Below are 144,179 nucleotides of genomic sequence, written 5' to 3'. Positions count from 1 at the left end.
ACGGAGGGGGAGGGGGCGGCATGGAAGAGGCTGGAGATGGCGTCCTGTGTGGGTACGAGTCTGGAGGCGCTGGCAACGGCGCCGCTGCTGCTCGCTCCAATGAGGTATACCACGAGCCCGGTGGTGGTGGCTGCTCTCAAAATTTGGGGGCAATGGAGGCGGCACAGGGGGAAAGTGGGGGCCTCGGTGTGGACCCCGATACGGGGGAACCACCGGTTTGTCCCAGGGAGAATAGATGGAGGGTTTTCGGGGTGGCATGGGGAAGGGATAAGAAAGTTGGGGGACCTGTTTGTGGATGGGAAGTTCACGAGCCTGGGTGAGCTGGAGGAGAAGTGTGGGCTCCCCCCCAGGAAACGCCTTTAGGTATCCACAGGTAAGGGCGTTTGCCAGGCGGCAAGTGGTGGAATTCCCGCTGCTGCTGCCACGCACGGTACAGGACAGAGTGCTCTCGGGGGTGGGGGGGGGGGGGGTTGGAGAGGGGAAGATCTCGGCAACATACCAGGTGATGCAGAAGGAGGAGGAGGCCTCGATGGAAGTGCTGAAAGGCAAGTGGGAGGAGGAGTTGGGGGAGGAGATCGAGGAGGGGACGTTGCAGATGCCCTAGGGAGGGTGAACTCTTCCTCTGAGTGCACGAGGCTCAGTCTCATACAGTTTAAGGTGCTGCACAGGGCACACATGACCGGGACAAGGATGAGCAGGTTCTTTGGGGGTGAGGACAGGTGTGTTAGGTGCTCCGGGAGCCCAGCAAACCACACCCATATGTTCTGTGCATGCCCAGCGCTGGAAGAATTTTGGAAGCGTAGCGAGGACGGTGGACAAACAGGGGTCAAACCGGCTGGGGGCTCGCAATATTTGGGGTTGCAGAGGAGCCGGGAGTGCAGGAGGCGAAAGAGGCCGGTATTCTGGCCTTTGCGTCCCTGGTAGCCCGGCAAAGGATTCTTCTTCAGTGGAAGGATGCAAGGCCCCCAAGCGTGGAATCCTGGATCAATGATATGGCGGGGTTTATTAAAATTGAGAGGGTGAAATTCGCCATAAGGGGATCGGTGCAAGGGTTCTCCAGGCGGCGGCAACCGTTCTTGGACTTCCTGGCAGAACAGTAGACAATGGTCAGCAGCGGCAGCAACCCGGGGGGGAGGGGGTGTTCTATTTTATTTTTGTTTGTCTATATTGGGGGATCTGAGGGGGTATATATATTTGCTATGTTATGTGTTTCGGCGGGAGTTAATTTATTACTTATGTATAGGGGGGAGGGGGGCACTGGGTTTTGTTTTGTTTTGTATTTAATTCTATTGGGTTCCTTTTACATTTTGTTGTTGATATTTTGTGAAAACTTTAATAAAAGTTATGTTTTAAAAAAGAGAAGGATTCCAGTTGGAGGACGAAGATAAAAAAATGGACTATATTATTATACCTGTTTGCGTGTTGTTTTTTTAAAACGAAAAAGTATATTTACTGTGCGCATTTCTTAAAGGATAGTGAAAAGGTGAAAAATGAAACCATCTTGAAGTTGCTGGTTTTTTTTTTTTTCTTGGGGGGAGGTGTCATGTGAGAGTACCTTTAAGAAATGGGTGTTTATAAATGTGTGTGTATATAAATATTTGTAGTGGGTGTACCTTTAAGAAATGGGTGTTTATTACTGCAGTGATGTCAGAGAGTGGGTGGACCTGGGCTGTCTGTCAGCTTTTTACTTTCGCTTTAGGCTTTTTGCTGCAGGGTGGGTTTGGTTTCATTTTAGTTTTGGAAAAGCTGCAATCACAGCAGGATGTGTGTGAATCTCTGCAAGCTTATGATTGTCCATTTGCTGATTTCAACATGGTAACTGTTCTCAGTGGTGAATTTAAACCTGAGGTGCTTCTGTTAAAAGATTTTGTTTTAAGTCTTATGGATGTTAAAAGGAAAGCTCAAAGATTACTTTGTGTTGTATTCCTTGGGGGTTGTATTTGAATTGATGGTTGCTAAGATGTTCACTGTATGTTTTAAAAAGGTTAACTTGAGTTTATAGAATAAACATTGTTTTGCTTTTAAAAAATACTTTTCCATTTCTGCTGTACCACACCTGTAGACTGGGCTGTGTGCTCCCCATACCACAATCTATTAAAAGTTGTGGGTCAGGTGAACTCCATGATACACTTTGGGGTTCTCTAAACCCTGACCCATAACAATTAGAAGTAAACATTAGCAAGGAGGTCAATAGCCAGGGAGATTTAAACTAATTGGCAAAATGATTAAAGTGAATTGGTGCTAATTATTTCAGGCGGGGCGTGCCAGGAATCACTGCCCGAAAGGGTGAATGAGGCAGAAAAGCTCAAGGGGGAATAGGTTTGATCGCTCTTTTTTGGCTAGCATGGACATGATGGGCTGAATGTTCTCCTTCGGTACAGTAGAGTTTTTATGCACTGGATTTTGGCGAATTCCATATTACCCCCATCCCCTCAATTTTACAAGAACGAACTGGAGGATTTAAGGAGTTTTGATGAGTTTTAGGGCTTTCTGGTAATGATTGACATTTGCATAAACTGGTACAAGGAATAATATTCAACTGTAGCCCATCCTTTGTAAGTACAGTGTGGAACTGAGAATTCTTAGCCCAGGTCAGTGAAGCACTGGGCAGGACACAATTCATGGTACTGCTAAAGTTTACTTTATTCAATTACATCTACACATACAATGATCGTTCAACGCGTAAACGTAACATAATATCAGAAACAGAAATGTAGTTCAGAATTAAAGCATTAAAATGATTAAAGTGATAGCTGGAGTCAACCAAAGAGACCATAAGACATAGGAGCAGAATTAGGCCACTCGGCCCATCGAGTCTGCTCCGCCATTCAATCATGGCTGATATTTTTCTCATCCCCATTCTCCTGCCCTCTCCCCATAACCCCTGACCCCCTTATTAATCAAGAACTTATCTATCTGTCTTAAAGAAACTCAGTGATTTGGCCTCCACAGGAACAATAACAGTAAACACCTTGGAGTATGTGCGCTGAGGAGTTAGTCTTTAGTTTGTACAACAAGGTAAATAGAATCAATCGTGTCTTCAGCTTTAATGATTTATTAATGTTGATGCAAAGACATTCAAACTGTGACCAAGGAACAGCGTGAAGTATTCTAGTGTCTCAGTACACGGCATTGATTTGGGTGTCTGCGCTTCATTGCACATTACTTCCTCTTTCCCTGAATTCCAGTTCACCCTTTGCACCAACTTACACTGACATTTCTGAGGCTTCTCCAAACATTTACCTTGGTTATACCATTGCATTATTCCGTTCTACTGCAAACTGAACATGAACTGAACCAAACTAAAAGCAAACGATTGCGGATGCTGAAAGAAAAGCAGAAAATGCTGGATAATCCCGGCAGGTCTGACAGAATCTGTGGAGAGAGAAGGGAGCTAACATTCCGAGTCTGGATGACTCTTCGTCAAAACTGCACCAACTCAGAATGCTTAACTTATCAAAAATACTGTTTTACTCCAAGCAATCTAATTAATCATTGATTTAAGGCTAGAATTCCATTGATTTCTGATGGCGGCATGTCGGGAAAGTCGCACATGAGGTGATTCCCGCCAGGATACTTGTTTTTCTGGCTGTTTTTGCCCCGTTTTGGGGAATATTTTAATGTAAAATCCCATCTGATCAATGGTAGATGGCGCCCACATCAGGGAAATGCCAAGAAAGACCAAAGCAAAGAAAATCGCTGATAGAAATTCATTGACGGATTGGGAGGCTTCTCGAGGCTCCCTGCAGGAGCAAATGGCGGAGGCTGCTCCTGTGATTTCAGCCACTCCACTAACGGCCAAGATGCTTACTGGCGCCTAGGCGATGGAGTTTGAGAAGCACTGAAGGATTGTGTCTGGGGACCTTCGGCAATAGTGTATACCCTGGCTCCCATTCGATTGAAGTTGGAAAAGACCTCCAAGATGGTAAAGGTGCACGGTACAGCGATTATGGGCGTGGAGGAGAATCTTTTGAAACATAATGAACAAATCGCCTCGCTGGAGGTTGAGGTCACCCTGATGGCCAGTGAAAATAAAGCACCGAGGACCAAGATAGATGATCTGGGGAACCGCTCTGGGAGGCAGGATCTCAAAATTGTGGGCTTACCAGAAGATATGGAAAGCCCAACTCCCACAGAATATTTTTCTAGGATGTTTGGAAGATTAGGGAGAGTGGATTCACGTCCCCGCCCGAGCTGGATCGAGCCCGTCGGACACACCGGCAAAATCCCTGAACCAATGAACCACTCGGGCTGTTATTTACAGTTCCACAGCTTCCAGGAGAAGGAATGGATTCTCAAATCGGTTTCGGAACACCGGGACTATAAATGGGAAGGCCATGCCATCAGGATTTAGCAGGATTATGGAGCTGAACTGGCAAAGAAGCGGACGGTGTTTAACAAGACGTTTCGGTCTGGGCAGTATGTTTTTTTTGTCTTTTTTTTTCCCTGGGTAGGGGCCACCTTGCTAGCCAAAGGGTTTTCTGGCTAACAGGAACAAAGTGTTGGGGGGGGGGGGTGTTAGACGTTTAGCTGCTGTTGTATCAAGAGTCAAAAGCTCTGCTCCTTTTCACCAGCACCTTTATTTCACTTTAACAGACTCTGCACAAAACCGCATCACCTGACACAAAGGCCACCTGAAGCCCCTTTACATATCAGTGCCAATTATTGGATACTTAACATAAATGATACAACTAATTGGAATGTCTCGCAACCCATTACTTAACAGTCTCCCCTTCCTTGGAGAAAAAAAATAATTAGGTGAAAACAAAATTACCAGAAAATCAAAAACACACACGCAAATTCCCCCCTTTTTTTCATTTTTGGAAGAAAAGAAAACAGTCACAGAAAGAGGCGCCCTTCATTGACAATATCCAAAAGTTTCTGTGAGCTAGCCCCTCTTTTTGTAAAACAGTCTTACAATTGATAGCTACTGTCAACCCATTTAATTTTTGCTATTTCCCCTCTGTCCAACATCTGCTTCAAACTTGCGATGTCGATCTTTAACCTTTTTTCATTGACACTTTTTGTAGAATGCACATTTTCCCACAGGGATTTAATAATAATAATCGCTTATTGTCGCAAGTAGGCTTCAATGAAGTTACTGTGAAAAGCCCCTAGTCGCCACATTCCGGCGCCTGTTCGGGGAGGCCGATACGGGAATTGAACCCGCGCTGCTAGCATTGTTCTGCATTACAAGCCAGCTATTTAGCCTTATTGTCAATGTGACATTCAATGGGTATGTTACTCAAATCACCTATCCCAAAATTTATGTCAATATCTCAGATATATAAAATGCCATATTCACCTCCTCTACCACTGAAATGTAATGAAAATCGCTTATTGCCACAAGTAGGCTTCAAAGCAGGGGCTGTTTAGCACAGGGCTAAATCGCTGGCTTTGAAAGCAAACCAAGGCAGGCCAGCAGCACGGTTCAATTCCCGTAACAGCCTCCCCGAACAGGCGCCGGAATGTGGTGACTCGGGGCTTTTCACAGTAACTTCATTTGAAGCCTGCTTAGACAGGCGTTTCTGTGGACGCAAACGAGAATCCAGGTTGGTATGTTGCCTCCCTGGTGCAAGGGTCAAGGATGTCTCGGAGCGGCTGCAGAGCATTCTGGAGGGGGGAGGGTGAACAGCCAGCTGTCGTGGTGCATATAGGCACCAACGATATAGGTAAAAAACGGGATGAGGTCCTCCAAGCTGAATTTAGGGAGTTAGGAGTTAAACTAAAAAGTAGGACCTCAAAGGTAGTAATCTCAGGATTGCTACCAGTGCCACGTGATAGTCAGAGTAGGAATGACAGGATAGCTAGGATGAATACGTGGCTTGAGAGATGGTGCAAGAGGGAGGGTTTCAAATTCCTGGGACATTGGGACCGGTTCTGGGGGAGGTGGGACCTGTACAAATCGGACGGTCTGCATCTGGGTGGGACCGGAACCAATGTTCTCGGGGGGGTGTTTGCTAGTGCAGTTGGGGAGGGTTTAAACTAATGTGGCAGGGGGATGGGAACCGATGTAGGATGTCAGTGGGGACAGAAACAAAAGGCAGGAAGGGAGAGTGTGTAAAGCATGACCTGAGAAAGCAGGGCAGAGAGCAAGGAAGGTTTACATTAAACTGCATTTATTTCAATTCAAGGGGCCTGACGGGCAAAGCGGATGAACTCAGGGCATGGACGGGCACATGGGACTGGGATATTATAGCTATGACTGAAACATGGCTAAGGGAGGGGCAGGACTGGCAGCTCAATGTTCCGGGGTACAGATGCTATAGAAAGGATAGAACAGGAGGTAAGAGAGGAGGGAGAGTGGCGTTTTTGATTAGGGAGAACATCACGGCAGTACTTAGAGGGGATATATCCGAGGGTTCGCCCACTGAGTCTATATGGGTGGAACTGAAAAATAAGAAGGGAGAGATCACCTTGGTAGGACTGTACTACAGGCCCCCAAATAGTCAGCGGGAAATTGAGGAGCAAATATGTAAGGAGATTACAGATAGCTGCAAGAATAATAGGGTGGTAATAGTAGGGGACTTTAACTTTCCCAACATTGACTGGGACAGCCATAGCATTAGGGGCTTGGATGGAGGGAAATTTGTTGAGTGTATTCAGGAGGAATTTCTCATTCAGTATGTGGATGGACCGACTAGAGAGGGGGCAAAACTTGACCTCGTCTTGGGAAATAAGGAAGGGCAAGTGACAGAAGTGCTAGTGAGAGATCACTTTGGGACAAGTGACCATAACTCCATTAGTTTTAAGATAGCTATGGAGAATGATAGGTCTGGCCCAAGAGTTAAAATTCTTAATTGGGGCAAGGCCAATTTTGATGGTAACAGACAGGAACTTGCAGAGGTAGATTGGGGGAGACTGTTGGCAGGCAAAGGGACGGCTGGTAAATGGGAGGCTTTTAAAAATGTGTTAACCAGGGTGCAGGGTAAGCACATTCCCTTTAGAGTGAAGGGCAAGGCTGGTAGAAGTAGGGAACCCTGGATGACTCGAGATATTGAGACTCTGGTCAAAAAGAAGAAGGAGGCATATGACATACATAAGCAACTGGGATCAAGTGGATCCCTTGAAGAGTATAGAGATTGTCGAAATAGAGATAAGAGGGAAATCAGGAGGGCAAAAAGGGGACATGAAATTGCTTTGGCAAATAATGCAAGGGAGAATCCAAAGAGATTCTACAAATACATAAAGGGGAAAAGAGTAACTAGGGACAGAGTAGGGCCTCTTAAGGATCAACAAGGGCATCTATGTGCAGAGCCACAAGAGTTGGGTGAGATCCTGAATGAATATTTCTCATCGGTATTCACGGTGGAGAAAGGCATGGATGTTAGGAAATAAATAGTGATGTCTTGAGAAGTGTGCATATTACAGAGGAGGAGGTGCTGGAAGTCTTAAAGCGCATCAAGGTAGATAAATCCCCGGGACCTGATGAAATGTATCCCAGGATGTTGTGGGAGGCTAGGGAGGAAATTGCGGGTCCCCTAACAGAGATATTTGAATCATCGGCAGCCACAGGGGAGGTGCCTGAAGATTGGAGAGTGGAGAATGTTGTGCCCTTGTTTAAGAAGGGCAGCAGGGAAAAGCCTGGGAACTACAGACCGGTGAGCCTAACGTCTGTAGTAGGTAAGTTGCTAGAAGGTATTCTGAGAGACAGGATCTACAAGCATTTAGAGAGGCAAGGACTGATTCGGGGCAGTCAGCATGGCTTTGTGCGTGGAAAATCATGTCTCACAAATTTGATTGAGTTTTTTGAGGGGGTGACCAAGAAGGTAGATGAGGGCAGTGCAGTAGACGTTGTCTACATGGACTTTAGCAAAGCCTTTGACAAGGTACCGCATGGTAGGTTGTTGCAGAAGGTTAAAGCTCACGGGATCCAGGGTGAGGTTGCCAATTGGATTCAAAATTGGCTGGACAACAGGAGGCAGAGGGTGGTTGTAGAGGGTTGTTTTTCAAACTGGAGGCCTGTGACCAGTGGTGTGCCTCAGGGATCGGTGCTGGGTCCACTGTTATTTGTGATTTATATTAATGATTTGGATGAGAATTTAGGAGGCATGGTTAGTAAGTTTGCAGATGACACCAAGATTGGTGGCACAGTGGATAGTGAAGAAGGTTATCTAGGATTGCAACGGGATCTTGATCAATTAGGCCAGTGGGCCGACGAATGGCAGATGGAGTTTAATTTAGATAAATGTGAGGTGATGCATTTTGGCAGATCGAATCAGGCCAGGACCTACTCAGTTAATGGTATGGCGTTGGGGAGAGTTATAGAACAAAGAGATCTAGGAGTACAGGTTCATAGCTCCTTGAAGGTGGAGTCGCAGGTAGACAGGGTGGTGAAGAAGGCATTCGGCATGCTTGGTTTCATTGGTCAGAACATTGAATACAGGAGTTGGGACGTCTTGTTGAAGTTGTACAAGACATTGGTACGGCCACACTTGGAATACTGTGTGCAGTTCTGGTCACCCTATTATAGAAAGGATATTATTAAACTGGAAAGAGTGCAGAAAAGATTTACTAGGATGTTGCCGGGACTTGATGGTTTGAGTTATAAGGAGAGGCTGGATAGACTGGGACTTTTTTCCTTGGAGCGTAGGAGGCTTAGGGGTGATCTTATAGAGGTCTATAAAATAATGAGGGGCATAGATAAGGTAGATAGTCAACATCTTTTCCCAAAGGTAAGGGAGTCTAAAACTAGAGGGCATAGGTTTAAAGTGAGAGGGGAGAGATTCAGAAGGGCCCAGAGGGGCAATTTCTTCACTCAGAGGGTAGTGAGTGTCTGGAATGGGCTGCCAGAGGTAGTAGTAGAGGCGGGTACAATTGTGTCTTTTAAAAAGCATTTAGATAGTTACATGGGTAAGATGGGTATAGAGGGTTATGGGCCAAGTGCGGGCAACTGGGACTAGCTTAATGGTAAAAACTGGGCGGCATGGACTGGTTGGGCCGAAGGGCCTGTTTCCATGCTGTAAACTTCTATGATTCTATTCTATTCTAAGCGATTTTCATTTCATTCATTTTCAAATGAAGTTACTGTGAAAAGCTCCTAGTCGTCACTGCTAGTCCTAGCCAGTTAGCACACTGGGCTAAATCGCTGGCTTTTAAAGCAGACCAAGGCAGGCCAGCAGCACGGTTCAATTCCCATACCAGCCTCCCTGTTCGAGGAATGCACCAGAAGCCTGACTTCCAACCCTGAATTCTTTCCTCAAACCAGAGATTAACTTCGAAATCACTAGTCCCACCCCACAAAAAATCATCGACATGCATCATAAAGATGCCAGAAAGATTTCCTTTATAGTGCCAGTAAAACATTGCAGGATCTGCTTTCAACTGGCAACAGCCTAACTTTAACAAAACTGACTTGACCGAAAAATACCAGACTCTAGACGCATCATTTAATCCATATACACATTTGTTCAACTTCCAGAGTACCCCTTCTGTGTTAGCTGCCTCTTTAGGAGGACTGAGACAAATATCTCTCTGTAGCTGCTGCCCCAGCTTTTATATATATAGATTTGCATTCCCATGCCTTTGTGGCTAATAGAGCCAAGAAGATCTTTAAAATAATCTTTCCTGCTGTAGGTAAATCTACCCTTAAATCCTGATCTTTGAAGTAAAAAACTCACCATTATTCTTAGAACTCCCCCAATACCAAAAAGGGTCAATAAGACATTCTAAATGGTGAACTGGGATTCTCACTCCCTGACTCCTATGCAGACTTAGGTGGGTGCTATTTGGGTCAAACTATATTTTCAAGTTATCCCCCGGTATAACCCATATCTTCGTAGGAGATTTCATCTATTTACCACTTAGTAGCATCGATCCTGGATCCCGCATTGCTAAGTACGTAAAGTAGACTTTGTAATAACCACTGTTTCAGGTTAAAACTTTAAGTTATTTTATTATTATTTTATTTTTCTTTTAAAAGATGCAATCACTGTCTTTACAGAAAAGTAAAACGATCTTGCTTCTGGATTTTCCTGGTTGGTTGAAAAGACCTTCAGGTCCACCTTGACAATCTCTCTTCTTTAGCTTTTGGTCTTCCTGAGATGGATTCGCTGTTCTGCTCGGTTGCTATGTTGCTCTTCTTCCTATGACTGAGCTATGAGAGCTGACTCTTCTGGTTGTCCCCTGTTTTATATTATAGGGGGTTTATATTCCACTTCTAGCAGTTATTAAGTTTATATGACATTATTGTAAAGTAACGTTATTTTACTCTTGATTGTACAAGGTACATTTAATCTGAATTATTTCTAATTCTTTCAGAGACTTCTGCTTCCAAAAAGGCTTTTCTACTGCTATGTAATGCATTTAAATGTTCAGCAAAACCAGAGCTAATTGTAGTCCCCTCCCAAGCTGGAGGCTGGTCATCCAAAATGGACAGAACTTTAGGAATTCTACCAAACACTAATTGATAGGATCCTGGGATTATATTCATTGGAGTTTAGGAGGTTGAGGGGAGATCTAATAGAAACTTACAAGATAATGAATGGCTTAGATAGGGTGGATGTAGGGAAGTTGTTTCCATTAGCAGGGGAGACTAGGACCCGGGGGCATAGCCTTAGAATAAAAGGGAGTCACTTTAGAACAGAGATGAGGAGAAATTTCTTCAGCCAGAGAGTGGTGGGTCTGTGGAATTCATTGCCACAGAGGGCGGTGGAGGCCGCCTGGTGGTAGATATGTGATGGTCAGTGGGTCTTTGGCGGGTGCTTTGGTGTCTTGGTTAATGTCTGTGCACCAAACTGGGATCTCGGGGGTTTGTTAGGAGGTTGTTGGCTTCCATTCCTGACTTGGACTCACATCAACTTAAACTGTGTTCTAGATCCGAAGTTGGATCGATCTAGGCCCAGGTCGCCGGTTCTTTCAGGGGTGTCAACATTGTTGTCGTCTATTATGGAGCAGAGGGAAAAGGTCAACTGCCTTTTGGCTCATCAGCTAAGGCGGCAGGTGACTTCCCGGGAGATTAGGCAGATTAGGGACTCGGGGCGGGGGGGGGGGGCAGTTTGGTTTCCATCCCGTTTAAAGTCAGTGTGGCTTTCAAAGCATTCTGTAGGAATCTTTATAGATCGGGGCCCCCGAAGGAGGATTCTCCATGACAGAGTTTTCACATTTGTTGTCCTTCCCATTGGTGGGGAAAGATGGGAGGAGTTGGAATTCCTGTTGAGTCCTGAGGAGATTCTAAAAGATATTGGCTTAACTGCAGACAAGTAAAACTCCCGGCCCTGATGGATTCCCCACTGAGTTCCAGAAGACGCTTGCGGGTCAGTTGATTCTGTTAATATCAGACATGTTTGATGATTCCTTCTCCCGGGGTTTGTTGCAGTTGCATGACGGCTCTGGAACATAAGAACATAAGAACTAGGAGCAGGAGTAGGCCACCTGGCCCCTCGAGCCTGCTCCGCCATTCAATGAGATCATGGTTGATCTTTTGTGGACTCAGCTCCACTTTCCGGCCCGAACACCATAACCATTAATCCCTTTATTCTTCAAAAAACTATCTATCTTTATCTTTAAAACATTTAATGAAGGAGCCTCTACTGCTTCACTGGGCAAGGAATTCCATAGATTCACAACCCTTTGGGTGAAGTAGTTCCTCCTAAACTCAGTCCTAAATCTACTTCCCCTTATTTTGAGGCTATGCCCCCTAGTTCTGCTTTCACCCGCCAGTGGAAACAACCTGCCCGCATCTATCCTATCGATTCCCTTCATAATCTTATATGTTTCTATAAGATCCCCCCTCATCCTTCTAAATTCCAACGAGTACAGTCCCAGTCTACTCAACCTCTCCTCGTAATCCAACCCCTTCAGCTCTGGGATTAACCTAGTGAATCTCCTCTGCACACCCTCCAGTGCCAGTACGTCCTTTCTCAAGTAAGGAGACCAAAACTGAACACAATACTCCAGGTGTGGCCTCACTAACACCTTATACAATTGCAGCATAACCTCCCTAGTCTTAAACTCCATCCCTCTAGCAATGAAGGACAAAATTCCATTTGCCTTCTTAATCACCTGTTGCACCTGAAAACCAACTTTCTGCGACTCATGCACGAGCACACCCAGGTCTCTCTGCACAGCAGCATGTTTTAATATTTTATCATTTAAATAATAATCCCTTTTGCCGTTATTCTTACCAAAATGGATAACCTCACATTTGTCAACATTGTATTCCATCTGCCAGACCCTAGCCCATTCACTTCGCCTGTCCAAATCCCTCTGCAGACTTCCAGTATCCTCTGCACTTTTTGCTTTACCACTTATCTTAGTGTCGTCTGCAAACTTGGACACATTGCCCTTGGTCCCCAACTCCAAATCATCTATGTAAATTGTGAACAGTTGTGGGCCCAACACTGATCCCTGAGGGACACCACGAGCTACTGATTGCCAACCAGAGAAACACCCATTAATCCCCACTCTTTGCTTTCTATTAATTAACCAATCCTCTATCCATGCTCCTACTTTCCCCTTAATGCCATGCATCTTTATCTTATGCAATGGAGCTGCGGATGGACTCACTTTGGAGCATCCGCGATGCTGAGGAGGTTGTGGATTGCACGTTCAGTGAGTTGGTCACACCGCAGATTAGGATTGGTGAGGGAGACAGGGAATGGGCGACCAAAAGGCAGAGAAAGAGCAGGAAGGCAGTGCAGGTGTCCCCTGTGGTCATCTCCCTCCAAAACAGGTATACTGTTTTGGATACTGTTGGGCGAGATGACTCACCAGGGGAAGGCAGTAATAGCTAGGCTCATGGCACCGTGGCTGGCTCTGCTGCACAGAAGGGCGGGAAAAAGACTGGCAGGGCTATAGTCATAGGGGATTCAATCGTAAGGGGAGTAGACAGGCGTTTCTGTGGTCGAAAACGAGACTCCCGAATGGTATGTTGCCTCCCGGGTGCACGGGTCAGGGATGTCTCAGATCGGCTGCAGGACATACTGAAGGGGGAGGGTGAACAGCCAGTTGTCGTGGTGCATATAGGCACCAACGATATAGGTAAAAAACGGGATGAGGTCCTACAATCAGAATTTAGGGAGTTAGGAGATAAGTTAAAAAGTAGGACCTCAAAGGTCCTATCTCAGGATTGCTATCAGTGCCACGAGACAGTCAGAGTAGAAATTCAAGAATAGTCAGAATGAATACGTGGCTTGAGGAAGGGGGTTCAGATTTTTAGGACATTGGAACCGGTTCTGGGGGCGGTGGGACCATTACAAATCGGATGGTCTGCACCTGGGCAGGACTGGAACCAATGTCCCAGGGGGGACTTTTGCTAACGCTGTTGGGGAGGTTTTAAACTAATGTGGCAGGGGGATGGGAACCATATTGGGAAGTTAGAGGTCAGTAAAGAGGCAGCAACTAAAGCCAGTAAGGTACTAATAATAAACTCAATGTGACTAAGGGGAAGAGTAGACAGGGAAGAGATGATGAACGCAAAGGGACAGGTGGCCTGAGGTGCATTTGTTTTAATGCGAGAAGTGTAGCAGGTAAGGCAGATGAACTTAAGGCTTGGATTAGTACCTGGGAATATGATGTTATTGGTATTACTGAGACTTGGTTGAGGGAAGGGCAAGACTGGCAACTAAATATCCCAGGGTATAGATGCTTCATGAGTGGTAGAGAGGGAGGTAAAAGGGGTGGAGGAGTTGCATTACTGGTCAGAGATGATATCACAGCTGTGATTAAGGAGGGCACGATGGAGGATTCGAGCACTGAGGCAATATGGGTAGAGCTAGGAAATAGGAAGGGTGCAGTAACATTGTTGGGACTTTACTACAGGCCTCCCAAAAGCGAGCGTGAAGTAGAGGTACAAATATGTAGACCGATTATAGAAAATGTAGGAGCAATAGGGTGGTCATGATGGGAGATTTTAACTTCCCCAACATTGAATGGGACTCATGTAGTGTTGGAGGCATACTTGGAGCAGAATTTGTAAGGAGCATCCAGGAGAGTTTTTTAGAGCAGTATGTAAATAGTCCAACTCGGGAAGGGGCCATACTGGACCTGGTATTGGGGAATGATCCCGGCCAGGTGGTTGGAGTCTCAGTCGGTGATTACTTTGGGAATAGCGATCACAATTCCGTAAGTTTTAGAATACCCATGGACAAAGACGAGAGTGGTCCTAAAGGAAGAGTGCTAAATTGGGGAAAGGCCAAGTATAACAAAATTCGGCAGGAGCTAGGGAATGTGGATTGGGAGCAGCTGTTTAAGGGTAAATCCACATTTGAAATGTGGGAGTCTTTTAAGGAAAGGTTGATTAGAGTGCAGGACAGACATGTCCCTGTGAAAATGAGGGATAGAAATGGCAAGATTAGGGAACCATGGATGACGGGTGGAATTGTGAGACTAGCTAAAATGAAAAACATGATGTGGAGATGCCGGCGTTGGACTGGGCAACAGCTTCTTCCCCGTTGTTACTAGACTCCTTTTTAAAAAATATATATTTTATTCAAGTTTTTTGGCCAAACATAACAATACGTAGTGTTTCTTTCACACAGCAATAAAACAATATAAATAACCGTGGCCAGTTTTAAACAAATAAATAAGTAATATATAAACAAATATCAAAAAACAAAACTAAATGGCAACTGCCTTGTCCAAAATAAATACTCTCCAAAAATACAATCCAGCAATCCAATATACAATTACATATACCAAATACCTATACATATACAATAACATCCCTGAGAGTCCGTCCGATTCCTCCCCCCCCCTCCCCCCTGGGTTGCTGCTGTTATCTACTTTTTTTCCATTCCCTCTATCTTTCTGTGAGGTAGTCGACGAACGGTTGCCACCGCCTGGTGAACCCCTGAGCCGAACCCCTTAACACAAACTTAATCCGTTCTAACTTTATGAACCCTGCCATATCGTTTATCCAGGTCTCCACCCCCGGGGGTTTGGCTTCTTTTCACATTAACAATATCCTGCGCCGGGCTACCAGGGACGCAAAGGCCAACACGTCAGCCTCTCTCGCCTCCTGCACTCCCGGCTCTTCTGCAACCCCAAATATAGCCAACCCCCAGCTTGGTTCGACCCGGACCCCCACCACCTTCGAAAGCACCTTTGCCACCCCCACCCAAAACCCCTGTAGTGCCGGGCATGACCAGAACATGTGGGTGTGATTCGCTGGGCCTCTCGAGCATCTCGCACACCTATACTCTACCCAAAAAAATTTACTAAGCCGTGCTCCAGTCATATGCGCCCTATGTAGCACCTTAAATTGTATCAGGCTTAGCCTGGCACATGAGGACGATGAGTTTACCCTACGTAGGGCATCAGCCCACAGCCCCTCCTCAATCTCCTCCCCCAGTTCTTCTTCCCATTTCCCTTTCAGCTCATCTACCATGATCTCCCCCTTGACCCTCATCTCCCTGTATATGTCCGCCACCTTACCGTCCCCCACCCATGTCTCTGAGATCACTCTATCCTGCACTTCCTGCGTCGGGAGCTGCGGGAATTCCCTCACCTGTTGCCTCGCAAAAGACCTCAATTGCATATACCGAAATGCATTCCCTTGGGGCAACCCATATTTCTCCGTCAGCGCTCCCAGACTCGCAAACGTCCCATCTACAAATAGATCTCTTAATTGTACTACCCCAGCTCTTTGCCATGCTCCAAATCCCCCATCCATTCTCCCCGGAACGAACCTATGATTGTTTCTTATCGGGGACAGCACCGAAACTCCCGTCCCTGCCCTATGCCGTCTCCACTGCCCCCAAATTCTCAATGTAGCCATCACCACCGGGCTTGTGGTGTATTTCTTTGGTGAGAACGGCAACGGCGCCGTCACCATTGCTTGCAGGCTAGTCCCCCTGCAGGACGCCCTCTCCAATCTCTTCCACACCGCTCCCTCCCCTTCTCCCATCCACTTACACACCATTGAAACATTGGCGGCCCAGTAGTACTCACTTAGGCTCGGTAGTGCCAGTCCCCCCCTGTCCCTACTACGCTGCAAGAATCCCCGCCTCACTCTCGGGGTCTTCCCAGCCCACACAAAACTCATAATGCTCTTCTCAATTCTTTTGAAAAAAGCCTTCGTGATCACCACCGGGGGGCACTGGAACACAAAAAGGAATCTCGGGAGGACCACCATTTTAACCGCCTGCACCCTCCCTGCCAACGACAGGGACACCATGTCCCATCTCTTGAAATCCTCCTCCATCTGTTCCACCAATCGTGTTAAATTACGCCTCTGTAATGTACCCCAATTCTTGGCTATCTGGATCCCCAGGTACCGGAAGTCCCTTGTTACCTTCCTCAACGGTAAATCCTCTATCTCTCTGCTCTGCCCCCCCGGATGCACCACAAATAGCTCACTTTTCCCCATGTTCAGTTTATACCCTGAAAAATCCCCAAACTCCCCAAGTATCCGCATTATCTCTGGCATCCCCTCCGCCGGGTTCGCCACATATAGCAACAAATCATCCGCATACAGAGATACCCGGTGTTCTTCTCCCCCCCCCCTAAGTACTCCCCTCCACTTCCTGGAACCCCTCAGTGCCATGGCCAGGGGTTCAATCGCCAATGCAAACAATAACGGGGACAGAGGGCATCCCTGCCTCGTCCCTCTATGGAGCTGAAAATAGTCAGACCCCCGTCCATTCGTGACCACGCTCGCCATCGGGGCCCTATACAGCAACTGTACCCACCTGATATACCCAACCCCAAAGCCAAATCTCCTCAACACCTCCCACAAATAATCCCACTCCACTCTATCAAATGCTTTCTCGGCATCCATCGCCACCACTATCTCCGCTTCCCCCTCTGGTCGGGGCATCATCATTACCCCTAGCAGCCTCCGTATATTTGTATTTAGCTGTCTCCCCTTCACAAACCCAGTTTGGTCCTCATGGACCACCCCCGGGACACAATCCTCTATCCTCATTGCCATTACCTTGGCCAGAATCTTAGCATCCACATTCAGGAGGGAAATGGGCCTGTATGACCCGCATTGCAGCGGGTCTTTTTCCTTCTTTAGGAGGAGCGATATCGTTGCCTCTGACATAGTCGGGGGCAGCTGCCCCCTTTCCCTCGCCTCATTAAAGGTTCTCATCAGTAGCGGGGCCAGCAAGTCCCAATATTTCTTATAGAATTCAACTGGGAATCCGCCTGGTCCCGGGGCCTTCCCCGCCTGCATGCTTCCAATCACTTTCACTACTTCCTCCGTCTCAATCTGTGCTCCCAGCCCCACTCTCTCCTGTTCCTCCACCTTAGGAAATTCCAGCTGATCCAGAAAGCACATCATTCTCTCCTTCCAGTCCGGGGGCTGCGCTTCATATAATCTTTCATAAAATGCCTTGAACAAACACTCCATTCACTCTATCCGCTCCCCGCTCCATCTCTCCCTCCTCATCTCTCACCCCCCCTATCTCCCTCGCTGCTCCCCTTTTCCTCAGTTGGTGGGCCAACAACCTACTCGCCTTCTCCCCATATTCGTACTGTACACCCTGTGCCTTCCTCCATTGTGCCTCTGCCTTACCCGTAGTCAACAAGTCAAATTCTACATGTAGCCTTTGCCTTTCCCTGTATAGTCCCTCCTCCGGTGCCTCCGCGTATTGTCTGTCCACCCTCAGCAGTTCTTTCAACAACCGCTCCCTTTCCCTACCCTCCTGCTTTCCTTTATGTGCCCTAATAGATATCAGCTCCCCTCTAACCACTGCCTTCAGTGCCTCCCAGACCACTCCCACCTGTACCTCCCCATTATCATTAATTTCCAAGTACCTTTCAATACACCCCCTCACCCTTAAACACCCCCCCTCATCTGCCAATAACCCCATGTCCATTCTCCAGGGTGGAAGCTGTTGTTTTCCTTCCCCTATCACCAGGTCCACCCAATGTGGAGCATGATCCGAGATGGCTATAGCCGTGTACTCCGTCCCCGTCACCTTTGGGATCAGTGCACTTCCCAAAACAAAAAAATCTATTTGTGAAAATACTTTATGTACATAGGAGAAAAACTAAAACTCCTTACTCCTAGGTCTACTAAATCTCCAGGGATCTACTCCTCCCATCTGCACCATAAAATCCTTAAGCACCCTAGCTGCAGCTGGCCTCCTTCCGGTCCGGGACCTCGATCTGTCCAGCCCTGGGTCCAGCACCGTATTAAAGTCTCCACCCATTACCAACTTCCCCACTTCTAGGTCCGGGATTCGTCCTAACATACGCCTCATAAAATTGGCATCATCCCAGTTCGGGGCATACACGTTCACTAATACCACCGCCTCCCTTTGCAGTTTGCCACTCACCATCACGTATCTGCCCCCACTATCCGCCACTATAGTCTTTGCCTCAAACATTACCCGCTTCCCCACTAGTATGGCTACCCCCCTGTTTTTTGCATCTAGCCCCGAATGAAACACCTGCCCCACCCATCCTTTGCGAAGTCTAACCTGGTCTGTCAGCTTCAGATGCGTCTCCTGAAGCATAACCACATCTGCCTTAAGTTTCTTTAGGTGTGCGAGTACCCGTGATCTCTTAATCGGCCCGTTCAGCCCTCTCACATTCCACGTGATCAACCGGGTTGGGGGGCTCTTTACCCCCCCCCCCCCCCCCCCCCCCCCCCCCTTGACGACTAGCCATTTCCTTTTTCAATCCAGCTCCTCACCCGGTTCCCACGTAGCTGTATCCCCCCCAGGCGGCGTCCCCCCCCCCCCGCCCCGACTCCCCCCTCCCATACCAGCTCCCCCTTCTCCCCAGCAGCAGCAACCCAGTTACCCCCCCCCCGCTAGATCCCAAGCTAGCTTAATTGCACCCCCCATGTTGCTCCCAGAAGTCAGCAAACTCTGGCTGACCTCGGCTTCCCCCCGTGACCTCGGCTCACACTGTGCGAGGCCCCCTCCTTCATGCTTCCCTGTTCCCGCCATGATTACCATAGCGCGGGAACAAAGCCCGCGCTTCCCCTTTTGGCCCCGCCCCCAATGGCCGCGCCCACAGCTCCTCATCCTCCCTCACCCCCTCCCCCACGACATGGGGAAGAGAGAGAAGTTACAGGGTCGCAGGTTTAACAATCTGGGAAGTCCTCTCTTCCCCCTGTTCCCCCCTTCATCCCACAAATTCACCCCCCCACTTTTGACCCAAACGTTCTTTTTCTGGCCCGCTCACTCCAGCTTCTCCTCGACAATAAATGTCCACGCCTCGTCTGCCGTTTCGAAATAGTGGTGTTTCCCTAGATGTGTGACCCACAGTCTTGCTGGTTGCAACATTCCGAATTTGACCTTCCTTTTATGCAACACCGCCTTGGCCCGATTAAAGCTTGCCCTCCTTCTCGCCACCTCCGCACTCCAATCTTGATACACGCGGATCACCGCATTCTCACACCTACTGTTCCGAGTTTTCTTGGCCCATCTGAGGACCATCTCTCTGTCCTTGTATCGGAGAAATCTCACAACTATTGCTCGAGGAATTTCTCCAGCCCTCGGTCTTCGCGCCATAACCCGATAGGCGCCCTCCACCTCCAGCGGACCCGTCGGGGCCTCCGATCCCATTAACGAATGCAGCATCGTGCTCACATATGCCCCGACGTCCACCCCTTCTGCACCTTCGGGAAGACCAAGAATCCTTAAGTCCTTCCTCCTCGCATTGTTCTCCAGCACCTCCAGCCTTTCCACACATCTTTTGTGTTGTGCCTCGTGGATCTCCGTTTTCACCACCAAGCCCTGTATGTCGTCCTCATTTTCAGCAGCCTTTGCCTGCACGACCCGAAGCTCCTGTTCCTGGGTCTTTTGCTCCTCCTTTAGCCCCTCAATCGCTTGTAATATCGGGGCCAACAGCTCCTTCTTCATCTCCTTTTTGAGTTCATCTACGCAACCCCGCTCACTCCAGCTTCTCCTCGACAATAAATGTCCAACTCTTGTTGGTCAGGGCCCCATATTAAACTGCCTCCTTCCGTCGCCATCTTGCTTTGTGCCTGCCTTCCTGGCCGCTGCTCTTGAGGATCCACCGCAATCCGGCTACTTTCCTCTCTTTTTTCCATCCGTGTCCAGGGGGGGATTCCCTTCTGGATTACCGCACAGTGTTATTTGCCGTTAAAATTGCCGATGGGGCTCCTATCAAGAGCCCAAAAGTCCGTTCCACCGGGAGCTGCCGAAACGTGCGACTTAGCTGGTCATCGCTGCACCCGGAAGTCGTTACTAGACTCCTAAATGACCCTCTCATGGACTGACCTGATTAATACTACACTCCTCAATGCTTCACCCAATGCCAGTGTCTATGCATTGACATTGTGGACCTTGTGTTGCCCTATTATGTATTTCCTTTTTATTTTATTTTATTTTCATGTACTTAATGACCTGTTTGAGCTGCTCGCAGAAAAATACTTTTCACTGTACCTCGGTACACGTGATAATAAACAAATCCAATCCAATATCTTTTCGAGATCCTTGGGAAGTTTGATTTGGGGAAAAAGTTCATATCTTGGGTAACTGTATAGGGCCCCCATGGCTAGTGTCCGCACTAATGCCCTGAGCTTGGGGTATTTTTTGTTGAGTAGGGCTATGAGACAGGGATGTCCAATGCCTCCGCTTCTATTCTCTTCAGCGATTGAACCATTGGCCATGGCGTTGAGATCTTCCAATAGGTGGAAGGGGATAAGTAGGGGAGGGAGGGACATAGAGTGACCTTGTACACAGATGATCTGCTTCTTTATATTATGGACCCAGTCTCCACTATGGATGAGATAATGAAGCTCCTTGGGAGTTTGGATTCCTTCTCTGGGTGAAAGTTGAATTTGGATCAGAGCAAATATTTCCCAGTCAATCCAATGGAGAGTGGCGCCGATCTGAGGATGTTGCTTTTTTGCCTGGTCAGATCTAGCTTTCAGTATCTGGGTCTCCGGGAGGCCCACAATTGGGCCTCGTTCCATGAATTAAATTGTGCTGGTCTGGTGAATGGGGTTCAATCTGACTTGGAGAAGTGGGATAAGCTCCCCCTGTCCTTGGTGGACATGGTTCAAACTATTCAAATGAATGTTCTCCCGAGGCTTTTATTTATTTTTCAGTGTCTCCCCATTTTCCTCCCTAAATCCTTTTTGTCAGAGTTAATAAATTGGTGTCCTCTTTTATTTGAGCGGACTCCAAGGATCCGTATGGCGTTTCTCCAGAGGGATAGACAGTCGGTCGTTTAGCTTTAACCAATTTGCTATTTTAGTAAAGATGATTAGATTTGATTTATTATTGTCACATGTATGAGTATACAGTGAAAAGTGTTGTTTCTTGCATGCTGTACAAACAATGCATACCGTACATAGGGAAGGAAGGAGAGACTGCAGAATATAATGTTACAGTCATAGCAAGGTGTAGAGAAAAGATCAACTTAATTCGGGGCAGGTCCATTCAAAAGTCTGATTGCAGTTGGAGCGACCTTTTGTATCTTTTTTTATGACGGAAGCAGGTGGAAGAGAGTATGTCCGGGGTGCGTGGGGTCTTTAATTATGCTGGCTGCCATTCCGAGGCAGCGGGAATTGTGGATAAAGGTAAATTTCTGCGGATGCTGGAATCTGAAAAAAACCCGGAAATGCTGGACAATCTCAGCAGGTCTGACAGCATCTGTGGAGAGAGAAAGGAGCTAACGTTTCGAGTCTGGATGACTCTTTCTCAAAGCTTTGTCAAACCCTTTGTCAAAGTCATCCAGACTCTAAACATTAGCTCCCTTCTCCACAGATGCGGTCAGACCTGCTGAGATTGTCCAGCATTTCCTGTTTCTGGTATTTTATTAGTGGCTGCCAATATTGAGAAAGTGCTGGGGTGGCTTAGTGATCAGAGTTCTGGATGGGGGCAAATGGAGGCATGTTCTTGTCGGGGATCTAGTTTAGGTATTTTCGTAACTGCCTCGCTTTCATTCTGTCCTGCGAAGCTTTCATCGAATCCGGTGGTGGTGTCCACCCTGAAGATCTGGAAGCAGTTCAGACAACATTTCAAATTTATTTCCATGTCGTTGTTGGGCCTCTGGCTGTGGTAATCATCTCTCTGTGCCGGCGGGCTTAGACTCGATATTTAGGTCGTGGGACGGGAAGGATCTAGAAAGGTTTGGACACTTGTTTGTGGAGGAAGGTTTGCCAGTTTTGAGGAGCTGTCGGTAAAGTTTCAATTCCCTGGGAATAATTTGTTTTGTTATTTCCAGATTTGTGACTTTTTGCAGAAGGCTTTCCTTCATTTCCCTTCACACCCCGTCCTCCTTGTTCAGGAGGATTTTATTTTTGCCCGGGTCTGTTGGGGGTAGTATTCCGGGTATAAATGGTGGAGTATTCCAGATATAAATGGTGGAGTATTCCGGGTATGAATGGGTCTCATGGAGGTGTATTCTGGGTATGAATGGGTCTGGTGGGGGGAGTATTCCGGCTACGAATGGGTCTGATGGAGTATTCCGGGTATGAATGGGTCTGATGGGGGAGTATTCCAGGTATGAATGGGTCTGGTGGGGGGAGTATTCCGGGTATGAATGGGTCTGGTGGGGGGAGTATTCCGGGTATGAATGGGTCTGGTGGGGGGAGTATTCCGGCTATGAATGGGGCTGGTGGGGGGAGTATTCCGGGTATGAATGGGTCTGATGGGGGAGTATTCTGGGTATAAGTGGGTCTGGTGGGGGGAGTATTCCGGCTATGAATGGGTCTGGTGGGGGTGGGGGTAGTATTCCGGGTATGAATGGATCTGGTGGGGGGAGTATTCCGGCTATGAATGGGTCTGGTGGGGGAGTATTCCGGCTATGAATGGGGCTGGTGGGGGGAGTATTCTGGGTATGAATGGGTCTGGTGGGGGGAGTATTCCGGCTATGAATGGGTCTGGTGGGTGCAGTATTACGGCTATGAATAGGTCTGGTGAGGGGAGTATTCTGGGTATAAATGGGTCTGGCGGGGGGAGTATTCCAGGTATGAATGGGTCTGGTGGGGGAGTATTCCAGGTATGAATGGATCTGGTGGGGGGAGTATTCCGGGTATGAATGGGTCTGATGGGGGGAGTATTCCGGCTGTGAATGGGGCTGGTGGGGGGAGTATTCCGGGTATGAATGGGTCTGATGGGGGGAGTATTCCGGCTATGAATGGGTCTGGTGGGGGGAGTATTCCGGGTATAAATGGGTCTGGTGGGGGGAGTATTCCAGGTATGAATGGGTCTTGTGGGGGAGTATTCCAGGTATGAATGGATCTGGTGGGGGGAGTATTCCGGGTATGAATGGGTCTGATGGGGGGAGTATTCCGGCTGTGAATGGGGCTGGTGGGGGGAGTATTCCGGGTATGAATGGGTCTGATGGGGGGAGTATTCCGGCTATGAATGGGTCTGGTGGGGGGAGTATTCCGGGTATGAATGGGTCTGGTGGGGGAGTTTTCCGGCTGTGAATGTGGCTGGTGGGGGGAGTATTCCAGGTATGAATGGGTCTGGTGGGGGTAGTATTCCGGGTATGAATGGGTCTGGTGGGGGTAGTATTCCGGGTATGAATGGGTCTGGTGGGGGGAGTATTCCGGGTATGAATGGGTCTGGTGGGGGGAGTATTCCGGGTATGAATTGGTCTGGTGGGGGAGTATTCCGGCTATGAATGGGTCTGGTGGGGGGAGTATTCCGGCTATGAATGGGTCTGGTGGGGGGAGTATTCCGGGTATGAATGGGTCTGGTGGGGGGAGTATTCTGGGTATGAATGGGTCTGGTGGGGGGAGTATTCCGGCTATGAATGGGTCTGGTGGGGGGAGTATTCCGGGTATGAATGGGTCTGGTGGGGGGAGTATTCTGGGTATGAATGGGTCTGGTGGGGGGAGTATTCCGGCTATGAATGGGTCTGGTGGGGGGAGTATTCCGGGTATGATTGGCCAGAACCTATCAACAGAGTCTGCCCCGGTTGACGAGGTGAAGACTAAGAGGGAGGGTGAATTGGGTCCTGTTCTGGATGAGGAGGTGTGGAGTGAGGTTTTTGATCCAGTTCATGGTGGTGCACGGGGCTCATCTGACCAAGGCAAGGATGAGTGGATTCTGTTCCGGGGTGAATGACAGGTGAGCGGTGTTCTCGGGGGCCGGCTAGTCGCACTCTGAAGGGCACCAACGGATGGGCAACAAATGCTAACCAGCAACGCCCACATCCCGGAAATTAATAAACAAATACTCATAAATTCTGGTTGTGTTCCAACTTGTTAAGGGCGCGCTTGAATGAAAATGTTTCGAAGTGTGGTAGCGAGCCGGAACTGCCTCGGACTTCCCGGCACTTGGTTCCACGAGGAACATTCATCGTTCCACTTAAGGAGGCCCCACAGGCTTTAGACGATTCAGCGGCACCACGCTCGCAAGCCCCCCGCGAACAAGGGAGAGCAGCACTTAAACTGCCCTCACACAGCCAACCCCTCCACTCGCAGCCATGGCACCGAGATGGCAGGTCTGGACGAGACAGCAGTAGGAGGCCTGCTGGATCCCAGGACCCAGCTGGGTCCCAGTCAGATGCTGAGCCTCTGGGGCAGGTTTACCCGGAGCTGGTGCAGTCGATAGGGTGTGGCTGTGATATTCAAAGGAGGATGTCGCCGACCCTCCAGCAGGTCCATAGCCAATTGGAGGAATCCCAGAGGCTGCAGGCGCAGGAGATGGCGCTGGCAATGCGTGGCACCGAAGCCAACACTGCTAGGTGGCGACCGCAGTGGAGAGCCTGGTGCACAAAATCAACAGCATGAATGGAGGTCTCCAAGGCGCGGCGGAGTCGGTGACGACCATGGCTGAGGGCCTCGACATAATGTCCGACTCGATGGGGACATGACCCGGTACCAGGTGGGCATTGCCGAGGCACTGCAAGGCGTGGCCCAATCACTAAGGCATCAACACCATGGTGCAGAGATTGGGGAGCCGCCAGGGCTGACAGAGCCAAATAAGCCGGGCTCAATCTAGCTGCCCCGCCATCATGAGGTGAACTCCAGGGCCCAATGGGCACTGACCTGGAGCAGAGGCACTGGGTGCCAACCTGAACCCATCCTATGGAGTGGTGATGGTGGCCACCAATCCCCCTTGTTCCACCCGTCTGACGAGGCCACATCTTGCAGTCAGCACCTGGAACAGGGCGGCACAGCTGTGCAAGTGGCGCAGGCAAGTGTGCCGGGGTCTTCCGGCTCCAGAGGATGCCCGCCAAGGGCATCGGAGACCACGGGACCTAGTAAGTAGCAGGCTGCCTCCACCTCTGATGTGCATCCTGGAAATACACCGAGATGTAGTGGTACAGCACGGAAGGACATTGAGGATCACTGAAAGGGCACTGGGGGAGAGGGGGTGGGAAGGGGGTAAGTAGGAGTTGAGGGAGATAGTGTATGTTGAGGGGTTGGAGAGGGTGGGGCGGTGGTGTACACAGTTTGAGACAAATTTACACTCCTTCAGCACAACCAGCATTCCCTCTCTGGCTCTTGGTTCCGCAATGCAGGCTGACCACCAAACCCATGCCCCATCCCCCCAGACTTCGGGGTCCTGTCCCCCCACCCGGCCGCAGTGGGGGCCCCTGCTCACCGGATCCCACACCCTGCACCCCAGACACCTGAACACAATGTTGCCTTGACCGGGCGCAGGTCCCCTCACTGATGATCACCCATCCTTCAGCCACTGACATGTCGCCAGGCCGAGGGCCCACCCCTGGGCGCTTGGATGTTGGTTGCTGTGTCTGTGGTGTTGCCTCCCACAGTGTTGAGGCCTAGTGTCCAGGCATCACAGTCTGATTGGGATGCTGGGCAATAATCCCACATGCTACATGGCACGCCTACCCCCCGGCGATCCACTTGGGATGTGTGAAGTGATCACAAAGCGACGATTGCCAATTCCTTGTTAGCCTTCAGCCGCACGGCCAGAGCCTCTGCAGTCATTGGAGGTTATGTGTGGTCAGTGGGGCAGAGATGCAGGGACGAGGGTTTCGCCCAGGTACATACAATCGAGGGTCGGCGTGGAGGACCCGCGCATGGTTCTCCCCCCCCCCCCCCCGAAGAGGGAGTGCCCCCCCCCCCCCGCCCCCGATACCCCTGGACACCCCCGGTTGCCCTCCACACCCTCCGAGCACATGGGCAGCAAGCCCTGTGCCCCCGGGCTCTTTGCCTGTGAGCGAACATGGCTACTCACCTTTGCGGGTCCCTGAAGCAGCCCTTCCGCCAGGTTCACGTCTTTCAAAAGGAGTACTAATTGGCGCCCACATCACTACTTGAAATGGGAAATGGGGTGGCCCCCCCCCCGTTTCTTGTATGGAAATCGGTCTTAAGTGGTGAATATTGGTTTCCCGCCACGCTATGACAGGACCCCGATATTGCCTATGGGAGCGAGCCGGTTAGATCACGAATGGTTTGGCGGCCGGCGTGGATCTCATTGTTGGCCTCTCCCGCTATTCACCTTCCTCGTCTCGCTCGAGCGAGAGCGCAACGAGATCATTGAATCTCGCCCTGTATTTTTGGGTTTCTTTCTTTTGTAAAAAAAAATATTTATTCAAGTTTTTCAACAAATTTTCAACAAACCCCCGCCCCCCCCAACAAAAAGAAAGCAAGAAGAACACAAGTAGAAATTATACATTGGATTTCCACTTGTACAATAAGCCCCCTTCTAACAGTAAACAGCACAAATAGGGGGGGAAAAAACACCTTGACCCAAACCCTCCCCCCAAGAGAAACCCCCCCCCCCCCGGCCCTGGGCTGCTGCTGACCTCCTCCTATCGCTCCACGAGATAGTCTACGAATGGTTGCCACCGCCTGAGGAACCCCTGCACAGACCCTCGTAAGGAAAACTTTATCCTCTCCAGCTTGATGAAACCTGTCATGTCATTGATCCAAGCTTCCACACTAGGGGGCTTCACATCCTTCCATAGTAGCAAAATCCTCCGCCGGGCTACCAGGGACGCAAAGGCCAGGATACCGGCCTCTTTCGCCTCCTGCACTCCCGGCTCGTCCGATACCCCAAATAATGCTAATCCCCAGCTCGGCTTGACCCAGGTATTCACCGCCTTGAACATAGTCCTCGCAAAACCCCTCCAAAACCTATCCAGTGCCGGGCATGACCAGAACATATGGACGTAATTTGCCGGGCTCCCCGAGCACCTCCCACATCTGTCCTCCACTCCAAAGAACCTACTCAATCTCGCCCCTGTCATATGCGCTCTGTGAGTAACCTTGAACTGTATTAGGCTGAGCCTGGCGCAAGAGAAGGAAGAATTAACCCTACTCAGGGCATCAGCCCACACACCCTCACCTAACTCCTCCCCAAGTTTCTCCTCCCACTTGCCCTTGAACTCCTCCCCCGAGGCCTCCTCCTCTTCCTGCAGCTCATGATAAATCGCCGAAACCTTGCCTTCTCCAATGTTGCTAACTTTTGGTTGGCTCTTATTTCGTAGTTTGCTCTGTTTGTTTAACCTTTGCTCTAGAGTCGCCAAGTATCTTTATGATACCGCCACGAGGTTCAAGTTCAAGTAATGATCAATAACTCAACACACCAATTAGTAAGATTCAAATCAAAACACATTTATTATACACAGTAAATCACTACTCATGCATAACCTCTACTTTCTAGACTATTCCTATCACTAAAAGGCCTATACTTAGCTTCGGAATTGGCCCACCAGGTGAGGTGAACAAATGGCCTTTCGTTCGGTCCTGAGTCTGCAGGATTCAAAGCTGGTATGGGCTGGAGCTAGGAGCGCCTATCTCGTAGTGAGCGTTGACTGGAGACTTACTTGGTTGATGCGGCAGCTTAGACAGGTCACTCTCACGGGTTGATTCAAGTTGCTGAGTGACCCTGCCAAAGAAGGACGATTTGAACTTGGGGGGCTTTACTTTATAGTCCCCAGGTGCTTCCCGCCCTTCGGGGCGGACCCCGTACCTGGTTCCAAGTGATTGGACTGCGTTCCAATCATTTTGATCGATTTATCCAATACTGGAGTTGTTCCCTGATCGCTGGGCGGTCCCTAAATGTCCGTTGATCTTTCTTTGTCTTGGCTCCTGCTGGCGCCGAGGAGTCTGGCTTGGCTTTATTCACCTTAACTGTTGCAATTGTGCCTGTGAATCGCACATTACTATGCAGATGGCTGCTGGTTTCAGTGCTGTCTGGTTTTTGCAAGTTTCAATACACGGGATTCCTGCACTTGCTCGTCTTTGCTTGTGTTGGCTGAATTTCCCTTCAGTCTTTGAGGTTCTCCATTTTAAGTCGGGAAGTGGCCAACCCAGGTGGCTACACCAACCCATACACCTAAAATCACCCTGTCCTGAATCCCACATGCCAGAAGCAGCGGGAATTCCCTCACCTGCCGCCTCACAAATGCCCTCACTTGCATGTACCTGAAAGCGTTTCCCGGGGGTACCCAAACTTCTCCTCCAACGCCCCCAGGCTCGCAAACGTCCCATCGATGAACAGGTCCCCCATTCTTCTAATCCCTGCCCGATGCCAGCTCCGAAACCCCCCATCCATCCTTCCCGATACGAACCGATGGTTCTCCCGAATCGGGGACCAAACTGAGGCCCCCACCTTGCCCCTGTGTCGCCTCCACTGCCCCCAGATCTTCAACATCGCCGCCACCACCGGACTCGTGGTGTACCTTGTCGGCGAGAGCGGCAGAGGTGCCGTCACCAGCGCCCTCAGGCTCGTGCACACACAGGACGCCATCTCTAGCCTCTTCCACGCCGCTCCCTCTCCCTCCATTACCCACTTACAGATCATCGCCACATTGGCTGCCCAATAGTAGCCACACAGATTCGGCAGCGCCAGCCCCCCCCTGTCCCTGCTACGCTCCAGAAACACTCTCTTCACCCTCGGGGTCTTATTTTGCCCACACAAATCCCATGATGCTCCTGCTTACTCATTTGAAAAAGGCCTTATGAATCAAAATAGGAAGGCACTGGAACACAAAGAGAAACCTCGGGAGATCCGTCATTTTTACCGATTGCACCCTACCCGCTAGTGAGAGTGGCAGCATATCCCATCTTTTAAAATCCTCCAACACCTGCTCCACCAACTGCGTCAAGTTGAGCTTGTGCAGGGCCCCCCAACTCCTAGCTACTTGGATCCCTAGGTACCGAAAGCTCCTTTCCACCCTCTTCAACGGTAGCTCGTCTATCCCCCTTCCTTGGTCCCCTGAGTGCACCACAAAGAGCTCACTCTTCCCTACGTTGAGTTTATACCCCGAAAAGTCCCCAAACTCCCTAAGGATCTGCATGACCTCCGCCATCCCCTCCACTGGATCCGCAACATACAACAACAGGTCATCGGCATACAACGACACCCGGTGTTCCTCTCCCCCCCCCCCCCCCCGAACAAATCCCCTCCATTTCCTGGACTCCCTCAGTGCCATGGCCAGCGGCTCAATTGCCAGTACAAACAACAAGGAGCGAGATCGGTCTATACGACCCACATTCCAATGGATCCTTGTCCTGCTTCAAGATCAAAGAAATCAGCGCCCTGGACATTGTTGGGGCAAGGTCCCCCTCCCTCGCCTTATTAAAAGTCCTCACTAGCAACGGGCCCAGCAGGTCCACGTTTTTCCTGCAGAATTCAACCGGGAACCCATCCGGCTCCGGGGCCTTCCCCGCCTGCATGCTCCCCAATCCTTTAACCAGCTCCTCCAGCCCAATCGGCGCCCCCAAACCAGCCACCTCCCCCTCCTCCACCCTCGGGAACCTCCGCTGATCTAGGAATCGTCGCATCCCCATCTCCCCCGCTGGGGGCTCAGACCTGTACAGATCCCCATCGAAGTCCCTAAATACCTTGTTTATTCTCACCACACTCTGCACCGTATTCCCCCCCCTCTATCCTTAACTCCACCAATCTCCCTCGCTGCCTCCCTCTTACGAAGCTGATGTGCCATCCGGCTCGCCTTCTCCCCATACTCATACGTCGCCCCCTGCACTTTCCTCCACTGTGCCTCTGCTTTCCCCGTGGTCAACAGGTCGAATTCCGTCTGGAGTTCCGTCGCTCCCTCAGTAACCCCTACTCGGGGGCCTCTGCAGACCTCCTGTCCACCCTTAAAATCTCCCCCACCAACCTCTCCTTCCCCTCGCTCTTCTCCCTGTGGGCCCTAATTGAGATTAGCTCTCCCCTGACCACCGCCTTCAACGCCTCCCAGACTACCCCCACCTGCACCTCCCTGTTGTCGTTGGCCTCCAAATATCTTTCAATACACCCCCGCATCCCCCCTCATCCGCCAACAGTCCCACATCCAGGCTCCACAGCGGGCGCTGGTCCCTCTCCTCCCCCAACTCCAGCTCCACCCAATGCGGTGCGTGGTCCGAGATAGCTATGGCCGAATATTCCGTTCCCTCCACTTTCGGGATTAGCGCCCTACTCAAAATGAAAAAATCTATCCGGGAGTAGGCTCTATGGACGTGGGAAAAGAAGGAAAATTCCCTGGCCAGCAGCCTGGCAAACCTCCATCAATCCACTCTCCCCATCTGGTCCATAAACCCCCTGAGCACCTTGGCCGCAGCCGGCCTCTTACCCGAGCTGGACCTAGAACGATCCAGTGCTGGGTCCAGCACCGTATTGAAGTCCTCCCCCCCCCCCCCCCATTATCAAGCTTCCTACCTCCAGATCCGGAATCCGACCCAGCATGCGTTTCATAAATCCGGCATCATCCCAATTCGGGGCATATACGTTCACCAGTACCACCCGCACCCCCTGCAACCTACCGCTCACTATCACATATCGACCTCCATTATCCACTTCAATATTCAGTGCCTCGAACGACACCCGCTTCCCCACCAGTATTGCAACCCCTCTGTTCTTCGCATCCAGCCCTGAATGAAAGACCTGCCCGACCCATCCCTTTCTCAGCCTAACCTGATCTGCCACCTTCAGATGTGTCTCCTGGAGCATAACCACGTCTGCCTTCAGGTGCGCGAGCACCTGGGCCCTCTTGACCGGCCCGTTCAGGCCCCTCACATTCCAAGTTATCAGCCGGATCGGGGGGCTACTCGCTCCGCCCCCCCCTGCCGACTAGCCATCTCCTATTCTAGGCCAGCCACGTGCCCGTGCCTCCCGCACCCTCCAGTCCCCCAGGCGGCGGACCCCCGCCCCGACCACCTCTCCTACTTCCAGCTCCCCTTTGGCCAATGCAGCAGCAACCAAGTTGCGCGCCCTCCCCCCTTCCCCTTCCTCCCCCCCGCCAGATCCTCATCTAGCCATTCCTTTTTGCGGCCTTACCCCAACTCCCCATCCGCGGGCCTCCACTCCCCCCTTTCCTCCGTGGGGCCCTGCCCCTCCAACACCGACGCCCACACTCTCTCACATCAAATCCATTCACCCATCCCCACCCAGCACTCAAACAAACAGAACATTCCCCAAATGCAGTACAGTAAACATGTCCCCCACGACAAACCCTCAATTTGAGTCCAACTTTTCTGTCTGTATAAAGGTCCATGCCTCATCAGGCGTGGTGATGCCGTAGGTTTCTTTCTTGAACAGCATGTCAGAGATACTTAACGTCGAACTGAAACCTTGTCCGTTGGTGGCCATTTTTAGGGTGTCAGACTGGCCAGAGCTCCAGATGTGATGGCGAATGTCCTCACCTTTGCCCTGTTATAGCCCAGAGGCGAGTCCTGCTGAAATAGAGGTCTCCGACTTCCACTGCCTCGACCTGATTGGATGACCTCATGGAATTGTTACATTTGGAGAAGGTCGGGAGAGGGGCTGTACCTGACAGGCAGCCAGTCATTTCCTTTTTCAAAGAGTTGTCACTGTCAGTTGTTAGGGGGGATTTAGATTATTGTTGGGAGTTAGGTTTGCATGTGTTCTTTACTGTTGACTGTTCCTCTTATGTTGCAATTTGAAGCATCCGATTTATATTATATTGTTATAAATGAAAACGTTTTCAATTAAAACATTTTTTTAAAAAAAGTTAGAATTCCATTAACTACAGAAATGCACGTATAAACGTTGATCCAAGTTTCCCCCCCCCTTTTCTCTACACGCTCCATGAAATGTGTCTTTCAATATGACAGGGGCTGTTTAGCACAGGGCTAAATCGCTGGCTTTGAAAGCAGACCAAGGCAGGCCAGCAGCACGGTTCAATTCCCGTAACAGCCTCCCCGAACAGGCGCCGGAATGTGGTGACTAGGGGCTTTTCACAGTAACTTCATTTGAAGCCTACTTGTGACAATAAGCGATTTTCATTTCATTTCATTTCATTCACATGTTCTCACTGAGCTATTCCAAGATGGAGAGTTCTTGCATTCAGTAATTAGCAGAGGACACAAAGAAAAGCTGGATCTTGAACTAAACACTTGGGGCAGCACGGTAACTTGGTGGTTAGCACAATTGCTTCACCGCTCCAGGGTCCCAGGTTCGATTCCCGGCTTGGTTCGCTGTCTGTGCGGACTCTGCGCGTTCTCCCCGTGTGTGTGGGTTTCCTCCGGGTGCTCCGGTTTCCTCCCACAGTCCAAAGATGTGCAGGTTAGGTGGATTGGTCATGCTAAAATTGCCCTTCGACAAGGGAAATTGTGTTTAACTAATTTATTAGAGTTCCTTGAACATGTAATAGGTAATGTGGATGAAGGGGAATCTGACGATATGGATAGCACTGTGGCTTCACAGCGCCAGGGTCCCAGGTTCGATTCCCCGCTGGGTCACTGTCTGTGCGGAGTCTGCACGTTCTCCCCGTGACTGCGTGGGTTTCCTCCGGGTGCTCCGGTTTCCTCTCTCAGTCCAAAGACGTGCAGGTTAGGTGGATTGGCCATGATAAATTGCCCTTAGTGACCACAAAGGAGAGGAGGGCTTATTGGGTTACGGGGATAGGGTGGAAATGAGGGCTTTAGTGGGTCGGTGCAGACTCGTTGGCCCGAATGGCCTCCTTCTGCACTCTATGTTCTGTGATGTGCTGTACTTGCATTTCCAAAAAGCATTTGTTAAGGTGCCTCATCAAAGGCTACTACAAAATAAGAGCTCATGGTGTAAGGAATAATATATTGACATGGTTAGAAGACTTGTGATCGAACAGGAAGCGGTGGGTCGGGATAAATGAATATTTTTCCGGTTGGCAAGCTGAAATGAAATTAAATGAAAACCGCTTATTGTCACAAGTAGGCTTCAAATGAAGTTACTGTGAAAAGCCCCTAGTCGCCACATTCCGGCACCTGTTCGGGAGGCTGGTACGGGAATTGAACCGTGCTGCTGGCCTGCCTTGGTCTGCTTTAAAAGCCAGCTACTTAGCCCTGTGCTGAACCAGCCTCTAGTTGTAACTAGTGGAATGCCACAAGAATCAGTGCTGGGTCTCGACTATCTACAATCGAGATCAATGATGTGGATGAAGATGACCCAATGAATGGTAGCTAAATTTGCCAATGATACCAAAGTGAGTAAGTTGGCAAAAGGTAGTAAAGACAAAGGGATATGGAAGGTTATGTGAGTGGGAAAAATTAGCAGGTGGAGTATTATGTGAGAAAATATGAACTTGTCCACCTTGGCAAGGAGAATTGAAAACCAGAATATAATTTAAATGGGGTGAGTTTGTCGATCTCGGTGGCATAGAAAGGTCTAGGTGCCCTAGTACCAGAAAGCTGGTGTGTAGGTACAGCAAGTAATTAGGATGGCAAATGGCTGTTGGTCTTTATTGCAAGAGGAATGGAATATAAAAGTAGGGATGTTTTCCTGTATCTGTGCAGGGTCTTGGTGAGACCACATCTGAGTTGTTGTATACGGTTTCGGCCTCCTTATTGTTACTCCACCCTGGGCTGCACGGTCAATACCAGCTCCACATGCCCCGGAGTCACAACGCAAGTGAATTAACCAATAATTCTTCGAAAAATACCCAAAGTCTTTGGCCCTTGGCTGCCCAATAATTACAGTCACCAGGTTTTTAAATTTAAACACAATTACTTTTTATTAATAACAAGAATTATAATGAAATATGCAGAAAATATAACTGTTAACTATCACCTATTTCCTAATTCCCCACTTTAACTTGCCCGGGTCTAGTGGAGGTAGTATTCTGGGTATGAATGGGGGAGTATTCTGGGTATGAATGGGTCTGGTGGGGGGAGTATTCCGGGTATGAATGGGTCTGGTGGGGGGAGTATTCCGGGTATGAATGGGTCTGGTGGGGGGAGTATTCCGGGTATGAATGGGTCTGGTGGGGGGAGTATTCCGGGTATGAATGGGTCTGGTGCGGGGAGTATTCCAGCTATGAATGGGTCTGGTGGGGGGAGTATTCCAGCTAGGAATGGGAAATTGAGCAGAGCCAGTCCACCCAACCTGCACATCTTTGGTCTATGAGAGGAAACCGGAGCACCCAGAGAAAACCCACAAAGACACGGGAAGAATGTGCAAACTCACCCAAAGTCGGAATCGAACCCGGGTCTCTGGTGCTGAGAGGCAGCAGTGCCACTGTGCCCCTGTGCCATGATAATTCAGTCATTTTCAATTCTTGAAGATGTACTTTCCAGCAAATGTGTATTGAGTTTTGTGGAAGGGTCAATTAGGTCTGAAACGTTGGGTGGAATTTCCCCCCAAAATGGCAAAGTGTCAGGTTGTGACTGAAAACCAGTGTGTTTAGAAACAGACAGCTTTACCATCCACATCACACTTTGCCATTTTTTAGAAGGGGAACGTGTTTTGTGCCGTCATTGTGAGGGGCAGGGCCTGAAGATGGTGGCAAGCCAGACTCCACAGAGATCGGGGTGCTATGTTTAAAGGGATCACTGGCATGTACCCCCATTGAAGGATCCTTGGCATCGGTGCCCTCCCAATGGATCTCGCTTAGGCCCCCGTCCCCTTCAGGCTCTGCCAGTTGGCAGTACCCGGGTGCCGTGGCACTGCCCTGCCATGTCCCTGACCACCTGGGGGCTACACTGGCCTCCGAGCCTCTGACATAGTCTCTGTTTTTTGAGACCAGTCATGGGTCCTGCTGGCGTGGGAATATCTGGCGTTCCCGGAAGATTCGGTATTGAGCCAATTTTGAATGTTTAAATATATTAAAACGTATGGAGGGTGTGAACGTGATCACGTTGCCAGTGGGAGGGCAGGAAAGGCCTCATTCTGAGATCTCCCCATCACACATCCTGTTATAGCCCTCTCTCTCGCAAGCGTTTCCAGCCATTTGGGATTTGTGCCGGGGGCGTAGCAGGGTCAGAAAATCACCCCCGTCACCTCTGTTTCACAACAGATGCTGCCAGACCCGTTGATATTGTCCAGCATTTTCTGTTTTTATTTCTAATGTGCATTAATGTCTTTCTAATTGTCATTTCCATTCTCAACAGGTATTGATCCGGTTCTTTTGGAAAGTAATCCTGAATAAATCACGAGCTCTGGAGTTATCCATGATCCTCTGATAAAAGTATGGAAAAGGTTTGGAATTGTCTTAAATTATTTCATCAACCTTAAAAGTTTTCCAGTGATTTTTGCTGAACCCTGTGTGACCCACATTTGCCCCTTTATTGTGTTGTTTGGTCTTTGGTGATTTACTGCTTGCAAACTCATCCAGCCTTAATTCTGGTCGACATTCCCACAACATCGGAACTCACAGGAAGAATTGATACACAATTGCAGCAGAGGAGAAGGCAATGGAGCCAATTCTAACTAGGACTGGTTCTTTATCTGAAACGATCTACTCTGACACTGTGGTGTGTGAGAGCCCAGCCCACATTGCACTGTCACAGTGTTACTGAGAGGCCAGCCCACATTGCACTGACAGTGTTACTGAGAGGCCAGCCCACATTGCACTGTCAGTGTTACTGAGAGGCCAGCCCACATTGCACTGTCAGTGTTACTGAGAGGCCAGCCCACATTGCACTGTCACAGTGTTACTGAGAGGCCAGTCCACATTGCACTGTCAGTGTTACTGAGAGGCCAGCCCACATTGCACTGTCACAGTGTTACTGAGAGGCCAGTCCACATTGCACTGTCAGTGTTACTGAGAGGCCGGCCCACATTGCACTGTCACAGTGTTACTGAGAGGCCAGTCCACATTGCACTGTCAGTGTTACTGAGAGGCCAGCCCACATTGCACTGTCACAGTGTTACTGAGAGGCCAGTCCACATTGCACTGTCAGTGTTACTGAGAGGCCGGCCCACATTGCACTGTCACAGTGTTACTGAGAGGCCAGCCCACATTGCACTGTCACAGTGTTACTGAGAGGCCAGCCCACATTGCACTGCCACAGTGTTACTGAGAGGCCGGCCCACATTGCACTGTCAGAGTGTTACTGAGAGGCCAGCCCACATTGCACTGTCACAGTGTTACTGAGAGGCCAGCCCACATTGCACTGTCAGTGTTACTGAGAGGCCAGCCCACATTGCACTGTCAGTGTTACTGAGAGGCCAGCCCACATTGCACTGTCAGTGTTACTGAGAGGCTAGCCCACATTGCACTGTCAGTGTTACTGAGAGGCTAGCCCACATTGCACTGTCAGAGTGTTACTGAGAGGCCAGCCCACATTGCACTGTCAGAGTGTTACTGAGAGGCCAGCCCACATTGCACTGTCAGTGTTACTGAGAGGCCAGTCCACATTGCACTGTCACAGTGTTACTGAGAGGCCAGCCCACATTGCACTGTCACAGTGTTACTGAGAGGCCAGCCCACATTGCACTGTCACAGTGTTACTGAGAGGCCAGTCCACATTGCACTGTCACAGTGTTACTGAGAGGCCAGCCCACATTGCACTGTCACAGTGTTACTGAGAGGCCAGCCCACATTGCACTGTCAGTGTTACTGAGAGGCCAGCCCACATTGCACTGTCACAGTGTTACTGAGAGGCCAGCCCACATTGCACTGTCACAGTGTTACTGAGAGGCCAGCCCACATTGCACTGTCAGTGTTACTGAGAGGCCAGCCCACATTGCACTGTCACAGTGTTACTGAGAGGCCAGCCCACATTGCACTGTCACAGTGTTACTGAGAGGCCAGCCCACATTGCACTGTCAGAGTGTTACTGAGAGGCCAGCCCACATTGCACTGTCACAGTGTTACTGAGAGGCCAGCCCACATTGCACTGTCAGAGTGTTACTGAGAGGCCAGCCCACATTGCACTGTCACAGTGTTACTGAGAGGCCAGTCCACATTGCACTGTCACAGTGTTACTGAGAGGCCAGCCCACATTGCACTGTCAGAGTGTTACTGAGAGGCCGGCCCACATTGCACTGTCAGTGTTACTGAGAGGCCAGCCCACATTGCACTGTCACAGTGTTACTGAGAGGCCGGCCCACATTGCACTGTCACAGTGTTACTGAGAGGCCAGCCCACATTGCACTGTCACAGTGTTACTGAGAGGCCAGCCCACATTGCACTGTCAGTGTTACTGAGAGGCTAGCCCACATTGCACTGTCACAGTGTTACTGAGAGGCCAGCCCACATTGCACTGTCAGAGTGTTACTGAGAGGCCAGCCCACATTGCACTGTCACAGTGTTACTGAGAGGCCAGCCCACATTGCACTGTCACAGTGTTACTGAGAGGCTAGCCCACATTGCACTGTCAGTGTTACTGAGAGGCCAGCCCACATTGCACTGTCACAGTGTTACTGAGAGGCCAGCCCACATTGCACTGTCACAGTTTTACTGAGAGGCCAGCCCACATTGCACTGTCAGAGTGTTACTGAGAGGCCAGCCCACATTGCACTGTCAGAGTGTTACTGAGAGGCCAGCCCACATTGCACTGTCAGAGTGTTACTGAGAGGCCAGCCCATATTGCACTGTCACAGTGTTACTGAGAGGCCAGCCCACATTGCACTGTCAGAGTGTTACTGAGAGGCCAGCCCATATTGCACTGTCACAGTGTTACTGAGAGGCCAGCCCACATTGCACTGTCACAGTGTTACTGAGAGGCCAGCCCACATTGCACTGTCACAGTGTTACTGAGAGGCCAGCCCACATTGCACTGCCACAGTGTTACTGAGAGGCCAGCCCACATTGCACTGTCACAGTGTTACTGAGAGGCCAGCCCACATTGCACTGTCAGTGTTACTGAGAGGCCGGCCCACATTGCACTGTCACAGTGTTACTGAGAGGCCAGCCCACATTGCACTGTCACAGTGTTACTGAGAGGCCAGCCCACATTGCACTGTCACAGTGTTACTGAGAGGCCAGCCCACATTGCACTGTCAGTGTTACTGAGAGGCCAGCCCACATTGCACTGTCAGAGTGTTACTGAGAGGCCAGCCCACATTGCACTGTCACAGTGTTACTGAGAGGCCACCCCACATTGCACTGTCAGAGTGTTACTGAGAGGCCGGCCAGCCCACATTGCACTGTCAGTGTTACTGAGAGGCCAGCCCACATTGCACTGTCAGAGTGTTACTGAAAGGCCGGCCCACATTGCACTGTCAGAGTGTTACTGAGAGGCCGGCCCACATTGCACTGTCACAGTGTTACTGAGAGGCCGGCCCACATTGCACTGTCAGTGTGTTACTGAGAGGCCAGCCCACATTGCACTGTCAGTGTTACTGAGAGGCCGGCCCACATTGCACTGTCAGAGTGTTACTGAGAGGCCGGCCCACATTGCACTGTCAGTGTTACTGAGAGGCCAGCCCACATTGCACTGTCAGAGTGTTACTGAGAGGCCAGCCCACATTGCACTGTCAGTGTTACTGAGAGGCCATCCCACATTGCACTGTCACAGTGTTACTGAGAGGCCGGCCAGCCCACATTGCACTGTCAGTGTTACTGAGAGGCCAGCCCACATTGCACTGTCAGAGTGTTACTGAGAGGCCAGCCCACATTGCACTGTCAGAGTGTTACTGAGACGCCAGCCCACATTGCACTGTCACAGTGTTACTGAGAGGCCGGCCCATATTGCACTGCCACAGTGTTACTGAGAGGCCAGCCCACATTGCACTGTCAGTGTTACTGAGAGGCCAGCCCACATTGCACTGTCACAGTGTTACTGAGAGGCCGGCCCACATTGCACTGTCACAGTGTTACTGAGAGGCCAGCCCACATTGCACTGTCAGAGTGTTACTGAAAGGCCGGCCCACATTGCACTGTCAGAGTGTTACTGAGAGGCCGGCCCACATTGCACTGTCACAGTGTTACTGAGAGGCCGGCCCACATTGCACTGTCAGTGTGTTACTGAGAGGCCAGCCCACATTGCACTGTCAGTGTTACTGAGAGGCCGGCCCACATTGCACTGTCAGAGTGTTACTGAGAGGCCGGCCCACATTGCACTGTCAGTGTTACTGAGAGGCCAGCCCACATTGCACTGTCAGAGTGTTACTGAGAGGCCAGCCCACATTGCACTGTCAGTGTTACTGAGAGGCCATCCCACATTGCACTGTCACAGTGTTACTGAGAGGCCAGCCCACATTGCACTGTCAGAGTGTTACTGAGAGGCCAGCCCACATTGCACTGTCAGTGTTACTGAGAGGCCGGCCCACATTGCACTGTCACAGTGTTACTGAGAGGCCAGCCCACATTGCACTGTCACAGTGTTACTGAGAGGCCAGCCCACATTGCACTGTCACAGTGTTACTGAGAGGCCAGCCCACATTGCACTGTCAGAGTGTTACTGAGAGGCCAGCCCACATTGCACTGTCACAGTGTTACTGAGAGGCCAGCCCACATTGCACTGTCAGTGTTACTGAGAGGCCGGCCCACATTGCACTGTCACAGTGTTACTGAGAGGCCAGCCCACATTGCACTGTCAGTGTTACTGAGAGGCTAGCCCACATTGCACTGTCACAGTGTTACTGAGAGGCCAGCCCACATTGCACTGTCAGTGTTACTGAGAGGCTAGCCCACATTGCACTGTCAGAGTGTTACTGAGAGGCCGGCCCACATTGCACTGTCAGAGTGTTACTGAGACGCCAGCCCACATTGCACTGTCAGTGTTACTGAGAGGCCAGCCCACATTGCACTGTCACAGTTGCACTGAGAGGCCAGCCCACATTGCACTGTCACAGTGTTACTGAGAGGCCAGCCCACATTGCACTGTCACAGTTGTACTGAGAGGCCAGCCCACATTGCACTGCCACAGTGTTACTGAGAGGCTAGCCCACATTGCACTGTCACAGTGTTGCTGAGAGGCCAGCCCACATTGCACTGTCACAGTGTTACTGAGAGGCCAGCCCACATTGCACTGTCACAGTGTTACTGAGAGGCCAGCCCACATTGCACTGTCACAGTGTTACTGAGAGGCCAGCCCACATTGCACTGTCACAGTGTTACTGAGAGGCCAGCCCACATTGCACTGTCACAGTGTTGCTGCATCAATTGTTGGGCCACAGGTTGAATATTGATGAGCCTTCTGAATATAAAATTATTAAACGGCTTGTGAACCACAGTGAACGTTTCTGTCCCTCAGAGTCTGGAACTAATAACATCAACAAATATTTTATTTAAGGATATTACTACAGGCAGCAAAGCCCATCTGCACTTTCTTTGATAGGGAACCTTATGCATCTGCAGGCTAGTTAATTCAGCGTTAGTCAATGTGAAACTGAGAAGTGAAAGAGTGGGAAGTTGATCAGGAGTCAGATTCACTGCCCTGCGCCGAAGAATACAGATAAGACTATTGGGCATCGAGATCGAACCTTTCAAATAAATGTTAATCCAACCAACCCACACTCTTACCATACCGCTTAATCCCTCACTGTATCTCTCAGTCCCTCTCACTACATCCCTCAATCTCTCTTCACTACATCCCTCAATCTCTCCTCACTATATCCCTCAATCTCTCTTCACTATATCCCTCCATCTTTCTTCACTACATCCCTCAATCTCTCTTCACTACATCCCTCAATCTCTCTTCACTACATCCCTCAATCTCTCTTCACTACATCCCTCAATCTCTCCTCACTATATCCCTCAATCTCTCCTCACTATATCCCTCAATCTCTCCTCACTATATCCCTCAATCTCTCTTCACTACATCCCTCAATCTCTCCTCACTATATCCCTCTATCTCTCCTCACTACATCCCTCAATCTCTCCTCACTACATCCCTCAATCTCTCCTCACTACATCCCTCAATCTCTCTTCAGTACATCCCTCAATCTCTCCTCACTATATCCCTCAATCTCCTCACTATATCCCTCAATCTCTCCTCACTACATCCCTCAATCTCTCCTCACTATATCCCTCAATCTCTCCTCACTATATCCCTCAATCTCTCTTCACTACATCCCTCAATCTCTCCTCACTATATCCCTCTATCTCTCCTCACTACATCCCTCAATCTCTCCTCACTACATCCCTCAATCTCTCCTCACTACATCCCTCAATCTCTCCTCACTATATCCCTCAATCTCTCTTCACTACATCCCTCAATCTCTCTTCACTACATCCCTCAATCTCTCCTCACTATATCCCTCTATCTCTCCTCACTACATCCCTCAATCTCTCCTCACTACATCCCTCAATCTCTCCACACTATATCCCTCAATCTCTCCTCACTACATCCCTCAATCTCTCCTCACTACATCCCTCAATCTCTCCTCACTATATCCCTCAATCTCTCTTCACTATATCCCTCAATCTCTCTTCACTACATCCCTCAATCTCTCCACACTATATCCCTCAATCTCTCCTCACTATATCCCTCAATCTCTCCTCACTATATCCCTCAATCTCTCTTCACTACATCCCTCAATCTCTCCACACTATATCCCTCAATCTCTCCTCACTATATCCCTCAATCTCTCCTCACTATATCCCTCAATCTCTCCTCACTATATCCCTCAATCTCTCTTCACTACATCCCTCAATCTCTCTTCACTACATCCCTCAATCTCTCCTCACTATATCCCTCAATCTCTCCTCACTATATCCCTCAATCTCTCCTCACTATATCCCTCAATCTCTCCTCACTATATCCCTCAATCTCTCCTCACTATATCCCTCAATCTCTCCTCACTATATCCCTCAATCTCTCCTCACTATATCCCTCAATCTCTCTTCACTACATCCCTCAATCTCTCTTCACTACATCCCTCAATCTCTCCTCACTATATCCCTCAATCTCTCCTCACTACATCCCTCAATCTCTCCTCACTACATCCCTCAATCTCTCCTCACTATATCCCTCAATCTCTCCTCACTACATCCCTCAATCTCTCCTCACTACATCCCTCAATCTCTCCTCACTACATCCCTCAATCTCTCCTCACTACATCCCTCAATCTCTCTTCAGTACATCCCTCAATCTCTCCTCACTACATCCCTCAATCTCTCCTCACTACATCCCTCAATCTCTCTTCAGTACATCCCTCAATCTCTCCTCACTACATCCCTCAATCTCTCCTCACTACATCCCTCAATCTCTCCTCACTACATCCCTCAATCTCTCCTCACTATATCCCTCAATCTCTCTTCACTATATCCCTCAATCTCTCTTCACTACATCCCTCAATCTCTCCACACTATATCCCTCAATCTCTCCTCACTATATCCCTCAATCTCTCCTCACTATATCCCTCAATCTCTCTTCACTACATCCCTCAATCTCTCCACACTATATCCCTCAATCTCTCCTCACTATATCCCTCAATCTCTCCTCACTATATCCCTCAATCTCTCCTCACTATATCCCTCAATCTCTCTTCACTACATCCCTCAATCTCTCTTCACTACATCCCTCAATCTCTCCTCACTATATCCCTCAATCTCTCCTCACTATATCCCTCAATCTCTCCTCACTATATCCCTCAATCTCTCCTCACTATATCCCTCAATCTCTCCTCACTATATCCCTCAATCTCTCCTCACTATATCCCTCAATCTCTCCTCACTATATCCCTCAATCTCTCTTCACTACATCCCTCAATCTCTCTTCACTACATCCCTCAATCTCTCCTCACTATATCCCTCAATCTCTCCTCACTACATCCCTCAATCTCTCCTCACTACATCCCTCAATCTCTCCTCACTATATCCCTCAATCTCTCCTCACTACATCCCTCAATCTCTCCTCACTACATCCCTCAATCTCTCCTCACTACATCCCTCAATCTCTCTTCAGTACATCCCTCAATCTCTCTTCAGTACATCCCTCAATCTCTCCTCACTACATCCCTCAATCTCTCCTCACTACATCCCTCAATCTCTCTTCAGTACATCCCTCAATCTCTCCTCACTACATCCCTCAATCTCTCCTCACTACATCCCTCAATCTCTCCTCACTACATCCCTCAATCTCTCCACACTACATCCCTCAATCTCTCCTCACTACATCCCTCAATCTCTCCTCACTACATCCCTCAATCTCTCCTCACTATATCCCTCAATCTCTCCTCACTATATCCCTCAATCTCCTCACTATATCCCTCAATCTCTCCTCACTACATCCCTCAATCTCTCCTCACTACATCCCTCAATCTCTCTTCAGTACATCCCTCAATCTCTCCTCACTACATCCCTCAATCTCTCCTCACTACATCCCTCAATCTCTCTTCAGTACATCCCTCAATCTCTCCTCACTACATCCCTCAATCTCTCCTCACTACATCCCTCAATCTCTCTTCAGTACATCCCTCAATCTCTCCTCACTACATCCCTCAATCTCTCCTCACTACATCCCTCAATCTCTCCTCACTACATCCCTCAATCTCTCCACACTACATCCCTCAATCTCTCCTCACTACATCCCTCAATCTCTCCTCACTACATCCCTCAATCTCTCCTCACTATATCCCTCAATCTCTCCTCACCAAACTTCTGGGGCTGGATTCTCCGATCCCCAACGCCGAAATCGCGTCCCGTGACGGGGCGGAGAATCCCCGATGACGCTGAAACCGGGTGCAGCGCCGCTGTCGCGATACTCCGCCCCCTGAAAAGTATCCAAGGCCTCAGCACGTTGGCTGAGGCCTGCCCCCTGATGCTCCGCCCCCGACCGACCTACTTCCCACCAGCGTGAGTCACTCATGCTATTTTTTTTTGTGAACTCAGCATGGCGGCTGCGGACTCAGTCCAGCACCGGCACCGTTGGGGGAGGGTCGGTCCGCGGGCCGGTGGGGATGGGGGGGGAACATGGCAAGGGCTGGGGGCACTAATGGGGGGTCGCCCGAGGGCGGTGCGGTGGATAAAGGGGGGCATTATATGGTAAGCCGGGTCTGGAGCAGCCGACGCCATGTTGCACAGCGCGGCGGCTGCAGGCCGCCACCGTGGGCATGTGCGGCCATGGACCCAACATTTCTCCAGCTGTATCGGCAGCTAGAGCTGGCAGCTCCACGCTGCCGTCATGCTGGCTCCCCCCAGAACGGAGAATCGGTGGCCGTTTCACACCGATTTCCCGGTCGTGAAATGCCACCGTTTTCACGCCGGGTCTCCCAAACGGAGAATCCAGCCCCTGATCTCTCACCAGGTACATACCTGACACTTTCTTGGTCTAATTGATAACGGGCTGGATTCTCCGCTGTCAGGATTCTCCGTTGCGCCGGCAGCCTGGGGATTTCCCGATGGTGTGGGGCTTCCCGCAATGGGAAACCCCATTGGCTGACTGGTGAGACGAAGCGGGACGGAGAATCCCGCCCAATGTCTGTTCTCTTTCTTTCCCCAGTAATATTCCTCAATTTAATTATTCCGGAGTTAAAACATTTCTCCTAATCTTTAATTTACATCATGGTATTTGACGTTTTACTCTAATAAAATCTTCGCTCGGTTTGCACATACACCTTGTAGTTCCAATTGGTTGAAGATGTTTGTATTTTCTCACTTGGCTTTGTTGAAAAGGATCCTACAGAGACTGAATGTTTGTGTTATATGTTTTGTTCAAATCTTCCTTCACTTTATCCCAGCCAATGTCCCAGGCGTTGCCAATCTCTGCGGGTTTTGCTCCGTATCTGTCAGCAAATTCCTTATTGAAAGTGTGGAAAACCTTTTTCCAGTAGGATGTTGCCTCTGCAGATGGATCCCGTTGGATAATCCAGGATTTGTAATAATCATTGACTGTTTGGTAATCCTTGTAGGATATCCACTTCTGATTTGTGTCACGATTTTGGAATGTTGCATTGCCCGCTACTAAAGCTGTACAGATTTCCATTGCAAGATGCTGAGTCTGAATCCATCGATACGAGTTGAGTCCTTCGGGCCTGTGCTGTTTACTGAAATGTTGCGCGTGCTCAATGGTCTCTGATTCACAAAAAGCTCCACAGAAAGGACATTTCTTTGTGCAACAGAATAACCCTTTAAATAGTTCCTCATTCGGTTTCACAGATAAATCTTTAATCTTTGTTTCAACATTCCAGCCTGTTATTTCATGGAGGAGAAGCTTCTCTATCTCTGCAATGGATGGTAGAACTGTTTCTGCAAATTTCTTGGCATTGCTGTCAGCCAGGGATAGACCGATTTTCATCTCATCTTTGGACATTGTGATTCTTGTCTTTAACTTTTCAACAAACAAATCAAGGAAACTTTTAGCATTTCCAGAAATATTCTGGGTCACTGCATCTCGAACAACCTTCTTAGCTTCATCAGTGATCTCTGTGAGGATTTCTTTAGCTAGATGTGTAAACTTGATCTTTCCTCCAGATTGTTCTTTGCAATGTGCAATGACCCGATCGTGGAGCCAGTCCTTTGAAAAACTCTCAAAGTCAGTGAGAAATCTGTAATACTCTTCAAAGCTGTTCTTTTGTTTCAAATGAACCAGAAGTTCCACAATGAAGTTATTGCGGAGCTTGTACTTTCCCTTAGGGTCGGTCTTTTTCATATCATCCACAATTTTCAGGCTAAGACTCTTCAGCACGGCATCTCTGACAGCGGGCATGAAGCAAGATTCTGCAAATCGCTGTGCTTGTCTCTAATTCTGATCCTGCTCTTTGTAAATACCCATGAAAAGTTCAAAGTATTGATCTTTTTTGCTTTCCAGTCTCTTCCGTGGGTCGTGTTTGTTGATAAACTTGGTCTGCATTTCGCTGAACCTTGGTGCAGCGAATCCACACATGTGAAGTTTAAACTCAGCCCTAAAAATCTCACTCATTTTAAACTTTGAATCGGAAATCCTGTTGATTTTTTCCTCCATGTAGTTCAAAATTTCAATGCAATCTTTGTTATCATAATCCACGTCCATTTTTGTAATGTTATCAATATACTGCCTACATTCACTCTCGAGTGACTTTGATATTAGAAATGCGCGATCAAGATCTGATTGTTGGACAGATGATCCCAATCTCATAAACTTGGTCATTTTAAATAGGTCGATGTGTTTCTCCACAACCTGAAACCACTTGGTCCCGAGCTTCGAGAGGGGGTTCCTTTGCAGGCTTTCATTAATCACTCTCCCTTGTGCTTCTGTGTCCTCTCTCAGAAGATTTTCAATCTCCACTTCAATGTTTCTTTCTGTGCAAGGCTGATGGTTCAGTTTGGAGAGGGTATCACGCCACATCCCCTCAAAGGCAGTTTTCAGTTCCTCGTCATCTAACACTTGCTGAACTTCTTTACAGTTTTGTAAAAGTTGCTTGACTTGTTCTTCAATCTGCTCATTGCACTCATTCCAAATAGCATCCACTTTCTGTAATCCCGCACGTCTATTGAGAGTATCCCGACATTTCTGTATTGAATTATCCTGAAGCTGGACACACAATGTGGAAATGCTTAGTTTAAATTGCTCCTTGTATCTCTCCATCAGCTGCACATTATCAGCCCCACTTTCAAAGAGCACTTTTAGCTTTTCAAGAGTCTCATCCTTTTTATTCCCCATGTCTTTCCTGATTTCCAATTCCAGTTCTGAGAGCAGTGTGTTTACTTCACTTTCATTGTTTATTCTATTCTCAGCTTGAGTTGCCCAGGAATGTGCAAATTTGCGGAGTTCCCATTCCCAATCTTTGTACTTCATGGAGAGTTGGCTGTAGGCCTCAGCAACCAGACTATTCTGAAAACTGAAAATGAAATTCTCATTTTTCACCTGCTCCCAAAGTCCAGACATCCATTTGATGAAGTCTGGAATTGTTAAAGCTCTTTCAGATTTGCTCCGTTCTAATAAAGAATTAATTAGACACGTCTTCAGATCAAAGACATGTTCACTGTAACCAGTATTGACTGCAGCCATAGGGGGGGTGCCATGCCACAGACCCGGGATGTACCAATTGCTCTTATCAGGGTCATACTCCATCACATCAGAGAATTTGACTTGGTCTAATTTCTCCAGTTTTGCTGCCGCCTCTGTCATCTGATCCAATTGTTCCAGCAGTTTTTGACGACCCCTCAGGTTCTGATCATGAGCACACACATCTCCAACATTCTGGTGGACAAACTGACAGATTGGCCCTTTTCCTGTCTGCTTCATGCGGATTAAGGAGTGAACGACAATCTGCAAAATATCTTTCATCTCTGTGGGATTTTCCATCCCCATATTTACTAAAGTTAAATTGCTTAACCCAATTACAAACGTTGCCAGTTCATTATCGTGCTCATAACTGTCTGTAAGAGTTGCAAGTTCTGGAGCTTTCAGCCCCTCAGTGTCAATTACCAGGATGAAATCACAGCCCAGATCTTTTGCCAGGCTCCCCCTGACTTTGATAAACTGCATGAAGGCTCCTCGTGTACATCTTCCACTACTCACAGCAAACTGCAAACCAAACATTGTATTTAGGAGGGTGGACTTCCCTGTACTTTGGACACCAATCACTGTCACCACAAACAATCGGGAACGAGTTCGCACCTTCTTGGCCACTTTATTCATTACAGCAGTGACCCACTGAACAGGAATATTGGAAACATCTCCGTCAATAAGTTCCAGAGGGAACCCATCCAGCAATAGTTCAGCTGCAACATCCGGTAACCTCAAGATATTTGAGTCTACTTCTCTCTTTGCTCTGGTATTACCTGTCATCATTGATACTTCATAAACCTGGCCAAGTTCCCTCATAAAGTGCTCGAGTCCAAGAGAACTATCAGACATCTGCTGATCCAACCTTTTCAGCTCATTTGCTTTCTGCTTTGAGACTTTGGACAGCTCTTTATAACGACTGCGTAATTTTGACATTAATTCTCTTGATTTATTGTCCAGATTCAACCTCAGCCATCGTAGGAAAAAGGCTCTCTCATCTCCACTAGTTGACGTCAATACTCTAATGAATTCCCTCAGCTCTTCCGACAGCTCCTTCTTGCGCTGAGCTTGCCGAATTGTTTCCTTCTTTTGGTCCAGTTCATATTTATATTCCTCAGTGCTCTTGTCCCCACGGAGTTTCATGCGGGACTTCTCTTTCTCAGCTTGAGACCATTCTTGCCAAGGCTTACCATGGAAGGGTAAAACTCTCCCTTTGTATTGATGAATGTTTCCATTGTTAAGTCCTCCCAATATACCTGAGGCTTGTTGTTTGCCTCGTTGTATTTTAGGATGATCTTCATCGACGTGAATCCCACTTTCCCTCGCGATATTAGCCATTTGCTCCAGATTCAGGAAGGTCGCGTTTTCTTCACGAGTTTGAATCATATGTTTTATTTTGGAACACATATTTTCCACAAGTTTTGCATCATTTATATTTGTCCGAACAATGCATTGCTGATTTAGCTTTAGATCGTTGAAAAGTTTCTTTGTCTGTTCTCGGGTTATGTTCTGCTGATTGCTATTGGAGTTTATTATGAGAAAGAATTTAGCTGGAAACTGTGCGAGAGAGGTGAGGAATTTTTTTTCCTTCTCGCCAATTACATCAATGAAAATAAAGAGAGCAGTAGAGACTTTGGCAAGAAACTGAGTGTTTCTTTGATTCGTTTCAGCGTTGCCTCGGAGGTTAATGAATGCAGCAGCCTCAGGGAATATATCCAAGTTTCTTTTCCCTGAAGGAAGATACCAGCTGATCTCAGCCAGTCCATCGGATATTCCACGGGGAACATTCCCACACACCATCTCCGAGTGCAGGAAGATATTCTGCTGCAGCTGTGTCTGGCTCAAGGTAAGGTTGAGAATTTTGGACTTGGAGATCGTGCTTCGTCCAAGTCTGATGAAGGAAATGGTTGGCATGGCTGCGGTTACGATGGGCATCTCCTTGAACCCGTTGCTGCTTCTAAGGGATTCTGGGCACCATTTTTTAACAATAGACCTCATGGCCCAGAGAGAAAGAGTGGCACCAGATCCATCTGTGGTATCATTCTTCTTTTCTGCAGTATTCCCTACTGGCTGAAGAAAAGGTAAAGCAAACTGGCACAGGGACATCTTCAGCATCAACTCCTGCTGCAGAAAGTAATCCGCACAGAGGAAAACGGCAGCAGTGATATCTAGAGGATTAATCCCAGAAATCTTAGTTTCCACTTCTTCAAAGAAATCACTGATATCTTCTTCAGTCTCAGTCTGACCTTCTGATTGTTGGGCAGGTGGCCATTCAGGATTCCTCGCTATTGAATTTGCAGAAAGGATTCTTTGGAGAAAATGCCAAGGGACATCTATTAGCTGAGTTGGCTTATTGTTCTTCAGTTTATCCCAGCAAATCTCCCGCATGAAATTCAGGGATAATTTGTGAGGATAATAATTTTGTAATCCCAAGTCATTAACAATTTGGGGCGGCCTATCATTGTGAGAATTGTTTAATCGCTCAGTGCAATCGCTGGGAGAATCTGAGTGCGTGTTGATGGTATTCTCTGTTTGATCACGGTGTGTAGATCTCACCAAAGATTCACCAACTACAGATGGGGCTTTTTCTTCCTGTGAATCTTTGTCCTCTGATAGATTCAGTAATGTTACTTTTAGATGTTCCATGTTTGATAAAAAGGTTCCACTCGGGGTCATCACTGCCTCACGCACTCGCGGTGTCATCTCTTGCTCCATTTCTGCACACATTGTCTGCAATACCGTTCTGGGATCTTTATTTTGTGTCTCAGTGACTCCGGCAGTTAGTGCTTTGTAGAGCAGGAAGGCTTGGCGTTGTGTCACCTCCATTGTCTTCATCTCACTTCTGTAGGTTTCTATTACATTTAACTGAGAGATCAGATATTTACGGTCGTTGTCTGTTAAAGGCTGATTCAGTATTCCACTGGCTTCATAGGACACCGGGTGCAGAAGTGCAGTCAAGAGGATAGATGTGTATTTATCGCCACTTTGTTTGTACAGCAACTGCAGGTTAAACAATGCCTTTCCCAGCTCATTGCAGATTTTTGTTTGGAATTCATTCCCAACCTCCAGGCCCTCCAATCTTCTCTCCAGTTTCCTGATGTGTTCTTTTGCTTCTTCAACACTGCAGAAGGTGAACTCTTCCTTATTGTTGGGAATGTCGCTCAGCTGCTGAAAAACGGATGGAAGGCTTGGAAAATCCAGACTCCGTATCATTCCTTGAGGTTGGAGCAGATCTGAGAGACAAATTTTCAGATACACTTTATCTACATCTTCAAGGTCTTGCTCTGCGACACACTGTAAAACTTTACCGATGAATACCTGAACAGAGCTTTTGCAAATAAATTCATGGTACCACAATCTGTCCGTGTCGATTGTAAAATGCTTCCTCAGAGAGGATTTAATATCTAAACACTGGGAAACGTTCCTCACACAGTTTGTGAGAAAATCTAATTCGGAAACTGTAATCCATTTGTTTACTTCCTGTACCAGATCCTGAACACCGGTATTAACATCTATCACTTCTGAAGTTTCTGCATCTTCAGACTTTAGCCCAGTCTTCCTCTCCCAGCATCTCTGCAAGTTTTCAGTTAATAACTGATGATCTTCAAAGATGCTTCTGTGGTTGTTTAAAATTACTTTCCAGACAGGAACTAGGTTGTCAACAGAGCCACGATCAATGACTCTCCAGGTGCTGTTTTGGGCCTGTAATCCTGCCATCCAATCTGCTCGTGATGATGCTTCAACAGGTCCACCAATCTTTGTAATAGAAACACGTATTTTTTCCAACAGAGACTTACTACAGGTATAATTAATGTTAGATTTAAAGTGAGAAGCAGAGGTCGAAACACTGGCATTGACAGATCCTAAACCGCCGATGTGTAAATCTGTGTTTATCAGTGTTTTCATGACTTCTTCACAACCTTCTCTCTCTTTATGTTTCAGTTTATCACTTGCTGCTTCTGTTAAATAAATACCCCCAAACTGAATATTGCTGCAGCTTACATGTGACCCATATCGTTCAAGGAACTGCTGACAAGAAGCATCTTTGGTATCCTCTGACTCCTGATAGCGCAGATTAGATTCAACGTCTTTCAGAGAATTTACAGCAGATTCTGACAGTGTCAGATCCTTAATATTCAACTCAACACTGGCCATAGGTACAATCACCATCTTACACAATGAGACATACGTGCTATCTGTGCTGGTAGATGTCGAGTTACTGCTGGAGGTGCTATACTCTCCCTTAACATCAAGTTTAAAGCCGCAGAATCCAATCTCGAGAGTGTTTGTCAGACTGAGACCCAGCTGTTCCATACACTGTTTAGAATTTACAGCATGAGTGTGCGACACAAAACTGTCAGTCTGTTCTCTCGGAGACATAGATGCTCCCAATAGAGAGCAGGTCTCTGGCACTTTCAGCAGCTTTTCCCGTTCCTTTAACATATCATTCATATCTTGACTGATAAAGATTCCTTTGAGTGCAAGCCCTCCAGATGCCCTTTCCAACAGCTCAGTTTGGGACCAATTATATCCTTCTTGTAAAGACCCTGCCATTTCCTGAAGGGAGTGTAAAAATTTCCAGTGATTTGTAGAGCTCAATTCCAAGAAATCCGGTGTTCCTGTCCTGTGATTTATCGAGGATTCGTTTTCCTGTGATTTATCAAGGGTCCGCGTTCCTGTCCTGTGATTTATCGAGGGTCCGCGTTCCTGTCCTGTGATTTATCGAGGGTTCGTGTTCCTGTCCTGTGATTTATCGAGGATTCGTTTTCCTGTGATTTATCAAGGGTTCGTGTTCCTGTGATTTATCAAGGGTTCGCGTTCCTGTCCTGTGATTTATCGAGGGTCCGCGTTCCTGTCCTGTGATTTATCGAGGGTTCGTGTTCCTGTCCTGTGATTTATCGAGGGTCCGCGTTCCTGTCCTGTGATTTATCGAGGGTTCGCGTTCCTGTCCTGTGATTTATCGAGGGTTCGTGTTCCTGTCCTGTGATTTATCGAGGGTTCGCGTTCCTGTCCTGTGATTTATCGAGGGTCCGTGTTCCTGTCCTGTGATTTATCGAGGATTCGTTTTCCTGTGATTTATCAAGGGTTCGCGTTCCTGTCCTGTGATTTATCGAGGGTCCGCGTTCCTGTCCTGTGATTTATCGAGGGTCCGCGTTCCTGTCCTGTGATTTATCGAGGGTCCGCGTTCCTGTCCTGTGATTTATCGAGGGTTCGTGTTCCTTCCTGTCCTGTGATTTATCGAGGGTCCGCGTTCCTGTCCTGTGATTTATCGAGGGTCCGCGTTCCTGTCCTGTGATTTATCAAGGGTTCGCGTTCCTGTCCTGTGATTTATCGAGGGTTCGTGTTCCTGTCCTGTGATTTATCGAGGGTTCGTGTTCCTTCCTGTCCTGTGATTTATCGAGGGTTCGTGTTCCTGTCCTGTGATTTATCGAGGGTCCGTGTTCCTGTCCTGTGATTTATCGAGGATTCGTTTTCCTGTGATTTATCAAGGGTTCGCGTTCCTGTCCTGTGATTTATCGAGGGTCCGCGTTCCTGTCCTGTGATTTATCGAGGGTCCGCGTTCCTGTCCTGTGATTTATCGAGGGTCCGCGTTCCTGTCCTGTGATTTATCGAGGGTTCGTGTTCCTGTCCTGTGATTTATCGAGGGTTCGTGTTCCTGTCCTGTGATTTATCGAGGGTTCGCGTTCCTGTCCTGTGATTTATCGAGGGTCCGCGTTCCTGTCCTGTGATTTATCGAGGGTTCGTGTTCCTGTCCTGTGATTTATCGAGGGTTCGCGTTCCTGTCCTGTGATTTATCGAGGATTCGTTTTCCTGTGATTTATCGAGGGTTCGTGTTCCTGTCCTGTGATTTATCGAGGGTCCGCGTTCCTGTCCTGTGATTTATCGAGGATTCGTTTTCCTGTGATTTATCGAGGGTCCGCGTTCCTGTCCTGTGATTTATCGAGGGTTCGTGCTCCTGTCCTGTGATTTATCGAGGGTTCGTGTTCCTGTCCTGTGATTTATCGAGGATTCGTTTTCCTGTGATTTATCAAGGGTTCGCGTTCCTGTCCTGTGATTTATCGAGGGTCCGCGTTCCTGTCCTGTGATTTATCGAGGGTCCCCGTTCCTGTCCTGTGATTTATCAAGGGTCCGCGTTCCTGTCCTGTGATTTATCGAGGTCCCGAGTTCCTGTCCTGTGATTTATCGAGGGTCCGCGTTCCTGTCCTGTGATTTATCGAGGGTTCGCGTTCCTGTCCTGTGATTTATCAAGGGTTCGCGTTCCTGTCCTGTGATTTATCGAGGGTCCGCGTTCCTGTCCTGTGATTTATCGAGGGTCCGCGTTCCTGTCCTGTGATTTATCGAGGGTTCGTGTTCCTGTCCTGTGATTTATCGAGGGTTCGCGTTCCTGTCCTGTGATTTATCGAGGGTCCGCGTTCCTGTCCTGTGATTTATCGAGGGTTCGCGTTCCTGTCCTGTGATTTATCGAGGGTCCGCGTTCCTGTCCTGTGATTTATCGAGGGTTCGTGTTCCTGTCCTGTGATTTATCGAGGGTTCGCGTTCCTGTCCTGTGATTTATCAAGGGTCCGTGTTCCTGTCCTGTGATTTATCGAGGGTTCGTGTTCCTGTCCTGTGATTTATCGAGGGTTCGTGTTCCTGTCCTGTGATTTATCGAGGATTCGTTTTCCTGTGATTTATCAAGGGTCCGTGTTCCTGTCCTGTGATTTATCGAGGGTTCGTGTTCCTGTCCTGTGATTTATCGAGGGTTCGTGTTCCTGTCCTGTGATTTATCGAGGATTCGTTTTCCTGTGATTTATCAAGGGTTCGCGTTCCTGTCCTGTGATTTATTGAGGGTCCGCGTTCCTGTCCTGTGATTTATCGAGGGTCCCCGTTCCTGTCCTGTGATTTATCGAGGGTCCGTGTTCCTGGCCTGTGATTTATCGAGGTCCCGAGTTCCTGTCCTGTGATTTATAGGAAAGCCAGGCAGCTGTTTAACTTTGTTAGCAACTCTGAGTTTCCTCTTTTAATCCCTTTCCAGGATAATCTGGTCGTCTCACCATGTGGATTGACAGCTATCGCTGTTCTGTGCATGGGAATAGCTGTGGACATATGAAAACAATGTTATCAGATTGAAGGAATTTACTGCTGATGCTGGAATCTGAAACAAATAGAAAATACTGGACAATCTCAGCAGGTCTGACAGCATCTATGGAGAGAGAGTCATCCAAACTCAAAACGTTAACTCCCTTCTCTCTCCATAGATGCTGTCAGACCTGCTGAGATTGTTTTTGTTATCAGATTTAGTCAGGATAGAAGATTGGCTAACTAACAGGAAATGGAGAATTGGCATAAATGGGTCTTTTCCGCTTGTCAAGATGAGAGGAGTGGTGTACCACAGGGTTTAGTGCTGGGGCCTCAACTTTTTACAATTCATATCAATGTATTGAATGAAGGGATTGAAGATATTGTTTGTGAAATTTGCTGAAGATTCAAAAATGGGTGGGAAAGTAAATTGTGAAGAGGACATAAAGAGGCTCCAAAGGGGCATGAATAGTTTAAATGAGTGGGCAAAAATCTGGCAAATGGAGTACATTGTGGGCAAATGTGAAATTGGCCATTTTGGCGGGAAGAATAAAAAAGAAGCGAATGATCTAAGCAATGATAGATTGCAGAGCTCGAAGGTGCAGAGGGATCTGGGTGTCCTTGTGCATGAATCACAAAAGGCTGGTTACAGGTACAGCAAGTCATTAGGAATGTTACTGTTTACTGTGAGAGGGAATTAATTATAGAAGTAGGGAGGTTATGCTTCAGTTGTACAGCGTATTGGTGAGCCAACATCTGGAATATTTCTTATTTAAGGAAAGAAGCAGTTTACTGGACTAATACCAAGAATGGGTGGGTTGTCTTTTGAGGAAAGGTTGGAGAGGTTAGATTTGTATCCACTGGAGTTTAGAAGAGTAAGATGTGACTTGATCAAAATCTTTAAGGTCCTGATGGGTATTGACAAGGTGGATGTGGAGAGGATGTTTCCTCTGGTGGGAGAATCTAGAACTAGGGGTCACTGTTTAACAATAAATATGGAGAGGCAGTGGTGCAGTGGTATTGTCACTGGACTGGTAATCCAGAGACCCAGGGTAATGCTCTGGGGACAGGGTTCCACTGGACTGGTAATCCAGAGACCCAGGGTAATGCTCTGGGGACAGGGTTCCACTGGACTGGTAATCCAGAGACCCAGGGTAATGCTCTGGGGACAGGGTTCCACTGGACTGGTAATCCAGAGACCCAGGGTAATGCTCTGGGGACGGTTCCACTGGACTGGTAATCCAGAGACCCAGGGTAATGCTCTGGGGACAGGGTTCCACTGGACTGGTAATCCAGAGACCCAGGGTAATGCTCTGGGGACAGGGTTCCACTGGACTGGTAATCCAGAGACCCAGGGTAATGCTCTGGGGACAGGGTTCCACTGGACTGGTAATCCAGAGACCCAGGGTAATGCTCTGGGGACAGGGTTCCACTGGACTGGTAATCCAGAGACCCAGTGTAATGCTCTGGGGACAGGGTTCCACTGGACTGGTAATCCAGAGACCCAGGGTAATGCTCTGGGGACAGGGTTCCACTGGACTGGTAATCCAGAGACCCAGGGTAATGCTCTGGGGACAGGGTTCCAATGGACTGGTAATCCAGAGACCCAGGGTAATGCTCTGGGGACGGTTCCACTGGACTGGTAATCCAGAGACCCAGGGTAATGCTCTGGGGACAGGGTTCCAATGGACTGGTAATCCAGAGACCCAGGGTAATGCTCTGGGGACAGGGTTCCACTGGACTGATAATCCAGAGACCCAGGGTAATGCTCTGGGGACAGGGTTCCACTGGACTGGTAATCCAGAGACCCAGGGTAATGCTCTGGGGACAGGGTTCCACTGGACTGGTAATCCAGAGACCCAGTGTAATGCTCTGGGGACAGGGTTCCACTGGACTGGTAATCCAGAGACCCAGGGTAATGCTCTGGGGACAGGGTTCCACTGGACTGGTAATCCAGAGACCCAGGGTAATGCTCTGGGGACAGGGTTCCACTGGACTGGTAATCCAGAGACCCAGGGTAATGCTCTGGGGACAGGGTTCCACTGGACTGGTAATCCAGAGACCCAGGGTAATGCTCTGGGGACAGGGTTCCACTGGACTGGTAATCCAGAGACCCAGGGTAATGCTCTGGGGACAGGGTTCCACTGGACTGGTAATCCAGAGACCCAGGGTAATGCTCTGGGGACAGGGTTCCACTGGACTGGTAATCCAGAGACCCAGGGTAATGCTCTGGGGACAGGGTTCCTCTGGACTGGTAATCCAGAGACCCAGTGTAATGCTCTGGGGACAGGGTTCCACTGGACTGGTAATCCAGAGACCCAGGGTAATGCTCTGGGGACAGGGTTCCACTGGACTGATAATCCAGAGACCCAGGGTAATGCTCTGGGGACAGGGTTCCACTGGACTGGTAATCCAGAGACCCAGGGTAATGCTCTGGGGACGGTTCCACTGGACTGGTAATCCAGAGACCCAGGGTAATGCTCTGGGGACAGGGTTCCAATGGACTGGTAATCCAGAGACCCAGGGTAATGCTCTGGGGACAGGGTTCCACTGGACTGATAATCCAGAGACCCAGGGTAATGCTCTGGGGACAGGGTTCCACTGGACTGGTAATCCAGAGACTTAGGGTAATGCTCTGGGGACAGGGTTCCACTGGACTGGTAATCCAGAGACCCAGTGTAATGCTCTGGGGACAGGGTTCCACTGGACTGGTAATCCAGAGACCCAGGGTAATGCTCTGGGGACAGGGTTCCACTGGACTGGTAATCCAGAGACCCAGGGTAATGCTCTGGGGACAGGGTTCCACTGGACTGGTAATCCAGAGACCCAGGGTAATGCTCTGGGGACAGGGTTCCACTGGACTGGTAATCCAGAGACCCAGGGTAATGCTCTGGGGACAGGGTTCCACTGGACTGGTAATCCAGAGACCCAGGGTAATGCTCTGGGGACAGGGTTCCACTGGACTGGTAATCCAGAGACCCAGGGTAATGCTCTGGGGACAGGGTTCCACTGGACTGGTAATCCAGAGACCCAGGGTAATGCTCTGGGGACAGGGTTCCACTGGACTGGTAATCCAGAGACCCAGGGTAATGCTCTGGGGACAGGGTTCCACTGGACTGGTAATCCAGAGACCCAGGGTAATGCTCTGGGGACAGGGTTCCACTGGACTGGTAATCCAGAGACCCAGGGTAATGCTCTGGGAACAGGGTTCCACTGGACTGGTAATCCAGAGACCCAGGGTAATGCTCTGGGGACAGGGTTCCACTGGACTGGTAATCCAGAGACCCAGGGTAATGCTCTGGGAACAGGGTTCCACTGGACTGGTAATCCAGAGACCCAGGGTAATGCTCTGGGGACAGGGTTCCACTGGACTGGTAATCCAGAGACCCAGGGTAATGCTCTGGGGACAGGGTTCCACTGGACTGGTAATCCAGAGACCCAGGGTAATGCTCTGGGGACAGGGTTCCACTGGACTGGTAATCCAGAGACCCAGGGTAATGCTCTGGGGACAGGGTTCCACTGGACTGGTAACCCAGAGACCCAGGGTAATGCTCTGGGGACAGGGTTCCACTGGACTGGTAATCCAGAGACCCAGGGTAATGCTCTGGGGACAGGGTTCCACTGGACTGGTAACCCAGAGACCCAGGGTAATGCTCTGGGGACAGGGTTCCACTGGACTGGTAATCCAGAGACCCAGTGTAATGCTCTGGGGACAGGGTTCCACTGGACTGGTAATCCAGAGACCCAGGGTAATACTCTGGGGACAGGGTTCCACTGGACTGGTAACCCAGACACCCAGGGTAATGCTCTGGGGACAGGGTTCCACTGGACTGGTAATCCAGAGACCCAGGGTAATGCTCTGGGGACAGGGTTCCACTGGACTGGTAATCCAGACACCCAGGGTAATACTCTGGGGACAGGGTTCCACTGGACTGGTAACCCAGACACCCAGGGTAATACTCTGGGGACAGGGTTCCACTGGACTGGTAATCCAGACACCCAGGGTAATACTCTGGGGACAGGGTTCCACTGGACTGGTAATCCAGACACCCAGGGTAATGCTCTGGGGACAGGGTTGGAATCCCACCAAGGCAGATGGTGAAATTTGAATTCAATAAAAAATCTGGATTTAAAAGTCTAACGATGATCATGAATCGATCATCGTAAAACCCCATTTGGGTTTCTGAAGGAAGGAAATTTGATCATCAAATTCAACACTCTGATTCCGCCTTTCCCCCATATCCCTTGAGCCCCAAGAGCTATATTTAATTAACGTTTTGGCCTCAACTACTTTTTGTGGTAGAGAATTCCACAGATTTACGACTCTCTGGCAGAAGAGATTTCTCCTCACCTCAGTCCTAAAAGGTTTACCCCTTATCCTCAAACCATGACTCCTAGATCTGGACTCCCCCACCATCGGGAACATTCTTTCTGAACCTACCCTGAATAATGCTGTTCGAATTTTGTAAGTTTCTATGAGATCCCCTCTCACTCTTCTAAACTCCAATGTATATAATCCAAACCGACTTAGTCTCTCCTCTGTGACAGTCCTGTCATCCCAGGAATCAGCCTGGGAAACCTCCGCTGCACTCCTTCGCTGCACTCCCTTCTATAATAGGGTGATCAGAACTGTACACAGTAGTCCGAGTGTGGCCTTACTAATGTCTTGTGGAACTTCAGCAAGATGTCCCAACTCCTGTATTCAATCTTCTGACCAATGAAACCAAGCATGCCGAATGCCTTCTTCACCACCTGCGACTCCACTGCCAAGGAGCGAAGGACCTGTACTCCTAGATCTCTTTGTTCTATAACTCTCCCCAACTCCCTACCATTAACTGAGTAGGTCCTGCCCCAATTCGATCTACCAAAATGCATCACTTCACATTTATCAAAATTAAACTCCATCTGCCGTTCCTCGGCCCACTGGCCCAATTGGTCAAGATCCCGTTGCAACCCTAGATAATCTTCACTGTCCACTATACCACCAATCTTGGTGCCATCTGCCAACTTACTAACCATGTCTCCTATACTCACATCCAAATCATTTATATAAATAACAAATAACAGTGGACTCAGCACTGATCCCTGAGGCACACCGCTGGTCACAGGCCTCCAGTATAAAAAACAACCCTCCATAACCACCCTTGGCCTTCTTTGCCCAAGTGTTGAATCAAGGAGCCCTAGAAAAACTGGAGTCAATGGGAATCATTGACTGGTTGGAGTCATACCAGGACACCATTGCAAAGGTTTCTCAGGGTGGTGTTCTAGACCCAACCATCTTCAGCTGCTGCATCATTTTCTTGATTCAAGGCTATTTGCTACTTCCTGAACTGCTGCAGTCCATGTGATGCAGGTACACCCATGATGCTGTTAGGAGGAGATTTTGACCCAGTGACAGTGAATATAGTCCCAAGTTAGGATGGCCAGTGGTTTGGGACCTTTGTTCCTGACACACTTTGGTCAGATGCTGGTTTGATGTTGTTACTCTCATCTCGCCTTTTTTTAAATTCAGGGCATTGAATAGTTTGTTAGGCCATTTAAGGTCATTTGCTGTGGGTCTGGAGTCACATGTAGGCTAGACCAGGTAAGGACGGCAGATTTCCTTCCCTAAAGGATATCAGTGAACCAGATGGGTTCTTAGGACAATAAATCATTAGTCTTTGAATTCCAGATCCTTATTGAATTCAAATTTCACCATCTGCAATGGTGGGATTCAAACCGTGTTCCCCAGAGCATTACTCTGGGTCTCTGGATCACTAGTCCCTGGCAATACCACTACGCCACCGCTTCCCCTTGCGTTCTGCTCTTATCTTTGTATCAAAGCTGCAACAAGGTCAGGAGCTGAGTGGTGTCATGGTGGCAGATTGAATAATGACATTTGAAAGGAAACTGGATAACTATTTTGTCAGACCTCACCCTAAAATGACTGAAACCATTACTGACCGTGCCTGAAACAACAAGGAATGGTCTGGAATTCGGAGAAACTGACAGCTCATTATCTCTAGATGTGGCAATGACCCCGTGACTGCAGCGGTCAAATCAAAGGGAACTGTACAAAGGCCATTACATTTCTAAGGTCAAGCCCGGTAAACAGAGACTGATGGGACAAAGAATCCTGAAATGTCTTTTGAAATTCCTCATGGTTGCAATGTTACCAAGTCATGAATCCAGGCAGAGGGACATACATCCTTTCTTCAAGCCAATGTGGAGAAGTGACCGTCTCTATCTGAGAGAACCAGTTACCCTGCCTTATGGAGCAGCAAAGAAGACAGCCATCTTCCATCGACCATGCAGCATCTCAGAACAAGGGCTCGATCCAGGTAAATGCCTGTCTCCCATCTACACTGTTACTCTTGGAACCGCTGAACACCCGTACCTCTGCCGACAAGACTAATTTATCTTTACATGACGAGTCCATCATGTAAGTCATCACGACTGGAAAAGTGAATTATCCAGCATCATTCTTCAACCTGCAGAGGATGTGAACGATTACACCTTTGGACTTTCATTCTGGACTCACATGAAACAATAACTCTTATTTGCTCTGTGCACCTCTTCCATTTTAAAAATCCTTTTTCTTTATTGTTTGAAGGGGGATGTTGTGAACTTTCTTCCCATGTTTTGAGTGTGTGAAATAAAAACCCTTCTTATTTTGCCTGATCAGTAGTTTGCTGTGGAGTTGTTGATGGAGATTGGATCTCACGAAGACTAGGGGTTGGGGAAAATATGCCACCACTTATAAAGGGGGAAATCAAAACCAAAACACCTTTCTGTTCATGGACAGGTGAGGGGCAAAATCAGGGCTGTTTAAATTAAATATCCCTCCTGTCCGGAACAATTTGAAGGGAAGATATTTGCAGGGTTCTGTGGAAAAGATGTGGGGAGTGGGACTAGGAGGTGGAACAGACAGAGTTAGGTATTTTCTATATCACTGTCCACTCACATCTTGTTTCTCCCTTCAAACCCAATCCTGGGAAAAGCCCTTTGCCCCAATTCACTTACACCTGTATTCTCAAAATCCAAACTGACGAGTCTTTGGCCTTTCATTTGACACATTTCTGCAGCTCCCACTCTGCTAAGCTGCTCCCTCACTCCCCCACATTTGACCTACTCCCCATTAAAACCATTATTCTCTCTCATCCAGACCATTCTCCTGGTGTAACTCTCATATTCATCCACTTAAGCTCAAAGGATGCAGTGTTGAACATACATGGTGACAGTTACTTTTGTCATTCACTGCCTATTCTGGCTGAACTACATATAGAACTGTGGTGTAGCCGTGAAAAATTCTCACTGCTATTCCACCTTAACAGCAAGTGAGCCCAAGGCTGGGTGAGTGCGACTTCCGGTTGTGGCGATGCGGAGCTAAGCCGCACGATTCGGCAGCTCCCGCGATCACGGACTTTCGGGCTCTCTAGAAGAGCCCCAACGGGAATTTTCTGAAGATGTTCCGCGTGGGAAGGGGAGAGTGAGGTCCCCCTTCATGGTTTATGGATCGAACAAGAAGTGAAACGGCCAAAAAAGCGGCGTTGGAGCAGCGGGAGAAGCGAGGGAAGAAAAACAAGATGGCGGCGGCCGGAGATAAAGTGGAAGGCGGACTGGAGCTGCAAGAGTTCATTAAGTACTGTTTTGAGGAGCTGCGGAAAGAGATGCTGGCGCCTATGCTGTCGGCGATTGCAGGATCAGGGATGACCCAGAAAGCCCACGAGGTAAAGATCCAGGAGGTGCATAAAAAATTTAATGAGAACGAGGATGAGATCTTGGGCCTGGCGGTGAGGGTGGAGGAGCACGAGACGCTGCACAAAAGGTGGGCTGGAAGATTCGAAGACCTGGAGAACAGGTCGAGGAGAAAGAATCTTCGGATCCTGGGTCTCCCTGAAGGAGTGGAGGGGGCCGATGCCGGGGCATATGCGAGCACGATGCTCGAGTCGATGATGGGCGCGGAGGCCCCTTCGAGGCCTTTGGAGCTGGATGGGGCGCACCGGGTACTGGCGAGGAGGCCCAAGGCTAATGAGCCGCCAAGTGCGATTGAGGTGAGGTTTCACCGTTTCACGGACAGAGAGAGGGACTTGAAATGGGCCAAGAAAGAGCGGCGCAGCAGCTGGGAGAATGCGGAGATCCGAATATACCCGGACTGGAGCACGGAGGTAGCAAAGAGGAGAGCGGGTTTCAACCGGGCCAAGGCGGTGTTGCACCGGAAAGGAGTGAGATTCGGAATGCTGCAGCCAGTGCGATTGTGGGTCACATTCAAGGATCAACATCACTATTTTGAAACGCCTGAGGAGGCTTGGACCTTTATTCAAACTGAAAAGTTGGACCCAAACTGAGGGTCTGTGAGGATGGGGGGGATGTTTGATGTTTGTTGTACCTAGGGTGTTAATCACACGCAGGAAATGTTCCACGGGTTGGGGGACAACATCGAGGGCCGAAGGGCCTGTTCTGTGCTGTACTGTTCTATAACAAAGAACAAAGAACAAAGAAATGTACAGCACAGGAACAGGCCCTTCGGCCCTCCAAGCCCGCGCCGACCATACTGCCCGACTAAACTACAATCTTCTACACTTCCTGGGTCCGTATCCTTCTATTCCCATCCTATTCATATATTTGTCAAGATGCCCCTTAAATGTCCCTATCGTCCCTGCTTCCACTACCTCCTCCGGTAGCGAGTTCCAGGCACCCACTACCCTCTGCGTAAAAAACTTGCCTCGTACATCTACTCTAAACCTTGCCCCTCTCACCTTAAACCTATGCCCCCTAGTAATTGACCCCTCTACCCTGGGGAAAAGCCTCTGACTATCCACTCTGTCTATGCCCCTCATAATTTTGTAGACCTCTATCAGGTCGCCCCTCAACCTCCTTCGTTCCAGAGAGAACAAACCGAGTTTATTCAATCGCTCCTCATAGCTTATGCCCTCCATACCAGGCAACATTCTGGTAAATCTCTTCTGCACCCTCTCTAAAGCCTCCACATCCTTCTGGTAGTGTGGCGACCAGAATTGAACACTATACTCCAAGTGTGGCCTAACTATGTTGGAAAGTCCAGTGAAGAGTGGTGAAATGGTAGTAGTAGTAATAGAGAAACAGTCTTGTCCAGGAATACAGTTTATCTTGGGTAATGATATAGCTGGATCGCAGGTGGGAGTGATGCCTACTGTGGTTGATAAGCCAGTGGAAAATCAGACAACTGAAGTGTTGAAGGACGAATATCCTGGGATTTCACCGGATTGTGTAGTAACAAGGTCGCAAAGTCACAGGTTAAGACGAGAGGAGAAATCTAAGATTGAAGATAAAGTTGAAGTGCAATTATCAGAATCGATTTTTGATCAGATGGTTGAAAAAGAACAAGAACAGGTGGAGGATGAGGTGGATATTTTTAGTTCAGGAAAATTGGCGGAGTTACAACAGAAAGATATAGATATAAAACAGATGTATGAGAACGCATACATGGAGGAGGAATCTGAGTGTATACCAGTTTATTCCCGTAAAAATGAAGTCTTGATGATAAAATGGAGGCCTTTACATATGCAGGCGGATGAAAAGTGGGCAGAAGTTCATCAAGTAGTATTGCCGGTAGGGTATAGAAAGGAGGTGTTGCGAGTTGCACATTAGGTACCAGTGGGAGGTCATTTGGGAGTAAGGAAAACTCAAGCTAAAATCCAAAAACATTTTTATTGGCCTGGACTACATAAAGATGTAGTTAGATTTTGTCGATCATGTCACACATGTCAAGTGACAGGGAAACCTCAAGCAGTGATAAAACCAGCGCCCTTAATCCATTCCAGCATTTGAGGAACCTTTTACAAGGGTCTTAATTGATTGCGTAGGATCGCTTCCTAAAACGAAAAGTGGGAATCAATATCTTTTGACTATAATGGATGTGTCTACTGGGTTTCCAGAGGCCATTCCAGTACACAATATTACAGCTAAAAAGATTGTGGAGGAGTTACTTCAATTCTTTACCAGATATGGACTCCCCACAGAAATACAATCGGATCAAGGATCAAATTTTACCTCAAGGTTATACAAAGCAGTTATGGATAGCTTAGGAATAAACAATTTAAATCAACTGCGTACCATCCAGAATCGCAGGGAGCATTATAAAGGTAGCATCAGACATTAAAGACAATGTTGAGGGCTCATTGTCAAGATTATCCAGAGGATTGGGATAAAGGAATTCCATTTGTACTGTTTACAATTAGGGATGCATCAATGAGTCTACCAAATTCAGTCCTTTTGAACTAACTTTTGGTCATGAGGTAAGAGGACCACTTAAATTGATTAAGGAAAATTGGTGAGTGAAAAATCAGAACTTACATTATTGGATTAAGTGTTAAATTTTAGGGAACGATTAAATAGAGCAGGTGAATTGGCTAGACAGCATTTAAAAATTGCACAACATGTGATGAAACGGGTAGCGGACAAGAAATCTAAAGTTCGTAGTTTTGTCAGTGGAGATAAAGTTTTAGTGTTGTCATCAGTGGTCGGTGAACCTTTAAAATCAAGATTTTGTGGACCTTATCAGATTGAAAGGAAATTAAGTGAGGTGAATTATGTGGTAAGAATGCCAGATAGAAGGAAAACTTACCGAGTGTGTCATGTGAATATGCTTAAAAGGTACTTTGAAAGGGAAGGAGAGGAAAAGGAGGATGTTTTAATGATTCTAACTCAAAGTGACAAACTAAATCCAGATGACTGAATTTGACATACCTCAAATTAAATCAGAAAACGAAGATGTTCTTAAAAATTGGGATAAATTGACTTCCGGGTGCGGCGATGACCAGCTGAGTCGCACGTTTCGGCAGCTCCCGGTGGAACGGACTTTTGGGCTCTTAATAAGAGCCCCAACGGCAATTTTAACGGCTAAAAGTCCTGTGCGGTGAACCAGAAGGGAATCCCCCCTGGATACGGATGAAAAAAGGAGAGGAAGGTGGCCGGATTGCGGTGGATCCTTTAGAGCAGCGGCAAGGAAGGCAAGCAAAAACCAAGATGGCGTCGGAAGGTGGCAGTTTAATATGGGGCCCTGAACAACATGAGTTTTTGAAACGCTGCGTGGAAGAACTCAAAAAGGAATTGAAGAAGGAGCTGTTGGCCCCGATATTACAGGCGATCGAAGGGCTAAAGGAGGAGCAAAAGACCCAGGAGCAGGAGCTTCGGGTCGTGAAGGCAAAGGCTGCCGAGAATGAGGACGACATACAGGGCCTGGTGGTGAAGACGGAGATGCACAAGGCACACCATAAACGATGTGTGGAAAGGCTGGAGGCGCTGGAGAACAACGCGAGGAGGAACAACCTAAGGATTCTTGGTCTTCCTGAAGGTGTGGAGGGAGCGGGCGTCGGGGCATATGTGAGCACGATGCTGCACTCGTTAATGGGAGCGGAGGCCCCGGCGGGTCTGCTGGAGGTGGAGGGAGCATACCGAGTGATGGCGCGAGGACCGAGAGCAGGAGAAATTCCTAGAGCCATAGTGGTGAGATTCCTCCGTTTTAAGGACAGAGAGATGGTCCTTAGATGGGCAAAGAAAACTCGGAGCAGTAAGTGGGAGAACGCGGTGATCCGCGTATACCAAGACTGGAGTGCAGAGGTGGCGAGAAGGAGGGCGAGCTTTAATCGGGCCAAGGCGGTGCTTCACAAGAAGAAGATAAAATTCGGAATGCTGCAGCCGGCAAGACTGTGGGTCACATATCAAGGGAGGCACCACTACTTTGAGACGGCGGATGAGGCGTGGACTTTTATCGTGGAAGAAAAATTGGAATGAGCGGGTTATTAAAAAAAAGAACGTTTGAAACAAAGTGGTGGGGCGAGTATGGGGGGCAAAGAGGGGGGCAAAAAGGGGGGAAAGAGGAGTTTTATGTTATTAATCCTGCGATGTGGTAACTTCTCTCTTCCACAGGTGGTGGGGGGAGGAAAGGAGGTGGAAGAGATAGGGCGTTGGCCATTGGGGGCGGGGCCAAGGGGGAAGCGCGGGCTCGGCTCCCGCGCTATGATAATCATGGCGGGAATAGGGAAGCAGGAAGGAGGGGGCGTCGCACGGTGCGAGCCGAGGTCATGGGGGGAAGCCGAGGTCGGCCAGAGTTTGCTGACTTCTGGGAGCAACATGGGGGGTGTAACTACGCTAGTGGGGGATCTAGCGGGGGGGGGGGGGGGGGAGGGGGGAATTATTGGGCTGCTGCTGCTGGGGAGAGGGGGGAGCTGGTATGGGGTGGGATGGGCGGGGGGGCACCGCCTGGGGACACAGCTGCGTGGGAACCGGGTGAGGAGCTGGAAAAAGGGGATGGCTAATCGACAAGGGGGGGGTAAAAAGCCCCCCAACCCGGCTGATCACGTGGAACGTGAGAGGGCTGAACGGGCCGATAAAGAGGGCACGGGTACTCGCACACTTTAAGAAACTTAAGGCAGACGTGGTAATGTTACAGGAAACGCACTTGAAACTGATAGACCAGGTGAGACTACGCAAAGGTTGGGTGGGGCAGGTGTTCCATTCGGCACTAGATGCGAAAAACAGGGGGGTGGCTATATTAGTGGGGAAGCGGGTAATGTTTGAGGCAAAGACTATAGTGGCATTTAGCGGGGGCAGATACGTGATGGTGAGTGGCAAACTACAGGGGGAGACGGTGGTTTTGGTAAACGTATATGCCCCGAACTGGGATGATGCCAATTTTATGAGGCGTATGCTAGGACGCATCCCGGACCTAGAGGTGGGAAAGTTGGTAATGGGGGGAGATTTCAATACGGTGTTGGAACCAGGGCTGGACAGGTCGAGGTCCAGGACTGGAAGGAGGCCGGCAGCAGCCAAGGTGCTTAAAGATTTTATGGAGCAGATGGGAGGTGTAGACCCGTGGAGATTTAGCAGATCTAGGAGTAAGGAGTTTTCGTTTTTCTCCTCTGTCCACAAAGTTTATTCGCGAATAGACTTTTTTGTTTTGGGAAGGGCGTTGATCCCGAAGGTGAGGGGAACGGAGTATACGGCTATAGCCATTTCGGATCACGCTCCACATTGGGTGGACTTGGAGATAGGGGAGGAAACAGAAGGGCGCCCACCCTGGAGAATGGACATGGGACTAATGGCAGATGAGGGGGTGTGTCTAAGGGTGAGGGGGTGCATTGAAAAGTACTTGGAACTCAATGATAATGGGGAGGTCCAGGTGGGAGTGGTCTGGGAGGTGCTGAACGCAGTGGTTAGAGGGGAGCTGATATCAATAAGGGCACATAAAGGAAAGCAGGAGAGTAGGGAACGGGAGCGGTTGCTGCAAGAACTTCTGAGGGTGGGCAGGCAATATGCGGAGGCACCGGAGGAGGGACTGTACAGGGAAAGGCAAAGGCTACACGTAGAATTTGACTTACTGACAACGGGTACTGCAGAGGCACAGTGGAGGAAGGCACATGGTGTACAGTACGAATATGGGGAGAAGGCGAGCAGGTTGCTGGCCCACCAATTGAGGAAGAGGGGAGCAGCGAGGGAAATAGGGGGAATGAGGGATGAGGAAGGAGAGATGGAGCGGGGAGCGGAGAGAGTGAATGGAGTGTTCAAGACATTTTATTAAAAATTATACGAAGCTCAACCCCCGGATGGGAGGGAGAGAATGATGGGCTTTATGGACCGGCTGGAATTTCCCAAGGTGGAGGAGCAGGAAAGGGTGGGACTGGGAGCACAGATTGAAATAGAGGAAGTAGTGAAAGGAATTAGGAGCATGCAGGCGGGGAAGGATCCGGGACCGGATGGATTCCCAGTTGAATTTTACAGGAAATATGTTGCCTTGCTCGCCCCGCTACTGATGAGGACCTTTAATGAGGCAAAGGAAAGGGGACAGCTGCCCCCGACTATGTCTGAGGCAACAATATCGCTTCTCCTAAAGAAGGAAAAGGACCCGCTGCAATGCGGGTCCTATAGACCTATTTCCCTCCTAAATGTAGACGCTAAGATTCTGGCCAAGGTAATGGCAATGAGGATAGAGGATTGTGTCCCGAGGGTGGTCCATGAGGACCAAACCAGGTTTGTGAAGGGGAGACAGCTGAATACGAATATACGGAGGCTGCTAGGGGTAATGATGATGCTCCCACCAGAGGGGGAAGCGGAGATAGTGGTGGCGATGGATGCCGAGAAAGCATTTGATAGAGTGGAGTGGGATTATTTGTGGGAGGTGCTGAGGAGATTTGGTTTTGGAGATGAGTATGTTGGATGGGTGCAGCTGTTGTATAGGGCCCCAGTGGCGAGTGTGGTCACGAATGGACGGGGATCTGCATACTTTCGGCTCCATAGAGGGACAAGGCAGGGATGCCCTCTGTCCCCATTACTGTTTGCACTGGCGATTGAGCCCCTGGCAATAGCATTGAGGGGTTCCAAGAAGTGGAGGGGAATACTTAGAGGAGGAGAAGAACACCGGGTATCTCTGTGTGCGGATGATTTGTTGTTATATGTAGCGGACCCGGCGGAGGGGATGCCAGAGATAATGCAGACACTTCGGGAGTTTGGAGAATTCTCAGGATATAAGCTGAACATGGGGAAAAGTGAGTTGTTTGTGGTGCATCCAGGGGAGCAGAGCAGAGAAATAGAGGACTTTCCGCTGAGGAAGGTAACAAGGGACTTTCGTTACTTGGGGATCCAGATAGCTAAGAATTGGGGTACATTGCATAGGTTAAATTTAATGCGATTGGTGGAACAAATGGAGGAGGACTTCAAGAGATGGGACATGGTATCCCTGTCACTGGCAGGGAGGGTGCAGGCGGTTAAAGTGGTAGTCCTCCCGAGATTCCTCTTTGTGTTTCAGTGCCTCCCGGTGGTGATCACGAAGGCTTTTTTCAAAAGGATCGAAAAGAGTATCATGAGTTTTGTGTGGGCCGGGAAGACCCCGAGAGTGAGGAAGGGATTCTTACCGCGTAGTAGGGATGGGGGGCTGGCACTACCGAGCCTAAGTGAGTACTACTGGGCCGCCAATATCTCAATGGTGAGTAAGTGGATGGGAGAAGAGGAGGGAGCTGCGTGGAAGAGATTGGAGAGGGCATCCTGTAGGGGGACTAGCCTATAAGCTATGGTGACGGCCCCATTGCCGTTCTCACCGAAGAAATACACCACAAGCCCGGTGGTGGTGGCGACTTTGAAAATTTGGGGACAGTGGAGATGGCATAGGGGAAAGACGGGAGCCTTGGTGGGGGCCCGATAAGAAATAACCACAGGTTTGCCCCGGGGAGAATGGATGGGGGATTTGGAATATGGCAAAGAGCAGGAGTAACGCAACTGCAAGATCTGTTTGTAGATGGGAAGTTCGCAAGTCTGGGAGCGCTGACCGAGAAATATGGTTTGCCCCAAGGGAATGCATTCCGATATATGCAACTGAGGGCTTTTGCGAGGCAGCAGGTGAGGGAATTCCCGCAGCTCCCGACGCATGAGGTGCAGGACAGAGTGATCTCAAAGACATGGGTGGGGGACGGTAAGGTGTCAGATATATATAGGGAAATGAGGGACGAGGGGGAGATTATGGTAGATGAGCTGAAAGGGAAATGGGAAGAAGAGCTGGGGGAGGAGATTGAGGAGGGGCTGTGGGCGGATGCCCTAAGTAGGGTAAACTCATCGTCCTCGTGTGCCAGGCTAAGCCTGATTCAATTTAAGGTGTTACACAGGGCGCATATGACTGGAGCACGGCTCAGTAAATTTTTTGGGGTAGAGGATAGGTGTGCGAGATGCTCGAGAAGCCCAGCGAATCACACCCACATGTTCTGGTCATGTCCGGCACTACAGGGGTTCTGGGTGGGGGTGACAAAGGTGCTTTCGAAAGTAGTGGGGCTCCAGGTCGAACCAAGCTGGGGGTTGGCTATATTTGGGGTTGCACAAGAGCCGGGAGTGCAGGAGGCGAGAGAGGCCGATGTTTAGGCCTTTGCGTCCCTAGTAGCCCGGCGCAGGATACTGTTGATGTGGAAGGAAGCCAAGCCCCTGGGGGTGGAGACCTGGATAAATGACATGGCAGGGTTTATAAAGCTGGAACGGATTAAGTTCGTCCTAAGGGGATCGGCTCAGGGGTTCACCAGGCGGTGGCAACTGTTCGTCGAATACCTCACAGAAAGATAGAGGGAATGGAAAAGAAGAAGGCAGCAGCAGCAGCCCGGGGGGGGGGGGGGGGGGGAGGAACCAGAAGGAGTCTCAGGGTTATTAATATATATGTATAATATGTATAGGTCGTTGCTATAAATAATTGTATATTGGACTGTTAAATCATATTTTTGGAGAGTGTTTATCTGAGACAAGGCAGTTGCCATTTAGTTTTAGTTTTCGTTTTTGTTATATATTATTTATTCTTTGTTTATAAAACAGGTCATTGTTATTTATACTGTTATATTATTGTGTGAAGGGTTACTGGGTTATGGGGATAGGGTGGAGGTGTGGACCTTGGGTGGGGTGCTCTTTCCAAGAGCCGGTGCAGACTCGATGGGCCGAATGGCCTCCTTCTGCACTGTAAATTCTATGATTCTATGATTCTATGATACACAATGTACTGTGATGGGTGACCAAAAATTTTCAATAAAATATTTTTTTTTTTAAAAATTGGGATAAATTGTTGAGTTACCTTCCAGAGGAAAAACAAACTGACCTGAAAGAGTTATTGATATCACATGGGCAAGTTTGTGGAGATAAGTTGGGAAGCACTAAAATGGCTATGCATGATGTAGATGTGGGAAATTGTAGCCATTTGGGGTGGCCACGTTCCGATTACAAAATGGACACTTGCAAAGACTGCAGGGAAAATTGGACAATGCTAAGAAACAAGCAGGTGCAAGCTCTGTCTGTTGATTCGAACCTTGAACACTCAGACAGGACAGAAACTACCAAACGATTTACATACTAATGAGCCATCTCCGGGGACAAAAGGGAAACATTTAGATACACAATGTTAGGACAGACTCCCCGGCGCCAGAAGAAGCTAAGACAAAGCTGACTGACAGTCACCAGGACACGCCCAGCGATCAGGGAACCACCCCTCTATTGGAGGAAAATCGATACTGATGATTGGGAAAGACCCAATTAGTTGAGGCCAAGTTCAAGGCCCGCCCAAATGAGCGCGAAGCCCTTTGCAGTATAAGAGGTATCACCCAAGGGAGAATCTTTCTCCTTTGGCTTTGGCTCTCAGCGAAGAGAGACCAGCCTAGCAGCTACAGCAGACCAAGTAAGTTCCAAGTCAACGCACGCTACGAGATAGACGCTCCTAGTTGCTACCCTGTAAACAGCTCAACCCAGCAGCCTCAGAACCGAGCAACGGCCATTGTTCCTCTAACTGAGTGGACGCCCAAATCTAAGTATAGGGCTCAGTAATAGTGGTAGTTTAGTTTGTAGAGTTTATTCATGAGTAGATTTGACTGTATGTAAATAAATGAGCATTACTTTTGAACTTACTTACTAGTGTATCGAGTCATTGATCAGTATTCAGTTCTGAACCTTGTGGCAGTGTCGAAAGATACCTGGCGACTCTTGAGCAAACGTGATTAAACAGAGCCAAATTCAGAACCAACCAAAAGTTAGCAACAAAATGCTGTTCCAATCAAACAACATCCATATAGACTTAACCCTTTAAAATTGGCACAGGTTAACAAAGAAATTGAAAGTATACTTCAAAATGGCATTATTGAAGTGGGTGTAAGACAATGGAGCGCACCCATAGTGATGGTACCAAAACCGGATTTACCCAACGGTTGTGTGTGGACTATAGAAATGTTAATGCAGTTACAAGAACGGATTTGGAGGATTGCATTGAGAAAGTGGGACAATCAGCTTTTATTTCCAAACTGGATTTACTCAAAGGTTACTGGCAGGTACCTTTATCCGACAGAGCAAGGGAGATTTCAGCTTTTGTGACTCCAGATGGTATATACCAATTCAAAGTTATGCTATTTGGCATGAAAAACGCCCCAGCCACATTTCAACGGTTAACGATCAAAGTTGTTTCAGGATTACCCAATTGTGCGGTAGACATCGTCAATCTGGTATTTTTCAGCCAGACATGGACAGAACATTTAAAACATCTGATGGACTTGCTGAAGAAATGTCAAAAATTTCAGTGGACAGCGGAGTTTCAACATGCATTTGACTGCCTGAAAACTGTGATAACCAAAGTTCCTGTGTTGGAGAATTACAAGGGACTCTGATTAGATTGAACTAAAGTATCTGATTTTAAAGAGAAATGCCGAAGCATAGACAAATGGACGGATCGTGCAACGACCTTCTGGTTCTAAGAGACTGTCAATCGAGAAAGATTCCAGTTGGAGGAAGAAGAACTAAAATGGACTGTTACTATAAATGTTTACGTGTTTTGGTTTGTTAAAAAAATGTATATTCACTGGCCATATTTCTTAAAGGAAAGTGAAAAGGTGAAAAATGAAGCCATCTTGAAGTTGATGGTTTATTTTTTTTCTTGGGGGGGAGGTGTCATGTGAGAGTATCTTTAAGAAATGGGTCTTTAAGAAATGGGTGTTTATCAGTGATATCTGAGTGTGGCTGGAGCTGGGCTGTCTGTCTACTTTAGTTTTTGAGCAGGCTGCTACAGAGTGAGTTTTTAGTTTTGTTTTCAGAGAGAAGAGCTGCAGTGAAAGCCAGTAGATGTGCATGGATCTCTCTACAAGCTAAAGAGTCCATTTGGGTGATTTCAAAGGGATAACTGCTCTCATTAGAGAATTTAAACCTGATCTCTGTGTTAAAAGGGTCTTTTGTCTTCTGGATGTTGTTTGGGAATTTATCAAGGGTTATCTATAGAGTGCTGTATTCTTGAGGGGATTTATTGGTGTTGATAGTTGTTAAGATGTTTACTGTGGGTTTATAAAGTGTCAACTGGTTTCATAAATAAACAATGTTTTAATTTAAAGGTACTGTGAGACTCTGTTGAATAAACCTGAAAGGCAGGCCCACCAGCTCCCCATAACCACAGTAAATTCAAAGTTAAGGGTCAGGTGAACTCCATGATACACTTTGGGGTTCTCTAAACCATGGACCTTAACAATATATATATATCATTACCCTCTGTCTCCTATTTCTATTCTAAGATAATCCTGGATTGCAAATATAACTCTTGACTGCCTCTTTTTACTGCAGGCTATCTTCTTAAACCTCTCCCATCTGACTCCTCCACCCACACCTTCAACAATATCAAAGAGCTGATCCTTTTTTATCACTAAGATCTGGCCTCTGCCCTGTCCGTCCTTTCCCCAGCCCACTGGATCAAACATCCTCGAGGCTCCCCCCGCCCCAGCGATGAATTTCTATCTTTATTCATTTTCTCGCTTAATAATAATGATCTTTATTGTCACAAGTAGGCTTACATTGCAATGAAGTTACTGTGAAAAGCCCCTAGTCGTCACACTCCGGCACCTGTTTCCGGTACATAGAGGGAGAATTTCGAATGTCCAAATTACCTAACTAACAGACGTCTTTCAGGACTTGTGGGAGGAAACCGGAGCACCCGGAGGAAACCCACGCAGACACAGGAAGAATGTGCAGACTCTACACAGACAGTGACCCAGCCGGGAATCGAGCCTCGGACCCTGCCACTGTGAAGCAACAGTGCTAACCACTGTCTGTAGGTAGCCCCCCCCCCCCCCAATCACCCGCCCGTCAGCTGGAACTTTTCTGTCAGTTCCTCGAGCGATGTCAGTCTGTTGACAGTGGAGAAGTCCCTAACTGTCAGCGTGCCCCCCCCCCCCCCTCGTCCTGTCTCCACCTTTCGAAGGTGGCGTCCATCATCGCAGGTGTGAACCTGTTGCTGTCGCAGATGGAGGCCTTGTCGGATATTTCGCTTAATCCGAAATGCTGTCGCAGTTGCTTTCACGATCGGAGTGTTGCTCCCACCACTGGGCTCGGTGAATGTTTATGAGGTGGGGATAGGAGTGCCGCCATGGCGAGGGTCCTGAGGGAGGTCCCTCTGCAGGAGCCCTCCTCCATTAGCACCCACTCAGCCTCTGGGTCCTTTATTCACCCCTTTACTCTCTGTGGTCGCTGCCCAGTGATGGGAGGGCTAGGTCCCACATGGATCTCGTTCTCTGCAGTACTCCCTTTGGGATCCTTGCATTCACACACAAACGCCATTATCAGTTTGTCTAGTGAGTTGAAAAAGGACTTGGGGATGTAGATCGGCATGGATCAGAACAGGAAGAGGAACCTGGGCAGTACGTTCATCATGATCGTCTGCACTCCCCCTGCCAGGGAATGGGAATGTGTTCCATCTTTGAAATGAAAATGAAAATCGCTTATTGTCACAAGTAGGCTTCAAATGAAGTTACTGTGAAAAGCCCCTAGTCGCCACATTCCGGCGCCTGTTCGGGGAGGCTGTTATGGGAATTGAACCGTGCTGCTGGCCTGCCTTGGTCTGCTTTCAAAGCCAGCGATTTAGCCCTGTGCTAAACAGCCCCTTGCAGGTCCTTTTTTAAAAATATATATTTTTATTCAAATTAGTGTCAAAAACAAAATTTTAGCATAACCGTACTCAACGGTTAACAGAACAAAATAAATGTTAACCGTATATACAAAGAAAAGAACAATACAACGTAACGATTCCCCCTCCCCCCCGGGATGCTGCTGCTGCTGACCTTTACTGCTGTCCTAGAAAGTCGAGGAACGGCTGCCACCTCCGAGAGAACCCCGCCATGGACACTCTCAAGGCAAACTTTGTTTTCTCGAGACTGAGAAACCCAGTCACGTCACTAACCCAGGTCTCTACACTCGGGGGCTTCGAGACCCTCCACATTAAAAGGATCCGTCTCCGGGCTACCAGGGAGGCAAAGGCCAATACATCGGTCTCTTTCGCTTCCTGAACTCCCGGATCGTCTGACACACCAAAGATCGCCACCTCCGGACTCGGCACCACCCGTGTCTCTAAGATCTTGGACATTGCCTCAGCAAAACCCTACCAGAATCCCTTAAGAGCCGGGCATGCCCAGAACATAGGGACATGATCTGCAGGGCTTCCCGCACACCTCGCACGTTTATCCTCAACCCCAAAAAGCTTGCTCATCCTGGTTGCCATCATGTGTGCCCAGTGGATCACCTTAAACTGGATTAAGCTAAGCCTGGTACATGATGAGGAGGAATTGACCCTGTTTAGGACGTCCGCCCACAGGCCCGCATCCAGCTCCCCACCTAGCTCCTCCTCCCATTTGCTCTTAAGCTCCTCTACTGGGTCTTCCTCCGCCTCCTGAAGTTCCCGGTAGATGTCCGAAACCTTTCCCTCCCCTACCCAGGTGCCGGAGACCACCCTATCCTGTATCCTGCGTGGGGGTAGCAGCGGAAATGATGCCACCTGTTTTTTCAGAAAGGCGCGTACCTGAAGGTATCTGAAAGCGTTTCCAGGGGGCAAACTGAATTTCTCCTCTAGCGCTTTCAGGCTGGGAAAGGTCCCGTCTATGAACAGGTCCCCCATCCTTTTAATGCCTGCCCTATGCCAGCTTTGAAACCCTCCGTCTATCTTGCCCGGGACAAATCTGTGATTATTACGTATTGGGGTCCAGACTGAGGCTCCCTCCAACCCCCCTGTGCCTTCTCCACTGACCCCAGATCTTTAATGCCGCCAGCACCACCGGACTAGAGGAGTAGCCGGCGAGAATGGCAGAGGTGCCGTCACAAGTGCCCCTAGGCTGGTACCTTTACATGAGGCCGCCTCTAACCGCTCCCACGTCGACCCCTCCCCCAATACCCATTTCCTAATCATGGCTATGTTAGCTGCCCAATAGTAGCTGCAAAGGTTCGGCAGCGCCAGCAACCCCCCGCCCCCCCTTCCCGGACTGCGCTCTAGGTACAATCTCTTTACTTGCCGGGTCTTATTTGCCCATACGAATCCCAAGATGACCTTGTTCACCCGCTTAAAGAAGGACTTAGGGATGAAGCTGGGAAGGCACTGGCACTTTGCAGGTCCTTTTTAACTTTCTCCGTCAGGCTGGTCAGGTTCCACTTGTGGATCCCTGTCCAGTCATGAGCAACTTGGACTTGGATCACCAAGTCGCGGAATTTATGTCGGGGCTGTTTAACTGGCATTCCCTCCATCTCTGCCCCTCCCCTTGCAGGTTCACCAGGAAGACTTTGTTTTTGCTCTGGCTCAGTTTGTCGCCCAAGAAGGCACCAAGCTCTCTCAAGAGCACCATGCTTCCTTCCATGCTGCTTTGCGGATCCGAGATGTACAGGAGCAGGTCATTCGCAGAGAGTGAGACTCTGTGCTCTCTGTCTCTTCTCCTGATACCTTTCCAGTTTTTTGCTGCCCTAAGTGCGATTGCTAGTGGTTCGATCGCGAGGGCTAACAGCAGCGGGGACAAGGGGCATCCCTGCCTTGTGCCTCTGTGCAGCTGGAAGTACTTGGAGTGAGTGGTATTTGTTTTTAATGCTCGCTGTGGGGGCATTGAACAGGAGTTTCACCCAAGAGGTGAACCCTTTTCCAAGCCCGAACCGCTCCAGTACCTCTATGAGGTACTTCCACTCGACTCTGACGAAGTCCTTTTCTGAGTCCAGGGAGACGATCACCTCAGGTGCTCTGTCCCCGGATGGGGTCATGATCACGTTCAGCAGACGCCTCATGTTCGATGTCAGCTGTCTACCCTTGACAAAGCCCGTTTGATCCTCTGCGACAATCTCTGGAACGCAGTCCTCCAGCCTTTTGGCTAGGATCTTGGCCAGTATTTTCAAATCTGCATTTAGCAGCAAGATGGGTCTGTCAGAGCCACATTCAGTTGGGTCTTTGTTATTCTGAGGTATCAGCAAGATTGAGGCCTGTGCTAGCGTAGGCGGCAGTGTGCCCCTCGCCAGCGACTGTGGACATCTCCCAGTGAAGGACCAGTGCCGTGGCAAATCTTTTGTAGAAGTCAGCCAGGAACCCGTCTGGTTCCGGCGCCTTCTCCGCCTCCATGATCTCTCCCAGTTATAGCGGTGCTTCCAGGCCCCATCTCCTATCCTCCCCCACGATTGGCATGTCCAGTCCATCAAGGAACTGCTTGAAATCAAGTCCCCTGCTGTGGGCTTGGAGCTGTACACCCCCCGGTAGAAGGTCTCTAATGCCACATTGACCTTATCAGGCTCTGCTACTAAGATGCCTTTGCTGTTCCTAATCTGGGCTATTTCCCTCGTGGCTGCCTGCTTTCTCAGCTGGTGTGCGAGCAAGCAGCTGGCCTTGTCTCCGTGTTCGTACAGGGTCCCCTATGCCTGGCGGTGTTGGTGCACTGCTTTCCTCGTGGAGAGCAGGTCAAAGTCCATTTGTAGCTTTTTCCTTTCCGCCAGGAACTCTATGGTCGGGGCCTCAGGGTATCATTGGTCTACCTCCATAATGGAGTCAACTAGCTGTCCTCTTTTCCCTGTCTCTTCATACTTCGTAAGCTATAATTTCACCCCTGATCACAGCCTTCACCGCCACCCGGAGCATGGATGGTGAGACCTCCCCATCCCGGTTGTTGGACCCAAAGTCCTCAACCGTTCCTCATACAACACGTTCTTCATTCTTGTGAACCTCCTCTGGACCCTTTCCAAGGCCAGCACATCTTTCCTTAGATAGGGGGCCCAAAACTGCTCACAATATGCCAAATGGGGTCTGACCAGAGCCTCAGAAGTATATCAACAGAAAGCCACGAAAAAAGCTATAAGGAAAAGTAAGATAAATTATGAAAGTAAACTAGCTCAGAATATAAAAATAGAAAGCAAAGGTTTCTTCAAATCTATAAAACGAAAAAGAGTAGCTAACGTAAACATTGGTTCTTTAGAGAACGAGATGGGGGATTTAATAATGGGAAATTAGGAAATGGTTGAGACATTGAACAGGTATTTTGTGTCGGTCTTCACAGTAGAAGACACAAATAACATGTAAAGAACTGTTGGCAAGGAGGCCAAGGCAGGTGAGGACCTAGAAACGGTCATTATCACTAAGGAGGTAGTGTTTGTTAAGGAATTGGGTAAGAGACATTCCAATTAAATGTGTCATTTATGTTAAGTATCCAGTAATTGACACTGATATGTAAAGAAGCTTCAGGTCGCCTTTGGGGCATGTGATGTGATGATAGAGTTTTTGTACAGAGTTGTGTTAAAGGGAAATAAAGGTGTTTGTGAGAAGTAGAACTTTTGACTCTTTATACAACAGTAGCTAAGCAGCTAACAGTGGGAGCAGAGGATGGTTGCTGTGCAAATGTGAAGGGTTGAAAGATACAACTTTTCCAGACCCAACCAAGGAGTGAGTGAGAAAACAAAAAGTATACAATGGCTGAACCTAGGATAAAGATGGCCGGCTATGACTATCCGCCATTATTTTCTGAAAGGGGATCGTACGGCCAATGGAGAAGTGCAGTTGTTATGTGGACTGAGGTAACTGCCTTGGGAAAGAGGAACCAAGGTATGGCATTGGCTCTTTCTCTACCTTATGAGAGTTAAATCCAAAGCAAAGTGTTTTCTGAGCTGGAATTGGAACAGTTAGACTCAGAAGGTCAGATTTTGATAGATTCTGAAAAACAGAGGATGTCTCCATTGAAGACTATATAATGGAATTTAGCAGACTATAAAAGGCTTCAGAAACACAGCCTGGAATTTCCACAATCTGTGTGGCATTTCAATTACTGGACTGTGCTAGAGTGAGCAACATGAATAGGCTCCTGGTTTTAACAGGAGTTAAAGTTTGTAGATGAGGATACCTTATTCGATCAGATGGCAGAGAACTTAAAAACGTTTCTGGGGAAACATTCGATTCCGATGGCTCTGATGACCCAAATAGGAAAGTCAGCAATAAAGCAGAATATGGAAGATACATTACGAACAGGATGGCAAAATCGTACGGCTACGAACAGGTGGCAAGAGTATGGAAGGAGTAGGGACCAGGAAATTATGAGGACAGAAACCCATTTAGAACCTAGGAGGGATTTGGAGCATGGAAATACGAAGATGAACCCCAGAAATGCCCGGGTTATGATAAATCGATATTTTCGATGTGACTCTCAATACCATTATGCTTTCAATTGTCCAACACGTTATAATAGAGTGGAGTGACACATGACACGGAAGAGTCAGTAGAGGAAAAAGATAGTGACCAAAACAAAGGCATTGTCCTATTAAAAGCAGTCTTCCGCCGGTAATGAGGGTGTTGGTTGCAGAATCCTTCAATTGTGCTGTATTGGACAGTGGCTGCACATCTACTGTGTGTAGAATTGACTGGTTAAAATGTCACCTGGAGCACAGTGGGGGGTGAGCAAGTGTTAGGCTGGTACTTGGCCTGGGGGATGAGGTTTCTGGTGCTGCTGTTGGGGGGGGGGGGGGGAGACTTTAACACGGTCATTGATCCAGAATTGGACCGGTCAATATTCAGGTCAGGGAGGAGGCTGGCGGCGGCAAAGGAACTGAAGGGCTTTATGGTACAGATGGGAGGTATAGAACCATGGAGGTTTACACGGCCGAGGGCGAAGGAGTTTTCTTTTCCTTCTCACGTCCATAAAGTTTACTCCCGTATTGACATTTTTGTTCTGAGCAGGGCGCTCATACTGAAGGTGGCGGGGACGGAATACTCGGCAATTGCAGTGTCGGACCATGCCCCGCGTTGGGTGGATTTGCGGGTTAGTGAGGAGAGAGGGCAAAGCCCGTTATGGAGACTGGAGGTGGGGTTGCGAGCGGATGATGTGGTCTGCGGGCGGGTGAATAAGTCCATCCAGAGGGCAGTACGGTAGCATTGTGGATAGCACAATTGCTTCACAGCTCCAGGGTCCCAGGTTCGATTCCGGCTTGGGCCACGGTCTGTGTGGAGTCTGCACATCCTCCCCGTGTGTGCATGGGTCTCCTCCAGGTACTTCGGTTTCCTCCCACAGTCCAAAGATGTGCAGGTTAGGTGGATTGGCCGTGATAAATTGCCCTTAGTGTCCAAAATTGCCCTTAGTGTTGGGTGGGGTTACTGGGTTATGGGGATAGGGTGGAGGTGTTGACCTTGGGTAGGGTACTCTTTCCAAGAGCCGGTGCAGACTCGATGGGCCGAATGGCCTCCTTCTGCACCATAAATTCTATGATAATTTGGAAACAAATGACACGAGAGAGGTATCTGTAGCGACGGTTTGGGAAGCTCTGAAGGCAGTTGTTAGAGGGGAACTCATTTTGATCCGGTCCCATAGGGAAAAGGGGGAACGGGCGGAGAGGGAGAGATTAGTGGAGGAGATACTCCGGGTGGACAGGAGATACACGGAGGCCCCGGACGCAGGGCTCCTGAGGGAGCGGCGGAGGTTATAGGCGGAGTTTGAGTTGTTGACCACAGGGAAAACAGTTGCGGAAGGTAAAGTGGGAGGTTTATGAGTACGGGGAAAAGGCGAGTAGAATGTTAGCGCAACAGCTTAAGAGAGGTGGCCAGGGAAATTGGTAGAGTGAAGAATAGGGATGGTAACATGGTCTTGGACCCAGGGAGGGTGAATGAAGATTTGAAAGAATTTTACTGTAAATTATATGAGTCGGAACCACCGGCTGGAGTGGAGGGGATGAGGCAATTTCTGGATCAGTTGAGGTTTCCGAGGGTGGAGGAGGACCTGGTGGAGGGGCTGGGGGCTCTGATTGAGAAATAGGAAATTGTCTGAAGGGCATGCAGTCGGGCAAAGCTCCGGGGCCGGACAGCTACCCGGTGGAATTTTATAAGAAGTTCTCAGAGATATTGAGCCCACTGCTGGTGAAGACATTTAACGAGGCAAGGGAGAAGGGAATCCTCCCCCCGACAATGTCGCAGGCCTCAATTTCATTGATCTTTAAACGGGAGAAGGACCCTGAGCAGTGTGGGTCATATAGGCCAATCTCGCTTTTGAATGTGGATGCCAAGCTATTGGCTAAGATATTGGCCACAAGGATAGAAGACTGCATCCCGCGGTTACAGGGGAAGACCAGACGGGATTCGTTAAGGGTAGGCAACACAAGGCCAACATTCGGAGGCGTTTAAATGTTATAATGATGCCCTCAGAAGGAGAGGAGGTGGAAGTAGCAATGGATGCGGAGAAGGCTTTTGATCGGGTGGAGTGGGAGTACCAGTGGGAGGCGATGGGAAGATTTGGGTTTGGTGAGGGCTTTAGTGGCTGGGTCCGGTTGCTCCACCAAGCGCCTGTGCCGAGCATGTGCCCGAACCGGCTGAGGTTGGGGTATTTTAAACTGCACCGAGGGACGAGGCAAGGGTGCCCCCTCTCCACGTTACTGTTTGCTCTGGCGATAGAGCCACTGGCCATGGCTTCGAAGAACTGGCAGGGGCTGGTTTGGGTGGGGGGGGGGGGGGGCGGGGGGTGTGGAGCACCGGGTCTCGCTTAACACCAAACTTCTGCAACTACTACTGGGCAGCTAATATAGCCATGATGAGGAAGTGGGTAATGGGGGAGGGGTCGGCATGGGAGCGGTTGGAGGCGGCGTCATGTGAACGCACCAGTCTGGGAGCATTGGTAACGGCACCTCTGCCGTTCTCGCCGGCCCGATACTCCACAAGTCCGGTGATAGTGGCAGCACTGAGGGTCTGGGGGCAATGGAGGAGGTATAAGAAGGTGGAGGGTGCTTCGGTCTGCACCCCGATTTGTAACAACGGGCAGGCTGGACGGCGGGTTCCAGAGCTGGCAGAGGGCAGGAATTAGAAGGATCTGGGTTCTGTTTATAGATGGGAGCTTTCCCAGCTTGAAGGTGCTGGAGGATAAATTAAAACTGCCGCCAGGGATTGGTTTTAGATATTTGCAAGTGTGAGACTTCCTGAGGAAACAGGTGTTGGCCTTTCTGCTGCTGCCGCCACGGGGGATACAGAACAGAGTAGTTTCTGGTACCTGGGTGGGGGAGGGGAAGGTGTCGGGTATCTACCAGGAGCTGTTGGAGGCGGAGGAAACCCCGGTGGAGGAACAAAGAAATGTACAGCACAGGGACAGGCTCTTCGGCCCTCCAAGCCCGTGCCGACCATGCTGCCCGTCTAAACTACAATCTTCTACACTTCCTGGGTCCGTATCCCTCTATTCCCATCCTATTCATATATTTGTCAAGATGCCCCTTAAATGTCACTATCGTCCCTGCTTCCACCACCTCCTCCGGTAGCGAGTTCCAGGCACCCATTACCCTCTTGTGTAAAAAACTTGCCTCGTACATCTGCTCTAAACCTTGCCCCTTGCACCTTAAACCTGTGCCCCCTAGTAATTGACCCCTCTACCCTGGGGAAAAGCCTCTGACTATCCACTCTGTCTATGCCCCTCATAATTTTGTAGACCTCTATCAGGTCACCCCTCAACCTCCATCATTCCAGTGAGAACAAACCGAGTTTATTCAACCGCTCCTCATAGCTAATGCCCTCCATACCAGGCAACATCTTGGTAAATCTCTTCTGCACCCTCTCGAAAGCCTCCACATCCTTCTGGTAGTGTGGCGACCAGAATTGAACACTATACTCCAAGTGTGGCCTAACTAAGGTTCTATACAGCTGCAACATGACTTGCCAATTTTTATACTCAATGCCCCGGCCAATGAAGGCAAGCATGCCGTATGCCTTCTTGACTACCTTCTCCACCTGTGTTGCCCATTTCAGTGACCTGTGGACCTGTACTCCTAGATCTCTCTGACTTTCAAAACTCTTGAGGGCTCGACCATTCACTGTATATTCCCTACCTGCATTAGACCTTCCAAAATGCATTACCTCACATTTGTCCTGATTAAACTCCATCTGCCATCTCTCCGCCCAAGTCTCCAAACAATCTAAATCCTGCTGTATCGTCTGACAGTCCTCATCGCTATCCACAATTCCACCAACCTTTGTGTCGGCTGCAAACTTACTAATCAGACCAGTTACATTTTCCTCCAAATCATTTATATATACTACAAACAGCAAAGGTCCCAGCACTGATCCCTGCGGAACACCACTAGTCACAGCCCTCCAATTAGAAAAGCACCCTTCCATTGCTACTCTCTGCCGTCTATGACCTAGCCAGTTCTGTATCCACCTTGCCAGCTCAACCCTGATCCCGTGTGACTTCACCTTTTGTACCAGTCTACCATGAGGGACCTTGTCAAAGGCCTTACTGAAGTCCACATAGACAACATCCACTGCCCTACCTGCATCAATCATCTTTGTGACCTGTTCGAAAAACTCTATCAAGTTAGTGAGACACGAGCTCCCCTTCACAAAACCATGCTGCCTCTACTAATACGTCCATTTGTTTCCAAATGGGAGTAGATCCTGTCTCGAAGAATTCTCTCCAGTAATTTCCCTACCACTGATGTAAGGCTCACCGGCCTATAGTTCTACTGTTCTATGTGTGTGTGAGTGTGTGTATGTGTGTGTGTGTGAGGGAAGGGGGGCGGAGGGCAGAAAGATATCTTTTCGAAGTAGGTTGTTGGGGAGATAGCCGACGATCGGGGTTTGGGACCCTTCTTAAACAAAGGAACAACATTGGCTATTCTCCAGTCCTCCGGGACATCACCTGAAGACAGTGAGGATCCAAAGATTTTTGTCAAGGCCCAGCAATTTCCTCTCTAGCCTCCTTCAGTATTCTGGGGTAGATCCCATCAAGCTCTGAGGACATATCTACCTTAATATTTTTCAAAACGCCAAACACCTCGCCTTTTTGGATCTCAATGTGACCCAGGCTATGTACACACCCTTCTCCAGACTCAACATCTACCAATTCCTTCTCTTTGGTGAATACTGATGCAAAGTATTCATTTAGTACCTCGCCCATTTCCTCTGGCTCCACACATAGATTCCCTTGCCTATCTTTCAGTGGGCCAACCCTTTCCCTGGCTACCCTCGTGCTTTTTATGTACGTGTAAAAAGCCTTGGGATTTTCCTTAACCCTATTTGCCAATGACTTTTCGTGACCCCTTCTAGCCATCCTGACTCTTTGCTTAAGTTCCTTCCTACTTTCCTGATATGCCACACAGGCTTCGTCTGTTCCCAGCCTTCTAGCCCTGACAAATGCCTCCTTTTTCTTTTTGACGAGACCTACAATATCTCTCGTTATCCAAGGTTCTCAAAATTTGCGGTATTTATCCTTCTTCCTCACAGGAACATGCCGGTCCTGAATTCCTTTCAACTGACACTTGAAAGCCTCCCACATGTCAGATGTTGATTTACCCTCAAACATCCGCCCCCAATCTAGGTTTTTCAGTTCTCGCCTAATATTGTTATAATTAGCCTTCCCCCAATTTAGCACATTCATCCTCGGACCACTCTTATCCTTGTCCACCAGTACTTTAAAACTTGCTGAATTGTGGTCACTGTTCCCGAAATGCTCCCCTATTGAAACATCTACCACTTGGCCGGGCTCATTCCCCAATACCAGGTCCAGTACAGCCCCGTCCCTAGTTGGACTGTCTATATATTGTTTTAAGAAGCCCTCCTAGATGCTCCTTACAAACTCTGCCCCGTCTAAGCCCCTAGCACTAAGTGAGTCCCAGTCAATATTGGGGAAGTTGAAGTATCCCATCACAACAACCCTGTTGTTTTTACTCTTTTCCAAAATCTGTCTACCTATCTGCTCCTCTATCTCCCGCTGGCTGTTGGGAGGCCTGTAGTAAACCCCCAACATTGTGATGCACCCTTCTTATTCTTGATCTCCACCCATATAGCCTCACTGCCCTCTGAGGTGTCCTCCCGTAGTTCAGCTGTGATATTCTCCCTAACCAGTAGCGCAACTCCGCCACCCCTTTTACATCCCCCTCTATCGCGCCTGAAACATCTAAATCCTGGAATGTTTAGCTGCCAATCCTGTCCTTCCCTCAACCAGGTCTCTGTAATGGCAACAACATCATAGTTCCGAGAACTAATCCAAGCTCTTAAGTTCATCTGCCTTACCCGTAATACTTCTTGCATTAAAACATATGCACTTCAGGCCACCAGACCCGCTGTGTTCAGCAACTTCTCACTGTCTGCTCTGCCTCAGAGCCATATTGGCCCTATTCCCTAGTTCTCCCTCAATGCTTTCACCTTCTGACCTATTGCTCCGGTGCCCACTTCCCTGCCATACTAGTTTAAACCCTCCCATGTGACACTAGCAAACCTCGCGGCCAGGATATTTATGCCTCTCCAGTTTAGATGCAACCCGTCCTTATACAGGTCACACCTGCCCCGGAAGAACTCCCAGTGGTCCAGATAACGGAAACCCTCCCTCCTACACCAGCTGTTTAGCCACGTGTTTAGCTGCTCTATCTTCCTATTTCTAGCCTCACTGGCACGTGGCACAGGGTGTAATCCTGAGATTACAACCCTGGATGTCCTGTCTTTTAACTTTCTGCCTAGCTCCCTGAACTCCTGCTGCAGGACCTCATCCCCCTTCCTGCCTATGACGTTAGTACCAATATGTACAATGACCTCTGCCTGTTTGCCCTCCCCCTTCAGGATGCCCGCTACTCGTTCGGAGACATCCTGGACCCTGGCACCAGGGAGGCAACATACCATCCTGGAGTCTCTTTCACGTCCACAGAAGAGCCTATCTGTGCCCCTGACTATAGAGTCCCCTATGACTATTGCTCTTCTGCGCTTTGACCCTCCCTTCTGAACATCAGAGCCAGCCATGGTGCCACTGTTCTGGCTGCTGCTGTGTTCCTCTGATAGGCTATCCCCCCCCTCCCCCCCGACAGTATCCAAAGGGGTATACCTGTTCGAGAGGGAGACAACCACAGGGGATTCCTGCACTGACTGCCTGCCCTTTCTGGTGGTCACCCATTTCTCTGCCTGCACCTTGGGTGTGGCCACATTTATATAACTGCTATCTATGATGCTTTCCGCCACCTGCATGCTCCTCAGTGCATCCAACTACTGCTCCAACTGAACCATGCGGCCTGTGAGGAGCTCCAGTTGGGTGCACTTTCTGCAGATGAAGCCATCCGGGACGCTGGAAACCTCACGGACCTGCCACATCTCACAGTCAGAGCACTGCACCCCTCTAATTGACATTGCGTCAATTAATTAGTAAATTAAAGTTAATTTGCTCAAGGGCAAGTGGGAGGACGAGCTAGGAGGAGAGTTAGAAGAGGGTCAATAGGCGGACGCTCTAAGCAGGCTCAATTCCTCCTCATCATGTGCCAGGCTTAGCCTAATACAATTTAAGGTGGTCCACCAGGCACACATAACGGCAGCGAGGATGAGCAAGTTTTTCGGGGTAGAAGTTAGATGTGCGAGGTGCGCGGGAACCCCATCAAACCATGTCCACATGTTTTGGGCATGCCCGAAGCTCCGAGGGTTTTGGCAGGGGTTTGCGAAGGCAATGTCCACGGTGCTAGAAACACGAGTCCCGAGTCCGGAGGTAGCGATTTTTGGAGGGTCAGAAGATCCGGGATTTCAGGGAGTGAAAGAGGCCGATGTCCTGGCCTTCGCCTCCCTGGTAGCCCGGAGACGGATCCTTTTAATTGGAGGGACTCGAAGCCCCCGAGTGTAGAGACCTGGGTCAGTGACATGGCTGAGTTTCTCAGTCTTGAGAAAATAAAGTTGGCCTTGAGGGGGTCAATGTTGGGGTTCTCTCAGAGGTGGCAGCCATTCATAGAACATAGAACAATACAGCGCAGTACAGGCCCTTCGGCCCACGATGTTGCACCGAAACAAAAGCCATCTAACCTACACTATGCCATTATCATCCATATGTTTATCCAATAAACTTTTAAATGCCCTCAATGTCGGCGAGTTCACTACTGTAGCAGGTAGGGCATTCCACGGCCTCACTACTCTTTGCGTAAAGAACCTACCTCTGACCTCTGTCCTATATCTATTACCCCTCAGTTTAAAGTTATGTCCCCTCGTGCCAGCCATATCCATCCGCGGGAGAAGGCTCTCACTGTCCACCCTATCCAACCCCCTGATCATTTTGTATGCCTCTATTAAGTCTCCTCTTAACCTTCTTCTCTCCAACGAAAACAACCTCAAGTCCGTCAGCCTTTCCTCATAAGATTTTCCCTCCATACCAGGCAACATCCTGGTAAATCTCCTCTGCACCCGCTCCAAAGCCTCCACGTCCTTCCTATAATGCGGTGACCAGAACTGTACGCAATACTCCAAATGCGGCCGTACCAGAGTTCTGTACAGCTGCAACATGACCTCCCGACTCCGGAACTCAATCCCTCTACCAATAAAGGCCAACACTCCATAGGCCTTCTTCACAACCCTATCAACCTGGGTGGCAACTTTCAGGGATCTATGTACATGGACACCTAGATCCCTCTGCTCATCCACACTTTCAAGAACTTTACCATTAGCCAAATATTCCGCATTCCTGTTATTCCTTCCAAAGTGAATCACCTCACACTTCTCTACATTAAACTCCATTTGCCACCTCTCAGCCCAGCTCTGCAGCTTATCTATATCCCTCTGTAACCTGCTACATCCTTCCACACTATCGACAACACCACCGACTTTAGTATCGTCTGCAAATTTACTCACCCACCCTTCTGCGCCTTCCTCTAGGTCATTGATAAAAATGACAAACAGCAACGGCCCCAGAACAGATCCTTGTGGTACTCCACTTGTGACTGTACTCCATTCTGAACATTTCCCATCAACCACCACCCTCTGTCTTCTTTCAGCTAGCCAATTTCTGATCCACATCTCTAAATCACCCTCAATCCCCAGCCTCCGTATTTTTTGCAATAGCCTACCGTGGGGAACCTTATCAAACGCTTTGCTGAAATCCATATACACCACATCAACTGCTCTACCCTCGTCTACCTGTTCAGTCACCTTCTCAAAGAACTCAATAAGGTTTGTGAGGCATGACCTACCCTTCACAAAGCCATGCTGACTATCCCTGATCATATTATTCCTATCCAGATGATTATAAATCTTGTCTCTTATAATCCCCTCCAAGACTTTACCCACTACAGACGTGAGGCTCACCGGTCTATAGTTGCCGGGGTTGTCTCTGTTCCCCTTTTTGAACAAAGGGACCACATTTGCTGTCCTCCAGTCCTCTGGCACTATTCCTGTAGCCAATGATGACATAAAAATCAAAGCCAAAGGTCCAGCAATCTCTTCCCTGGCCTCCCATAGAATCCTAGGATAAATCCCATCAGGTCCCGGGGACTTATCTATTTTCAGCCTGTCCAGAATTGCCAACACCTCTTCCCTACGTACCTCAATGCCATCTATTCTATTAGCCTGGGGCTCAGCATTCTCCTCCACAACATTATCTTTTTCCTGAGTGAATACTGACGAAAAATATTCATTTAGTATCTCGCCTATCTCTTCAGACTCCACACACAATTTCCCATCCCTGTCCTTGACTGGTCCTACTCTTTCCCTAGTCATTCGCTTATTCCTGACATACCTATAGAAAGCTTTTGGGTTTTCCTTGATCCTTCCTGCCAAATACTTCTCATGTCCCCTCCTTGCTCGTCTTAGCTCTCTCTTTAGATCCTTCCTCGCTACCTTGTAACTATCCATCGCCCCAACCGAAACTTCACACTTCATCTTCACATAGGCCTTCTTCTTCCTCTTAACAAGAGATTCCACTTCCTTGGTAAACCACGGTTCCCTCGCTCGACGCCTTCCTCCCTGTCTGACCGGTACATACTTATCAAGAACACACAGTCGCTGATCCTTGAACAAGCCCCACTTATCCAGTGTGCCCAACACTTGCAGCCTACTTCTCCACCTTATCCCCCCCAAGTCACGTCGAATGGCATCATAATTGCCCTTCCCCCAGCTATAACTCTTGCCCTGCGGTGTATACTTATCCCTTTCCATCATTAACGTAAACGTCACCGAATTGTGGTCACTGTCCCCAAAGTGCTCTCCTACCTCCAAATCCAACACCTGGCCTGGTTCATTACCCAAAACCAAATCCAACGTGGCCTCGCCTCTTGTTGGCCTGTCAACATATTGTTTCAGGAAACCCTCCTGCACACACTGTACAAAAAACGACCCATCTATTGTACTCGAACTATATATTTTCCAGTCAATATTTGGAAAGTTAAAGTCTCCCATAATAACTACCCTGTTACTTTCGCTCATATCCAGAATCATCTTCGCCATCCTTTCCTCTACATCCCTAGAACTATTAGGAGGCCTATAAAAAACTCCCAACAGGGTGACCTCTCCTTTCCTGTTTCTAACTTCAGCCAATACTACCTCGGAAGAGTCCCCATCTAGCATCCTCTCCGCCACCGTAATACTGCTCTTGACTAGCAGCGCCACACCTCCCCCTCTTTTGCCTCCTTCTCTGAGCTTACAAAAACACCTAAACCCCGGAACCTGCAACATCCATTCCTGTCCCTGCTCTATCCATGTCTCCGAAATGGCCACAACATCGAAGTCCCAGGTACCAACCCACGCTGCCAGTTCCCCTACCTTGTTTCGTATACTCCTGGCATTGAAGTAGACACACTTCAAACCACCTACCTGAACGCTGGCCCCCTCCTGCGACGTCAAATCTGTGCTCCTGACCTCTATACTCTCATTCTCTCTTACCCTAAAACTACAATCCAGGTTCCCATGCCCCTGCTGCATTAGTTTAAACCCCCCCAAAGAGCACTAACAAATCTCCCCCCCAGGATATTTGTGCCCCTCAGGTTCAGATGTAGACCATCCTGTCTGTAGAGGTCCCACCTTCCCCAGAAAGAGCCCCAGTTATCCAAAAATCTGAAACCCTCCCGCCTGCACCATCCCTGTAGCCACGTGTTTAAATGCTCTCTCTCCCTATTCCTCATCTCACTATCACGTGGCACGGGCAACAACCCAGAGATAACATCTCTGTTTGTTCTAGTTCTGAGCTTCCATCCTAGCTCCCTGAAAGCCTGCCTGACATCCTTGTCCCCTTTCCTACCTATGTCGTTGGTGCCAATGTGGACCACGACTTGGGGCTGCTCCCCCTCCCCCCTAAGGACCCGGAAAACACGATCCGAGACATCACGTACCCTTGCACCTGGGAGGCAACATACCAAACGTGAGTCTCTCACGCTCCCACAAAATCTCCTATCTGTGCCCCTGACTATAGAGTCCCCAATTACTAATGCTCTGCTCCTCTCCCCCCTTCCCTTCTGAGCAACAGGGACAGACTCCGTGCCAGAGGCCCGTACCCCATGGCTTACCCCTGGTAAGTCGTCCCCCCCACAAGTATTCGTCGACTTTCTCGGGGAAAATTAAAATGGCGGCAGAAGCAGCATTCTGAAGTGGGGGCGGGCGGATAGGTGTTAGATGGTTGAGGTGTGTGGAGATTGGGTCGGGTGGGGAAATAATTATTTTGCCATGTTAATGTTATTGTTTTTGTCATTGTTATAAAAATACCTTAATAAAAAAAATGTTTTTTTAAATTTACCTGGACTCTTTGAATGCTGAAAATTGTAACAAGGTTAAGGAATTTGAAAGTTTCACAAGTTTCCGGTTAATGGCAGTTGGAAATGGGACTTTAGCTGATAAAAAGCTTGTATTAAAACTGCATAGACAATTTGTGCATCCGTCTCCTCGGAGGCTGAAAAAGTTATTAAAGGATGGCCAGGGATTTTAACAACATTGTGGCCGTGGACTTTAAGATCTGGGATAAAGCTAACAATATATTTATTTTGCATTTTGTAGATTTAGCAGCCAGATTTAATATTTATTTTGCATTTTGCAGATGTAGCAACCAGACTTAGTCACTCAACTGTTGTACGAAGTAAAGAAAAGAGAGTAATTCTGGATCAAATCGTGGAAAAATGGATAGGGACAGGAATGGGCCCACCGGCAAAATTCCTTACGGACAATGCGGGAGAATTTGCTAATGATGAGTTTAGGGATATGTGTGAAAACGTGAATACCACAGTTATGAATATGGCTGCGGAAAGCCCATTTAGTAATGGTGTGTGTGAAAGAAACCATGCCGTAATAGATGACACGCTCTGGAAAATGTTGGCAGAGAGACCAAACTGCAAGTTAAATTCAGCTTTAGCATGGGCGGTACATGCAAAGAATTCTTGCAGATGGTTAGGGGATTCAGTCTCTATCAATTAGTATTTGGTAGAAATCCTAAAATTCTGTCCATATTGGATGACCAGCCTCCAGCTTGGGAAGGGTCTACGATTAGCTCTGCCTTTGCTGAGCATTTAAATGCATTACATAGCAGTAGAAAAACCTTTTTGGAAGCAGAAGTTTCTGAAAGTATTTGCAGAGCTTTAAGGCATAATGTACGGCCATCAAATACCGTTTTTCAGCAAGGAGACATAGTATACTATAAGAGAGATAATTTTAATGAATGGAAAGGCCCAGGGAAGATCATAGGCATAGGTGGCAAAACAATTATTTTGCAACATGGCAATCAAACTGTTAAGGTACATTCACCAAGGATAATGGGTACAGTTTACAAATTTAGACAGAGCAGACAGACATGACGAGGAACCAGGGTCATCTGGTACACACGTGTTACAGAACTAGGAGGACCAGTTAACTGATATAGCCAGGGTTTCTGTGGAGGAAGACAATACTTCTGATGAATTAGAACAGGCCATTTTTCCGAAAGGACAACTGCCAAAAGTTGATATAAAAGTAACATACTTGCCTGAAAGGTCTAGTCAATTGAAGGATGCAGCTGTTATTAGTAGAGCAGGAAGGCCACTGGAAAGTATAAACATTGGTTGAATGTACAGCATTCAGGGGAGGGTGTTAAGACAATGGATTGGGAACATGACGTTCAAAAATGGAGGGCACAGAAACGCAGTGCCACTTTAGATAGTACATAGGATAGTGAACAGGTTCGCAGGAATTGGTCGAGAACTATTGAAAGGACATCCCATAGCAGAATGGAAAAATCAAGCAGTAGCAGTATAGAACGAGATACCAGGCTGGATAGGGGACGTAGTTTATCAAGGTCTCGGAACATGGGTAAGACTATAAAGACTACTAGGAGTAGAAGCCCACATGCACGTGAGATTTTGGTGGCTTCCAATAAATTAGATGAAAAAGTTATTAAAAATGCCACACAGCAAGAATTGCATCGTTGGAGTGAATTTGGTGTTTCCACGGAAGTACCAGATAGGGGACAGATGGATTTGCACGGAAAAGGTTCTTCCGGATGGAACTTATAATGCAAAGGCCAGGCTTGAGGCAAGGGGATTTGAAGAAAACTTAGAAGATCAGGATTTCCTTCCTACGGCAGGAAAGGTCATTTTAAAGATCTTCTTGGCTCTATTAGCCACAAAGGCATGGGAAAGCAAATCTATGGATATAAAAGCTGCCTTTTTGCAAGGGCATCAGCTTCAGAGAGACATTTTTCTCCGTCCTCCTAAAGAAGCAGCTAACACAGAAGGGGTACTCTGAAAGTTGAACAAATGTGTATATGGATTAAATGATGCGTCTAGAGTCGGGTATTTTTTGGTAAGGTCAGTTTTGTTAAAGTTAGGCTGTTGCCAGTTGAAAGTAGATCCGGCAATATTTTACTGGCACTATAAAGAAAATCTGGCATCTTCATGATGCATGTCGATGATTTTTTGTGGAGTGGGACTAGTGATTTTGAAGCTATTGTCATCTCTGGTTTGAGGAAAGAATTCAGGGTTGGAAGTCAGGCTTCCGGTGCATTTAATTATATTAGACTGGAAATTGGACAGACTAAGTTAGGGCAACTTTACGTCAGCAATCTTATTTGGAAAGCATCAGCCCAATAGCAATTAATCGTGGTCGGGTTTCACAAAAAGATGCAGTGGTTTCAAAGATGGAAAAAGAGCAATTGCGAAGTTTAATTGGGCAACTGAATTGGTTAGGTAGACAGACTAGACCGGATGTTAGTTTTGATGTCTTAGAGTTAAGTACAAAACTGAATGATCCCAAAGTGGAAGACATAATAAGAGCAAATAAAGTGTTGGTCAAACTAAAAATGCAGGAGTGTGTTTTGAGGTTCCCGGTTTTAGGTTACCGTAGGCATTTGAAACTCAAAGTTTATAGTGATGCGTCCTATGCAAATATGTGATGGGGTTTCAAACGCAGGAGGTTTTATAATTTTCCTTTTGGGTAACAATGGTAAATTCCCTCTTGTGTGGGAAACAAAGAAAAAAGGAGAGTGGTCAAAAGCACTATGGCTGCTGAGACGTTAAGCCTTGTCGAGACAGTGGATATGGCATTTTATATATCTCAGATATTGACAGAAATTTTGGGATAGGGAATTTGGGGAACATACCCATTGAGTGTCACATTGACAATAAATCCCTGTGGGGAAAATGTGCACTCTACAAAAAGTGTCAATGAGAAAAGGTTAAGGATAGACATCGCAAGTTTGAAGCAGATGTTCGAGAGAGAAGAGATAGCAAAAATTAAATGGGTCAACAGTAGCTATCAATTGTCCGACTGTTTTACGAAAAGAAGGGGCTAGTTCACAGAAACTTTTGGATATTGTTAATGAAGGTCGCCTGTGTCTGTGGCTTTGCTTTTTATCCTTCCAAAACTAAAAAAAAAAGAAGGGGGGGAAATTGCGTGTGTTTTTGAGTTTTTTGTAATTTTGTTTTCACCAAATTATTATTTTTTCTCCAAGGAAGGGAGACTGTTGAGGAATGGGTTAAGAGGCATTCCAATTAAATGTCTCATTTATGTTAAGTATCCAGTAATTGACAGGTGGCCTTTGGGGCATGTGATGTGTTGATAGAGTTTTTGTACAGAGTTGTGTTAAAGGAAAACAAAGGTGTTTGTGAGAAGGAGTAGAACTTTTGACTTTTCCAACAGCAGCTAAGCAGCTAACAGTGTTGGGCAAGCTAATGGGGCTAAAGGTAGATAAGTCCCCTGGCCCTGATGGAATGCACCCCAGAGTACTAAAAGAGGGGGGAAATAGCAAAAGCGCTTGTGGTAATTTACCAAACTTCGCTGGACTCTGGGGCGGTTCCGGCCGATTGGGAAACTGCAAATGTGACATCACTGTTTAAAAAAGGAGGTCGATAAAAGGCGGGTTAGCTTAACTTCTGTGCTGGGGAAAATGCTTGAATCTATCATTAAGGAAGAAATAGCGAGACGTCTGGATAGAAATTGTCACATTGGACAGACGCAGCATGGGTTCATGAAAGGCAGATCATGTTTGACTAATTTATTGGACTTCTTTGAGGACATTATGAGCGGGGTGGACAGCGGGGAACCGGTGGATGCGATGTATCTGCATTCGACAAAGTGCCGCACAAAAGGCTGCTGCAGAAGATAAAGGTGCATGGCGTTACAAGTAATGTATTAGCATGGATAGAGGATTGGTTAACTGGCAGGAAGCAAAGAGTGGGGATGAATGGATGTATTTCTGGTTGGTGATCAGTGGTTTGTGGTGTCCCTCAGGGATCAGTGGTGGGTCCACGGTTTATATAGATGATCTGGAGTTGGGAACCAAGTTAATGTGTCAAAGTTCGCAGATGACACTAAGAAACGTGGCAGAGCCAAGCGAAAGTCTGCAGAGGGATATTGATAGTTTAAGTGAGTGGGCAAGATCTGACAGATAGAGTTCAATGTTGGTAAATGTGAGGTCATCGATTTTGGCAGGAATAACAACAAAATGGATGATTATTTAAATAGTGAAAAATTGCAGCATGCTGCCATGCAGAGGGACCTGGGTGTCCTTGTGCATAAATCACAAAAAGTTGGTTTGCAGGTGCAGCGGGCATTTAAGAAGGCAAATGGAATTTTGTCCTCATTGCTAGGGAGGTTCTGTTGCAGCTGTATAGGGTGCTGGTGAGGCCACACCTGGAGCACTGTGTACAGTTTTGGCATGATTACCTAAGAAAGGATGTACTGGCACTGGAGGGGGTGCAGAGGAGATTCACTAGATTGCTTCCGGAGTTGAGAGGATTAGTTTATGAGGAGAGACTAAGTAGATTGGGTCGATACTCATTGGAATTTAGAAGAATGAGGGGGGATCTTATAGAAACATATAAAATTATGAAGGGAATGGATAGGATAGAAGCAGGCAGGTTGCTTCCACTGGGGGGTGAAACTAGAACTAGGGGGCATAGCCTCAACATAAGGGGGAGCAGATTTAGGACTGAGTTGAGCAGGAATGTTTTCACCCAAAAGTTCATGAATCTGTGGAATTCCCTGCCCAGTGAAGCAGTTGAGGCTACCTTGTTGAATGATTTTAAGGCAAAGATAGATAGATTTTTGAACAGTAAAGGAATAAAAGTTACGGTGAGCGGGCGGGTAAGTGGAGTTGAGTCCACAAAAAGATCAGCCATGATCTTACTGAATGGTGGAGCAGGCTCGAGCGACCAGATGGCCTACTCCTGCTCCTAGTTCTCATGTTCTCGGTTTTTCTCTACTCAATTTTCACCCACTTGCCAGACTTAAAAAGTCTGGATTGGTCTGCTGGAGAATCATGTCGATACACAAACTGCAGATCAGACAAAGGGAGGCCGGCATCACACAAAGAGGAATGTGACACTGAGTGATACACCCAATGCAAGATGAGAGAGAGAGAGGCCGAGCCAGCAACAAAGACTGAGACAGAGGAAGTTAAATTAGAACAAAAAACCTCAGGCACTGTACAGCGCACTCAGAGAGAGAGATAAACAGAGAGAGATGAGACGGAGGGAGAACTAAAACACTCAGCAAGTGACAGCAATAAGCGGAGAGTCGGCAATTCAGTACAAATAACAAAACACAATTACCTGGCGACCAGTTGTCGTCTTCAGTGGACAGGGTAGTGCTGGATGTCTAAATGAAATTCTTCAGTCCTGAGTCTGTGGCTTTATATTGCAAAAACTGAGCACTTTCAGTTTCAATTTGCATTTCCAAGAAATCACACGATTGGTAATAATCTACTGTGTAATGAAATGAAAATCGCTTATTGTCACAAGTCGGCTTCAATGAAGTTACTGTGAAAAGCCCCTAGTCGCCACATTCCGGCGCCTGTTCGGGGAGGCTGTTACGAGAATTTAACCCTCGCTGCTGGCCTGCCTTGGTCTGCTTTCAAAGCCAGCGATTTAGCCCTGTGCTAAACAGCCCCTAGATTACCTCTGCATGGGAAATAAATGCTGACCTAGCCAGCGATACCCATATCACACAAATTTATTTTTCAAAATTAAGTTATCTAAAAATGATATGGCAACAAAAGCGGGTCAAAGGGTAGGAATTATGCGACGAATAACTCAGCTCTTGACCTCCCCCAAACCCTGTTCACCATCTGCAAGGCACAAGTCAGGAGTGTAACGGAATACTCTCCACTTGCCTGGATGAGTAAAGCTCCAACACTCAAGAAGCTCTAGTCGCCACATTCCGGCGCCTGTTCGGGGAGGCTGGAACGGGAATTGAACCCGCGCTGCTGGTCATGTTCTGCATTACAAGCCAGCTGTCTTAGCCCACTGTGCTAAACCAGCCCCACTAACGAGGTGGAGCAGCACATCATCTGATCCCACGGAGAAAACCCCAGGCAGCATGCAGCCATGCCACAGCACATACCAGCTCCATGATTCGGGATGCTGACCTGGCTAGAATGATGGAACGGTGGAGTCCACGCGGGATACCCTGTTCCCCCGAAGGGGTCAGTGGGTCAGCCACAAGGCAGCCAGTGCCGCGTGCGAGGCAGTGGCAGCGGCCGTCATCTCGGGGAGTGTGACCAGGAGGACTGCCACCCAGTGTCGCAAGAAGCTCAACACCCTCCACCTGGCCGTATGGGTGAGTTGGCACCGGCCCCCTGGCACCGGCCCCCCCTGCCAGCCCCAAACGCACCCCCCAATGACCTGTAACTGCCCCCCCTCACCCCAGCACAACACTACGCCTGTGCCCCAGCACACCCTGGCATCCACCAGCATGCCCAGCAGTGCTGGCCACACCTGTCTCACGCCATGCCTCCCCCCCAATTATGCATGAAGTGTTGCGCTCACAATGCCCCCTCTATGTCCCACAGGAGAAGGTAGCCCACAACAGATGGGGGAGGGCCCAGACAGACAGCGGGTATTGACTTCAGTTTTCTCATCCTGTACGAGGCACGGACCCTGGAGGTCGTGGGGGTGGCCGAGGTCAGATCGATCACCAAGATTCCCGTACCGGCCTCCCCGAACAGGCGCCAGAATGTGGTGACTAGGGGCTTTTCACAGTAACTTCATTGAAGCCTACTTGTGACAATAAGCGATTATTATTATTATTATTATTATTATTATTATTAACATTGTTATTGGCCTATGCCGCAGAGGTGAGTATCCACCGGTCCTCATCCAGATGACCTGTCACATGTGAGTTGTACATACCAGGATGATGATCCTTCCCTCTCACTGACCACGTGTCCATTCTCCCGCAGGATCTCAACTCGGTGGTGTCGGCCCACCTGGGGTGCTCTCTCTCCCTCCCTCCCCATCCCCCCCTCCCCTTCCCAAAAGAACACCTCAAGAGGCGAGCTTGAAGGATGCCACCATAGATGCGAGCTGACCTGCATCCACCTCTCCCAGTTGACCCTCCCTGCCCCAGTACCCCCGGGCTCTCTGCTCCTAGACCAGGCCCTGGCATACCACGTGCAGGTGATGGGTGTGAGCGGCACTCAGCAGACAGAGAGGAATCAGACTATGGAATAGGTTGAGGAGCAGCAGAGCTAATAATAATAATCTTTATTTTCACAAGTGGGCTTACATTAACACTGCAATGAAGTTACTGTCTAATCCCCCAGTCGCCTCATTCCGGCGCCTGTTCGGGTACACAGAGGGAGAATTCAGAATGTCCAATTCACCTAACAGTACGTCTTTCGGGACTCGTGGGAGGAAACCAGAGCACCCGGAGGTTTATCGGGACTTCTGCACTAGGTGAGAGGGTCAGAAAGTATTATCGTCATCTTCTGTGAAATCTTGTGTGTTGATTTCTTCTGTTTTGTCCACACCCCTCACTTTGTGATATTTTTTGTGTGCAGGAGGAATGTAGCTTGCGGCTGATTAACACTGTGAAGCATAATGGTGTCGCCATCTGGGATGGCCACTTCCAGAATACAAAATGGACATTTGCAAAGATTGCAGGGAAAAATGGACAATGTTAAGAAAGCAGGCAGGCACAGAGCCTGTCTGCATATTGGAGAAACAGCTCCCAGACGAGACTGAAACTGTAGGCCCTTTAGCATATGGATGGCCCATCTCCGGAACAAAGGAAGATACTTAAGTAACCGATCTGGGCCCAGACCTCGCGGCGCCAGTTCCCCAAACAGAAAGCAGAAAACAAAGCAGGCCAACGTCCACCTAGGACACACCCAACCATCAGGGCACCCACCCCTTTATTGGTCAGGATCAATGCGAATGATCAAGAAATGGCCCAATTGATGTCCCAAATGTGACATCATTGTTTAAAAAAGGAGGTCGATAAAAGGCGGGTTAGCTTAACTTCTGTGCTGGGGAAAATGCTTGAATCTATCATTAAGGAAGAAATAGCGAGACGTCTGGATAGAAATTGTCACATTGGACAGACGCAGCATGGGTTCATGAAAGGCAGATCATGTTTGACTAATTTATTGGACTTCTTTGAGGACATTATGAGCGGGGTGGACAGCGGGGAACCGGTGGATGCGATGTATCTGCATTCGACAAAGTGCCGCACAAAAGGCTGCTGCAGAAGATAAAGGTGCATGGCGTTACAAGTAATGTATTAGCATGGATAGAGGATTGGTTAACTGGCAGGAAGCAAAGAGTGGGGATGAATGGATGTATTTCTGGTTGGTGATCAGTGGTTTGTGGTGTCCCTCAGGGATCAGTGGTGGGTCCATGGTTTATATAGATGATCTGGAGTTGGGAACCAAGTTAATGTGTCAAAGTTCGCAGATGACACTAAGAAACGTGGCAGAGCCAAGCGAAAGTCTGCAGAGGGATATTGATAGTTTAAGTGAGTGGGCAAGATCTGACAGATAGAGTTCAATGTTGGTAAATGTGAGGTCATCGATTTTGGCAGGAATAACAACAAAATGGATGATTATTTAAATAGTGAAAAATTGCAGCATGCTGCCGTGCAGAGGGACCTGGGTGTCCTTGTGCATAAATCACAAAAAGTTGGTTTGCAGGTGCAGCGGGCATTTAAGAAGGCAAATGGAATTTTGTCCTCATTGCTAGGGAGGTTCTGTTGCAGCTGTATAGGGTGCTGGTGAGGCCACACCTGGAGCACTGTGTACAGTTTTGGCATGATTACCTAAGAAAGGATGTACTGGCACTGGAGGGGGTGCAGAGGAGATTCACTAGATTGCTTCCGGAGTTGAGAGGATTAGTTTATGAGGAGAGACTAAGTAGATTGGGTCTATACTCATTGGAATTTAGAAGAATGAGGGGGGATCTTATAGAAACATATAAAATTATGAAGGGAATGGATAGGATAGAAGCAGGCAGGTTGCTTCCACTGGGGGGTGAAACTAGAACTAGGGGGCATAGCCTCAACATAAGGGGGAGCAGATTTAGGACTGAGTTGAGCAGGAATGTTTTCACCCAAAAGTTCATGAATCTGTGGAATTCCCTGCCCAGTGAAGCAGTTGAGGCTACCTTGTTGAATGATTTTAAGGCAAAGATAGATAGATTTTTGAACAGTAAAGGAATAAAAGTTACGGTGAGCGGGCGGGTAAGTGGAGTTGAGTCCACAAAAAGATCAGCCATGATCTTACTGAATGGTGGAGCAGGCTCGAGCGACCAGATGGCCTACTCCTGCTCCTAGTTCTCATGTTCTCTGTTTTTCTCTACTCAATTTTCACCCACTTGCCAGACTTAAAAAGTCTGGATTGGTCTGCTGGAGAATCATGTCGATACACAAACTGCAGATCAGACAAAGGGAGGCCGGCATCACACAAAGAGGAATGTGACACTGAGTGATACACCCAATGCAAGGTGAGAGAGAGAGAGGCCGAGCCAGCAACAAAGACTGAGACAGAGGAAGTTAAATTAGAACAAAAAACCTCAGGCACTGTACAGCGCACTCAGAGAGAGAGATAAACAGAGAGAGATGAGACGGAGGGAGAACTAAAACACTCAGCAAGTGACAGCAATAAGCGGAGAGTCGGCAATTCAGTACAAATAACAAAACACAATTACCTGGCGACCAGTTGTCGTCTTCAGTGGACAGGGTAGTGCTGGATGTCTAAATGAAATTCTTCAGTCCTGAGTCTGTGGCTTTATATTGCAAAAACTGAGCACTTTCAGTTTCAATTTGCATTTCCAAGAAATCACACGATTTATGAAATGAAAATCGCTTATTGTCACAAGTCGGCTTCAATGAAGTTACTGTGAAAAGCCCCTAGTCGCCACATTCCGGCGCCTGTACGGGGAGGCTGGTATGGGAATTTAACCCTCGCTGCTGGCCTGCCTTGGTCTGCTTTCAAAGCCAGCGATTTAGCCCTGTTCTAAACAGCCCCTAGATTACCTCTGCATGGGAAATAAATGCTGACCTAGCCAGCGATACCCATATCACACAAATTTATTTTTCAAAATTAAGTTATCTATAAATGATATGGCAACAAAAGCGGGTCAAAGGGTAGGAATTATGCGACGAATAACTCAGCTCCTGACCTCCCCCAAACCCTGTTCACCATCTGCAAGGCAGAAGTCAGGAGTGTAACGGAATACTCTCCACTTGCCTGGATGAGTAAAGCTCCAACACTCAAGAAGCTCTAGTCGCCACATTCCGGCGCCTGTTCGGGGAGGCTGGAACGGGAATTGAACCCGCGCTGCTGGTCATGTTCTGCATTACAAGCCAGCTGTCTTAGCCCACTGTGCTAAACCAGCCCCACTAACGAGGTGGAGCAGCACATCATCTGATCCCACGGAGAAAACCCCAGGCAGCATGCAGCCATGACACAGCACATACCAGCTCCATGATTCGGGATGCTGACCTGGCTAGAATGATGGAACGGTGGAGTCCACGCGGGATACCCTGTTCCCCCGAAGGGGTCAGTGGGTCAGCCACAAGGCAGCCAGTGCCGCGTGCGAGGCAGTGGCAGCGGCCGTCATCCCGGGGAGTGTGACCAGGAGGACTGCCACCCAGTGTCGCAAGAAGCTCAACACCCTCCACCTGGCCGTATGGGTGAGTTGGCACCGGCCCCCCCTGCCAGCCCCAAACGCACCCCCCAATGACCTGTAACTGCCCCCCCTCACCCCAGCACAACACTACGCCTGTGCCCCAGCACACCCTGGCATCCACCAGCATGCCCAGCAGTGCTGGCCACACCTGTCTCACGCCATGCCTCCCCCCCAATTATGCATGAAGTGTTGCGCTCACAATGCCCCCTCTATGTCCCACAGGAGAAGGTAGCCCACAACAGATGGGGGAGGGCCCAGACGGACAGCGGGTATTGACTTCAGTTTTCTCATCCTGTACGAGGCACGGACCCTGGAGGTCGTGGGGGAGGCCGAGGTCAGATCGATCACCAAGATTCCCGTACCGGCCTCCCCGAACAGGCGCCAGAATGTGGCGACTAGGGGCTTTTCACAGTAACTTCATTGAAGCCTACTTGTGACAATAAGCGATTATTATTATTATTATTATTAACATTGTTATTGGCCTATGCCGCAGAGGTGAGTATCCACCGGTCCTCATCCAGATGACCTGTCACATGTGAGTTGTACATACCAGGATGATGATCCTTCCCTCTCACTGACCACGTGTCCATTCTCCCGCAGGATCTCAACTCGGTGGTGTCGGCCCACCTGGGGTGCTCTCTCTCCCTCCCTCCCCATCCCCCCCTCCCCTTCCCAAAAGAACACCTCAAGAGGCGAGCTTGAAGGATGCCACCATAGATGCGAGCTGACCTGCATCCACCTCTCCCAGTTGACCCTCCCTGCCCCAGTACCCCCGGGCTCTCTGCTCCTAGACCAGGCCCTGGCATACCACGTGCAGGTGATGGGTGTGAGCGGCACTCAGCAGACAGAGAGGAATCAGACTATGGAATAGGTTGAGGAGCAGCAGAGCTAATAATAATAATCTTTATTTTCACAAGTGGGCTTACATTAACACTGCAATGAAGTTACTGTCTAATCCCCCAGTCGCCTCATTCCGGCGCCTGTTCGGGTACACAGAGGGAGAATTCAGAATGTCCAATTCACCTAACAGTACGTCTTTCGGGACTCGTGGGAGGAAACCAGAGCACCCGGAGGTTTATCGGGACTTCTGCACTAGGTGAGAGGGTCAGAAAGTATTATCGTCATCTTCTGTGAAATCTTGTGTGTTGATTTCTTCTGTTTTGTCCACACCCCTCACTTTGTGATATTTTTTGTGTGCAGGAGGAATGTAGCTTGCGGCTGATTGACACTGTGAAGCAGAATGGTGTCGCCATCTGGGATGGCCACTTCCAGAATACAAAATGGACATTTGCAAAGATTGCAGGGAAAAATGGACAATGTTAAGAAAGCAGGCAGGCACAGAGCCTGTCTGCATATTGGAGAAACAGCTCCCAGACGAGACTGAAACTGTAGGCCCATTAGCATATGGATGGCCCATCTCCGGAACAAAGGAAGATACTTAAGTAACCGATCTGGGCCCAGACCTCGCGGCGCCAGTTCCCCAAACAGAAAGCAGAAAACAAAGCAGGCCAACGTCCACCTAGGACACACCCAACCATCAGGGCACCCACCCCTTTATTGGTCAGGATCAATGCGAATGATCAAGAAATGGCCCAATTGATGTCCCAAATGTGACATCACTGTTTAAAAAAGGAGGTCGATAAAAGGCGGGTTAGCTTAACTTCTGTGCTGGGGAAAATGCTTGAATCTATCATTAAGGAAGAAATAGCGAGACGTCTGGATAGAAATTGTCACATTGGACAGACGCAGCATGGGTTCATGAAAGGCAGATCATGTTGGACTAATTTATTGGACTTCTTTGAGGACATTATGAGCGGGGTGGACAGCGGGGAACCGGTGGATGCGATGTATCTGCATTCGACAAAGTGCCGCACAAAAGGCTGCTGCAGAAGATAAAGGTGCATGGCGTTACAAGTAATGTATTAGCATGGATAGAGGATTGGTTAACTGGCAGGAAGCAAAGAGTGGGGATGAATGGATGTATTTCTGGTTGGTGATCAGTGGTTTGTGGTGTCCCTCAGGGATCAGTGGTGGGTCCACGGTTTATATAGATGATCTGGAGTTGGGAACCAAGTTAATGTGTCAAAGTTCGCAGATGACACTAAGAAACGTGGCAGAGCCAAGCGAAAGTCTGCAGAGGGATATTGATAGTTTAAGTGAGTGGGCAAGATCTGACAGATAGAGTTCAATGTTGGTAAATGTGAGGTCATCGATTTTGGCAGGAATAACAACAAAATGGATGATTATTTAAATAGTGAAAAATTGCAGCATGCTGCTGTGCAGAGGGACCTGGGTGTCCTTGTGCATAAATCACAAAAAGTTGGTTTGCAGGTGCAGCGGACATTTAAGAAGGCAAATGGAATTTTGTCCTCATTGCTAGGGAGGTTCTGTTGCAGCTGTATAGGGTGCTGGTGAGGCCACACCTGGAGCACTGTGTACAGTTTTGGCATGATTACCTAAGAAAGGATGTACTGGCACTGGAGGGGGTGCAGAGGAGATTCACTAGATTGCTTCCGGAGTTGAGAGGATTAGTTTATGAGGAGAGACTAAGTAGATTGGATCTATACTCATTGGAATTTAGAAGGATGAGGGGGGATCTTATAGAAACATATAAAATTATGAAGGGAATGGATAGGATAGAAGCAGGCAGGTTGCTTCCACTGGGGGGTGAAACTAGAACTAGGGGGCATAGCCTCAACATAAGGGGGAGCAGATTTAGGACTGAGTTGAGCAGGAATGTTTTCACCCAAAAGTTCATGAATCTGTGGAATTCCCTGCCCAGTGAAGCAGTTGAGGCTATCTTGTTGAATGATTTTAAGGCAAAGATAAATAGATTTTTGAACAGTAAAGGAATAAAAGTTACGGTGAGCGGGCGGGTAAGTGGAGTTGAGTCCACAAAAAGATCAGCCATGATCTTACTGAATGGTGGAGCAGGCTCGAGCGACCAGATGGCCTACTCCTGCTCCTAGTTCTCATGTTCTCTGTTTTTCTCTACTCAATTTTCACCCACTTGCCAGACTTAAAAAGTCTGGATTGGTCTGCTGGAGAATCATGTCGATACACAAACTGCAGATCAGACAAAGGGAGGCCGGCATCACACAAAGAGGAATGTGACACTGAGTGATACACCCAATGCAAGATGAGAGAGAGAGAGGCCGAGCCAGCAACAAAGACTGAGACAGAGGAAGTTAAATTAGAACAAAAACCTCAGGCACTGTACAGCGCACTCAGAGAGAGAGATAAACAGAGAGAGATGAGACGGAGGGAGAACTAAAACACTCAGCAAGTGACAGCAATAAGCGGAGAGTCGGCAATTCAGTACAAATAACAAAACACAATTACCTGGCGACCAGTTGTCGTCTTCAGTGGACAGGGTAGTGCTGGATGTCTAAATGAAATTCTTCAGTCCTGAGTCTGTGGCTTTATATTGCAAAAACTGAGCACTTTCAGTTTCAATTTGCATTTCCAAGAAATCACACGATTTATGAAATGAAAATCGCTTCTTGTCACAAGTCGGCTTCAATGAAGTTACTGTGAAAAGCCCCTAGTCGCCACATTCCGGCGCCTGTTCGGGGAGGCTGTTACGAGAATTTAACCCTCGCTGCTGGCCTGCCCTGGTCTGCTTTCAAAGCCAGCGATTTAGCCCTGTGCTAAACAGCCCCTAGATTACCTCTGCATGGGAAATAAATGCTGACCTAGCCAGCGATACCCATATCACACAAATTTATTTTTCAAAATTAAGTTATCTAAAAATGATATGGCAACAAAAGCAGGTCAAAGGGTAGGAATTATGCGACGAATAACTCAGCTCTTGACCTCCCCCAAACCCTGTTCACCATCTGCAAGGCAGAAGTCAGGAGTGTAACGGAATACTCTCCACTTGCCTGGATGAGTAAAGCTCCAACACTCAAGAAGCTCTAGTCGCCACATTCCGGCGCCTGTTCGGGGAGGCTGGAACGGGAATTGAACCTGCGCTGCTGGTCATGTTCTGCATTACAAGCCAGCTGTCTTAGCCCACTGTGCTAAACCAGCCCCACTAACGAGGTGGAGCAGCACATCATCTGATCCCACGGAGAAAACCCCAGGCAGCATGCAGCCATGCCACAGCACATACCAGCTCCATGATTCGGGATGCTGACCTGGCTAGAATGATGGAACGGTGGAGTCCACGCGGGATACCCTGTTCCCCCGAAGGGGTCAGTGGGTCAGCCACAAGGCAGCCAGTGCTGCGTGCGAGGCAGTGGCAGCGGCCGTCATCCCGGGGAGTGTGACCAGGAGGACTGCCACCCAGTGTCGCAAGAAGCTCAACACCCTCCACCTGGCCGTATGGGTGAGTTGGCACCGGCCCCCCCTGCCAGCCCCAAACGCACCCCCCAATGACCTGTAACTGCCCCCCCTCACCCCAGCACAACACTACGCCTGTGCCCCAGCACACCCTGGCATCCACCAGCATGCCCAGCAGTGCTGGCCACACCTGTCTCACGCCATGCCTCCCCCCCAATTATGCATGAAGTGTTGCGCTCACAATGCCCCCTCTATGTCCCACAGGAGAAGGTAGCCCACAACAGATGGGGAGGGCCCAGACGGACAGCGGGTATTGACTTCAGTTTTCTCATCCTGTACGAGGCACGGACCCTGGAGGTCGTGGGGGTGGCCGAGGTCAGATCGATCACCAAGATTCCCGTACCGGCCTCCCCGAACAGGCGCCAGAATGTGGCGACTAGGGGCTTTTCACAGTAACTTCATTGAAGCCTACTTGTGACAATAAGCGATTATTATTATTATTATTATTAACATTGTTATTGGCCTATGCCGCAGAGGTGAGTATCCACCGGTCCTCATCCAGATGACCTGTCACATGTGAGTTGTACATACCAGGATGATGATCCTTCCCTCTCACTGACCACGTGTCCATTCTCCCGCAGGATCTCAACTCGGTGGTGTCGGCCCACCTGGGGTGCTCTCTCTCCCTCCCTCCCCATCCCCCCCTCCCCTTCCCAAAAGAACACCTCAAGAGGCGAGCTTGAAGGATGCCACCATAGATGCGAGCTGACCTGCATCCACCTCTCCCAGTTGACCCTCCCTGCCCCAGTACCCCCGGGCTCTCTGCTCCTAGACCAGGCCCTGGCATACCACGTGCAGGTGATGGGTGTGAGCGGCACTCAGCAGACAGAGAGGAATCAGACTATGGAATAGGTTGAGGAGCAGCAGAGCTAATAATAATAATCTTTATTTTCACAAGTGGGCTTACATTAACACTGCAATGAAGTTACTGTCTAATCCCCCAGTCGCCTCATTCCGGCGCCTGTTCGGGTACACAGAGGGAGAATTCAGAATGTCCAATTCACCTAACAGTACGTCTTTCGGGACTCGTGGGAGGAAACCAGAGCACCCGGAGGTTTATCGGGACTTCTGCACTAGGTGAGAGGGTCAGAAAGTATTATCGTCATCTTCTGTGAAATCTTGTGTGTTGATTTCTTCTGTTTTGTCCACACCCCTCACTTTGTGATATTTTTTGTGTGCAGGAGGAATGTAGCTTGCGGCTGATTGACACTGTGAAGCAGAATGGTGTCGCCATCTGGGATGGCCACTTCCAGAATACAAAATGGACATTTGCAAAGATTGCAGGGAAAAATGGACAATGTTAAGAAAGCAGGCAGGCACAGAGCCTGTCTGCATATTGGAGAAACAGCTCCCAGACGAGACTGAAACTGTAGGCCCTTTAGCATATGGATGGCCCATCTCCGGAACAAAGGAAGATACTTAAGTAACCGATCTGGGCCCAGACCTCGCGGCGCCAGTTCCCCAAACAGAAAGCAGAAAACAAAGCAGGCCAACGTCCACCTAGGACACACCCAACCATCAGGGCACCCACCCCTTTATTGGTCAGGATCAATGCGAATGATCAAGAAATGGCCCAATTGATGTCCCAAATGTGACATCACTGTTTAAAAAAGGAGGTCGATAAAAGGCGGGTTAGCTTAACTTCTGTGCTGGGGAAAATGCTTGAATCTATCATTAAGGAAGAAATAGCGAGACGTCTGGATAGAAATTGTCACATTGGACAGACGCAGCATGGGTTCATGAAAGGCAGATCATGTTTGACTAATTTATTGGACTTCTTTGAGGACATTATGAGCGGGGTGGACAGCGGGGAACCGGTGGATGCGATGTATCTGCATTCGACAAAGTGCCGCACAAAAGGCTGCTGCAGAAGATAAAGGTGCATGGCGTTACAAGTAATGTATTAGCATGGATAGAGGATTGGTTAACTGGCAGGAAGCAAAGAGTGGGGATGAATGGATGTATTTCTGGTTGGTGATCAGTGGTTTGTGGTGTCCCTCAGGGATCAGTGGTGGGTCCACGGTTTATATAGATGATCTGGAGTTGGGAACCAAGTTAATGTGTCAAAGTTCGCAGATGACACTAAGAAACGTGGCAGAGCCAAGCGAAAGTCTGCAGAGGGATATTGATAGTTTAAGTGAGTGGGCAAGATCTGACAGATAGAGTTCAATGTTGGTAAATGTGAGGTCATCGATTTTGGCAGGAATAACAACAAAATGGATGATTATTTAAATAGTGAAAAATTGCAGCATGCTGCTGTGCAGAGGGACCTGGGTGTCCTTGTGCATAAATCACAAAAAGTTGGTTTGCAGGTGCAGCGGACATTTAAGAAGGCAAATGGAATTTTGTCCTCATTGCTAGGGAGGTTCTGTTGCAGCTGTATAGGGTGCTGGTGAGGCCACACCTGGAGCACTGTGTACAGTTTTGGCATGATTACCTAAGAAAGGATGTACGGGCACTGGAGGGGGTGCAGAGGAGATTCACTAGATTGCTTCCGGAGTTGAGAGGATTAGTTTATGAGGAGAGACTAAGTAGATTGGATCTATACTCATTGGAATTTAGAAGGATGAGGGGGGATCTTATAGAAACATATAAAATTATGAAGGGAATGGATAGGATAGAAGCAGGCAGGTTGCTTCCACTGGGGGGTGAAAGCAGAACTAGGGGGCATAGCCTCAACATAAGGGGGAGCAGATTTAGGACTGAGTTGAGCAGGAATGTTTTCACCCAAAAGTTCATGAATCTGTGGAATTCCCTGCCCAGTGAAGCAGTTGAGGCTACCTTGTTGAATGATTTTAAGGCAAAGATAGATAGATTTTTGAACAGTAAAGGAATAAAAGTTACGGTGAGCGGGCGGGTAAGTGGAGTTGAGTCCACAAAAAGATCAGCCATGATCTTACTGAATGGTGGAGCAGGCTCGAGCGACCAGATGGCCTACTCCTGCTCCTAGTTCTCATGTTCTCTGTTTTTCTCTACTCAATTTTCACCCACTTGCCAGACTTAAAAAGTCTGGATTGGTCTGCTGGAGAATCATGTCGATACACAAACTGCAGATCAGACAAAGGGAGGCCGGCATCACACAAAGAGGAATGTGACACTGAGTGAGTGATACACCCAATGCAAGATGAGAGAGAGAGAGGCCGAGCCAGCAACAAAGACTGAGACAGAGGAAGTTAAATTAGAACAAAAAACCTCAGGCACTGTACAGCGCACTCAGAGAGAGAGATAAACAGAGAGAGATGAGACGGAGGGAGAACTAAAACACTCAGCAAGTGACAGCAATAAGCGGAGAGTCGGCAATTCAGTACAAATAACAAAACACAATTACCTGGCGACCAGTTGTCGTCTTCAGTGGACAGGGTAGTGCTGGATGTCTAAATGAAATTCTTCAGTCCTGAGTCTGTGGCTTTATATTGCAAAAACTGAGCACTTTCAGTTTCAATTTGCATTTCCAAGAAATCACACGATTGGTAATAATCTACTGTGTAATGAAATGAAAATCGCTTATTGTCACAAGTCGGCTTCAATGAAGTTACTGTGAAAAGCCCCTAGTCGCCACATTCCGGCGCCTGTTCGGGGAGGCTGTTACGAGAATTTAACCCTCGCTGCTGGCCTGCCCTGGTCTGCTTTCAAAGCCAGCGATTTAGCCCTGTGCTAAACAGCCCCTAGATTACCTCTGCATGGGAAATAAATGCTGACCTAGCCAGCGATACCCATATCACACAAATTTATTTTTCAAAATTAAGTTATCTAAAAATGATATGGCAACAAAAGCAGGTCAAAGGGTAGGAATTATGCGACGAATAACTCAGCTCTTGACCTCCCCCAAACCCTGTTCACCATCTGCAAGGCAGAAGTCAGGAGTGTAACGGAATACTCTCCACTTGCCTGGATGAGTAAAGCTCCAACACTCTAGAAGCTCTAGTCGCCACATTCCGGCGCCTGTTCGGGGAGGCTGGAACGGGAATTGAACCCGCGCTGCTGGTCATGTTCTGCATTACAAGCCAGCTGTCTTAGCCCACTGTGCTAAACCAGCCCCACTAACGAGGTGGAGCAGCACATCATCTGATCCCACGGAGAAAACCCCAGGCAGCATGCAGCCATGCCACAGCACATACCAGCTCCATGATTCGGGATGCTGACCTGGCCAGAATGATGGAACGGTGGAGTCCACGCGGGATACCCTGTTCCCCCGAAGGGGTCAGTGGGTCAGCCACAAGGCAGCCAGTGCCGCGTGCGAGGCAGTGGCAGCGGCCGTCATCTCGGGGAGTGTGACCAGGAGGACTGCCACCCAGTGTCGCAAGAAGCTCAACACCCTCCACCTGGCCGTATGGGTGAGTTGGCACCGGCCCCCCCTGCCAGCCCCAAACGCACCCCCCAATGACCTGTAACTGCCCCCCCTCACCCCAGCACAACACTACGCCTGTGCCCCAGCACACCCTGGCATCCACCAGCATGCCCAGCAGTGCTGGCCACACCTGTCTCACGCCATGCCTCCCCCCCAATTATGCATGAAGTGTTGCGCTCACAATGCCCCCTCTATGTCCCACAGGAGAAGGTAGCCCACAACAGATGGGGGAGGGCCCAGACGGACAGCGGGTATTGACTTCAGTTTTCTCATCCTGTACGAGGCACGGACCCTGGAGGTCGTGGGGGTGGCCGAGGTCAGATCGATCACCAAGATTCCCGTACCGGCCTCCCCGAACAGGCGCCAGAATGTGGTGACTAGGGGCTTTTCACAGTAACTTCATTGAAGCCTACTTGTGACAATAAGCGATTATTATTATTATTATTATTATTATTATTAACATTGTTATTGGCCTATGCCGCAGAGGTGAGTATCCACCGGTCCTCATCCAGATGACCTGTCACATGTGAGTCGTACATACCAGGATGATGATCCTTCCCTCTCACTGACCACGTGTCCATTCTCCCGCAGGATCTCAACTCGGTGGTGTCGGCCCACCTGGGGTGCTCTCTCTCCCTCCCTCCCCATCCCCCCCTCCCCTTCCCAAAAGAACACCTCAAGAGGCGAGCTTGAAGGATGCCACCATAGATGCGAGCTGACCTGCATCCACCTCTCCCAGTTGACCCTCCCTGCCCCAGTACCCCCGGGCTCTCTGCTCCTAGACCAGGCCCTGGCATACCACGTGCAGGTGATGGGTGTGAGCGGCACTCAGCAGACAGAGAGGAATCAGACTATGGAATAGGTTGAGGAGCAGCAGAGCTAATAATAATAATCTTTATTTTCACAAGTGGGCTTACATTAACACTGCAATGAAGTTACTGTCTAATCCCCCAGTCGCCTCATTCCGGCGCCTGTTCGGGTACACAGAGGGAGAATTCAGAATGTCCAATTCACCTAACAGTACGTCTTTCGGGACTCGTGGGAGGAAACCAGAGCACCCGGAGGTTTATCGGGACTTCTGCACTAGGTGAGAGGGTCAGAAAGTATTATCGTCATCTTCTGTGAAATCTTGTGTGTTGATTTCTTCTGTTTTGTCCACACCCCTCACTTTGTGATATTTTTTGTGTGCAGGAGGAATGTAGCTTGCGGCTGATTGACACTGTGAAGCATAATGGTGTCGCCATCTGGGATGGCCACTTCCAGAATACAAAATGGACATTTGCAAAGATTGCAGGGAAAAATGGACAATGTTAAGAAAGCAGGCAGGCACAGAGCCTGTCTGCATATTGGAGAAACAGCTCCCAGACGAGACTGAAACTGTAGGCCCTTTAGCATATGGATGGCCCATCTCCGGAACAAAGGAAGATACTTAAGTAACCGATCTGGGCCCAGACCTCGCGGCGCCAGTTCCCCAAACAGAAAGCAGAAAACAAAGCAGGCCAACGTCCACCTAGGACACGCCCAGTCATCAGGGCACCTACCCCTTTATTGGTCAGGATCAATGCGAATGATCAAGAAATGGCCCAATTGATGTCCCAAATGTGACATCACTGTTTAAAAAAGGAGGTCGATAAAAGGCGGGTTAGCTTAACTTCTGTGCTGGGGAAAATGCTTGAATCTATCATTAAGGAAGAAATAGCGAGACGTCTGGATAGAAATTGTCACATTGGACAGACGCAGCATGGGTTCATGAAAGGCAGATCATGTTGGACTAATTTATTGGACTTCTTTGAGGACATTATGAGCGGGGTGGACAGCGGGGAACCGGTGGATGCGATGTATCTGCATTCGACAAAGTGCCGCACAAAAGGCTGCTGCAGAAGATAAAGGTGCATGGCGTTACAAGTAATGTATTAGCATGGATAGAGGATTGGTTAACTGGCAGGAAGCAAAGAGTGGGGATGAATGGATGTATTTCTGGTTGGTGATCAGTGGTTTGTGGTGTCCCTCAGGGATCAGTGGTGGGTCCACGGTTTATATAGATGATCTGGAGTTGGGAACCAAGTTAATGTGTCAAAGTTCGCAGATGACACTAAGAAACGTGGCAGAGCCAAGCGAAAGTCTGCAGAGGGATATTGATAGTTTAAGTGAGTGGGCAAGACCTGACAGATAGAGTTCAATGTTGGTAAATGTGAGGTCATCGATTTTGGCAGGAATAACAACAAAATGGATGATTATTTAAATAGTGAAAAATTGCAGCATGCTGCTGTGCAGAGGGACCTGGGTGTCCTTGTGCATAAATCACAAAAAGTTGGTTTGCAGGTGCAGCGGACATTTAAGAAGGCAAATGGAATTTTGTCCTCATTGCTAGGGAGGTTCTGTTGCAGCTGTATAGGGTGCTGGTGAGGCCACACCTGGAGCACTGTGTACAGTTTTGGCATGATTACCTAAGAAAGGATGTACTGGCACTGGAGGGGGTGCAGAGGAGATTCACTAGATTGCTTCCGGAGTTGAGAGGATTAGTTTATGAGGAGAGACTAAGTAGATTGGATCTATACTCATTGGAATTTAGAAGGATGAGGGGGGATCTTATAGAAACATATAAAATTATGAAGGGAATGGATAGGATAGAAGCAGGCAGGTTGCTTCCACTGGGGGGTGAAACTAGAACTAGGGGGCATAGCCTCAACATAAGGGGGAGCAGATTTAGGACTGAGTTGAGCAGGAATGTTTTCACCCAAAAGTTCATGAATCTGTGGAATTCCCTGCCCAGTGAAGCAGTTGAGGCTACCTTGTTGAATGATTTTAAGGCAAAGATAGATAGATTTTTGAACAGTAAAGGAATAAAAGTTACGGTGAGCGGGCGGGTAAGTGGAGTTGAGTCCACAAAAAGATCAGCCATGATCTTACTGAATGGTGGAGCAGGCTCGAGCGACCAGATGGCCTACTCCTGCTCCTAGTTCTCATGTTCTCTGTTTTTCTCTACTCAATTTTCACCCACTTGCCAGACTTAAAAAGTCTGGATTGGTCTGCTGGAGAATCATGTCGATACACAAACTGCAGATCAGACAAAGGGAGGCCGGCATCACACAAAGAGGAATGTGACACTGAGTGATACACCCAATGCAAGATGAGAGAGAGAGAGGCCGAGCCAGCAACAAAGACTGAGACAGAGGAAGTTAAATTAGAACAAAAACCTCAGGCACTGTACAGCGCACTCAGAGAGAGAGATAAACAGAGAGAGATGAGACGGAGGGAGAACTAAAACACTCAGCAAGTGACAGCAATAAGCGGAGAGTCGGCAATTCAGTACAAATAACAAAACACAATTACCTGGCGACCAGTTGTCGTCTTCAGTGGACAGGGTAGTGCTGGATGTCTAAATGAAATTCTTCAGTCCTGAGTCTGTGGCTTTATATTGCAAAAACTGAGCACTTTCAGTTTCAATTTGCATTTCCAAGAAATCACACGATTTATGAAATGAAAATCGCTTCTTGTCACAAGTCGGCTTCAATGAAGTTACTGTGAAAAGCCCCTAGTCGCCACATTCCGGCGCCTGTTCGGGGAGGCTGTTACGAGAATTTAACCCTCGCTGCTGGCCTGCCCTGGTCTGCTTTCAAAGCCAGCGATTTAGCCCTGTGCTAAACAGCCCCTAGATTACCTCTGCATGGGAAATAAATGCTGACCTAGCCAGCGATACCCATATCACACAAATTTATTTTTCAAAATTAAGTTATCTAAAAATGATATGGCAACAAAAGCGGGTCAAAGGGTAGGAATTATGCGACGAATAACTCAGCTCTTGACCTCCCCCAAACCCTGTTCACCATCTGCAAGGCAGAAGTCAGGAGTGTAACGGAATACTCTCCACTTGCCTGGATGAGTAAAGCTCCAACACTCAAGAAGCTCTAGTCGCCACATTCCGGCGCCTGTTCGGGGAGGCTGGAACGGGAATTGAACCCGCGCTGCTGGTCATGTTCTGCATTACAAGCCAGCTGTCTTAGCCCACTGTGCTAAACCAGCCCCACTAACGAGGTGGAGCAGCACATCATCTGATCCCACGGAGAAAACCCCAGGCAGCATGCAGCCATGCCACAGCACATACCAGCTCCATGATTCGGGATGCTGACCTGGCCAGAATGATGGAACGGTGGAGTCCACGCGGGATACCCTGTTCCCCCGAAGGGGTCAGTGGGTCAGCCACAAGGCAGCCAGTGCCGCGTGCGAGGCAGTGGCAGCGGCCGTCATCCCGGGGAGTGTGACCAGGAGGACTGCCACCCAGTGTCGCAAGAAGCTCAACACCCTCCACCTGGCCGTATGGGTGAGTTGGCACCGGCCCCCCCTGCCAGCCCCAAACGCACCCCCCAATGACCTGTAACTGCCCCCCCTCACCCCAGCACAACACTACGCCTGTGCCCCAGCACACCCTGGCATCCACCAGCATGCCCAGCAGTGCTGGCCACACCTGTCTCACGCCATGCCTCCCCCCCAATTATGCATGAAGTGTTGCGCTCACAATGCCCCCTCTATGTCCCACAGGAGAAGGTAGCCCACAACAGATGGGGAGGGCCCAGACGGACAGCGGGTATTGACTTCAGTTTTCTCATCCTGTACGAGGCACGGACCCTGGAGGTCGTGGGGGTGGCCGAGGTCAGATCGATCACCAAGATTCCCGTACCGGCCTCCCCGAACAGGCGCCAGAATGTGGCGACTAGGGGCTTTTCACAGTAACTTCATTGAAGCCTACTTGTGACAATAAGCGATTATTATTATTATTATTATTAACATTGTTATTGGCCTATGCCGCAGAGGTGAGTATCCACCGGTCCTCATCCAGATGACCTGTCACATGTGAGTTGTACATACCAGGATGATGATCCTTCCCTCTCACTGACCACGTGTCCATTCTCCCGCAGGATCTCAACTCGGTGGTGTCGGCCCACCTGGGGTGCTCTCTCTCCCTCCCTCCCCATCCCCCCCTCCCCTTCCCAAAAGAACACCTCAAGAGGCGAGCTTGAAGGATGCCACCATAGATGCGAGCTGACCTGCATCCACCTCTCCCAGTTGACCCTCCCTGCCCCAGTACCCCCGGGCTCTCTGCTCCTAGACCAGGCCCTGGCATACCACGTGCAGGTGATGGGTGTGAGCGGCACTCAGCAGACAGAGAGGAATCAGACTATGGAATAGGTTGAGGAGCAGCAGAGCTAATAATAATAATCTTTATTTTCACAAGTGGGCTTACATTAACACTGCAATGAAGTTACTGTCTAATCCCCCAGTCGCCTCATTCCGGCGCCTGTTCGGGTACACAGAGGGAGAATTCAGAATGTCCAATTCACCTAACAGTACGTCTTTCGGGACTCGTGGGAGGAAACCAGAGCACCCGGAGGTTTATCGGGACTTCTGCACTAGGTGAGAGGGTCAGAAAGTATTATCGTCATCTTCTGTGAAATCTTGTGTGTTGATTTCTTCTGTTTTGTCCACACCCCTCACTTTGTGATATTTTTTGTGTGCAGGAGGAATGTAGCTTGCGGCTGATTGACACTGTGAAGCAGAATGGTGTCGCCATCTGGGATGGCCACTTCCAGAATACAAAATGGACATTTGCAAAGATTGCAGGGAAAAATGGACAATGTTAAGAAAGCAGGCAGGCACAGAGCCTGTCTGCATATTGGAGAAACAGCTCCCAGACGAGACTGAAACTGTAGGCCCTTTAGCATATGGATGGCCCATCTCCGGAACAAAGGAAGATACTTAAGTAACCGATCTGGGCCCAGACCTCGCGGCGCCAGTTCCCCAAACAGAAAGCAGAAAACAAAGCAGGCCAACGTCCACCTAGGACACACCCAACCATCAGGGCACCCACCCCTTTATTGGTCAGGATCAATGCGAATGATCAAGAAATGGCCCAATTGATGTCCCAAATGTGACATCACTGTTTAAAAAAGGAGGTCGATAAAAGGCGGGTTAGCTTAACTTCTGTGCTGGGGAAAATGCTTGAATCTATCATTAAGGAAGAAATAGCGAGACGTCTGGATAGAAATTGTCACATTGGACAGACGCAGCATGGGTTCATGAAAGGCAGATCATGTTGGACTAATTTATTGGACTTCTTTGAGGACATTATGAGCGGGGTGGACAGCGGGGAACCGGTGGATGCGATGTATCTGCATTCGACAAAGTGCCGCACAAAAGGCTGCTGCAGAAGATAAAGGTGCATGGCGTTACAAGTAATGTATTAGCATGGATAGAGGATTGGTTAACTGGCAGGAAGCAAAGAGTGGGGATGAATGGATGTATTTCTGGTTGGTGATCAGTGGTTTGTGGTGTCCCTCAGGGATCAGTGGTGGGTCCACGGTTTATATAGATGATCTGGAGTTGGGAACCAAGTTAATGTGTCAAAGTTCGCAGATGACACTAAGAAACGTGGCAGAGCCAAGCGAAAGTCTGCAGAGGGATATTGATAGTTTAAGTGAGTGGGCAAGATCTGACAGATAGAGTTCAATGTTGGTAAATGTGAGGTCATCGATTTTGGCAGGAATAACAACAAAATGGATGATTATTTAAATAGTGAAAAATTGCAGCATGCTGCCGTGCAGAGGGACCTGGGTGTCCTTGTGCATAAATCACAAAAAGTTGGTTTGCAGGTGCAGCGGGCATTTAAGAAGGCAAATGGAATTTTGTCCTCATTGCTAGGGAGGTTATGTTGCAGCTGTATAGGGTGCTGGTGAGGCCACACCTGGAGCACTGTGTACAGTTTTGGCATGATTACCTAAGAAAGGATGTACTGGCACTGGAGGGGGTGCAGAGGAGATTCACTAGATTGCTTCCGGAGTTGAGAGGATTAGTTTATGAGGAGAGACTAAGTAGATTGGGTCTATACTCATTGGAATTTAGAAGAATGAGGGGGGATCTTATAGAAACATATAAAATTATGAAGGGAATGGATAGGATAGAAGCAGGCAGGTTGCTTCCACTGGGGGGTGAAACTAGAACTAGGGGGCATAGCCTCAACATAAGGGGGAGCAGATTTAGGACTGAGTTGAGCAGGAATGTTTTCACCCAAAAGTTCATGAATCTGTGGAATTCCCTGCCCAGTGAAGCAGTTGAGGCTACCTTGTTGAATGATTTTAAGGCAAAGATAGATAGATTTTTGAACAGTAAAGGAATAAAAGTTACGGTGAGCGGGCGGGTAAGTGGAGTTGAGTCCACAAAAAGATCAGCCATGATCTTACTGAATGGTGGAGCAGGCTCGAGCGACCAGATGGCCTACTCCTGCTCCTAGTTCTCATGTTCTCGGTTTTTCTCTACTCAATTTTCACCCACTTGCCAGACTTAAAAAGTCTGGATTGGTCTGCTGGAGAATCATGTCGATACACAAACTGCAGATCAGACAAAGGGAGGCCGGCATCACACAAAGAGGAATGTGACACTGAGTGATACACCCAATGCAAGATGAGAGAGAGAGAGGCCGAGCCAGCAACAAAGACTGAGACAGAGGAAGTTAAATGAGAACAAAAAACCTCAGGCACTGTACAGCGCACTCAGAGAGAGAGATAAACAGAGAGAGATGAGACGGAGGGAGAACTAAAACACTCAGCAAGTGACAGCAATAAGCGGAGAGTCGGCAATTCAGTACAAATAACAAAACACAATTACCTGGCGACCAGTTGTCGTCTTCAGTGGACAGGGTAGTGCTGGATGTCTAAATGAAATTCTTCAGTCCTGAGTCTGTGGCTTTATATTGCAAAAACTGAGCACTTTCAGTTTCAATTTGCATTTCCAAGAAATCACACGATTGGTAATAATCTACTGTGTAATGAAATGAAAATCGCTTATTGTCACAAGTCGGCTTCAATGAAGTTACTGTGAAAAGCCCCTAGTCGCCACATTCCGGCGCCTGTTCGGGGAGGCTGTTACGAGAATTTAACCCTCGCTGCTGGCCTGCCCTGGTCTGCTTTCAAAGCCAGCGATTTAGCCCTGTGCTAAACAGCCCCTAGATTACCTCTGCATGGGAAATAAATGCTGACCTAGCCAGCGATACCCATATCACACAAATTTATTTTTCAAAATTAAGTTATCTAAAAATGATATGGCAACAAAAGCAGGTCAAAGGGTAGGAATTATGCGACGAATAACTCAGCTCTTGACCTCCCCCAAACCCTGTTCACCATCTGCAAGGCAGAAGTCAGGAGTGTAACGGAATACTCTCCACTTGCCTGGATGAGTAAAGCTCCAACACTCAAGAAGCTCTAGTCGCCACATTCCGGCGCCTGTTCGGGGAGGCTGGAACGGGAATTGAACCTGCGCTGCTGGTCATGTTCTGCATTACAAGCCAGCTGTCTTAGCCCACTGTGCTAAACCAGCCCCACTGACGAGGTGGAGAAGCACATCATCTGATCCCACGGAGAAAACCCCAGGCAGCATGCAGCCATGCCACAGCACATACCAGCTCCATGATTCGGGATGCTGACCTGGCCAGAATGATGGAACGGTGGAGTCCACGCGGGATACCCTGTTCCCCCGAAGGGGTCAGTGGGTCAGCCACAAGGCAGCCAGTGCCGCGTGCGAGGCAGTGGCAGCGGCCGTCATCTCGGGGAGTGTGACCAGGAGGACTGCCACCCAGTGTCGCAAGAAGCTCAACACCCTCCACCTGGCCGTATGGGTGAGTTGGCACCGGCCCCCCCTGCCAGCCCCAAACGCACCCCCCAATGACCTGTAACTGCCCCCCCTCACCCCAGCACAACACTACGCCTGTGCCCCAGCACACCCTGGCATCCACCAGCATGCCCAGCAGTGCTGGCCACACCTGTCTCACGCCATGCCTCCCCCCCAATTATGCATGAAGTGTTGCGCTCACAATGCCCCCTCTATGTCCCACAGGAGAAGGTAGCCCACAACAGATGGGGAGGGCCCAGACGGACAGCGGGTATTGACATCAGTTTTCTCATCCTGTACGAGGCACGGACCCTGGAGGTCGTGGGGGTGGCCGAGGTCAGATCGATCACCAAGATTCCCGTACCGGCCTCCCCGAACAGGCGCCAGAATGTGGCGACTAGGGGCTTTTCACAGTAACTTCATTGAAGCCTACTTGTGACAATAAGCGATTATTATTATTATTATTATTATTATTATTATTAACATTGTTATTGGCCTATGCCGCAGAGGTGAGTATCCACCGGTCCTCATCCAGATGACCTGTCACATGTGAGTTGTACATACCAGGATGATGATCCTTCCCTCTCACTGACCACGTGTCCATTCTCCCGCAGGATCTCAACTCGGTGGTGTCGGCCCACCTGGGGTGCTCTCTCTCCCTCTCCGCCCCCCCCCCCCCCCGCTTCCCAAAAGAACACCTCTAGAGGCGAGCTTGAAGGATGCCACCATAGATGCGAGCTGACCTGCATGATTTCTTCTGTTTTGTCCACACCCCTCACTTTGTGATATTTTTTGTGTGCAGGAGGAATGTAGCTTGCGGCTGATTGACACTGTGAAGCAGAATGGTGTCGCCATCTGGGATGGCCACTTCCAGAATACAAAATGGACATTTGCAAAGATTGCAGGGAAAAATGGACAATGCTCAGAAAGCAGGCAGGCACAGAGCCTGTCTGCATATTGGAGAAACAGCTCCCAGACGAGACTGAAACTGTAGGCCCATTAGCATATGGATGGCCCATCTCCGGAACAAAGGAAGATACTTAAGTAACCGATCTGGGCCCAGACCTCGCGGCGCAAGTTCCCCAAACAGAAAGCAGAAAACAAAGCAGGCCAACGTCCACCTAGGACACGCCCAGTCATCAGGGCACCCACCCCTTTATTGGTCAGGATCAATGCGAATGATCAAGAAATGGCCCAATTGATAGGGGCCAAGTTCAAGACCCACCCAAAAGCGAGCGCAGCCTCCTTCAGGTATAAGCAGAAGGCCCCACGAGAGAATCGCTCTCTTGGAATCGGCTCTCACAGCGGAGAGACCCGCCCACCAGCTGCACCAGAAGCAAGTAAGCCCAAGGTCAACGCTCGCTACCAGACGGACGACCTTAGCTGTTCCCCTTCACCACTTCGACCCCAGCAGCCTCAGAACCGAACAACGCCCATTGTTCCTCTGACTGAGTGCGCGCCCGAAGCTAAGTATAGGCTTTAGCAGCAGTGATAGTTTAGGCTGTGGTATTTTGTGCATGAGTAGATATCGCTGTGTATGTAAATAAATAGTCTTGACTTTGAACTAACTAACTGGTGTACCAACTCTTTGATCAAGGTTCCAAGATGGCGCCGGAGCGAGGCAACTCTCTGCGAGCTCTCCCAAACAGATCCACTTTTTACTTCACCTATACTCGTTCTAATCTTTTAAAAATTAACTCTAAAACTAACATTATTACTAACCTCTCTCTCTTATCTTCTCTTGCAGCCTTGAACATCCTCTGAGGCCCGTGGAGACCTTTTGACCCGACCCGACCTGACCTCTGCCACCTGGAGCTCGGAGCTCCCAACCCGGCCTAACTACCAATGCCAGCCCCCGGATCGCCTTGCCCAGATCCCGGAGCTCCCGACCCGACCCCCGACATCAAGACCCGGCCCAACGCGACCCCCAGAGACCCGCCCAGCGACCCTACCTACCTGGCGATGGAAGAAAGAAAAATCCACCTGGAGGCTCGACCGGGCCCACTTCAAGATCCGACCGCAGAAGCGTCCAGGGAAGGAGCAGACCACGGGACCCAGCCCAACCTGCCTCAGGAAGCCCCTGCCCATGACCCAGGACCCCCGAAACGGCGGAGACTCCGCGCGAGGACCCAAACGAGCTGCAAGGTATTCCCGCGCCCGCAGAACGCCGGGACCCATCCGGATCGCAAACATGTCCCCCTAGCAACCCCTCTACCTCAACCAGCGCCCTGGACCCCGCCCCAGACACGACCCCAGATACGTAACCAGCGCCCTGGACCCCGCCAGACGCGACCACCTACCTTCCACAAGAGCTGACACCTGCCATCGGATCCCAGGATCATCCAGCAGCAGCCGCCGACCGAGGAAGCGAGGGAAACGCGGCGGTCTGCAGGTTACACTGAAGCAACGCGGTTTCAAGACCCCTCTCCCCAGCATACTCCTGGCAAACGTCCAAGCGACCGAAAACAAGCTGGATGAACTTAACGCCAGACTTAACTCTCAGAGGGAAGTAAGAGACTGCTGTGTGCTCTGTTTCACAGAGACATGGCTCACCCCCGCCTCACCGGACTGTGCCACACAACGTGAAGGCTTCTCAATTCACCGGGCGGACCGCACGGCATCATCAGGAAAGCGAAGGGTGGAGGGGTTTGCCTCCTCATCAACTCCTCCTGGTGCTTGGATGTGGCGACTCTGGCGACCTACTGCTCCCCAGACCTGGAATACCTGACCGTGAAGTGCCGCCCATATTATCTTCCACGTGAGTTCACTTCAGCCATTATCACAGCGGTCTACATCCCACCCCAGGTGGTCGTGAGGAAGGCGCTGGACGAACTACACAGCAATAAACAACTACGAAACAGAACACCCGGAGGCCTTGTTCATCGTGGCCGGAGACTTCAACAAGGCCAACCTGAAGAGTGTACTGCCAAAGTTCCACCAGCACATCTCCTGTCCCACCAGGGGCGGCAACACTCTTGACCACTGCTACTCACAAATCAAGGGCGCCTACCGTTCCATCCCCCGACCGCACTTTGGGAAATCAGACCATAAGACGGTGCTCCTTCTCCCGGCATACAAGCAGAAACTCAAGCGGGAGAATCCAGCTAAGAAGGTTGTGCAGTGCTGGTCCGAGGGGACAGAAGAGCTCTTACGTGACTGCTTAGAGATAGTGGACTGGTCCATATTTAAGAACTCAGCGACCAACTTAAATGAGTATGCCGCCACCGTCACAGACTTCATCAGCAAATGTGTGGACGACTGCGTGCCAAAGAAAGCAGTACGTGCGTTCCCCAACCGGAAACCATGGCTCAATCGCGAGATTGGCTCCCTACTGAAGGACAGATCTGAGACGTTCAAGGCAAACGACCCTGACCTATACACGAAATCCAGGTACGACCTCCGCAAAGCCATCTGGAATGCCAACAGAGAATATCAAACCAAGCTAGAGTCACAGACAGACTCTCGGCGGTTGTGGCAAGGACTAAACAACATAACGGGCTACAAAGCGAAGCCGAACAGTATCTCTGGCAGCAGCACACCCCTCCCCGATGAACTCAATGCATTCTATGCTCGGTTCGAGCAGGTAACCAACAATCCACTGGCGAGTGCCCCAGCAGCCCATAGTTCACCCATACCCACCATCACAGCTTCCGAAGTCAGATTGGCCTTCCTGAAAGTGAACCCTCGGAAGGCGACGGGCCCAGACGGGATCCCTGGTCGTGCACTCAGAGCCTGCGCGGACCAGCTGGCAGAGGTATTCACGGACATCTTTAACCTGTCCCTACTGCACTCCGAGGTCCCCACCTGCTTCAAGAAGACCACCATCATACCGGCACCAAAGAAGAACCAGGCAACGGCCTCAATGACTACCCACTAGTGGCCCTGACTTCAGTCATAATGAAGTACTTCGAGAGGTTGATCATGAAGCGCATCACCTCCATACTCCCAGAACGCCTTGATCCACTGCAATTCGCATACCGCTGCAACCGGTCCACATCAGACACCATTTCCCTGGCCCTACACTCATCCCTAGAGCATCTCAAAAAAAAGGACTCCTACATTAGACTCCTATTTATTGACTACAGCTCCGCCTTCAACACCATAATCCCAGCCAAGCTCATATCAAAGCTCCAAAACCTAGGACTTGGCTCCCCATTCTGCAACTGGATCCTCGCTTTTCTGACCAACAGACCACAATCAGGAAGAATGAACAACAACACCTCCTCCACAATAGTCCTCAACACCGGCGCCCCGCAAGGCTGCGTACTTAGCCCCCTACTCTACTCCCTGTACACACACGACTGCGTGGCAAAACTTGGTTCCAACTCCATCTACAAGTTTGCTGACGATACGACCATAGTGGGCCGGATCTCGAATAACGATGAGTCAGAATACAGGAGGGAGATAGAGAATCTAGTGGAGTGGTGTAGCGACAACAATCTCTCCCTCAATGCCAGCAAAACTAAAGAGCTGGTCATTGACTTCAGGAAGCAAAGTACTGTACACACCCCTGTCAGCATCAACGGGGCCGAGGTGGAGATGGTTAGCAGTTTCAAATTCCTAGGGGTGCACATCTCCAAAAATCTGTCCTGGTCCACCCACGTTGACGCTACCACCAAGAAAGCACAACAGCGCCTATACTTCCTCAGGAAACTAAGGAAATTCGGCATGTCCACATTGACTCTTACCAACTTTTACAGATGCATAATAGAAAGCATCCTATCTGGCTGCATCACAGCCTGGTATGGCAACTGCTCGGCCCAGGACCGCAAGAAACTTCAGAGAGTCGTGAACACCGCCCAGTCCATCACACAAACCTGCCTCCCATCCAACAAAACATTTTTTTTTTTAAATGCTGTGACTCCATCTACACCTCCCGTTGCCTGGGGAAAGCGGGCAGCGTAATCAAAGACCCCTCCCACACGGCTTACTCACTCTTCCAACTTCTTCCATCGGGCAGGAGATACAGAAGTCTGAGAACACGCACGAACAGACTCAAAAACAGCTTCTTCCCAACTGTCACCAGACTCCTAAACGACCCTCTTATGGACTGACTTCATTAACACTACACCCTGTATGCTTCATCCGATGCCGGTGCTTATGTAGTTACATTGTATATGTTGTGTTGCCCTATTATGTATTCTCTTTTCTTCCCTTTTCTTCCCATGTACTTAATGATCTGTTGAGCTGCTCGCAGAAAAATACTTTTCACTGTACCTCGGTACACGTGACAATAAACAAATCCAATCCAATCCAATCCAATCAGTATTCGGGTTTGAACCTTATGGCAGTATCGAAAGATACCTGGCGACTCCAAAGCAAACATAATTAGAATTAAGGAAGGCGACCATATTGACTGCCATATTTAGAAACAACCAAAGAGAGCAACATTTACTGGTGACATCTGACGGGACTCGACCTAGAAGTGGCCTCGTCACTCCGAGAGAACCCAAATTTGAATTGGAATCCAATTGGAAAAACCACGAGTGTACTGTTTGATACTGATCAAACCTCCAAGATTCGGAAGTGTGTTAATGCATGCGTACTAACGGTAAACCTGAGAAATTTTGTTGTGTAAAACTGTCGGGGGTTTTGTAGGTCGGAAATTAGCGTAAGCCGTACCCGTGTTTACATCACCACTTTATCACTCCCTGTTCCAAATTCGGCAGAAACCACAGAGATAGAGAAAAATGGCAATGAAGGCAATGGAACGCCTTATGAACCCCCAGGAATTTGAGGTCGCAGCGACCAGTAGAGTAGGACAGTGTCCCGTATGGGAAGAAGAGATCAGAAAATATCTCAAGGGGAAAGGATGGCCCCTTTGGAGTGAATTCTGCGCCAATGATGAAACAGGTCCCGGGAGTATAGGGTATACTTGGTGGGAGAACCTGACAGAGATCCACAAGAAGAGCTGAGGGAAAGATCGCAAGCCGATGGCAATCGTGTCCTGCTTGGCACAATTGCGAGTCACAGAGGTGGTCGTTAGGACGCTCCGTAGAGAGACTGAGGAGAGAGACAAGAGTAGTGAAGCATTGCGCAGGTCAAGGAGACACAGCCTGAGTGAGAGAGATACAGACCGAGTGAGAATTTGGTAATTTGGTGCAGTGAAGTAATTCGGTGAAGAGTGGGAGAAGGTGCTTTTTCCCTACTGTTTTGTTCTCTCTCTTTCTTCAGGCCTAATTTCGGGAGTCGTTCGGAGGAGGAGGAGCAGTCTCTGTGAGTATAAAAACCTAACGGTAACTTCCTGTTTTCCAGGTTTTTTTTCCCAAAGGTGACGTCAGAGGGAAGCTGTGATCTGAGTGGTTGATAGCAAATCTGCCCCAAATTTAAAAAAAAAACACAGCTAAACTCATAAACTTAAATTAAACTAATTAATTAATTAGTGATGGCTGGTCAGGTGATGTGCTTGAGCTGCTTGATGTGGGAGCTGGCAGATCCCATTGCGAGCTGCAGCGACCGCATCTGCAGTAAGTGTTGGCTGCTCGAAGAGCTCCGGCTCAGAGTTGATGAGCTGGAGTCTGAGCTTCAAACACTGAGGCACATCCGGGAGGGGGAGACTTACCTGGACACTGTGTTTCAGGAGGCAGTCACACCTGTCAGAGTAAGTAGTTTAAATCCTGCCCGTGGCCAGGGACAGCAGGGTGTGACTGCAAGTCAGGCAGGTAAAGGGAACCAGCAGTCAGGAACTCAGGAGCCTCAGCCCCTGACTCTGTCCAACAGGTATGAGGCACTTGCTCCCTGTGTGGATGGCGAACAGGGCTGCAGGAAGGATGAGTCAGCTGACCAAGGCACCATGGTTCAGCAGGCCATTCAAGGGGAGGGAGTAAATAGGCAAGTTGTAGTTGTTGGGGATTCTATTATCAGGGGGATAGATAGTATCCTTTGTGAGCAGGATAAAGAGTCCCGCATGGTATGTTGCCTGCCCGGTGCTAGGGTGCGGGACATCTCTGACCGGCTTGAAAGGATTCTGGAGAGGGAGGGGGAGGATCCAGTTGTTGTGGTCCATGTCGGTACCAACAACATAGGCAAGTCTAGGAAAGAGGACCTGCTTAGAGATTATAAAGAGCTAGGATTCAAATTAAAAAACAGGTCCTCAAGGGTCATAATCTCCGGATTACTGCCCGAGCCACGTGCAAATTGGCATAGGGAGGCAAGAATCAGGGAAGTTAACACGTGGCTGAAAGACTGGTGTGGGAAAGAGGGGTTCCTTTTCATGGGACACTGGCATCAGTTTTGGGACAGGGGGGACCTATACCGTTGGGATGGTCTCCACCTGAACCGAGCTGGGACCAGTGTTCTGGCGAAAAGAGTAAATAGGGTGGTCAATAGGACTTTAAACTAAAGATTGGGGGGGGGAGGGAAAGTCAGGGAACCAAGAGGTGAAGTAATCAGTGGGAAGCGTAGCTGCTTAGGAATACAAAAAAGCACGAAAAGACAAAACTCAGGAGAGGTTACGATAGTCCCCAACCCACAAAATATGACAGTGTATGGAAAGGCTCAGTAAACCAAGGTACACCACACTAAGAAAACAAAAAGGGACGGTCAATAGAGAATTAAAGGTGCTATATTTAAATGCGCGCAGTGTACGGAACAAGGTAGATGAGCTTGTGGCCCAGATTGTGATTGGCAGGTATGATGTGGTAGGCATCACAGAGACATGGTTGCAGGGGGTTCAGGACTGGCATTTAAACATCCAGGGATTCACAACCTATCGAAAAGACAGGGAGGTGGGCAGAGGGGGTGGGGTTGCCTTGTGAATTAGGAATGAAATTAAATCAATAGCACTAAACGACATAGGGTCAGATGATGTGGAGTCTGTGTGGGTAGAGTTGAGGAACCACAAAGGCAAAAAAACCATAATGGGAGTTATGTACAGGCCTCCTAACAGTGGTCAGGACCGGGGGCACAAAATGCACCACAAAATAGAAAGTGCATGTCAGAAAGGCAAGGTCACAGTGATCATGGGGGACTTCAATATGCAGGTGGACTGGGTAAATAATGCTGCCAGTGGACCCAAGGAAAGGGAATTCATTGAATGTTTACAGGAGGGCTTTTTGGAACAGCTTGTGATGGAGCCCACGAGGGAACAGGCCATTCTGGACTTAGTGTTATGTAATGAGCCAGACTTGATTAAAGATCTTAAAGTAAGGGAGCACTTAGGAGGCAGTGATCATAATATGGTCGAATTCAATCTCCAATTTGAAAGAAAGAAGGTAGAATCAGATGTAACGGTGTGACAGTTAAATAAAGGTAACTACAGGGGCATGAGGGAGGAACTGACGAAAATCGACTGGGAGCAGAGCCTAGTGGGAAAGACAGTAGAACAGCAATGGCAGGAGTTTCTGGGAGTAATTGAGGACACAGTGCAGAGGTTCATCCCAAAGAAAAGAAAGGTTATCAGAGGGGGGATTAGGCAGCCATGGCTGACAAAGGAAGTTAGGGAATGCATCAAAGCAAAAGAGAAAGCCTATAATGTGGCAAAGAGTAGTGGGAAGTCAGAAGATTGGTAAGGCTACAAAAACAAACAGAGGATAACAAAGAGAGAAATAAGGAAAGAGAGGATCAAATATGAAGGTAGGCTAGCCAGTAACATTAGGAATGATAGTAAAAGTTTCTTTAAATACATTAAAAACAAACGGGAGGCAAAAGTTGACATTGGGCCGCGACAAAATGACGCTGGTAATTTTGTGATGGGAGACAAGGAAATAGCTGAGGAACTAAATAAGTACTTTGCGTCAGTCTTCACAGTAGAAGACATGAGTAATATCCCAACAATTCCAGAGAGTCAGGGGGCAGAGTTGAATATGGTAGCCATCACAAAGGAGAAAGTGCTAGAGAAACTAAGAGGTCTAAAAATTGATAAATCTCCGGGCCCAGATGGACTACATCCTAGAGTTCTAAAGGAGATAGCTGAAGAAATAGTGGAGGCGTTAGTTATGATCTTTCAAAATTCACTGGAGTCCGGGAAAGTCCCAGAGGATTGGAAAATCGCTGTTGTAACCCCCCTGTTCAAGAAGGGAACAAGGAAAAAGATGGAAAATTATAGGTCAATGAGCCTAACCTCGGTTGTTGGCAAGATTCTAGAATCCATTGTTAAGGATGAGATTTCTAAATTCTTGGAAGTGCAGGGTCAGATTAGGACAAGTCAGCATGGATTTAGGAAGGGGAGGTCGTGCCTGACAAACCTGTTCGAGTTCTTTGAAGAGATAACAAATAGGTTAGACCAAGGAGAGCCAATGGATGTTATCTATCTTGACTTCCAAAAGGCCTTTGATAAGGTGCCTCACGGGAGACTGCTGAGTAAAATAAGGGCCCATGGTATTCGAGGCAAGGTACTAACATGGATTGACGATTGGCTGTCAGGCAGAAGGCAGAGAGTTGGGATAAAAGGTTCTTTTTCGGAATGGCAACCGGTGACGAGTGGTGTCCCGCAGGGTTCAGTGTTGGGGCCACAGCTGTTCTCTTTATATATTAATGATCTAGATGACGGGACTGGGGGCATTCTGGCTAAGTTTGCCGATGATACAAAGATAGGTGGAGGGGCAGGTAGTATGGAGGAGGTGGGGAGGCTGCAGAAAGATTTAGATAGTTTAGGAGAGTGGTCCAAGAAATGGCTGATGAAATTCAACGTGGGCAAGTGCGAGGTCTTGCACTTTGGAAAAAAGAATAGAGGCATGGACTATTTTCTAAACGGTGACAAAATTAATAATGCTGAAGTGCAAAGGGACTTGGGAGTCCTAGTCCAGGATTCTCTAAAGGTAAACTTGCAGGTTGAGTCCGTAATTAAGAAAGCAAATGCAATGTTGTCATTCATCTCAAGAGGCTTGGGATATAAAAGCAGGGATGTACTTCTGAAGCTTTATAAAGCATTAGTTAGGCCCCATTTAGAATACTGTGAGCAATTTTGGGCCCCACACCTCAGGAAGGACATACTGGCACTGGAGCGGGTCCAGCGGAGATTCACACAGATGATCCCAGGAATGGTAGGCCTAACATACGATGAACGTCTGAGGATCCTGGGATTATATTCATTGGAGTTTAGGAGGTTGAGGGGAGATCTAATAGAAACTTACAAGATAATGAATGGCTTAGATAGGGTGGATGTAGGGAAGTTGTTTCCATTAGCAGGGGAGCCTCGGACCCGGGGACACAGCCTTAGAATAAAAGGGAGTCACTTTAGAACAGAGATGAGGAGAAATTTCTTCAGCCAGAGAGTGGTGGGTCTGTGGAATTCATTGCCACAGAGGGCGGTGGAGGCCGGGACGTTGAGTGTCTTTCCTACAGAAGTTGATAAATTCTTGATTTCTCGAGGAATTAAGGGCTATGGAGAGAGAGCGGGTAAATGGAGTTGAAATCAGCCATGATTGAATGGTGGAGTGGACTTGATGGGCCGAATGGCCTTCCGCTCCTATGTCTTATGGTCTTATGGAGATGTGAATGGATATGAGAGAGAGAACAAGGAACTGAGAGAGCAGTTAGCGGCGAGGGACAAGGAGGTGGAGGATGGCAAGCGGGCACACCAGTCTTGTCTCGCCCATTTGAGCAGCTTTCAGTCCCAATATGACAAAGCCTACCAGGACACGCAACGCGCGGTGTTAAGACAGGAAACCGAACAACAGGTTGAGCAGTTGCAGAAATAGTGCAACGACCTAAAAGCAGCCCTACAAGCGCTCCACGCTTCCACAATGGAACAAAGGCAGAGCTCGGTAGATCACGCAAAGTGCCGGAAGCAAATTGCAGAATTGCAATCTCTGCTTTCTGTTCAGAATGGGTTTCAGAGCATGTTTGGACCCCAGTTAGACCAGGAAAATGGCCTTGATTGGCAGGAGTTAAATGAGACTGCCCGTACTTTACACAGGAAAAACCCCAGAAACGAAAAGCACCCCAACCCCCGACTGCACAAGCAGAACACACCCCATGAAGCCTGTAACCACACTTTGCAGGGCCGCAGCAGAAGGTGACAAAACATAAATTTCTTTACCCGTCAGTCTGACCTCAATAAAACTCGAGATGGATTTTTAGGCATAGCATTAGTTATTTTTATTTGACTTGCAAGTCTGACTCGTTTCACACAAGCTGCCTCCTGAGTCTCCCGAATCGAGTGATTCTGTAGAACAAAGAAATCTCTACCAACACATTCAAATGGCATACAAGATTCACATACACGATTCCCATAGGTCATCCTATACCCCTCTAAAGTAACTATTTTATATCACATTCGTCTTTCCCTCCTTTTATCATTTCACGATAACCTAGCTATTCAATCCAGAGCTACGGTCCCTCATCTAAAAAGATGCGTCGCTGCATTTCCACTTTCTGTTGTAGCCCCCCCCCCCCCCTCATCCGATGCACCCTCGTGGATCCTAACGCCAAGATTCATGGGGTGTCTATTCGTTCCAGTGCACCCCGCATTCTACCCATCACGCATTTAAGGATGGCCAGGCCCACAAAGATGCAGCCAATAGCCACCGCTAAATACATGGCCATATTTATCAACCAGTCCTTCCAACCTCCAAATCCCCAGTTACCCCAAGAGCCAGGATCCTGCATTCCGTCCAGGTGATCCCGTATGCGATCCATAAATTTAGTGATGTTAGCGGTTAAGTCTTGAACTCCCATGATACACTTGCCCTGCACTATGGCGCATACCCCATCCTCACGGGCCAGAAGATAGTCAAGAGAATACCGGTTCTGCATTGCAAACAAACGCAGCTGAGACAATTCCTTGGTTATTGCCCCAAGGGCTCCCTAGGTTTCGTTTCCCAGGATGGTAAGGCCACAAATAAAATAATTCCTATCGCTAACCGCCAAGGAACCCCCACACCTCGCAGTGTCAAGATGCTCAGAATTCCCCACCCGGCTGAGTGGCCCCGGTTGGGTGCGAGAACCTGAGGTTGTTTCCAGTTCTCGCAGAATTCAGCTGAGACTGCCCGGCGTGCTAACTGATTATGCAGCATCCACGCCGAGGAGCAGGGGACTGTGGTAGGGACTAGATTCCAATAGCAATTTGGTGGGCAAATGGGGGTGACAAAACATTGGTCGCTGTGCCATTAAATAAAAAGTAGTATCCTTGCTCCGTGTGCAGGCTAGCATCACAATCAGTATATCGGTTGCACAGGGATTCCCCCAGTAACCCAGTTTATCCAGCTTTGGAACGCCCATTCGGGCCGCCGAGCAATGCGGAAAGCCCTAGTCCCAACAGTGATATGAGAGACATTCGCCCAGCCACAAAGGAGCTGGAGGCCGGTGTTCAATGGAACGCAGGTGGTGTTGTAACAAACGCATTTGCCAGACGCCTGGGTGATAGAACACCTCCTGTCCGTACAGGTGGAGAACAGACATGTTATATCCGTTTCCACCTCTACCAGCAAACAGCCGTACCCGTCACACCCAACAGCGGGGCCTCGTCAAAAAGAAAAAGGAGGCATTTGTCAGGGCTAGAAGGCTGGGAACAGACGAAGCCTGTGTGGCATATAAGGAAAGTAGGAAGGAACTTAAGCAGGGAGTCAGGAGGGCTAGAAGGGGTCACGAAAAGTCATTAGCAAATAGGGTTAAGGAAAATCCCAAGGCTTTTTACACGTACATAAAAAGCAAGAGGGTAGCCAGGGAAAGGGTTGGCCCACTGAAGGATAGGCAAGGGAATCTATGTGTGGAGCCAGAGGAAATGGGCGAGGTACTAAATGAATACTTTGCATCAGTATTCACCAAAGAGAAGGAATTGGTAGATGTTGAGTCTGGAGAAGGGGGTGTAGATAGCCTGGGTCACATTGTGATCCAAAAAGACGAGGTGTTGGGTGTCTTAAAAAATATTAAGGTAGATAAGTCCCCAGAGCCTGATGGGATCTACCCCAGAATACTGAAGGAGGCTGGAGAGGAAATTGCTGAGGCCTTGACAGAAATCTTTGGATCCTCGCTGTCTTCAGGGGATGTCCCGGAGGACTGGAGAGTAGCCAATGTTGTTCCTCTGTTTAAGAAGGGTAGCAAGGATAATCCCGGGAACTACAGGCCGGTGAGCCTTACTTCAGTGGTAGGGAAATTACTGGAGAGAATTCTTAGAGACAGGATCTACTCCCATTTGGAAGCAAATGGACGTATTAGTGAGAGGCAGCACGGTTTTGTGAAGGGGAGGTCGTGTCTCACTAACTTGATAGAGTTTTTCGAGGAAGTCACTAAGATGATTGATGCAGGTAGGGCAGTAGATGTTGTCTATATGGACTTCAGTAAGGCCTTTGACAAGGTCCCTCATGGTAGACTAGTACAAAAGGTGAAGTCACACGGGATCAGAGGTGAACTGGCAAGGTGGATACAGAACTGGCTAGGCCATAGAAGGCAGAGGGTAGCAATGGAGGGATGCTTTTCTAATTGGAGGGCTGTGACCAGTGGTGTTCCACAGGGATCAGTGCTGGGGCCTTTGCTCTTTGTAGTATATATAAATGATTTGGAGGAAAATGTAACTGGTCTGATTAGTAAGTTTGCAGATGACACAAAGGTTGGTGGAATTGCGGATAGCGATGAGGACTGTCTGAGGATACAGCAGGATTTAGATTGTCTGGAGACTTGGGCAGAGAGATGGGAGATGGAGTTTAATCCGGACAAATGTAAGGTAATGCATTTTGGAAGGTCTAATGCAGGTAGGGAATATACAGTGAATGGTAGAACCCTCAAGAGTATTGAAAGTCAAAGAGATCTAGGAGTACAGGTCCACAGGTCATTGAAAGGGGCAACACAGGTGGAGAAGGTAGTCAAGAAGGCATACGGCATGCTTGCCTTCATTGGCCGGGGCATTGAGTATAAGAATTGGCAAGTCATGTTGCAGCTGTATAGAACCTTAGTTAGGCCACACTTGGAGTATAGTGTTCAATTCTGGTCGCCACACTACCAGAAAGTGTAGAAGATTGTAGTTTAGTCGGGCAGTATGGTCGGCACGGGCTTGGAGGGCCGAAGGGCCTGTTCCTGTGCTGTACATTTCTTTGTTCTTTGAGTGGGATTGGGTGTGAGCTGAGTGGGGTTGGGTGTGAGCAGAGTGGGGTTGGCTGTAAGCTGAGTGGGATTGGGTGTGAGCTGAGTGGGGTTGGGTGTGAGCGGAGTGGGGTTGGGTGTGAGCGGAGTGGGATTGGGTGTGAGCTGAGTGGGGTTGGGTGTGAGCGGAGTGGGGTTGGGTGTGAGCGGAGTGGGGTTGGGTGTGAGCTGAGTGGGGTTGGGTGTGAGCGGAGTGGGATTGGGTGTGAGCGGAGTGGGATTGGGTGTGAGCTGAGTGGGGTTGTCTGTGAACGGAGTGGGATTGGGTGTGAGCTGAGTGGGGTTGGGTGTGAGCTGAGTCGGGTTGGCTGTGAGAGGAGAGGGGTTGGGTGTGAGCGGAGTGGGGTTGGGTGTGAGCGGAGTGGGGTTGGGTGTGAGCGGAGTGGGGTTGGCTGAGAACTGAGTGGGGTTGGGTGTGAGCGGAGTGGGATTGGGTGTGAGCTGAGTGGGATTGGCTGTGAGCGGAGTGGGGTTGGGTGTGAGTGGTGTGGGGTTGTCCCACCCCCACACCACCCTCACACCGTCCCACCCCCTCAACAGCAGTCCCACTCCCACACCGTCCCGACCCCTCAACAGCACTCCCACCCCCCGCACCACCCTCACACCGTCCCACCCCCTCAACAGCACTCCCACCCCCCGCACCACCCTCACACCGTCCCACCCCCTCAACAGCACTCCCACCCCCGCACCACCCTCACACCGTCCCACCCCCTCAACAGCACTCCCACCCCCGCCCCACCCTCACACCGTCCCACCCCCTCAACAGCACTCCCACCCCCGCACCACCCTCACACCGTCCCACCCCCTCAACAGCACTCCCACACCCGCACCACCATCACACCTTGTCAAACACCCCCTCAACAGCACTCCCACCCCCGCACCACCCTCACACCGTCCCACCCCCTCAACAGTAGTCCCACCCCCACACCGTCTCACCCCCTCAACAGCACTCCCACCCTCACACCGTCCCACCCCCTCAACAGCACTCCCACCCCCGCACCACCCTCACACCGTCCCACCCTCTCAACAGCACTCCCACCCTCACACAGTCCCTCCCCCTCAACAGCACCCCCACCCCCGCACCACCCTCACCCCGTCCCACCCCCTCAACAGCACTCCCACCCCCACACCACCCTCACACCGTCCCACCCCCTCAACAGCACTCCCACCCCCGCACCACCCTTACATCGTCCCACCCCTTCAACAGCACTCCCACCCCCGCACCACCCTCACATCGTCCCACCCTCTCAACAGCACTCCCACCCTCACACCCCCCTCCCCCTCAACAGCACCCCCACCCCCGCACCACCCTCACCCCGTCCCACCCCCTCAACAGCACTCCCACCCCCACACCACCCTCACACCGTCCCACCCCCTCAACAGCACTCCCACCCCCGCACCACCCTTACATCATCCCACCCCCTCAACAGCACTCCCACACCCGCATCACCCTCACACCGTGACAAACACCCCCTCAACAGCACTCCCACCCCCACACCACCCTCACACCGTCCCACCCCCTCAACAGCACTCCCACCGCCACACCACCATCACACCGTCCCACCCCCTCACCAGCACTCCCAACCCGCACCACCCTCACACCGTCCCACCCCCTCAACAGCACTCTCACCCCCACACCACCCTCACACCGTCCCACCCCCTCAACAGCTCTCCCACCCCCACACCACCCTCACACCGTCCCTCCAGCTCAACAGCACTCCCACCCCCACACCACCCTCACACCGTCCCACCCCCTCAACAGCACTCCCACCCCCACACCACCCTCACACCGTCCCACACCCTCAACAGCACTCCCACCCCCTCACCAACCTCACACCGTCCCACCCCCTCAACAGCACTCCCACCCCCACACCACCCTCACACCGTCCCACCCCCTCAACAGCAGTCCCACTCCCACACCGTCCCGACCCCTCAACAGCACTCCCACCCCCCGCACCACCCTCACACCGTCCCACCCCCTCAACAGCACTCCCACCCCCCGCACCACCCTCACACCGTCCCACCCCCTCAACAGCACTCCCACCCCCGCACCACCCTCACACCGTCCCACCCCCTCAACAGCACTCCCACCCCCGCCCCACCCTCACACCGTCCCACCCCCTCAACAGCACTCCCACCCCCGCACCACCCTCACACCGTCCCACCCCCTCAACAGCACTCCCACACCCGCACCACCATCACACCTTGTCAAACACCCCCTCAACAGCACTCCCACCCCCGCACCACCCTCACACCGTCCCACCCCCTCAACAGTAGTCCCACCCCCACACCGTCTCACCCCCTCAACAGCACTCCCACCCTCACACCGTCCCACCCCCTCAACAGCACTCCCACCCCCGCACCACCCTCACACCGTCCCACCCTCTCAACAGCACTCCCACCCTCACACAGTCCCTCCCCCTCAACAGCACCCCCACCCCCGCACCACCCTCACCCCGTCCCACCCCCTCAACAGCACTCCCACCCCCACACCACCCTCACACCGTCCCACCCCCTCAACAGCACTCCCACCCCCGCACCACCCTTACATCGTCCCACCCCTTCAACAGCACTCCCACCCCCGCACCACCCTCACATCGTCCCACCCTCTCAACAGCACTCCCACCCTCACACCCCCCTCCCCCTCAACAGCACCCCCACCCCCGCACCACCCTCACCCCGTCCCACCCCCTCAACAGCACTCCCACCCCCACACCACCCTCACACCGTCCCACCCCCTCAACAGCACTCCCACCCCCGCACCACCCTTACATCATCCCACCCCCTCAACAGCACTCCCACACCCGCATCACCCTCACACCGTGACAAACACCCCCTCAACAGCACTCCCACCCCCACACCACCCTCACACCGTCCCACCCCCTCAACAGCACTCCCACCGCCACACCACCATCACACCGTCCCACCCCCTCACCAGCACTCCCAACCCGCACCACCCTCACACCGTCCCACCCCCTCAACAGCACTCTCACCCCCACACCACCCTCACACCGTCCCACCCCCTCAACAGCTCTCCCACCCCCACACCACCCTCACACCGTCCCTCCAGCTCAACAGCACTCCCACCCCCACACCACCCTCACACCGTCCCACCCCCTCAACAGCACTCCCACCCCCACACCACCCTCACACCGTCCCACACCCTCAACAGCACTCCCACCCCCTCACCAACCTCACACCGTCCCACCCCCTCAACAGCACTCCCACCCCCACACCACCCTCACACCGTCCCACCCCCTCAACAGCACTCCCACCCTCACACCGTCCCACCCCCTCAACAGCACTCTCACCCCCACACCACCCTCACACCGTCCCACCCCCTCAACAGCTCTCCCACCCCCACACCACCCTCACACCGTCCGACCCCCTCAACAGCACTCCCACGCCCACACCACCCTCACACCGTCCCACCAGCTCAACAGCACTCCCACCCCCACACCACCCTCACACCGTTCCACCCCCTCAACAGAACTCCCACCCTCACACCGTCCCACCCCCTCAAGAGCACTCCCACCCCCGCACCACCCTTACACCGTCCCACCTCCTCACCAGCACTCCCAGCCCCGCACCACCCTCACTCCGTCCCACCCCCTCAAAGGCACTCCCACCCTCACACCGTCCCACCCCCTCAAAGGCACTCCCACCCCCACACCACCCTCACACTGTCCCACCCCCTCAAAGGCTCTCCCACCCTCACACCGTCCCACCCCCTCAAAGGCACTCCCATCCCCACACCACCCTCACACCGTCCCACCCCCTCAACAGCACTCCCACCCCCACACCACCCTCACACCGTCCCACCCCCTCAACAGCACTCCCACCCCCACACCACCCTCACACCGTCCCACCCCCTCACCAGCACTTCCACCCCCGCACCACCCTCACACCGTCCCACCCCCTCAACAGCACTCTCACCCCCACACCACCCTCACACCGTCCCACCCCCTCAACAGCTCTCCCACCGCCACACCACCCTCACACCGTCCCACCCCCTCAACAGCACTCCCACCCCCACACCACCCTCCCACCGTCCCACCAGCTCAACAGCACTCCCACCCCCACACCACCCTCACACCGTCCCACCCCCTCAACAGAACTCCCACCCTCACACCGTCCCACCCCCTCAACAGCACTCCCACCCCCGCACCACCCTCACACCGTCCCACCCCCTCAACAGCACTCCGAGCCCCGCACCACCCTCACTCCGTCCCACCCCCTCAAAGGCACTCCCAACCCCGGACCACCCTCACACCGTCCCACCCCCTCAAAGGCACTCCCACCCCCACACCACCCTCACACCGTCCCACCCCCTCAAAGGCTCTCCCACCCTCACACCGTCCCACCCCCTCAAAGGCACTCCCACCCTCACACCACCCTCACACCGCCCCACCCCCTCAACATCATTCCCACCCCCGCACCACCCTCACACCGTGACAAACACCCCCTCAACAGCACTCCCACCCCCACACCACCCTCACACCGTCCCACCCCCTCAACAGCACTCCCACCCTAACACCGTCCCACCCCCTCAACAGCGCTCCCACCCCCGCACCTCCCTCACACCGTCCCACCCCCTCAACAGCACTCCCACCCCCGCACCACCCTCACACCGTCCCACCCACTCAACAGCACTCCCACCCCCACACCACACTCACACCGTCCCACTCCCTCAACAGCACTCCCACCCCCGCACCACACACACACCGTCCCACCCCCTCAACAGCACTCCCACCCCCACACCACCCTCACACCGTCTCACCCCCTCAACACGACTCGCACCCCCACACCACCCTCACACCGTCCCACCCCCTCAACAGCACTCTCACCCCCGCTCCACCCTCACACCGTCCCACCCCCTCAACAGCACTCCCACCCCCACTCCACCCTCACACCGTCCCACCCCCTCAACAGCACTCCCACCCCCGCACCAACCTCACACTATCCCACCCCCTCAACAGCACTCCCACCCCCACTCCACCCTCACACCGTCCCACCCCCTCAACAGCACTCCCACCCCCACACCACTCGCACACCGTCCCACCCCTCAACAGCACTCCCACCCCCACACCACCCTCACACCGTCCCACCCCCTCAACAGCACTCCCACCCCCACAACACGCTCACACCGTCCCACCCCCTCAACAGCACTCCCAACCCCACAACACGCTCACACCGTCCCACCCCTTCAACAGCACTACCAGCCCCGCACCACCCTCACACCGTCCCACCCCCTCAACAGCACTCCCACCCCCACACCACCCTCACACCGTCCCACCCCCTCAACAGCAGTCCCACTCCCACACCGTCCCGACCCCTCAACAGCAGTCCCACCCCCACACCGCCCCACCCCCTCAACAGCACTCCCACCCCCACACCAGTCTCACACCGTCCCACCCCCTCAACAGCACTCCCACCCCCACACCACCCTCACACCGTCCCACCCCCTCAACAGCACTCCCACCCCCCACACCACCCTCACACCGTCCCACCCCCTCAACAGCACTCCCACCCCCCGCACCACCCTCACACCGTCCCACCCCCTCAACAGCACTCCCACCCCCGCACCACCCTCACACCGTCCCACCCCCTCAACAGCACTCCCACCCCCCGCACCACCCTCACACCGTCCCACCCCCTCAACAGCACTCCCACCCCCGCACCACCCTCACACCGTCCCACCCCCTCAACAGCACTCCCACCCCCGCCCCACCCTCACACCGTCCCACCCCCTCAATAGCACTCCCACCCCCGCACCACCCTTACACTGTGTAGAGGGTGCCATCTCCGCTACTCCACTACTGGGCCGATATCTGTGGTTTGAATATCTGTGTGTGTCTCTCTCCAGCTGGCACTGAAACTTCAGAGGCCAGGGGATGTCGCACTGGGACACTTCCACTGAAGAGAGCACTGATTCAAGCCTGCCGTTTATTCCTAACCGGCAGCCTGAGGCTTATATCACACAGATCTCCAGACCCCTACCAATACCCAGGTGATTCTCTCTCTTGCCGGTGGTGCAACACCCACCCGGTTCCTACTCCGCTAGAGTAGCTTTCCCAAGAGAGAGAATAGGACACTGCTGTTTATTTCCTAACCAGCAGTCTGTCCTGAGTGAATCGCTCAAGATGACCCTCGATTCTTGAACCCGGAATTAAGGTGAGGAGTATTTTAACAATGACTTGGTCAGAGATTGCTGGTGAAAGATTGAAGAATTTAAACGACTCCAATTATCATCAAATCAAGGTTTATTACAAAACCCAGGTCAAAATCATCAACAGAAGACAATACAATAAAATCCTATGCTCTAATACAAACTAAGTCTATTCAAAAGTAATATATCGGACACAACGAAAATTCTTATGATTACACAGTTTTTAGCAATAGCACAAGGCACAAAACAAGTTCCCTTCCCCAAAGCCTCAACCACTATTAAAGTCAAGGGAGTTTCGCAAGCTGCTGCAGGGTACTTACGGTCACAGGCTGCAGAGGTCAAGTCAGGGGTGCAGAGGTCGAGCCAAGAACGAAGAGACCCCCCCAATCGAAAACACAGCCCCTTTTATATTGTTTTACCTGGCTTTGTTCTGTGATCGGCCAGCCCCTTTTGCATTGAAAAAGGTAAGATTTAAAGTTCCCGCTGGTCCCGCCCCCTTTGAGCCGGTCAGAGCTGTATGTTTCCGGGTATTCCTCGCAGGTCCGCCTCCAACTTGGTTTTTTCTACCGCTTATCTTCTAGGGGCTTTTCCAGCGCAATATGCTGAACCCAGACAGTCTGTTTTCTAGGATAACGAGGTTAGGCTCTCTTGTGGAGAATTTCAGTGTCTTCCAGCTGCTCCGGAGATGGCTGCTATTCTCACCTCGCTATGTTGATGGGGTGTTAATTGGATTCTGCTCTGGTGGAGGCCAGGTCATTTACATTTGCATGGGGCTATGACCATCCCATTGTCCTGCTTGCAGGCAAGCCTCCTGTGTATTCCCGTGCCCCTTTGTCTGTGTTTTGATGTTATCTCGTTGTCTGGCTCCTTCTTCCTTGTAGCTCCTAGGGGGGTTTTTTGTAAATACTTATGTACTTATGTCCCTACTCAGCTCAGCGGGCCAAGCCTGCTGGGAAAACTGGTTCCGTTTTCTTGGCTGAAAAGTCAGTTTACAGTCTCTGAGTTTTTATTCTTGGGCAGTTCCAAAAAGGCCGAATTGCCCGAAAACCTTACAGATGCCCCTTCGATACGTCCCTACCTGCTTGGACCGTATCGACACAGGTGAAGGGCAATTATTTCCTTTTGTGTGGACCGTAGGCCCCCCCCCCAACAACATGCGAAACTACAAGTCCCAAGACAGTTCCCTTAATCTAGGCTACCCCTGATTTCAATGAAAGGGAAAGACAAGACCATACTTAATTCAAGCAGACAGTAACATATACACATTTCACCGGAACCCCAAACGTAAGGGTCCCTGTACATATATCACAATCAAGTACACATTTCACCGGAACCCCAAACGTAAGGGTCCCTGTACGCGAATCCATACAACTATTTACAATTGCATCTGTTTATTTCACCAAGGATCCTCCTTTCTTGGCTGCACTTCGCTTCTTCCCGTTGCGGGCTCTTCATTTATCCTCCATCGTCGATACCTGCAGCTGAGAGGTTTAGTCCAACTGAGGCGACAGCATAATGTACCCCCTGTACAACATTTCCTTTGTGGGGGCAAACACTAAACCATTCTCAGGCCCCCCCCTGGTGGTGATCGGACAGTTGTGAGGGTCGATCGGTTGGGCTGTGGGCAGGGGTCGCTTTACCTGAACCAGCAGTTCGGTAGCTTCTACAGTCATCCCTTCCCTGGGCGTTACACATCCCTCCCCACTGCGGTCAATTTATCCCGTTCCCTGGGTTCTGCCACCACCTTACAAAAGTGATTAATGCCCCTTGTGGACATGCCTTGGTAGATCCCCATAAACACAAATAAATGCCCTGGTCAGAAGCCCACCCCTTATCCCTGCAAAAGGTGATCCTACCCGGTGACCCCGTGATGGTCCGTTAGGTGTTGGTGTTCAGGCGTTCCCAGTCCGAGGACCGATCCCTCATGTCCAGCCTCAGCTTCCTGGGCCACCACCATCTCCCCAAAGGAACGTCCCCCTCACAGGTTAAACACACCCGCCTGCCCTCAGTCACCCTAACCCGGTCAGTCGAAGGACTCTTCTGTCTCGCCTCTGCGGAGTTCTCCCGGTCCCACCATCGCCAAGATCATCAAACTCCACATCGTCGGGTGCCCCATCTGTAAAAAACAAAACACATCCTTGCCTCTACAGCCCTACCTATCTTAAAGTGCATGGGTTCTATCCAGCGGCGGCAGCAGCTCCCGCTTTGAAGTTGCCGCAGCCTGTCTGTGATTCTGTGTTTACAGCCCGGCTCCCCAGGGTCCTAGTGCCTGCCGCTATCCGGTGGCAGCAGCAGCTCCCGCTTTGAAGTTGCCGCAGCCTGTCTGTGATTCTGTGTTTACAGCCCGGCTGCACCAGGGTCCTAGTGCCTGGTGCTTCATTATTTTACCATTGCACCAGGCGCTTCTGTGTTCCCACGATCCTAAATACTTCACACACAACTACACACTAATTAGAACTAGCAGGGGAAAGAAAAAGGAATATGATATATACAATGCCACCCGTCTCCGGGTGGCCAAATTAAAACTGTGCCCCGCTAAACTGGGGCAGTTCACCTGTTTGGTCCAACGGCTCGGGCCAGACCGTCCCCTCCCGGGGGTTCGGGCTGCCCCTTGCCTCTCCTTCCCCAACAGGGTTCGGTGATCCCTCATCGTTCCCTTCTACTCGGGCCCCCTTACTGCGGGACCGGGTTCTAGGGAGGTGTGATGGGGACCATCTTACCGGGGGCTTGGAGACCCGATTGCTCCTTCGTCCCCTGACTGGTTCCCAAGCCCAAGGTGATACCTCCACTTCCTCCGCCTCCTTAGCCTCTATACTAAGGCAGGCCACCTGACCCACAGGTAAGGGCTTGGGAATCGTTACTGTCCCTGGGCTGGGTGCTCGCAGCACTGTCGGTTTCTTTGGGACTGCCCCTTCGGGACAGCACCTTGTCACCGGTTGTGTGACCGTGGAGTCAGGGACCTCCCCCACCGTCGTTAATTCTACGGGGGGTTTCTCCACTACCACCCCCAGTCTTCCCCCCACCTTGCTCTTTCTTGCCCTTATGGGGTGGAACAATTTAAATTGACTGATGTGGCGTTCGCATGGGTCCCACCTTAAGGGATTTAAACTGCAAATAGCCGCTGAGGCAGCCTCCAGAATGGGACCCTGCACCTGGACCGGACCAGGGTCTGGGGCTAGAACTACCCCTGCGCTCCCTTTTTCCTGAGGCTGCTCCCTGGGTAGTCATACGGGTTCTTGTGGTGTGGGTGCGGGCAGGCCCTGGCCCGTTGCCATTGCCACCTGTCCCGACCCAGCTGCTAGGCTCTGCAAAAAGGCTAAAAGTTTCTTTACCTCGAAGGTTTCCGGGGCAGCTGCTCCTGCCGCCGGGGTCTGACTCTCTACTGCGGGAGCCCTCTCCTCCTTGCTAGGGTTTTTACATTCCCTCTTGAAATGCCCGGCCTTCCCACACCCGTAGCATAAGTATTCCTCATGCTTCCACTCTCTCTTAGGGGCTGCTGGCGCGATTTCATGCACCCTACCCTTAAGGGGCTTGTCCTCACCCCTCTCCCCATTACGATATGCGAGGGTAAGTTTCCTAAGGACCTCTTCCTCATTAAGGGCCGGGGTCTGCGGGTCGAACCAGTGTTCGGCTTTTGCCCTAACGTTAGGGAGACAGTTGGCAACTAGGGTCTTCAGCCAGTGGGCGGTTCTTTCCCCTAAATTCCGTCTATCCGCGGGAACCCCGCATGCCTCCATATAGACAGTCCACAGTCTGTCTGCGAACATGGTGGGAGATTCTCCTGGTTGCTGCTTGGTTTCCCCCACCCTCATGAAAGGGCTCCCCAGATTTAAGCCCATCGCCTCCAGAACAGCAGTCTGTGCTGCCGCCCATGTGTCAGGTCTTCCCCCATTCCCAGAGGTCACTGTCCTGCATAGCTGTGCATCTAGGGTCATCAGGAGCATCCTTATTCGCTCCCCTTCGTCGCAGTCATTGATGCTGGCTGCCTGTTCCACCTCCATAAAATGAAGCGACGGATCCCCTTTTGGAGTTAGTCTGGGAACGTGGGCCACCATCCCCCTGAGCGCGGATGCCCCATGAGGAACGATAACGTCGCCCTCAACCGGTCCCCTATTTGCCATCCCCGCCGGGGGACCATACCTTCTTTGCCTGACAGGGCACATCTGCCCTACCTGGGGTTCCTGCTCCTCCTCCCCACTGTCCAGCTCTCCTGCCCCGTTGGGTAGCCCCCCTGTCCCCGGGCTAGCTACCCATATAGGAGACGCCGCTATCTGGGGATACACCACTGACCCCCCTTGGACCTGCCCCTGACCGGGCGGTCCAAACCCTACCTGTTGACCCGGCCCCATCACCGGCATCCCAGGCAGCGGTCTGTCCCCATCCCATGGGGACCCACATACGAAACCAGGCGGACACGCCTCCAGCTGGGGGTACCCTGCCGACCCCCCTTGGACTTGCCCCTGAACGTGCAGTCCGTTCCCCGCCTGCCGACCCGGGCACGATCCCGGTGCCTCAGGAGGCGGTCTATTCCCCTTGGCCTGTGGGGAATCATCCGCTGCGAGGAGCACCTTGCCCCTTGGGAACCCCCCTGGACCTACCAGGTGTACCTGTCCCCTGACCTTGGACAAGGCCTCCTCCAACTCCGTTATTCGTGCCTGGCACGGCCCATGGGCACAGTCCCCTACTTCCTCGCGAGCCACCCGGTACGCTGCCTGGATGTCCCGGAACTTCCCCTCCAGCTTCCTACACTGCTCTGTACTCCGAGCATAGAGTTCCTGGAGCCTCCGTTCCTTTTCTTTACCCTCCACTATCTGGCAGTGGAGATAGTCCTTCTCACACTGGTTAGACTCGCTTTCCTGTTTCATTTCTGCCAATTCCTCCCGCAGTCGTTCCGCTGCGCTCGCGCTGTCCTGTTTCATTTCTGCCAATTCCTCCCGCAGTCGTTCCACTGCGCTAGCGCTGTCCCCTGCGCTGGCCCTCACTTCTCTCAACTGCTGCTCTAACTCTTCGACCCTTTGCTCTGTTTTGACTACCTGCTCGGACAGGCAAACCAGCCAAACTGCCTTCTCCAAGTGCCTTTTGTGCGCCTTACTGTCTGTCCATGCAGCCGCTGCCATTACCGGTTGCTCCGCACTGATTAATTCTGAGACCCAAGGTTTGGTGAGGTTGACCTTTTGCCACAAATACGAGGATATTCTCTCCTCCATTTTGCTTCGTTCCCTCACCCCCTCTGCCAAGTCACATACTCCAAACCACCGGGCTCCTGCCGCGGTCGCCATTGTAGAGGGTGCCATCTCCGCTACTCCACTACTGGGCCGATATCTGGGGTTTGAATATCTGTGTGTGTCTCTCTCCAGCTGGCACTGAAACTTCAGAGGCCAGAGGATGTCGCACTGGGACACTTCCACTGAAGAGAGCACTGATTCAAGCCTGCCGTTTATTCCTAACCGGCAGCCTGAGGCTTATATCACACAGATCTCCAGACCCCTACCAATACCCAGGTGATTCTCTCTCTTGCCGGTGGGGCAACACCCACCCGGTTCCTACTCCGCTAGAGTAGCTTTCCCAAGAGAGAGAATAGGACACTGCTGTTTATTTCCTAACCAGCAGTCTGTCCTGAGTGAATCGCTCAAGATGACCCTCGATTCTTGAACCCGGAATTAAGGTGAGGAGTATTTTAACAATGACTTGGTCAGAGATCGCTGGTGAAAGATTGAAGAATTTAAACGACTCCAATTATCATCAAATCAAGGTTTATTACAAAACCCAGGTCAAAATCATCAACAGAAGACAATACAATAAAATCCTATGCTCTAATACAAACTAAGTCTATTCAAAAGTAATATATCGGACACAACGAAAATTCTTATGATTACACAGTTTTTAGCAATAGCACA

At 49.6% G+C, this 144,179-nt stretch overlaps 2 protein-coding genes and 1 long non-coding RNA gene across 4 annotated transcripts; 1 reads left to right on the top strand and 2 right to left on the bottom strand.

Annotated features, from left to right (window-relative positions):
- The first annotated feature begins 35,042 nt into the window (after window positions 1-35,042).
- Window positions 35,043-50,190, top strand: LOC140409357 (uncharacterized). The gene is made up of 3 exons (XR_011940328.1): window positions 35,043-35,225; window positions 48,520-48,695; window positions 49,919-50,190. It is a non-coding gene; the product is annotated as an uncharacterized lncRNA (long non-coding RNA).
- Window positions 44,392-45,568, bottom strand: LOC140409356 (interferon-induced very large GTPase 1-like). The gene has a single exon (XM_072497787.1). The coding sequence runs from the start codon at window positions 45,566-45,568 to the stop codon at window positions 44,540-44,542; it is 1,029 nt and encodes a 342-aa protein (XP_072353888.1). The 3' UTR covers window positions 44,392-44,539.
- LOC140409355 (interferon-induced very large GTPase 1-like) lies at window positions 45,602-99,882 on the bottom strand. Of its 2 annotated transcripts, none has more exons than XM_072497786.1 (3): window positions 99,761-99,882; window positions 95,390-95,542; window positions 45,602-53,925 (listed from the first exon to the last, which is right to left on the bottom strand). In XM_072497786.1, exon 3 carries the CDS (start codon window positions 51,401-51,403, stop codon window positions 45,602-45,604), a length of 5,802 nt encoding a protein of 1,933 aa, XP_072353887.1. In that variant the 5' UTR covers window positions 51,404-53,925; window positions 95,390-95,542; window positions 99,761-99,882. The 2 variants fall into 2 exon arrangements, 1 of the variants encoding a protein (XP_072353887.1); XR_011940327.1 differs by lacking the exon at window positions 45,602-53,925 and adding an exon at window positions 91,038-91,382.
- Between the last annotated feature and the right edge of the window lie 44,297 nt (window positions 99,883-144,179).

Source organism: Scyliorhinus torazame, chromosome 3 (genome assembly GCF_047496885.1).
Source record: "Scyliorhinus torazame isolate Kashiwa2021f chromosome 3, sScyTor2.1, whole genome shotgun sequence".
NCBI lineage: Eukaryota > Metazoa > Chordata > Chondrichthyes > Carcharhiniformes > Scyliorhinidae > Scyliorhinus > Scyliorhinus torazame.
The sequence above is the reverse complement of the archived record's forward strand: the minus strand, read 5'-3'. Positions and strand labels throughout refer to the sequence as shown.

Bases quoted from the DNA above. Each gene is read 5' to 3' on its own strand.
- LOC140409356 (XM_072497787.1), bottom strand. From the start codon at position 45,568: ATGCCCGCTGTCAGAGATGCCGTGCTGAAGAGTCTTAGCCTGAAAATT.
- LOC140409355 (XM_072497786.1), bottom strand. From the start codon at position 51,403: ATGGCAGGGTCTTTACAAGAAGGATATAATTGGTCCCAAACTGAGCTG.